The sequence below is a fragment of the Engystomops pustulosus genome, chromosome 1, assembly GCF_040894005.1.
Source record: "Engystomops pustulosus chromosome 1, aEngPut4.maternal, whole genome shotgun sequence".
Classification (NCBI taxonomy): Eukaryota; Metazoa; Chordata; class Amphibia; order Anura; family Leptodactylidae; genus Engystomops; species Engystomops pustulosus.
This window is the reverse complement of record NC_092411.1, coordinates 81,117,071-81,261,249: the sequence shown is the minus strand read 5'-3', so window position 1 is coordinate 81,261,249 and position 144,179 is coordinate 81,117,071. Positions and strand designations below refer to the sequence as shown.

The window sequence follows — 144,179 nt, the reverse complement described above, 5'->3', positions numbered from 1 at the left end:
ATGTCACTCATCCTAGATTTTGTCTTGTATTTGTTTATGGTTCTTGTGACAATGAGCAGATAATATAAATATCATAAAACATTCTGCATACATGTTAACAGTCTGAACTCACCACAATAAAAGGAAAAGCCAAGCCCACCACAAATAATATAAGCCACATGAGGGAACCACAGATCATGTAAGCAGCAGGTCGGGCCATCTGGTCAAATATCTCGGCTGGCATTAAACCAGTAACACCAGCTTTAATCATGAAGAAACAGGAAAGTATGCGATTATAGTGCACAAAATACAGACACAATTGTGACCACTATGACTACAGGAACATACATTAATAAGGCAAAAGCAATAATATTAATTATAATGTATAGTAAATGAGTGTAACATGTTCTATGCATGTCCACTGGGAAATTTACAAAACTTTGTGTTCCATATTTACCTGGACCAATTCCAAAGCTCAAGATGTAGGCAAAAATGCAAACCATGCTAAGATATGGTATCCATGTAATGTGTCCCTAGTACACAGGAAACTCTGGATTAGGTTAAGGTTAAACATTAAATAGTAAGGACATTTTGAAAGGGTTTTATAAACTACTACAACTGCAAATGTGATCTACATAAATAAAACAATGGGGCAGATTTATTATAGTAAAACCATGTTCTACATGTTGTGCATCACATTTATTATTAGTTTTAAACACCTTGATTTAAAATTTGATGCAGTTTGTTGGAAAAGGGACAGGGTTTGTCAAATGGGGCACCCGATGGTAGCGCTTTTTTTTTTAACTTTTCTTCAATTACGTTGAAAATCACCCATTTACCTAAAAAATTTTTTGTCTGAAATCAGTTGGGTTCAGAGGATTGAGGGAGTTGTCACTATCTTGGCCTCCATAGATCCTTCTTTTGTAATTTTAAAGATGAGCATCTCAGTCAGCATGATGGCAGTTTTGTCTGCTATAGAGCCAGAGATACTGACATTTAAAGGAAATCTACCATCAAAATCAAGCATGGTAAACCAGGGATACTTACTCATAGATCCAGACACTGTGACTGTGGTAATCTTATATTTGTTATCCATGGCCTCCTTATAAAATCAACTTTTAAAATTATGCTAATGAGTCTAGTGGGGTAGTTCCCAGAGCCCCTCATTGCTGAAAATTCACAGACTGTTACAGTCTGCAAGGAGAACTTCTACTCTCCCACTGTGTGCAGAAATTTCCTCTGCTGCCATGAGGTTACATCATGTAGAAGGCAGGGGAAGTGCTGAGGGAGCAGGGGCAAGTGAGAAAGTATAACAGTCTGTGAAGCAACAGCAAGAAGAAGCTCTAGGAACTGCCCTGGTAGCCTTCCATGCTCATTAAAAAAAACTGTTAATTTTAAAACAAAGGAGGCCATGGATAACAAAAAAAAAGAAGAAACATAACTTGATAAATTGATTTCTTATTCTTTATTACACTTTTTTTGCATTATATTAACAACATTTATATTTTTTTTTGCCCTTTTACCTGCTGAGATAAGGCCACCATAAAAACCACTGCCCACACAGACATCAAGCTGTACCCACCCATCACCAGTACACGGCGTCCAACACGATCAATTACTAATGTCTGGAAAAAACAAATCAAAGGAAAAAAAATAAACAAAATTTGATTTATATGAACCTACAAAAATTCATCCTAGTTGCAGCTGCATCTAATGGAGGATTTTCTGATAAGACAGTATTTCTGCAATGGTGATGTCAAAGACACATCTCCATGTCGTCCTCATCAAAGACTTACTGAGTCCTAATAGTGTTGGTATTATTCTTTGAAATATGCAAATACGTTTTCCAGGATGGGACAAGGAAAACCAGCCCTCTTTGGCTGCCTCTAACCCTCTAGCCCTCTAACCATCAAGCATTACTTTCAGGAAGCCTTATCACATTATGAGGGATTAAAGGTAAACCAGTTTATTTATTCCAGAAGGAGCAGATTCCCAACTGTGGACAGCAGTGTTTTGACGTGGTTTCGCCTCTTCAGTACAGCGTAGGTAACTATTTAGCTGAGTGACAGGCCTTTGACTAGGATCAGGGAGTGAGGCCCCCTTCACACTTGCGTTTTACCTGCATGTGTTCTGCGCGTGTTTTTGACGTGCAGAACTTGCATTGAACTCTGACCCATTGAAATCAACAGACGTTGATTTTTTTTTTCACACACACATGCGCCTTCTTTTAACGCGCATTTTGCTGCTCAGCTCCCATCACTTAAATGAGGCAGGGCATGTGACATATGTATGTGTCATAACTGGTCTGCAAAGGAGAAACAGTGTCGGATCTCTAGTTTAATACCAAGGTTCTAGGTGATACATTTTAAAACTCACAATACATCTTAAGGCTGATTGCAAATTCCCCATGTGAAGGGGGTGTAACTAACAGGAACAGTTCACATCTCACATCCACCCTGCATTCCCATTATGCTTTTTAATCATGGAAGAGAATAATCAAAAATTGATGGTGCATGAAAGCTTTTCAAATTACAATAAACTTCCTTACGTCATATTTCCACTACTATGAAATGGCATCTGCAACAACACTGACGATGCTTAGGGTAGGTAGTTGTTGCGAATAGCACCCTCTCCATTTTAAGAGGTGCCTAGGAGACTGATCACCTCACTAGGAAGGCTCCAAAAGTTGGGAACTTATTGCAGCTGGAACCACTGCCTGGGAGAGGAATAATTAACATATCAATTGTCTGTATCCAATGATATGATGTGTTCTTACTGTAAAGCAAGCTGGAAGTTGGAGAATGCTGCCCCCTCGCTAGGGGAGTATAAACCTCATTGTTGGGGAGGGGGGAGAATATGGTCAGACTCAGAGAGTCAGTCAGTCTAAGCAGAAGCAGAGGACCTGCCTGTGCTGCATAAGCCAGGGTCAGACTTCCAGGAAGGGTTGCTCACTGCCTGGTTTCAGGCTGGGTTGGGTAAGATGGAGTCAAGTTCTAGCCTAGTCTCCTGAACTCGGGTGCATCTTACCCAACCCAGCCTAAAGTTACTACCAGGCAGTGAGCAACCCTTCCTGTGGAAAGAGATCTCACAGGCTCCCCATCCTTTACCACCCAGGGATCTCTATATACACGTCAGGGGTTGCCCCAGGGAGAACCAGTACATCAGCCTCTCCCTCCACTTTTCTTGCACACACCACCTGCAGGAGACCTTCCAGGCTGTAGGCCCGTCCTCCGGTCCCAATACCAAACACTGTGACCAAGGCCGCATAAGCCAGTCGCTCCTATATTCTGGGCCCCGGCTGTCTACAACCACCGAAGAAGGGCAAGGCCCCAGTGAGGGATGTTGCACATCAATTTAACATCAGTATTTGATTACCATTATTCTCTAATTGAAAGCCCTAGTGGAGATGTGGACTATATATTTACTATAACAGAGAAGTAATGAGCGCTGAACATAGAAAGAACTACTCACACAAGTGATTGAGGTGAGGAGCTCACAACTTCCTGTGCCAATCACAACATATTGAATCTTCTCCGAGGAGATTCCAGCTGCTTGAAATACATAGGATGCATAGAAGTACATCTAGGGAGACATAAGATGATGTAATGTGATGCTCATGTGGTAAAAGGTGGAATGGTAGACCAATATACATCTGTCATGTTTGCCTCACCGAGTCATTACCACAGAGTTGCATTGCACTGCTGAGAACCACAATAGTGAGAAGCTGGCGTCGCAGGGACGGATCCTGTATTAGTTCACAAAGGCTCTTTGGTCTCTGTCCTTGTATTGCCGTCTGCTCTGCCATCATCTCTTCCATCTCACTAGTAAAATCACAGTTTCCCCGAAGCCGTCGCAAAGCTGGACACAATAATACATTCAGAAAATAGGACTGCGGGATTAAATGACATTATAACAATTGCATATAATTTTGACTAGTTATTGACACGATTCTTACCAACCACACAGGAATCTTTATCCTTCAAATCAATCAATAAATATCGGGGGCTTTCAGGAACCCAAGGAAGAACCATCAGTTGAATGATACCTGGAGTCACGTTGCTAGCTAGGAGAAGAGGCCAAACCTCCTCACTGCCCAATATCTCCCTAAAATTAGATACAATCACAGGCATCAAATACAGTTTTGCCTTGTATGTTGGTGTTGTGTGCCAAAACATTGGCAAAGCAATAGAAAAATAACAGAGGTGGCTATGACGTAGGGATTAGGATTAGAAGCTTTCTAAATGCCTCATGCCATGTACATTATGGATACTACAGGCGGTCCCCTACTTAAGAACACTGGACTTACTGATGACCCCTAGTTACAGACCTCTGTATTTTGGTAATTTACTGTACTTAAGCCCTAGGCTACAATAAACAGCTCTAACAGTTATCAAAAGTGTCTGCAATTAAGATTTATTGGTAATCCTGGTTCTTATGACAATCCAATATTTGGATAAAGACCAACAAAAATTTTGGCTGGGGTTACAATTATAAAATATACAGTTCCGACTTACATACAAATTCAACTTAAGAACAGATCTGCAGAACCCATCTTGTATGTAACCCGGGGACTGCCTGTATTTAAATTAACCAAATTAAAATGAGTGTCCATGTCTTCTGCATTCATTATTAAACCAGATAAGGCTAAGGGATTTATCCCTTCAAGGACACAGCCACTGTAGTTTAAATTCTCCCATTTTTGCCAGTGTTGGTGGTAGAGCGCTTATTTTCTGCAAAACAAGTTGCATTTTTGATTAACTGCAATGTTAATGTTTTGCAGGGTAGATTAGCCATATTCAATGCATCTCAAAGTGTGGTGCTGGAGACCATTGCCTTTTTGCTATGAGCTTCAAATATATTAAATTTTTGTCGATGTGTTTGACTTTTTTTCCATGTTACCTGAGTCCTACCACTTGGCCCATCACCAGCCCAATTGCAGTACTGACTGCACATGATAAAGCACCTGTGCCACGCAGTTTTCTGGGGGCACTTTCTCCAAGATACATAGGTTGAATACACATACTGACTCCTGGAGAAAAGGAAAGACAAAATGTGTATAAAAATCATGAATGTTCCTCAAACAGAGGGAAACACTCTTATCAATCTGGCACAGTTCCAGTTTTTACCTGAATTGACACCAGCTAAGATTCTGCCCAATATGATCATTTCAAAGGACTTGGCATAGCGGCTCAATCCACAAAAGATGGCAGAAAGGATTATAAACAGATTATTGAACAGCAAAGACTTCTTTCTGCAAAAATAAGATAATAATATAGATAATAATAACAACAAAAACTAGAAGCATAGATATATACAGATTCATAATAAAAATTTTAAAACAGATAAGAATTTACAATTCCAATTTTATTTTTTCCTCAGGCTGTGCCCATAATGGATATCCATAACTCATCCACAAGACGGGTTAGAAGAAGTGCCTGTTTTATAGGGCACCAGAGCTAAAAACCCCCACTTATCCCCACTCTTATCGCAGGCATGGCAGATTTGCATGGAAAGAAGCAGTAGTGAAACTTGCATTCTAAGTTTAGGTGCTTAATGGAGTATATATAATGACCCCTCACAAAAGTCATACAATGATGGGTGACCTGGTACCCTCATTTTAATCATCACTGGGAGCCCCAGCAGTGATGAATAACACTTTTGTAGCCCAAGGCGTTTTGGACCAGGGGGAGGTGGAGGGGATACATGCATCAGACGCAAACCGAGCACCTTACATTACCCATGATAAAGTAAAGGTAGTATCGTTTATCTCCCTATTACATAATCATAAGTTATTTCATATATTAAATTCCTGAATATACATTACCTCCCCAGCCTGATAGCCATAGGACCTGCCAGTAGTGCTCCCATGAAACCACCAAGAGGGAACACGGAGACGATTATGGACCAGATGAGGGTTATTACCCAGCTGTCCAGCTCTGATCCATAGCGCTCTAGCCATGTCTCATTCACAAACTTTTGAATATGCTGTAAAAGAGATAGAAGGTATGTCACAGTATAATGCCACATTTTAACACATTACCTAACTATGTAGTTAGCAATAGCTCAGTCATTATTGGTGGACAATGTCACTTAGTTTTAAATATTCAAAATCAATTGGCTTTGAGGCTGCGTTCACGTGCTGTGTTTAGGAACACAATTCAAGCACAGCGAGAAAGGGTTTCTACTGTTCTTGTAAGTGTTTAGACCTAAAGGAATGTGATTATTATAAAAGAACACCCATTTAACTGGCAACCTAAGGTCGCGTTCACACATTGATACTAATAAGCCAGCAATTTTCATACAGGACAATGCCCCGAAAAAACAAGTAAAGAAGGCCTTTGAAACAAAAACATTGAAACAGTGAAATGTCCACATCAAAGTCCTGATCTAATCCCTATAGAAAATCTCTTGACAATCCTTGGTGACAAAGTTATGGCCAAGAAACCTCACAGAACTGTGGAAGAGACGGCCGAAATCCCACTGGAGCAGTGAGAGACTAGTGATGTTGTGGCCGCAGTCACTCAAACCAAAGGCCTGTGCACTTCATACTGTTTGGTGAGTGCAGTAACCTTATTATGAAATTATAAGTTTTTAAAACACTGTTCTAGTGGCCTGGAGTTCTCTTTACAAAATATCCATCAACTGTTGATCTATAGAGATCACATTATTTCTGAAATAATCAAGTGATCACATATTGTTCTCTTATTTTGATCTCCATAGTGTTCATCTTATAATCACCCTAATAAGGACTGTCCAGTATACTTACAGTTGTGGGTGCATTGATGATAGTGAGGTTGTACCCATACTGGAAAGTGCCCCCGATACCCGCGGCGAACATAGTAAAGAGCAGCACCCATCCCTGAAACACAAAATATGTCATTGCAGTGTAATTATGTGATATGTGACTATTGTGCACTGCTACTATATAGTTTTGGGCAAAAGAAGAACATGCTTGATGATAATCACAGTGGAAGCCCCACAATGAATTGTCTGGGTGTAACACAAATGCTACAGTGATGCCTGGCTGGGGGTGTAAATAGTATTATATGGATATGCTGATGGTCTTATATGCATTTGTATCAATCAGAGAAGCAGGGGCAGCTTCCAGAAGCCAGCCTCTACATGTATGTCAGTGACACGTGCCGTTTTTGTCGTGTTTCTACTGCGCATTCCAACACTTTTTTCAAATGTTTGCTAGCGTTTGTGTTTTTAACAATGCAATGCTTGATGTGCGTGAATTGAATGCAGCCGTGTCTCTTGGAATTTGCTGTTTGTGCATGCTATCACATGCGTTTCAAAACGCCGACCATAAATGCATGCGCAACTTTGAAAAACTCAATGAAAACATACCTCAAATAACGCAGACTAAAAAAAAAAACAGGGGAGAAAAAGCCAAGTTAAGACACTTTAACCTAAAACCCATTTAAAAAGCCAATATGCAAATATGATGCGACTTTAAAGGATGCAAAAACACAATGAAAAAACAGCCTCACGGAAGAGCACACACTGTGAAGGTCTGGTTATTACCGTTTTATTGCTACGTAGGAGCTTAACGGGCTTGTTCACTTTAACCCTTCAAGGACCTGGCCCTATTTTGTTTTTTCATTTTTGTTTTTCACTCCCCACAATCAAAAATCTATAACTTTTTTTACACCTAAAGAGCTCTGTGATGGCTTGTTTTCTGCATAAAAAACTGCACTTCATAGTGATAGTATTGAATATTCCATGCCGTGTACTGGGAAGCGGGCAAAAATTTTTTGAAATGCAATGAAATTGGTGAAATAACGCATTTGCAGAGTTTTCTTGTGGGTTTGGATTTTACGGCTTTCACTGTGCGCCCCAAATGACATGTCTACTTTATTCTTTGGGTCGGTGCGATCAATGAGATACCAAATTTGTATCGGTTTTATGTTTTCATACATTTACAAAAATGTAAAACTCGTGTAGAATTTTTTTACTTTTTGCCTTCTGGTGCTAATAACTTTTTTATATTTCAGTGTACAGAGCTGTGGGTGGTATCTTTTTTTGCGACTTTTGATGAAGTTTTCAATGCTGCGATTTTTTAGGACTATATGACCTTTTGATCACTTTTTATTGATTTTTTATATTTTTCAAAATGGCAAAAAAGTGCCATTTTCGACTTTGGGCGCGGGTGTTACCGGTAAGTCTTTGCTGCGATATGCAGCGAAGACTTGCCGGCTATGGAGGGGGCTTAGCCCGTGAGCCCTTTCCATGCACCCGCAGCCGACTCATGACGTGCTATTACGTCACATGTCGTGAAAGGGTTATGCTCATTCCAGCAAATAATTTATATTGTTTGTGTAATGAAAGGTTATACAAATTTCCAATATACTTTATCAATTCTTAGCAGTTTTGCTAGATCTCTTCTTGCCTTCATATGACAGGAAACTTCATTCTTTACTACCTGGTCGTGTATGTCACACAGGTGCAAGGCTCGTTATATCAGAGAGAGTAAACAAAGAATGAAAATTCCTGTTGCATGACAGCAAGCAGAGTAGTAGAAAAACTGGTAAGAATCGATAGAGAAGGTATATTGGAAATTTGTATAACTTTTCTTTACACAAACAATATCAATTATTTGCTGGAATTTGCTTAACGTGAACAACCCCTCTAAGGGGCTGTATTTATAAATACAGTGTGAAGCCCGTGTAAATATGCCGTATGGTGGCACAATCCCACAGTGCCGTGGATGGCACTCCCTGCATTAAACAGAAATATAATGCAGGCTCTATAACAGTGATGGCAAGCCTTTTAAAGACTGAGTGCCCAAACTACAACATAGACCCGCTTATTTATCGCAAAGTGCCAACACAAAAATTTAATATGTGATTTATACTTCCTGTCACAGTTTTCATTGATACCAGCACCTGAGGACACTAAAAAAGCAGAAAATAGTCCCAGGTAGAGCTGTCACTTTAAAATAGCTCTGTGCACAGCAAGTCCTGGGCTGTCTGAGACTGCAGGAAGGTAGCTAGAGTCATCTCTGGTGATGGCCTGAGTGCCCACAGAAAGGCTCAGAGTGCCACCTCTGGCACCAGTGCCATAGGTTAGCCATCACTGCTCTATAATGTAGCCCTCTGCCGGCTGAACAACTGTAATCAGTTCCAGCATGGCTGTTCGGTCGGTAGAGGGAGCGTTCCTGCATTATATTTCTATTTAATGCAGGGAGTGCCATCCACTGCACCGTGTGCAGCCCATACATATACAAGGGCTGCAAACATTGGCGTAAAACAGCCTTAGGGTGGTGTCACACGTTCCCCTTTTTGATACCGTTTTGTAACAGAATCAAAATGCACTAGGGGCAGACAACGGACAATCACATATCACATGCAAAAGCATGCAATCGGCAATCATCGCCCGGTGTCTTGTATTGTGTAAATGCAAGACAACGGTCGCTGTTTGCCAATCACATGCGTTTGCATGAAAACTCATATGTGATTGTCCGTGGGCCGTCCCAGTGCGTTTTGATTCTGTTACAAAACGGAATCAAAACGGGAACATGTAACATCACCCTAAGGCTACATTCACATGAACATATGGGGGGCATATATACGGCCAACGTATATGCAGCGTATATATACGTCCCCCATACACTACTATGGGCTCACGGCCCTGTATGGGAGCGGGACGGTGCAGCACCGTACCGCTCCGTACCCCGTAGAAAGATAGGACACGTACTATCTTTCTACGGAATACCGCGCTGTGCGCTGTATATTCCTATGAAGAGGAGCAGGGGTGAACAGCACTCATGCCCTGCTCCTCCGCAGCGCTGATGTATGTAGCCTAAGGATGTTTTACGCCCCAGTCTGCTTTGATTCCGTTACAAAACGGAAACAAAGCGCTAACGTGTGACACCAGCCCTAAGAGGAAAAGCTATGGGAGGGGGGGATTGGAAGGGGAGCTACTGATGGGTGGGCACAATAGGTGGGTGAGCTTCTGGGGTGCACAATATGAGGAATGTACAATAAGAGGGTAAGCTGCTGGGGGTTACAATATGAGGGGGGGCTTTAAGACCGTTTAAGGGTCGGTTTGGCACAATATCAGAGGGGCTACAATGTGATAGGGAGCTGTGGGGACACAATGTTAGGGGGGAGATATAGGCACTAGGGCTAAATTATACTGTGTGTGGAACAGAAGGTGCGGATTAGGGCAGGAGAGTTTTTCTTTTTTTATTTTCTCTCTTCTATCCTACAAAAGTTTAGGTATCCCAACATCTTCTTCATGAATTTTGTCATAAAAAACGCGATACAAAATCTTCACTTCTGAACATTCCCCTGGGAGAGCAATATGGAGGTGTGACTGCCATAGTATTCTCTGCACTGCAGGGTCACACTAGTGAAGTAGAAACTGAATGGGAAGACACCTCATCTTATATTTACTCTACACAGATAACTACTTCCGCCCCAACATGGAGGACGTCACCGCGCACGACGCCCACACGGGCTCTTACCGGTGTCCTTGCCTTGCTGTGAGGTTTTTCCTCCTCGTCGTCCCCCTCGTCTTCCATGATGTGCGGTAGCGCTGTGTGTATGTGCGGTAGCACTGTGTGTGTACTGGGGCTGGTGCACCTGCCTGTCACCGGCTACAGGATGACTGACAGAAGCCGGTGCTGCCGCTGCTGGTGCACGCTGCGGGTCTCCCTCACACGCAGCCGCCGTGTACCCGCATGTGCTCTGTGCTGGGGATGAATGAAGCAGCCGATAAGGCCCCCCCTTCCATAGGGGACGAGCATACTGTATATCTGGAGATATTGTCATCTCCTCAAGGGCGCAGCTATTAACCCCTTACAAGGTTTGTTACCTTCCTAATGGGAAATTTGTCAGGTACCTAAACAACATTTCCTTCTATGGCCAGCTCTGTGTCAGGGGCAGCTTAGGTGTAGCCTCCACACCCATGTTCTGACATCAACCCTGGTCCACACAATCCTGCATCAGGACATTTTAAGATGGAAAAATGAAGGTAACCAAAATAAAAATATAATGGCAGCCTGAAGTCTGCGTTCTGATGTGACCTTTGGATTGTGTTTCAAAACGCAAACACAGACTCCTCCTCCTGTGCGATTGCACTTACATCGCGTCTTGTTAATGTTTAGGCAACGCAAACGCCACGTGTGAACAAGACCTAAGGCTATCTGCACACATTACACATTGTCATGCAGCAAAACTGCATGTCAGTTCTCATCAGATACACACCACTTTCATGCGCCTGTGTAGTGTGTTTACTTGTGGTTTTTCTTCATCTTTTTTGTGGTCTTTCCTCATCTTTTCAAGCTAAAATGTGCGTCATGATTTGTGCAAACCCACAAAAGAAACTTAAAGCCATGTTGGAAAACTTACATCAATTTTTGTTTCGGCATCAGACAATTTCTGCACAGAACAAAAAATTGCATTGGAGCACAAAAAGCACAAAATTTCTAATGCCTCTTTTCAAAATTGTCTGCTGTCCCCATAGCAAGCTGAGCTGCCTTTCCGCAAATCGGGGAAAGTACAGGATTTGTTCTCTCTTGTGGAGGAGCGGGATAGCAATGTGCTCACCGCACAATGCACGCCTATGGCAGCCATGAGCGAGCTGCCCTGCTTGCATCTAGCTCAGGGCTGCAACTTCTAGTGCATTCACCCACAATAATATCGGATGAAGTAGGCACAAATCAAAGAAAAACATATGTCTTGCAAAGATACATTAGGAACACTGCAGACACGGAGGGGCTCTACTGGCTCATTAGGATAATTTTAACCCCTTATCGCTCTGCGCCGTAGCTCTACGGCGCAGAGGTGCAGGGTATGTATGAAGAGGGCTCACGGGCTGAGCCCTCTTCATACAAGGTTGGCGGTTGTTGCATATTGCAGCAAACCCCCACCGCTAATGTCGCTGGCGGCATTTAAAAGACGGCGGCGCGTGGGCATGGCCATCTTTATTCCGATTATCGCTCCCCTGAACGGCATCGGAGGCTGCGATCTGTTGCCATGGTAGCCTCAGGTCTTCGTCCCAAAATGCCCGATCTATCAAAATATAAAAACGGTTATAACTGGCGGTGACCTCTGAGAGGGGAAATGGCCAAAATGCTACTTTTACACCATTTGACATCACATAAAAAATGGAATAAAAAGTGATCAAAATGTCGCACAGACCTCACAATGGTAGTAATGAAAACGTTGGCTCATTTCGCAAAGAATTACACCTCCCCAGCTCCGTGCACCAAAGTATGAAAAAGTTATTAGCGTCAGAAGATGGCAAAAGAATTATTTTCTTTTTTGTACACATTTGTTTAATTTTTGAAAATGTATTAAAATGCAATAAAACCCGGATAAATTTGGTATCACCGCGATCGCACCAAACCAAAAAATAAAGTAGAGGTGTTATTTGGAGCGCACAGTCATGGTTGTAAAAATTGAGCCCACAAAAACGTGACACACCTGCGTTTTTTTTTTCAATATTTCCACATTTGGAATTTTTCTCCAGCTTCCCAGTACCCGGCATGTTAAAATAAATAACATTACGGGTTTGTTACGTACAAAATAAGCCCTCACAAAGCTCTGTACACGTAAAAATGAAAAAGTTATGGATTTTTGAAGTTGGAGAGCGAGAAATGAGCGAAAAAACCCTGCATCCTTAAGGGGTTAAAAGTAGATTTTTAACAAAACAAAAACAATCATGTTTATTTTGATAGATTTCCTTTATAGTATCATAGTATATAAGGCTGGAAAAAGACGCAAGTCCATCAAGTCCAACCTTTAAGAATTAAATGTTTTATCCCCATAACCCGTGATATTTTTTCTCTTCAGAAAGGCATCCAGGCCTCTCTTGAACATGTACATAGAGTCCGCCATAACAACCTCCTGCGGCAGAGAGTTCCATAGTCTCACTGCTCGTACAGTAAAGAACCTTTGTCTATGTTGATGGTAAAATCGGCTCTCCTCTAGGCGCAGAGGATGCCCCCTTGTCCTGGGCTCAGGCCTAGGTATAAAAAGATCTTTGGAGAGATCCTTGTACTGTCCGTTCAGGTATTTGTACATTGTAATGAGGTCTCCCCTCAGTCGTCTTTTTTCTAAACTGAATTATCCCACATTTTGTAATCTGTCATTGTATTCTAGTCCCCCCATTCCCCTAATAATCTTGGTTGCTCTCCTCTGCACCCGTTCCAGCTCTACTATATCCTTTTTATACACTGGTGCCCAAAACTACACAATATTCCATGTGTGGTCTGACCAGGGATTTGTATAAGGGCAAAACTATGTCTTTATCATGAGAATCTATTCCTCTCTTGATACATCCCATAATTTTATTTGCTTTAGCAGCAGCCGCCTGACTCTGGTCACTAAAATTAAGTTTACCATCCACCAATACCCCCAAGTCTTTTTAAGCTCCAGTTTTACCAAGTAATTGACTGTTTAGAACATAATTATACTTTTTGTTTCCATGGCCCAAGTGCATAACTTTACATTTATCTACATTAAACCTCATCAACCATTTCTCTGCCCACTCCTCAAGCTTCCACAAATCCCTCTGTAATGCTAAACTATCGACCTCAGTATTTATTACTTTACACAGCTTGGTATCATCTGCAAATATTGAAACTTGACTGTGTAAACCCACTACAAGGTCATTAATAAAAATTATTAAAAAGAAGTGGCCCCAATACTGACCCCTGTGGCACTCCATTGGTAACGTCAACCCAATCTGAGAATGTGCCATTAATGACGACCCTCTGTTTTCTATCACTAAGCAAATTACTTACCCAAATACACAGATTTTTCCCTTTTCCCAGCAGTCTCATTTTATATACCAACCTTTTATGTGACACGGTGTCAAATGCCTTTGGAAAGTCCAGATATACAACATCCACAGCGTCCCCCAGATCCAGTCTTGAACTTACCTCCTCGTAGAAACCAATCAGATTAGTCTGACAGGACCGATCTCTCATAAACCCATGCTGACGCTGGGTTATAAGGTTGTGCACAGTGAGATACTCCAGGATAGCATCTCTAACAAACCCTTTAAATATTTTCCCCACCACAGAAGTTAGACTCACAGGTCTGTAGTTTCCAGGATCGCTTTTTGATCCTTTTTTGAATATTGGTACCACATTTGCTATGCGCCAGTCCTGTGGAACATAACCAGTCCTCAGTGAATCTTCAAGTATTAAAAATAACGGTCTATCACAGTACATAGTTCATGCAGAATCCGGGGGTGTATGCCATCTGGCCCCGGTGATTTATCTATCTTAGTGGTTGCGAGGCGGCGCCGTACCTCTTCCTGGGTTAAACTGTTGACATTCCAAAGAGAATTTACATTATTCCTCATTGTGTCTTCCACCAGGGGATTTTCCTGGGTAAAGACAGTTGAGAAGGCGATTCAGTAGATTGGCCCTTTCCTCATCTCCTTCCACCATGACGCCCATGTTATTCCTAAGGGGGCCCACATTCTCTGTTTTTAGTTTCTTATCATTTATATACTTGAAAAATTATTTGGGATTATTTTTGCTCTCCCTGGCAATATTTCTCTCAGTCTCTATTTTTGTGGCCTTTATCTACTTTTTACAGGATTTATTTTTCTCTCTATAATCCTGTAATGCCTCATCGCTACCTTCACATTTTAGCACCTTAAACGCCTTATCTTTCTCGCTTATTGCTTTCCTTACAAGACTAGTAAGCCACATTGGCTTTTTCTTGTTCCTCTTATGCTTTTTCCCATAAGGTATGTGTTTCTCACAGGACTTTTTCAGAATATATGAGAATAAACTGCTTCTGTTTATTGTCTGCATTATAATCTGTGTGTAAAATATCAACATAATATGCAATGTGTGCAAGTATGCCTGCATACATTATAAAAAATACACATTAAAAAACAAGTACTAGATGCAGATTTTTTTGCATGCAAGTCTACATCAGATTAGGGTTGCGATACGATACCCAGAAAAGTATTGCGATACTCAATACCAATATGTTACTTTCAAGAAAAGAAAAAAGTAAATGAATGTTTAGGGTGCAGTCACATGGGGCGTTTAAATTGCATTTAGAAATGCAGTGCAAATGTCTGGGGGCGGGGCTCAGCCTGATTACATTTGCATTTCCATTGAAACACATACAATCAGTAACGGTCACCAGTGATTTGCCAAGAAAAGCTGACAGTGTAGTATATGTAAATATATAAAATACTATACTAAATAGTACGGGTATAATATAGGGCTCACGGGTTTTTGATGTCTGTGTTCTACCCTTTATTTGCGGATGGCATACGGACCCACTGTTTTTCATGGATGTGCAGACCGGATGTGCAGAAAAGTGCATCATGCAGACCACGTGCATCCATAGAAGTCGATGGATCCCCAAAAAAATGGAAGGCACATACGTGATATCCGTATGCAGATTATTATTTTTCTCAAATGTTGCTAGGCAACCAATTGCGCGGGGCAAGAAGTAGATAAGAAACCCATCAGCTTTTTTTGCAAATCTAAAAATAACAAGTGGCACGCATTTTTTGAAGATAGGCAGCGAACACGCCTGTCTCAATGACCCCTAATTTTTTGGCATTTAACTGTATTATATGCTCAAAATATCATATCAATCATCATCAATATCAATAATCACCATCATCAATATCAATCATCAACAATATCAATCATCAATGTCAATCATCATCAATAATAATCTCTGAGAAAATCCCTCTTTGTATGTGCATGGAGCCTGTGTCACAGTGTAACAGTGAAGCTCTTAAAATCCTCCCATAGACAGCCACTAATCTTTTAGCCTAGTGGATAGAGGCTCTGTCCTGTACCTTTATGGCAGGTGGAGTGTGGAGATTGTGGGTTCAAATCCTGTGCTGGGCAAAAATGTATTTCATTGAATTAAATAGAGCCTTGTGTCTGGCGATGCTGGAAGCTTGTGTCTGGACCTGCAGCTTTGCCCACTTTGAGACTTTTTAGCTCTCTTCTCACCTGGGCACTTGTAAGGATCGCTTTGTAGCCTGATGACTGACAATTTGTTTGACTGACCTGGAGATGAGGGCTAACAGCATAGATCTAGTGGGGGGACAGTGAGTGTGGAGGAGACAATAGAGTGGTTTCCTGATGACATGGGCTCATGTTGTCTCAGTGGGGATGCCGGTGGAGGGGCAGGTGTGTGATCAAACTTATTGAAGAATAGATTAAGATTCATTAACCCACTCCTTATCCGCGGTACCTGAGAGACAGGTTATCTGTGACCAGATATTGATTTGAGGCTTTTCCAGACCCCACTGATGTTTTCCTGTTGCATCTGCTCCTCTATCTTCCTCTTGTATCTGGATTTCCCCTCCCTTATTTGTCGTCCCAGCTCCTTTTGAACAATCCTCAAGTTTTCCCTATCACCTAATCTAAAACAACTTTTTCTCTTTAAGAAGAGCTTTTATATCAGGGTTAATAGAGGGTTTGTTGTTAGAGAAGCACCTCACCATTTTTGTGGGTACCGTGTTCTCTGTACAGAAGTTAATATAATCCGTTATGCAGTGTGTTAGGCCGTCAATGTCCCCATAAGAATCCTGCAGGACTTCCCATACAGTTGTGTTGAAACAATCCCTCAAAGCCTCTTCAGCCTCCGCAGACCATATCCATGCTGTGCGGATGACAGCTCTTTCTCTCTGTACAAGGGGTAGGTACACAGGGCATAGGTGCACAATGTTGTGATCTGCTCTTGCCAGGGCAGGTAGGGCTAATGACTTATATGCCTCCCTTACATTAGCAAAAAAGAGGTCCAGTGTTTTATTTTCCCTTGTGTGGCAGGATACATACTGTGTGAAATTTGGCAATTCAGATGTTAGATGCTAAATCTATAGATACCGGAAAGAGGCCCTGGGGGTGCAGTGTCTGCAGCCGGCTCAGCGCACATTGTAGGACCTTACAGGCATTATCAGCATCCCCAGAGGGGGGCACATAAGCAGCTATGAAAATGACATGGAATAGTTCCCTTGGCAGATAAAATGGTCTAATACTCATAGCTAACAGTTCAATGTCTTTACTGCAAGTTTGCTCCTTAATTGTAATATGCGTAAAGTCACACCATCTTTAATTCACAAATATCGCCAGCTCTCCTCCTTTCATCTTACCCCTATCCCTTGTCCTGTCTGCATGAAAGAGTTTAAAACCACCCAAGGAGACGAGTGTGTCCGGAGTAAGTCCAGTAAGCCATGGTCCCATACCGGATTCTGGCCCGCTCCCTGGGGAGTTATGGAAATGTCAGAAGCTTTGCAAATTAATCTTGGCGCCTAAACTTTGTTTTGTCAAGATCTGACCCAAAAGCTCCATGGCCACCTTTACTTTCTGTAGCCTGTAAAGCAGTTTACATCCACTTTTGGTAAGTCTTGTGCAACAAATTTTGAGATGCGCCTTTTTTCTTTTATCCTGTACAAATTTTAGGGTTAAAGAAATGTTTGATTGAATTAGAAAATTCTGAAGTAAACCTTTATTCTGTCTTTTCCTCAGAAATTTGTAATAGTTTTAGAGGATACTAGTTTTAAAATGTGGTAATTCATGGGGGAAGGGTATTTTTCAATTTACAGAACTTAAAAGGCTTATTATCTATGGGATAAATAGTTCTTCCTAGTATCAATTTTAAATATTTCATACAATCTTTTGCGAAGCTGGAAAAAATTCTAAATACAGTACACTTGACAAGAAAAACAGCTGTGTTTTGTTATGAGCTTTGTAGCTTTCTGGCTTACACATTCCCTTTATTCTCTGGTCAAAATGATCACCGAAATACCAAACAGGCCGTTCCCAGGTTACCCTGATGGTAACTGACCATTACTTACCTCCCCGTCCTGTCCCTGTGTGTCCCAAGCTTCATTTCTTATATCTTTGCATGGCCGCATTTCTTTAACAAATATGTTTATAAGATGTGCAAATTAGCCTGTGGTGCTATGCTCACCCTGGTGCAGTGCCAGCCGCATTCTGAGAGCCGGTGAAATATGAAAAGAGAGCGGATGACATCACCGGTTCTAAGAACGCGGCTGGCATTATATGGTGGTGCAGAGCACCGTGCATATCTCCTAAACTTATTTTTTACAGAAATGCGGCCATACAAAGATATAAGAAATGAAGCCTGGGACGGGTTCGGGAGACACATAATAGTCATCTACTGTCAGTTAATGTGATGGTAGATGTCCTTTAAGTTAAATTTTTATGTCGGAACAGTATAAATTATAATTGTAACTCCAGCCAAAAAAAAAAATTTTCACAGTGACAATTGGATTTATAACATTTTTTGCTGTAATGAGGGCAAGGATTATTAATAAAGCTTCATTACAGGAACCTTACAGCTGATCATTGCAGCCTGGTCCGTCTGTAACTAAGGGTCCTCTGTAAGTCGGCTGTCCTTAAGTCTGTGACTGCCTGTATTTGTATATATTTTTTTTTAAAAACAAACATTTTTGTAAATAACAATTATTTTGAAAATAACTGTTATAACACCCATAACTTCAGTACACTTAGTTGTACAGATCTATGTGAGGTATCACGTTTTGCACGTAAAGTTGTAATTTTCGTTGATCCCATTTTGGAGACTTTATAAGCCAACCCGAGTATAAGCCGAGAGCCCTAATTTTACCACCAAAAACTAGGAAAAACTATTGACTCGCGTATAAGACGAGGGTGGGAAATGCATTGGTCACAGCCCCCCCCCATCCAGTATATAGCCAGCAAGCCCCCAGTAGTATATAGCCAGCCAGCCCCATGTAGTATACAGCCAGCCCCCAGTAGTATACAGCCACCTCCTAGTAGTATACAGCCAGCCAGCCCCTAGTAGTATACAGCCAGCCCCTAGCAGTATACAGCCAGCCATTCCCCAGTAGTATACAGCCTGCCAGCCCCCATGTAGTATACAGTCAGCCTGCCCCCATGTAGTATACAGCCGGCCTGCCCCCATGTAGTATACAGCCATCCTGCCCCCATGTAGTGTACAGCCAGGCTGCCCCCATGTAGTGTACAGCCAGGCTGCCCCCATGTAGTGTACAGCCAGGCTGCCCCCATGTAGTATGCAGCCAGCTTGCCCCCAGTAGTATACAGCCAGCCCCCAAACTTATATACTCACCCTCCGATGCTCGGTGCAGTACGAGTTTATACGGTACTTTCTATTTAATTTTTTATGTGCTCACCATAAGGGATAATTATTTTTATATTTTGATATACCAGAAATTTGTGGATACCTAGCATGTTTGTTTATTTTTATTTTTTGCATTGTAGCAAAAGGAGGCCAAGCTTACCATTTCCTATTTTTAAGCCAGGAAAGGAAAACTTGTAAAAGAAAAAAAAGTCCACTGATCACTCTACTGTCTATAGTAGCACTGCTACTACGCTGTCAGTTTTTTGTATCTGTGACAGACTCGCCTAAAACAGATCATAGGAAAACATTTGGAAAATGTGCGGAGGCAGACATCTTATCGAAATAAAGTGACACAAATTATGCCAAAACAAAGCAGAAATATTTTTAAAGTGGTTGCCTGGGATTAGAAAACTTTACATACGTTGCTTGGGGGTTAGAGGTTAAAAATTATAAAGAGTTTATTCTCACCTTCTCCGTCCCTCCCGGGGGAAAGTGAGTATCAGCTGTTTATTATTTTTGACGGCTCCAGAGACACATAAGACTTTGTAATCACGGAGAACCCCTTTAATTTGGGCAGTAAGATTGAAGAGCAGAAAATGCTGAATTCTATATGTGGTGAATTTTTCCACATTTTTTAAATATATACAGTACCTGTAAAACATCAACCAAGGTTTACCACTAACATGAAGTTCAATGTTTTATGAGAAAGTTTTCTCACTTGGGTCAGTTACATAATTCTAGAGTTATTACTACATTAGTGATGTGGTCCATGACTGTTCATTTGTGAGTGTGGTGAGGTAAGGATATTTACACTAAAGGCATTACATAATATTTCCACCTTGTATAAATGCTAAGGCACCCAAATCATCTACCAAACAGCCCTGCCACATTCTGCATTAAAGTATATACAACCCTTAGCAACATACCAGTCTCTGCTTTTCTTCCATTCTCTTGCTTATAAGATACTGATTTTCAGTCTTTTTCTTTGTTAAATATTAAATATAAGTTTTAGGCCTCTCCCTTAAAGGAATGTTAGTTTAGTTATCCATTATGGGCCAGTGCTAGTTCCAAGAATATCAAGCAACCCCACTGTCTTATTCCTGGAAGCTGTATGACCAGAATATGTCTTATTTTACGGCTTCACCCTTATTCTATTCTATTAGTGGGTTTTCTTTGTGTATTAACATTAAAAGGCTCCATTCAGACACATCTAGTGGGCATACAACAGAAGAGTCTCCATTTGTAGGCCCTGTTGCAGCAAACAACATTTTTAACCCCTTAACGACCAAGCCCTTTTTCATTTTTCAATCCACACCTTCGATAATCTATAACTTTTTTATTTTTTCATGTAAAGAGCTGTGTGAGAGCTTGTTTTCCTCTCAACAAATTGCAATTCATAGTGACAGTATTTAATATTTAATGATGTGTACTGGGATGCAGGGAAAAATTTCCAAATGTAGTGAAATTGGTGAAAAATTGGATTTTCTTGTGGACATAGATTTTTCAACTTTCGCTGTGCGCCTTAAGTGACATGTCTCCTTTATTCCTTGGGGCGGTGCGATCACACAGATACCAAATCTGAATAGGTTTTATGATGTTTTCATCCATTTACAAAAATTAAAACCTGCTGTACAAAAAAATTCTTCATCTTGCCATCTTCTTGTGCTAATAACTTTTTTGTACTTCAGTGTACGGAGCTGTGTGTGGTGTCATTTTTTGCGAGATGAGATGATGTTCTCTATGCTACCCCTATGATCACTTTTCGTTACATTTTTTAAATGTTGCAAAACTTTGAGCGTTATTTTCCATTACATGGTTCAACGCCTGGATTAAAAATTATTATAATATGATAGATCCGACATTTTGGGACGTGGAGATAGATAACGTGTTTATGATTTTTATTGCTTATTTATATCAGTTCTAGGGAAAGGGGAGTGATTTTCATTTTTAGGTTTTTTTTTAGGTTATTTATTTATTTATTTTGATCTTAACTTTTTTTAATATATTTTTTCTACTATTTTTCAGACACGTTCCCTAAGGTGTCTGAAAAATAGTAAAAAAAAAAATAAAGGTTTTATAAAGACCCAAGGCTGTCATAGCACCAGATTTATGCTCCCCGATGACGTAACGGGGAGTGACGATCAAATCCAAGACGGTGGCACCCACGGTCCGCCGGCTTTTTTACCACCACCGGCAGTAAAGCCATCTCTGAACACCTGCAGCTCCCAGGAGGATGTATCTCCCTGGAAGTGAAAGGACCTGCAACGGTAAGGAGACGAGGGAAACATGGGGGCAAACTGAAAAAGAAGGGGGGGTTAATTGAATGCTATGAAGAGCTAACTGAATGATGAGGCAGCTAACTGAGTGATATAGAGGGCTAACTGAACAAAGCGGAAGCTAACTGAATGCTGCTGCATTTTCCAACCTAGGCTTATTCTAAGTCATAATTTTTCCCAGTTTTTTCTGGTTAAATTAGGTGCCTTGGCTTATACTGGAGTATGTATGGTAACTTGAACTTTATGTATTAAGTCGAATTAGCTTCTAAATATATAGCGAAATATGCAGTCCATAGAGATCAGAAGTAATTTTACGCATGAAAATTCGATCACATGCGACACAATTCCCTTCTAAATACCAGCCAAAGCAGCGCAAATCCCGGAAGCGTTGGGAAGTCTGGCGGCAATGCGATCCCTGGACCCTTAGTAAATATGGCCCATTGACTTCAAAATAATATTCGCTGCTGGAAAGGAGCCAGATAATATGAATTAAACCTATCTAAACTACTTAAATGATTCAGAATGATGACAAAGGCATTTTTAAAATCAGCATGATGGGACAATGAAAATAATGCCTCTTTTTGCTAGGTTGTAAGGCAGCCCCCTTAACCTCATACATCATAATTCATATACATATGGGTCCTTAAATTATGAGCTAAAATGTAATTAATAAATTCTACTGGCCCTTTAATCCCTTAAGGCCGGATGTTTTTTTTTTTTGCTTTATTTTTTGGTTCGGTACGATCACATTTAACGAACGTGTACGAAAAGAAAAAAAAAATTGCCATCTTCTGACGCTGATAACTTTTTCATAATTCGGTGTACAGAGCTGTGTGAGGGGTAATTTTTTGTGAAATGAGCTGATGTTTTCATTGCTACCATTTTGAAGACTGTGCAACATTTTGTTCACTTTTTATTACTTTTTATGTGATGTAAAATGGTGTAAAAGTCACATTTTGGGCGCTATTTTCCTTTAATGGTTCACCACCGGCAATAACCCTTTTTATATTTTGATAGATAGGGTATTTTGGGTTGCAGCGTTTTTTTTTTTTATGTGTTTGTGATTTTTACTGCTTATTTTGTTTTTGATGGCCTGATCGCTCCTACCATATATTTCAATGCTACTGTATTACAGTATATGGTTTTTTACATAGGATTCATAACAATGATCCACTGTCGAGGAGTATGACGAAGACCCGAGGATATCTTGGCAACAGATCGCCGCCCCCTGTTAATGTGTGGGGGAGCGGCGATCTCAACAAAGATAGTGATGCCTAAGCGCCGCCGTCTTTTAAGTGCTGTTGGCAAGGGGTTAACCCCCACGAGTGGTGTTGAGTGGGGTTAACAACTGCGGGTGTTAGCGATGGGTCTTTGCTGCAATATGCAGCATATATCAAAAGTGCCCTTGATGAGATGGTACTACTTTTCTAGTGCAAGTCAGGACCTGGCGTTTGCCCTGCCTGGCTCCTTTCTTCCAGAGAACGCCTCAGCCATCTTCCGTGTCCGCTACAGAGAAACTCGCAGGTGGATAGAGCTCGTCTGTCTACTCAAGAGCATTCCTGACAAAAGCAAGGGGGAATCTCTATCTCTATTGTACCAGCCCGAAGCACTTCCTTCAGACTTGCTCAGTCTATCCTCAGCATCCGGGAAATGCGCACACCTAGGGTTCTTGGGAGAAGCGTCCCTAGGTGAGAGCAAAGGTTCTCCACGGCTAAAATACCTGTTCTACTCAGCTCTGGGACAGGGAGCCAGTTTCAAGTTCGGCCTTCCTGGATTCCGGCCCTGCAGGAAACTTTGTGGATGCTGCCCTTGTCTCTCAGTATCGCCTTACTATAGTCCGCCCTGAAAATGCACTAGTCATCCAGTCTGTCAGTGGGCAGATCCTCTGTGATCCAGTCCATTATCGCACCAAGCTTCTATCTCTGCACAAAGAGAGCCTAATCGGTTTATGAACTTCCTAGATCCACATCTTCTATGCTTTTAGGCCTCCCAAACACACTTGTGTGCTTGACTGGCAGACTGGGGAGATTCTGCGTTGGGGCCCTAGAGTGCCAATCTCACTGTCTCATGCCTCTCCATCCAGTTTCCACCATGCTCTCCGCGGTGAGCTCCAAGTCTCTGGTGGGTGCTTCTTATATGGACTATGCCAATGTCTTTTACGAAAAAAAGTAGAGATTCTTCCCCCACACCGTCCATACAACTGTCCCATTCAGCTGCTCCTGGGCACATCTCCACGAGGTCGGGCGTATCCATTGCCTGTATCCGAAACAGTGTCTATGTTGGCCTACATCAAGGAGAATTTGCAGAAATGGTTCAACCGCAAGTCTTGCAGGAGTCTCCTCCTGTCAGTGCTGGATTCTTTTTTGTGGCGAAAAAAGATGGTTCTCTCCGACCCTGCATTGACTATCGTGGGCTTAATAAAGTTACTGCAAAGAACCACTACCAACTACCCTTGATCACGAAACTCTTTAACTGCCTCCATGGGCAGAATTCTCATATGATTCCTTGGACTCTGAATCTGCCGGGGCTGCCACCTTCTTTGTCATTGGATGCATACCACGCTCACCTCTCCCTCGGTCTGTTCCTAAGGATGTTCCTGCGGTGGAAGATTTGATTCAAGATCTCAAATCCATCTGGGAGCAGACACATCAGTTTCTACTTTGGGCATCTGTTCGCACCAAGATCCAAGCTGATAGGAAACGCAGGCCACCTCAGACCTTCTCTCCGGGTGATAAAGTGTGGCTGTCCTCCAAGTATGTCCAGCTGTTACAAACTTGGGCCACGTTTTTTGGGTCCTTTCTAGGTGCTGAAGTGCATCAATCCTGGGGCTTATAAGCTTCGCCTTCCTCTAACCATGTGCATTCAGAACTCCTTCCATGTCTCTCTCCTGAAGCCATTCATCCTGAACTGCTTCTACCGACAGGTACCTTCTTCTGAGGCTGATTCTACCAGCGTCTTTGAGGTCCAGAATATGAAGATGTTGAGAGGAAAGCGGTTCTTCCTTGTTGACTGAAAGGGGTTCGGGCCTGAATAGAGGTCTTAGGAGCCAAAGGGCCATATCTTGGACCATGGTCTTCTTAAAAAGTAACTCCAGGCCAATAAGAGGAAATCCTATTGTCACAGAGACCAAAAAAAAAATAGTTAGGGGTTATAATTATATAATATACAATTTTGACTTGCATACAAATTCAACTTAAGAACAAACCTACAGAACCTATCTAGGCAAAGAAGCAGGAAATTGTGCCCGAAATCTGTTGACACTGTCACACTGTTGACTCTATGTAAAGGGTTGTGATTGTCACATAATTGTCCTCAGACTGAACCTTGTAACTGTGCTGAGAGCGTAGCTAGCTTCTGTTTCACTAGTTCTCATGCATATGTATGTGTAACTATATACTTCTAGCTTTTAAGTAGTTCTTGTAATTTAAGCAGACAAAAGGACATTGGTTCAGCCTTGTTACACCCTTTCCTAGTCAGTAATTTCAGGCAAAGAAATATTGTTTCCTGTGTATTTTATTAAGAGTAAATGGAGCTTAAAGTAAATGTGCGTGGAGTGTAATGAGATAGGGCTGTGACCTTTATCCACAAGGGGGTAGAGTTCTTCATTTCACACACTAAGCAAAGTCCACAGTCAATTAAGTTGACATTTTAATCTTACTTTTGGCCCTTGTAGCACATCCGGTAGGACTTGCATGTGTTTCTAGAATTTAAACACTGAGAACTTTTGTGGAAACAGTAAATTATATCATTACTCATTGAAGCATACCATTTCAGTGTAGCTTTACAAGTTATGTATAGAGATTGTTTAACCCCTTCACGCTCTGCTTGTGAGTCCTTTTCATACAGAGGTGGGGTTTGCTGCATGTTGCAGCAAACACCCACCGCTAATACCGTTTGCGGGTATTAACACTGCCGATGACGCTGGTGGCATTTAAAGACGGCGGCGCGTGGTGATCAGTTGCCATGACAGCCTCTGGTGTTCGCCAGACCCGAGGCTGTCTGGTATTGCAGATTTGTTACAATGAGCCAGTTTCGGAGCAGAGACCGCACAGACGCCGAAGATTGTGGGTAGGAGAGGTAAAGTGGCTACTGGGGCGTGGAGTAGCTGCGCCGTGTAGCCACAGCTGTGGCTACTCCACGCCCCAGTAGCCGCATAACAAAATTAGCATAAAGCTATAATATAAGTTCACAAAACAGCGCAGGGACGTGAGGATTAGCCCTTAAAAGAGATTAGGGTCTCCACTTTTGTGGATGACCTACTCTTAGTAATATCAGACCCCTACCTTCCTACAACCATTACTAGACAACTTAACCACAGTGGGCCAACTGTCTAGCTACCCTTAAAAAAATAAATTAATTAAAAGGTTTTTTTTAACATCTTATTTGGACCTTGTGGATGTAAGCAATTTATGTTGAAATTTGCATTTCCAAAACATTTCTCTTTTGCAGAGTAATTGAAAGCGATCATAACAGGTATCGGGTACTTGTTCTACAGGTGTCACAGAGAAAAAAAGTAAAGTCCTTCTTGTGGCAGGAGGCTGCATGACGAGATACGCTATGTTTTACCCTTCATGTGTATTCAGAGACTGAGGCAGATGCGCCCTACTCGAGTAGGAAGATCAGGTATGAAGAGGAGCAATTTATAAATTGGTTAAGTTAGTTTGGTTGTAAACTTTTTGTGTGTAATTTACTTGGGGCTAGCATTACTTTAAGGCTACATTCACACACATGTATGGGGGACGTATATACGGCTTCTATGGACTCACGGCCCTGTACGGGAGTGGTATGGTGCGGCACCGTACCGCTCCGTAGCCCGGGAAAAGATATTTTCCCGTGATACGGCGCTGTGCGCTGTTTCTTCCTAAGGAGAGGGGCGGGGGTGAGCAGCGCTCATCCCCTGCTTCTCTCCACAGTGCCGATGTATGAATTGTGTGAATGTAGCCTAAGGGTTCAAGAGCGTATATACGTGATTTTAGGTTGTTTAGGGAGATCTTTCTTCAAGAAAGGATCATCAGTATATCCTTAAAATATTCTGAAGGTTATAGTGATTACTGTTATATTTAGTGATGAAGATTGGAAAATGATTCAAAGTCAGATATTTATTTTTATTTTTAAGGGATGGCTTCAGCCTGTTTTTGATAAGTTGCTTTAACAAGGGGTTTGGGGAAGCCTTTCTCGCTAAAACTTTGGTTTTTAAAAACGCCAATTATTATTTTCCGTTTCTAATGGAAAGCACTTTTTAAAATGCAAGTAACTGTTTGTGTCAACAGTATTCAAATTGGTCATGGTGGGAAGAAGGTGACTGTAAACTGTAGTCCGCAATTATTATTGTTCATTTAGTTGACATGTTCATTGATGGAGGCTATTGGAAAGTTCCAAATGATGATTAGGTCATCTATGTAGCGTTTGTAAAAGATTATGTTGGGATTCCAAGAGTTCTTTGTGTAAATTAAATCTTACTTCAATTTTCCCCATATATAAAGAGGCGAAGCTGGGTGCATGCCCCCATAGCTGTCCTTCTAGTTTGTCTAGAAATAGTATTCTGAAACATGAAGTAATTCTGGAAAAGTATGAAAAGAATAGCCTTTAGGACAAAATTGCCTTGGTGGGCCAGAATTTTTGAGTCCTTATCTAGATAACATTTTACGGCTTCAATTCCTTTCATATGTGGTATGTTGGAATATAGAGCGGTATAATCTAGAGTAAGACAGAGGTTTTTCAGTTTATTTTTTCTAAGGCTAATAAGACACTAGTCATGCAAACAAGAATCTAGTTCAATGACTTATACCTTTTGGAATAGACCATCTACTTAAAGGGGTTTTCCCATCTGGGCATTTACATTTAATTGAATTCATTTGCCACATGTAAACATTTCTTCAATTGGATGTTATTAAAAAAAATATTCCTGTGTGAAGATAATTTCTCATTAATGTAGTCCCTTAGAAACGAGATAGCTTCCTCGGATACGGCCACCTCTGCTGGAGGTATTGCACAAAGAAACAAAAGGTTTTTGTATATGAAATTTCCGAGGAGTTACTGCATGTCCTACAGCCATCCTGTGGTAATGTTTGCTGAATCCAGATGGTCAGGCAGGGTTCAACAACACATGTCTGGCCACCGCTGCCAAAATGTGAGGTGGTCGTATCCGAGGAAGCCATCTCGTTTCTAGGGGACCATATGACTACATTTGTGAGAAATTATCTTCACACAGGAACATTTTTTAAATAACATACAATTGAAGACATGTTTACAACATGGTAAATGAATTAAATTAAATGTAAATGCCCAGATGGGAATACCCCTTTAAGGAAAGAGACAATCTAATTAGAGCCCTTAGTTTAGAAATCTCAGTGCCATCATACACTGGAATCCCATCACACACACCCACAGTTGATCAAATTCGACAGATTAATCTTGAGCTTTAAAAAGTAAGGTATTGAAAATAATCTACAAAAAGAGTATGCAAAGTACCTAATGACTTTCTACATAAGGAGGCTCCATGCCAAAAATAAACTATGAGTGAGCTTCAGCTATGACCTATGTGTGTCTTCTGTGTGCCGTTCAATTATCCCAGAGTCTATCAAAGGCTCGAGTATCCAAAGACCCTTAAGATCATCTTTAACAATATGTACTCTATGTATCCCAATTATTAGTTTATCCTTGCCACCATCTGATTGTACTGTCCTGCTTTATCATTTTGCTCGTTCACACTTGAAAAAGGGGCATGGTATATCTCCGAAACGCATTTGATTCATCTTAATGCATTTTATCTAATAAATTAATATACATCCGTAACTGATGATATGGAAATTCAATGGAGGGAGCTCCCTCAACTTCCATTCCCTATATACAAGCTACACACTATGCCCAGAGGGTGCTGACAGGCTTGGTTGGTAAAGACTGAAACTATTGGGCCTCAATAACAGAAAGGTACACCCTCCACTAGACTATACCACCTGCCCTACCTTTTTGGCAAAATGGCAAGAAAATTACTCATCCATCACCACTCTTAAAGGCTATGGCAAATGTTTACAGATTTCTCGTCCTGCCTCGCTGGAGTGGTATGCTTTCCCCACTCTCATCCACTCACCCACTCTAGCCATGCAATGCCACACAGAGTAGGAGATACGGTAATGTAACTATATTGTGTCTCCTGCTTCGTGCAGCTCAATACAGCAGCTGGGAGCAGAAGACGCAATGTGATGTCACCAGCAATCACACTGCACAGAAGATTGAGAGGATAACCCCTTCCCGACATTTGACGTAATAGTACTGCATCGCGGGAGGTGCGTTCCCGCAAAATGCAGTACTATTACGTCATGCTTCTGGCACCGGCTCCTGAACGGAGCCGGCGCCAGAAGCTGCAGGTGTCAGCTATATATTATAGCCGACACCTGCCTCTAACACCCGCGATCGGAGATTTCTCCGATCGTGGGTGTTAACCCCTGACACGCCGTGGTCGCGCTGACCGCGGCATGCAGGGGCATTTCAGAAGAATCGGACCCCCCCGCGGCGCTTACCGGGGGGGTCCGCTGCTCTGATCGCAGCCCCGGGACTGCCGGTGCCCGGGGCTGCGCGATCCTCCTGCCGGGAGCCGGGTCCTGCCTTCTGACAGGACCCGGCTGTAACACACTGAGCATGCGCAGCATGCTCAGTGTGTTACATTACACAGTGTAATACATCTGTATTACACTGTGTAATGTGAAGAAGAGCTTGAACAAGTGATCAGTGGATCACTTGTTCAAGCTAACCTGTAAAAGTTAATAAAAATGTTAAAAACACTACATAAAATAATTTTTTAATAAAAATAATTAATTAAATAAAGTTAGAGTCCCCTAAACACAAATATTCCCTATACACATGCAATAAAGTGAAAAAAACACAAAATCGCCAAAAAACCCCACATATTTGGTATCGCCGCGTCCGTAACAATCCGTACAATAACTCAGAAACATTATTGGACCCGCTCGGTGAACGCCGTAAAAACAAAACCCGAAAAACACGCCAAAAATGTACATTTTTCATAAAATCTCTACACAAAAATGTTCTAAAAAGTTATCAAAAAAAGTTATGTGCGCAAAAATGGTACCACTGAAAAGAACAACTCAACACGTAAAAAATAAGCCCTAAACTAGCTCTGTCAACCAAAAACTGTTAAAGTTACGTCTCCGAAAAGATGGCGATGCAAAAACAAATGAGATTTCCTCTATATTAGTTTTTATCCAGTAAAATTGTAAAAAGAAATGAAAAACTATATAAATGAGGTATCACCGTAATCGTAGTGACCTATAGAATGAAGATAATATAATATTTTTAGTGTACGGTGTACGACCCCAAAAAAATACGAAAAGAAAGTAAACCAAAATTGACAATTTTCTTTTCACCCATACATTCAAGAGTTAATAAAATCTCATCAATAAGCTAATGACCCACTAACATGAAGTATTTGTAAAGTGCATCTCATGTCGCAGAAAATAAGCCCTTGTCCAAATTGCCAAAAAAATAAAGATTGTATAGCCAATAAAAATTGACAATGCATAATCTGCTCTGAATGGCGCAGCTCCCTTCGATGCCCTGGCGTGTGCCCATACAGCAGGTTACCACCATATATGGGGTATTACTATACATGGGAGAGATTGGGTATCAAATTTTGTGGAGCGTTTTGGTATTTTATCCACTGAGAATTTGTAAATTTTTTGAAAAACATATTAATTTAGCCAAAAAAATTTTACTTTCAAAATTGCATCCGATTTTGTTTTAACCCCTGTAAAACAATTAAAGGGTTAACAAACTTCATAAAAGTTGTTTCACGTACGTTGAGGGGCGTAGTTTCTATAATGGTGTAATTTATGGGGTTTTACTTTTATTTAGGTCTCACAAAGTGATTTGAAACCTGAGCAGGTCCCTCAATAGCAGGATTTTGCGTTTTTTATGAAAATGTGAAAAATCGCACCTAATGTTCAAAGCCCTATAACATCCTACAATAATAAGAGTATGCATAAAAAACCATGTCCACATAAAGAAGACATTTAGTGAATGTTAGTTATTACGTTTTTTTGCGGTTATGACTATGTATGGAAAAAGTAGAACATTTTGAAGTTCAAAAATCTAAAATTTTTCCAAATTTTCACCAAATATCTGATTTTCTCATAAATAAATGCAAAACATACCACCAAAATTTTTCAAATAACCTGAAGTACGATGTGTCACGAGAAAACAATTTTAAAATCACTTGGATATGTTAAAGCGTTCCGAAGTTATAACCACTTATAGTGACACAGGGCAGATTTGAAAAAATGGGCCGTGTCAGGAAGGTGAAAAGTGGCTTCAGCGTTAAGGGGTAAAAGGGAAGACAAAGGTGAGTAGTAGCATTAGTTTTTTTCTTGTTTATTATTAAAGAGTGTAGGCATTACTGTTGAATTGGGCATTCATTTATGAAGCGGGCATTAATGTGGACTGGTGGCATAACCGTCAACTGGGGGTACTACTGTGGACTCGGGGCATTATTTTTTTTTACATTTTTTATTTGTAAAACATTTTATTTGGTTTTCAAAAACAACATTGCAAAATAAGCAACAAATACAATGTACATGTTTTATGACTGTTCAGAAATTGTGATAAAGGTATGCCGGCGCCGATGCGCCACAATCCGATCGCGTGCGGCAAAAACCCGGGGCAAATAGGAAAAATACGGGAAACCCGACGAAAAAAAGCGATTCGGGCCCTTAGTAAATGACCCCCTTTGTGTCTCCTTTCCATCTTCTGCGGGGCCGTATTTTATTATAAAGGGGACATTACTGTGGACTGGGAGCATTACATCATTAAGGGGCCATTACTATGGACTGGGGGCATTAATTTATAAAGTGGGCATTACTGTGTACTGGGGGCATTACATGAAAAGGGGGCATTACTCTGGACTGAGGGCCTTACTTTATAAAGGAGGCATTACTGTAGACGATGAGCATTACTTTTGGACTGGGATCATTTTTATATAGAGGGGGCATTACTGTGGATTAGAAGCATTACTATATTTAGAGGGCATTACTGTAGAGTGTGGGAATTACTGTGGGCATTTTTATGTGGACTGTGCACATTAATCCGGGCATTGCTGTGGAGTGTGGACTTGATTAAGAGCTATTTCACATTAGCATTGGATAATTAGCTATAGTTGCACATCCGTTACTTTTTATCTATGTTTTTTTCTGTTTTGTTCCTGTTTCGGCCAAAAAAAAATGAAGGTTTAGCTTTGCATTGAAAGCATCACAGCTGGTTATTTAGCCCCATCAGTGAATAAAACAGATGTTTTTTTTTTGTGGACCCATAGGGGCACATTTACTTGCATTCCCGCTGAAGTTCGGATGATTCCCGTTGTCCGAGGATAATGCACTGTGCCGTGATTCACTAAGATCATGTGCCCAATCTCATGCACGTGTCGCTTCTCCGCTCTGGACTGACAGAGTTTACCATCTTTTTAGTGGTGCATTTAAGTGCTTGGGCTTGCGACACATTTGAAAGGTAAATCCCGCACTTAGTCCGAATCAGTCAGATCATCCGACGACACCCCCCCTAGATTGTGTAGAAGCCATTGCACACAAATACCTGTGCAAGCCGTGTAATCGCCGAAAAAGATGCTCAGGCCAGCGAAAGTGAGCAGCAGTTAATCAGACATGTTTCATAATCCACAAGATAAGGCCCAACTTTCTTATCTGTGGGAGTCTCAGGGATGAGACCCCACAGATCATGAGAACTGGGGGACCGATGTACCCTGTCGCTCCGTGAGGTGAGCAGAGCAGCCAGTACGGCACTCGGCAACCTCTGGCAGCTCCATAAAGATGAATGGGGCAGCCCGGACATGCGCTAAGGGCTGCTCCGCTCACCTTAGGGATCGACGAGGGGTGTAATAGAGGTACATTGGGCCCCCATTCTCTTGATCTGTGGGGTCTCATCACTGACACCCCCACTGACCAGCAAGTTAGGCCCTGTGGACAAAAGAGTAAGAGTCCCTGGTTTATCATGCTTGATTTTGATGGTAGATTTCATGGTAGATGGTAGGTTTCATTACAATATACATCATGTATCAAAAAGATAGAATGTCCCTCTCCCAGTTGACTAAAGGAACCGTTCATACTAGACCAGTTAAAGAACACTTCACTACTTGTAGTTCTTTACAGTACTACAGTGATTCCTTACACTTCAGTTGTTTTACCAGCGAATGGATACATTTACCAATTTGGAATGTGAGTTGCGTCTACTCCACAATTTTCACGAAATGTTTGTAATGTTGAATATTAGTGGACAGATAACAAGACACATAGATAACACAGTATTTCTGACCTCTATGCCAAAGCTTTTTACGGGTTGTCTGGGTTTGATAAAAAACATATAACCGGCCAGGGGAATAAGAAAGCAAAAATGAGCTTATACTTTCCTTCGCCGGCGCTCCCAGTGTCCTGCACCATCCCCCGTCAGTGCCGTGCCTCTGTATACATTGGCAGGGTACGCTGACTTAACAGCTTCCGTTCACCGGATACAGCATTTAACCCCTTAAGCACGCAGGGTATTTTCTCTCATTTCTCGCTCTCCATCTTCAAAAATCCATAACTTTTTAATTTTTCCGTGTACAGACCTGTGTGAGGGCTTATTTTGTGCGTAACAAATTTTACTTTCCCGTGATGTTATTTATTTTGCCATGTAGTGGGAAGCCGTAAAAAAATTCCAAATGTGTAAAAATTAAAAAAAAACGCATGTACGTCACGTTCTTGTGGGCTCAGTTTTTACGACTTTCACTCTGCGCTCCAAATAACACCTCTACTTTATTCTTTGGTTCGGTGTGATCGCGGTGATACCAAATTTATCCGGCTTTTATTGCGTTTTTATACATTTTTAAAAATTAAACGAATGTGTACAAAAAAGAAAAAAAATTTTTTGCCATCTTCTGACGCTAATAATTTTTTCATACTTTGGTGCACGGAGCTGTGTGATGTGTCATTTTTTGCGAAATGAGGGCCATTTTGAGGACTGTGTGACATTTTGATGATTTTTTATTACATTTTTTATGTCATGTAAAAAGGTGTAAAAGTCACGTTTCGGACATTTGGGCGCCATTTCCCGTCATGGAGGTCACCGCCGGCAATAACCATTTTTATATTTTGATAGATTGGGCATTTTGGGACGCGGCAATACCTAATGTGTCTGTGATTTTTACTATTTATTATATTTTATATCAGTTCTATTATTTTTTTTACATTTTTTAAACTTTTTTTTCTTTTTTTTTTCACTATTTCTTAAACCCTCTAGGGTACATTAACCCTAGATGGTCTGATTGTTCCTACCATATACTGCAATACAACTGTATTGCAGTATGTGGCATTTCTGCACAGTATACATTACAATTAGCCACAGTCAGTGGCTACTGGAGGGCAATGTGGCTACTTGGGGCACTGTGACTGATGGGGGGTATTGACTACTGGGGGCAGTGTGATTGCTGAGGAATAGTGGCTACTGAGGGCACTATGGCTACTGGTGGTACTGTTATAGCTAGGAGAAGTGTGGCTACAGGGGGGCAGTATGGCTACTGGGGTCATTGTGACTTCTGGGGCAGTGTGGGCTACTGGGGGCACAGTGACTCTTGTGGGGAACAGTTACTACTGTGGGGCAGTGTGACTGCTGGGGACTCTGTGACTGCTGGGGGGGGCAGTGGGGCTACTGGGGGAACTGTTACTCCTGGGGGCTCTTTGGCTGCTCGAGCCACAATGTGGCTGCTGGGAAGAAGGAACTGGGGGGCTCTATGTTTGCTGGAGAGGCAAAGTTGCTGTTGGGGGGGGGGGGCAGTGGCGCCTATCTAGCTGTTGGAGGGACACGGTGCTGGGGAAAAAGCATTATTCCCAGCACTGTGGTCAGTCTGTAAAATCAGTTTTTCTAATGTGGAGTTTAACAATTAATGTTACTTCAAAGTGGTATTCCCATCAGGGCATTTACATTTAATTAAATTCATTTGCCATATGTAAACATTTCTTCAATTGGATGTTAATAAAAAAAAAATGTTCCTGTGTGAAGATAATTTCTCATAAATGTAGTCATGTTCTCCCTTAGAAACCAGATAGCTTCCTCGGATACGACCACCTCACACTCTGGCAGCGGCGGCCAGGCATGCGCTATAAAGTCCTGCCGTACCACCTGGATTAAGGGATCATAACCACAGGACAGCTGTGCGACATGTAGTAACTCCCGGACATTTTATATACAAAAACCTTTTGTGTCTTTGTGCAATCCCTCCAGCAGACGTGGCCGTATCCGAGGAAGCCATCTCGTTTCTAAGGGACCATAAGACTACATGTATGAGAAATTATCTTCACACAGGGACATTTTTTTTAATAACATCTAATTGAAGAAATGTTTACATATGGCAGATTAAAGAAACTGAATGTGAGTGCCCAGATGAGAATACCCCTTTAAGTAAGGGTATATCATGGAGCACTATAACTTAGCGCTCCATGACGTAACTATACATCATGAAGCTGATGCTTGTCCAGCTGTTCACCGGAGCTGAACCAGCATCAGAAAACATGGGGTGTCATCTGTTACTTACTGTAACTTGCCAAAGCGAGGCATTTCAATGCCTGCGAGGGAATTCATACCATGATCACCACTCCCCACAGCATTCTCAGGGGTTGACAATCATTGTTCATTGTCCATAATAAATGCCTATACAATGCAGGGTATTATAATGAACAAGCAATCAGATAATTACTTGTTCCTATCATAGTATCATCGTAAAAAAGGTTAATACATTATATTGCATTGATCCATGCAAGGCTGATGCCAATTAGCCCAAGGGAAGAAATCCTTCTTGACCCCTAATATGATGGCCAGAATAACTCCCTGGATCAATAAAAAGTTTTATTCCCATACAATGTGATAGTATTGCCATACAGAAAGTCATCCAGGCCTCTCTTGAACATGTACATAGAGTCCGCCATAACAACCTCCTGCGGCAGAGAGTTACATAGTCTCACTGCTCTTACAGTAAAGAACCTTTGTCTATGTTGATGGTAGAATTGCCTCTCCTCTAGGCGTAGAAGATGCCCCCTTGTCCTGGGCTCAGGCCTAGGTAAAAAAGGTCTTTGGAGAGATCCTTGTACTGTCCGTTCAGGTATTTGTACATTGTAATGAGGTCTCCCCTCAGTCGTCTTTTTTTCTAAACTGAATAACCCTAAGTTTAGTAATCTATCATTTTATTCTAATCCCTCCATTCCCCTAATAATCTTGGTCAGTCTCTTCTGCCCCGGTTCTAGTTCTAATATGTCCTTTTCATACACTGGTGCCCAAAACTGTACACAATATGCCATGTGTGGTCTGACCAATGATTTGTATAAGGGCAAAACTATGTTTTTATCATGAGAGTCTACAGTATTCCTCTCTTGATACATCCCATAATTATATTTGCTTTAGCAATAGACGCCTGGCTCTGATCACTAAAATTGAGTTTACTATCCACCACTATCCCCAAGTCTTTTTCTCCATCAGTTTTACCAAGAAATGTGTCATTTAACACAAAATTATAATTTTCATTTCTTCAACCAAAGTGCATAACCTTACATTAAACTTAATCTGCCATGTCAGCCCAGGCCTCCAGTTTCCACAAATCCCTGTGTACCGTTATACAATCCTCCTCTGTAATAATTACTTTATAGAGTTTACTATCATCTGCAACTATTGAAACTCTACTTTGTAAACCCTTTGTAAATGAGGTATTTATTAAAAATATTAAAAAGACATGGCCCCAATACTGACCCTTGTGGCACCCCACTGGTAACGACAACTCAACCTGACAATATGCCATTAATGATGATCCTCTGTTTTCTATCACTAAGTCATCTGCTTACCCAAATACACAGATTTTCCCCTAGACCCAGTAGTCTCATTTTATGTACCAACCTTTTATACAGCAACCCAACAAAAATTAAACATAGTAAAAAAAAGTATTTCAAAGAAAATGGCCACCATAGATATTTCTATGACCCAAGGATTTCTTGTTTTCTTGCAGAAAATGACACCGCACTCAGCTCCGTACATTGAAGTATGAAAAAGTTATCAGCATAAGAAGATGGCAAAATGAAGAATTTTTACAGGAGGTTTTAATTTTTGTAAAAGTATTAAAACATTATAAAACAGTAATAAATAGTGTAATAATAAAGTAGACATGTAACTTAGGGTGCACAGTGAAAGCCGTAAAAATCAAGCCCACAACAAAATGGCTCAAATGCAGCTTTTCACCAATTTCACTGCGTTTGGAATTTTTTGTTCTAGCTTCCCAATACAGGGCATGGAATATTAAATATTGTCATTAAGTCCAATTTGTTATGCAGAAAACAAGCCATCACACAGCTGTTTAAATAGAAAAATAAAAAGTTATAGATTTTTTTAAGGAGTGGAAACGGTGGTGAGTGGAAAAGGAGACGCCTGCTACAGCCTGAAACTACGGCTGTAGCAGTCGCATGGCTGTTGTCAGGACGAGCTACCAGCCTCTGGATACACACAGAGACCCGGCAGTGACCTTTGCTAAACAAGAACTAAGAAAGAGTGAGTATATGCTGTTTTTATTATTTTTAATCTCTCCAGCCATACATAAATAAAATATAACAACCCCTTTAACTCTGACATGAGAGTCATTACCCTAATTATTGTAAATGTCCCGGCTCTCTTATTATAAAATACATGCTGACTTAATGACATATTTGCCTTGGCTGTGTCTGTTTCCAGTGATTTCATAGTTTACAAATAGATTCCATCTTGGAATAAGAATCAAGCCCACTCCTGTGGAATTGCAAGTCAGCATTAATGTTACTTTTTAGCAAACCTGTAACATCAGACCAGGCAATTACTTGTATGATAATTAGTGGCTCATAATAATGAGACTGGAAAACAGTACTCTCCCCCTTTCATTACCTTCTTACATCTGCCTCTTACAGATCAACCAGATATAGGTAAATTGCTGTACATGCAAAACTGTGCTACTGGAATAAACAAGTTCATTTGTAAGATTATCTAGAGCTCTACATAGTTAAAAGGCAGCAATTAAACTGGCGTCACAGTCTGCCACTGGTTAATACTATTAAGAAGAGACAAATGGTCTTATCTTTCTATACTAAATATTGATTATTTATTCCATATATTGGATTTTTTCTTCTGATAGAGCATGTGAAATCTGGTAGAGGGTTTTCTACAATAAAGGTATCTACTTGCACATGTTTCATATTTATAGTGGATTTGCCTCAAATCCCCAATGTAATATGGTGTATCGGAGTTAGGCCTCTTGTCCAAAAACGAATGCAGTCAGTGAAAATCGCTCCTTGGGCTGAAGGGATCTCCTGACCCGAACCTCTGATTACTCAGCATATCAGTTCATTACAGTCATCAGAGGAGTCCCTTCAACACACGGAGCGTTTATCACTGACTGCACTCACTCGTGAGCATGAGGCCCTAATGACAACCACACTATACAGAAGAAAATCCATCCATTCTGCAATGTGTGCCTTAATTGTTGTGTATTGGAGGTTGCCAAGGGATGGAAAAGGTAATTATTCAACCGTCGCAGTATCTGTATTGTCAAGACACCAATAGTTTAACCTCTTAACGTTCTGCGCCTCATTATTACGGCATGGAGCTGTTCAGCATCTATAAAGAGGGCTCGTGGACATAGGGTTTGCTGCATATTGCAACAAACACCCACTGCTAACACCCATCAATGCTAGCAGCGATTGCAGGTGTCAACCCCTTATGGACGCTATGCCGCCGTCTGGTCTTTGTCGCTCCCTTTGACGTCATCGGGAAGTGATAATCAGTTGCCATGACGGCCTCAGGTCTTTCTAGGACCCGAGGCTGTATGGTTTCTGCCGATTCGTTACAATGTACCAGTGGCACATCATGTGAAAAAATTCCATATACTGCAGTACAGTGGTATTGTAATATATTGTAGGAACAATCAGACTGTCTTGGGTTAAAGTACCCTACAGGGTCTAAAATAGTAGTAAAAACTCCACAGCTCCACACACGGAACTATGAAAGGTTATTAGTGTCAGAAGTGGTCAAAACTAATGTTAACACTTTTAAAAATGTATTAAAATATAAACTATAAATTTGGTATCACCGTGATCATACCAAGCCAAAGAATAAAGTAGATGTATCTTTTGGGGCATTGTGTAAAACATAATGCGGCAGATTTACTTATTCGGTCCATTCGCGATCCAACGGCGCATTCTCTGCGGTGGATTCGGGTCCGGCCGGGATTCACTAAGGTAGTTCCTCCGACGTCCACCAGGTGGCGCTGCTGCGCTGAAGTTCCCCGAGGCCAGCTGGAATGCCCTGAAGTTCACCGGCCTATTCCTGGTGAAGGTAAGTTCCGCAACACTTTTTTTTTTAAAAAATGCGGCGGTTTTTCTGAATCCGTCGGGTTTTCGTTCGGCCACGCCCCCCAATTTCCGTTGCGTGCATGTTGGCGCTGATGCGCCACAATCCGATCGCGTGCGCCAAAATCGTGGGGCAATACAGGGAAAATCAGTGCAAATCGGAAATATTCGGGTAACACGTCGGGAAAACGCGAATCGGGCCCTTAGTAAATGACCCCCATAATTTCTTGGAGCCCTAGAAATGCTAATTCCAACTTTGTATTCACAATTGTCAGTTGGACCAAGTCTGTAGAGGTTTTCATGCCATTAATACGAACATTCGATCAAAAACTTACAACAACCTAAAGTGAAACAAATGCAGAGGAGTCAATGAGCTTAAAATGGGTAAAAAAAAATATATAATCTTATTAACACTTCACCAATCCGCAATTGCTGCTATTCCAATTCATATGTGTCTTACTCACCAAAAGGAAATCTACCATCAAATTCAATCAAGATAAAGCAGAGAAATTTAATCATATATCAAGACACTGTGGTAATATTCTTATATATGTCACCCATGGCCTCCTTCCTTCTAAAATCAACTTTTAAAATTATGCTGATAAACCTCAGGGGCTACCTTATCCGTACCAAGATCACTGTACAAATCTTTAATGGATAGGGGGAGTGTGAGACAATGTAACAGTCTTCAAAGCAAGATTACAGAGGGGTTAGGGTAGTCCCTCAGGCTCAGTATCATAATTTTAAATTTTGATTTTAGAAGGAGGCCATTGATGACAAATATAAGATTACAACAGTCACACTTCATGGATGGACACTACCTTAATAGGTAGATCCGTGGTGGTCATTATGCATTGGATGCATTGGTCATTCAAATTAAACACAGCAAAATAGATGCCAGCATAACAGAGGATTCGTATTTTTATTTCTTTAATATTTTATATTTAACATTTAAGAATTAAAAGGAAAATAAAAATATATATATAGGAGAATTGTGGTGTCCAGGTAGTTTATCTATTCTCACCAGTAAACACTAGATGGCAGTGAAAGCGCATAAGCAGCAATGATGAACTTCAGTTCTGCTGTTACATTAGTCCAGAAATACTTCAGCTTCGCTCTACTTCCCACACTGGAGCAACCACAGAGCCATGACAATCGCATTTGTTCTTTGGAGTTTATTTGAAGTGGCATAACAACTTCATTCAATAAAGCTTTGTGAAAGAGAGTAACGTTCAGTGATGAAAGGAACAGGAATTGAGAGGGCATTTACAAAAAGAAAGAATTTGCATCCTGCTGAACTATAGATTGAGGACAGAATTGAGTCTGAAGTTGATGTGAAAGCGTTCTGTACATTTAATGGGTTGCAGGCTTGACCCTGTTCCTGTTTTGTTGTAAACCCCAGAACCATGACGCATATTTGCTATGGGAAGAAAGGAAAACAAATTTTCTAAGTTAAGCACAAAAAAGCTGAAGATGGAAACAAGACGCGGCCCCCCTTCCCTCAACTTATCATTAGACACATAGCTTCTAATTCTTGTGGTTGATGACTGATTGGCGGGGTAAAACTAGGTCAGTGGGGTATGGAAATTTTAAAGGAGAAAAATCACTTTTGGTAGCAGTAAATAACAGCTGCTGCTTTTCTCCTTTTGGGATTTCTTCAAAATGTATTGCGGGCTAAAATAAACATCAAGTGACTCATTGTCCCAAGCAATGACACTGAAGGTTATACACATACTAAAGTAGGATTAGAGTCCAGTCCTCCTTCATAAATATACAGAATTCTCTACATAGAGTACTATGGGGGAGATTCAGATACATTGGTCATTTACTAAGGGCCCGATTCGCGTGTTACCCGAATATTTCCGATTTGCGCCGATTTTCCCTGTATTGCCCTGGGATTTTGGCGCACGCGATCGGATTGTGGCGCATCGGCGCCGGCATGCACGTGACGGAAATCGGGGGGCGTGGCCGTGCGAAAACCCGATGGATTAGGAAAACCCGCCGCATTTAAAACAATAAAAGTGTCGCTTGGGACGCGCTTACCTTCACTTGGTCCGGCTCGGTGAATTTCAGGGCATTCAGATGCTTTTCAGCACAGCAGCGCCACCTGGTGGACAGCGGAGGAACTACCTTGATGAATCCCAGCCGGACCCGAATCCAGCGCAGAGAACGCGCCGCTGGATCGCGAACGGACCAGGTAAGTAAATCTGCCCCATTATGGAGCTTATTTATTAAGGGTCCTGCGGCTGCATTTCCGTAGGGTTTTCCAACGTTTTGGGGATCATGCTGCTGGGACAGGTATTTAGTAGGCGATTGTGTTGCACATGATTGGATTTAGTCGCAATCGTGCCGGCTTACATGCGACACAAAGCGACGAATTCGGACAAACCGCAGGATTTAACTTAAAAATTGTGTTGCAAGCCATGCACTTATATGCACCGGTAGGAATATGGTGAACTCCGGCGGACCTGAGCAGAGAAGCAACACAAGCAGGATATTGGGCGCACAATCTTCTTGAATATCGGCACAGTGTATTGTCCTCGTACAATGCACTTTTGGGATCTCCTCCGGACCGGGTAAATAAATTCCCCAATATGTCACAAGTTTAGGCCTAAACTTGTGATTTTCAATGCATATGTGCCCCTCAAACCACTTTCCTAAAAAGCGTTGTTGTGAGGGAGCAGCTTAAAGAAAGTATGCATTGCCTCTGCAGCCAAACAGATTGCCAAAGTGGTGTCAGAGCTGCACTTCATACATTAAGGCATTTATTAAACACATGTTCTCTGGCATAGGACGTGCCAGTCTTGATAAATATGCCCCTATGTTTCCAGGTCATTCCCAGTGAAATGTCCCTGCTATGACTTTCTTTTATGAGAAAAATCCTGTCTAACCATCTGGAATTACCACCTTTTGGAACCTAGATTTCTGTAGTGATTATGTACTGTACTGAGCCAAAATATGGTGTATTTGTTATTAAAGTGACAGAAAGGGCTGACTTTGATCTACACCCAGTATTGCTGAACCCCATGTAGATCAGCCAAACTGGGTTCGGGCCCATAAATCTCTCTGACAAAGGACCAAGTTTTATTGGAGAAAACACATCTGTGTACAACAGCTCTTAGTCAGGGTTCCCAGATAATGATTTTGTTGGGGTTTTGCCATAATTTTACCTTCTAGCTACTATCTACCATTTTCTTTAAAAAAAAAAGGTCCTTCTGCTTAACTTTTAGTATATTAAATAACCAACCACAGAGAAAATAAGCAAGTTCTTGTGTCTTACAGTTATAGTACATAGAATGGATTGGTCACTAAGGAACAGGACAGTCAGCAGCTACTCCAAAGTGCCTCTGCAGCCCACAGCGGGACAAGCAGGCACAGCTCTAATAAACACCACCCGCCATCGTATACATAAAATCCAAGGTGAAAGTGATCTGGTGTTTGCTGGATAACTGATGGGAGATAGGACATAGGATGAATTAGTAAAGAGAGAGTTGGCATTTCATGCAATTAGCAAGTGTGATAGGTATGCCTGAAGAGATGGGTTTTAAGAGCATATTTGAAACTTTGGAGCTTGGGTATTAGCTGTCACACAGCCTGACATACCCCCTGAAGGAGTAACATTTGGCAATTCGATTGGTTCCGAATACCACACATCCCCTCGGATCTCATAGGAAAACGTTTTTATATACTCTAATGTCCGTCCAGCGAGTTCATATAGACCCGGCACCCATAAGGCAAAATATGTTGAGCTTACTCACTAACTGCTGCTTAAAACACTTTAGTATAGCTCCTCAACATGAGTATGTAATCTCCCTATAATTTAGGCCCGTTCCACACTTGCAAGTGTGATGCGATGAACTCGCATCACACTCACAACACATGCTGCCGGGAACGCACGGCCCGAACGCTGCACACCGGGACTGAGCTGACATGCTGAGTTCACTCCCGGTGTGCAGCGTTCGGGCCGTGTGTTCCCGGCAGCATGCGTTGTGAGTGTGATGTCATCGCATCACACTCGCAAGTGTGGAACGGGCCTTAGAGGTGTTTGGTAGATGAGAGTCAGGGCTAAGACGTGCATACTAAAATTGGTGGGACTCTATAGGTCCAATAGAAATAACAACAGTGTTCCCCACCAATTCTAAGCACCCACAATAGCGAGACACTTGTTGAGAAGCACAATTTTACAATTGTATTCTTAAAGGACATCTACCACCAGGATGAATGATTGTGAATCAAGCACACTTACATGCTGGTGTGTTCCCCCTCTGGCAGGATCTGCTCTTCATTTAGCTTCTTATTCCCTTGTTTTTAAGAAAAAAAATTATGAGGGTCTCTTGGCTTCACCTCAGAGTTATCAGCTATAGATCACATTTTTGTTTTAAATTCCAGACAAACCATTTAAGGTTTAATCTATTTTTTCTTAATAACATAGGATTGTGCATTGTGACTGTAGGTATTAGTCGAATTTAAACAGCCCTATCAATATAGTGCTTTTGGTTAAAAATGTGTGCGTGTGGACTATTTTAATATACTTCATAAATCTAGCTTAGGCACTTAAAATATAAAGCCACTGGAAATATTAATTGATCAAGATTTAATCAGGAAATTGCCAGTTAGGATCCAATGATGTTTTAGCTAAACTTTGACATTATGAACCCTGGATGCTTCTGGTGAGTTTATGTATGGAACCATTGCTTCTTGTACTTTTTCAGTTGGTATTAGACTTTTTAGGGAGATTTATCATCAAGTTTCTGAGGTTAAACTGTTCTAGTTGCCCATGTAACTGGCACTGTGATTGTTATTGAAGCTTGGGTTGGCTACAGTACTAACCATAGCTGTGCCTTTGTCAGGTACTGCAGTAAGCCATTACAGTGAGTGCTGCATTTGTCTAAGAAATTGTAGTTCAAGGCTGCAGTACCTTTGTTCAAGGAAAGGTACAGAATTTAAATGTAAATAAGATAATTGTAAAAGACACTGATCAAAATTAGAGAACACGTATAGATACCTGCTGTAACTTATTGGTGTTAATCTGGCATCTGGTGCTAAAAATGGTGTGCCAAAGTGAAACCCTGCAGCCCCCAGGTTGCATCTTTACAACATGACAAGACAAAGTCATTCAAGTCATTCTTGAAAGACAAAAGAGGACAGGATACCATTAGAATGTTGAAGATGTGATTATCAGAACACATTAGGGAACCTTGTAAATCAGAGTCTCTAACTACTAAAAACATGACAGCATTATCCAAACACTTTTATGATGCTCGCAAAGGGGATATTACAGCTGTGCAAATCACAGCGATTGAAAAGATTAGTGCCCCCAAAAGAGGAGGAGATAGAACACATAAACTTTGCAACAGAGAGATATACTGGATCTTAAAACCGGACACATGTTCACCAAAAGGTTTCAATAAAAGATCTGACAGAATGTATTTCTACTAAAAAAACATACATGATGCAGTATATTATATATTATAACATGTCATGCTTACCATATCCTCTCTGTGCACGCCCAGACATCATGACGACATCACACTAGCCTTTTAAATATTTGCAACAACAGTATGGCTAAGGACCAAGATATATAGTGTTCGAAAAACGTAGGTTTGCTGCTGTTTTTAAACCTTGAGCATGCATGCTCTATGTTTTTTTGTCTTTTTGTATCTATCCCTACTATTTTAAATGGAATGAACAGTTTTATATATCATACAAGTGCTGTACCATTGTTTCTTTTTGCATTGTACACAATTTTGGTTGCCCCTGGACCCAACCCTTTATCTTCTGACTTTAGGGTCGGCAGACATATTGCTCTTCTGTCTGACACTGCACTGAGCTGAGCTGCTCTCTCCCTTTAGCCCCCACATTTGCATTTGAGAGTAAAGCTGCAAGCTACATACAGATAAGATCTTTATCCAGGAGAGGGGGAGATAGGTTTATTTTAGAACTGTGTGTGTGTCGTAGGAGAGCAAGCACAGATCATTGTGTGTAATATGCATCTCATGGATCTCACCATCTCACATCTCTGATCGGTCTCATCTGTTTTTCTATGTGTCAGATACTAGTGAATGTTCAAAAGCTAAATAAAAGTGTATATAAACCTGTATCTGGATAATCTTACCACATTGTCAGCACACAAACCTAGAGGATTCATGTAGTGTCTGTTTAGTCCCCACCCACATGCTGGAATGTTACACTGATCGTTACTGAGTTGTAAGAGCTAAAACAGCAATAAAACTGAGTAAAAGTGCAAAGCAAGTTGGGTAAAATGATCTGTATTGTGTAAATATCACTAGGGGATTGAAATGTGAGAATTTTCTTTTATGGGCAAACCCATTTAAGAGAATGATACCCGGAGGCTGAGCTCTCTCCATAAATAGCTGGTGTTTGCTGCGATCGGTGCTGGCACCTCTCCCAGGAATTAATTGTGCCGTAGTCAAATGCAGTCGTGGAACTTAAATTGTAGTAATGCATGTTGCATTCAAGAACTTATGATAGTAAAATGCCCCCTTCCTATGGACACCACATCTTATTCCATCATTGTGGTCTCTCTACTCCTCACATTGTGGCCCTTCTACTCCTTACATTATGGCCCATATATACTTCTCAGATTGTGCCCCCTCTCTTCCTCCAACTCACATTGTGGCCTCACTTTTTCTCCTCTTCCCTTGAAATTGTGACATCTCTCTTCCTCCCTTTTCTCCTATTTTCTTTTTTTTTTTTTAAAAACTTTATATTATAATAAAGTACAAAATACATATACATTTAAACAGTTTCTTTATGACAACTTTATAAACGGACAAAAAAAATCCACCAATACCATATTTGCTTTTAACCAACTTTGCTCCCACCTCGGCGGTCAACGATTAGCTCAAACATAGTAGGGTGTAGAACACAAACCATTCGGATACTTACATACTAAGAATCAGGATCTATTGAGCATCTATCGACTAATAAAGGGGCTATTATTCATAGGATCTATTGAGCCAGATCTCCCTCATCTCTTCTCTCTTTACACCGCTTTCAAATACCTCCTGTCTCTCAAGAAATAGGAGATCCACTCTTCCCAGTCTTTAAGTACACTCTGGGTGCATCTCAGTGAACCTATGATACCTAATTTTGAGCCCAAGATGCAAACCTGTAGACTAAATGGAATACTCCAATCAAATATTGACAGTTGATTTTGGACACCTCCATAACATATGTACAAGATCAGTGTCTATCAGGTTGCATCTTAGACATTTTTCTTCACTTTTTTTCCAGAAATAATTTAATCGTTTTGGCACGAAATGCACCCTGTTCACAATAAAGATCTAAAAGACAATGTGGGACAGATTTTTAATTGTTTTTCTAATCATGTGCAGTGAATCCACCCTTTACTCTGCTGTCAAAACTGTTGCATCTTTCTTCCATTTCTCATAACATTCCCTTGCAGGGAGTACTTCTCACTTTTAAGCAGAGTCTTATAGACCATTGACATTATTCCTCTCCTGTTTTGGGGAGCAAACTTTTCTCCTATTTTCATGTAGTGATCTCTCCTCCTCCTCTTATTCACAATGTTGCCCCCTCCTCCTGTCACTGTAATTTCTTTTTTTTCTGTTTAAAATAATCAGTTACTTACCTTTCCCCATTCCCTTGTAGCAGTCTTGCTTCCTCCACCATCATCATTACATTAAATTTTCATAGAATCTGCCAATTCTCATTAAATCTGCCATCCGCAACAGCAGGGCAGAGCCTGAAATCCTGGACTGCTGGGTGGTATGTCCAGCTGAACACTTTACATGCAACATCCCCACCAAGGGCTGACAGTATATGGGAGCAGCTGGATACTAGGAAGGGAGTGGCTGGCTTGGTTATGGCATACCCATGCAAGTCACAATAGCACAGTCCTGGCCATGTATGCCTTATCCACACCAGTCAGGGCCGGAAGGGTGAAGCAGTAAGAGGGTACAACAAGGTTCCCACTAGGGCACTCCCAGTGTAAGTGAACGTTTTAAGGGGAAGGCCTTAACGTAAGAGGCTTAGCCAGGGACTCACACTGGAAAGGAAGATGGTGTAAAATCTCATGTTTTCTTTTATTAGTAGGTCTTGATCAGCTGCATATAACAGGCTGTGCGCATTCCATTCTGAGGGCCTGTAGGGCTGTCCAGCTGGCTAGCTTTAGTGCCGTAGTGGAGATGAGTACCTCAGCCCTGGACCAGTGGTCTGCTAGACTGGATGATTCTCCAGGGAGCGGGCTCAGCTTTGCTGCATTTGCAGCACTATTTGGCAGAAATGTGTTTCTGAAGAAATCTAAGAAATCTGTAGCTCAAGACAATGTCATAGGAAAAAGAATAACTCCTGAGACACTGAACTTCAGTGCTGAGCCTATACTTTAGACTTTTAGGCCCCTTCCACACTTGTGAGTGTGATGCGCTGAACTCGCATCACACTTGCAGCGATCGCTGCCTGGATCGCCCGGCCCGAATGCTGCAGATCAGAACTGAGCTGAAATGCTGAGTTCAGTTCGGTTTGCAGCGTTCAGGCCGGGAGATACAAGTGCGATCCAGAGAAGTAGTTGCGAACAATGCCCTCTCCAGGTTAGGAGTTGTCAGAGGGAGTCGTGAACCCTCTAGAAGGTTATAGCATTGGGTCATTAGGTATTAGCGGCTGTAGATCCTGCCTGAACAGGCAAGGGTTAAGTGGCTGTAAGTTTTAACCAATTGTATTTCACCATGTACACTGGAGTGTGATTGGAGAGTTAGCCACCACCTGACCAGGATAACAAAATCCCTGGACAGGGAGGGGCTAGGTCTCTTAGGTCCTAGCTCTCTTGGAGTGCACATGTTCTTAGAATACCAGCACACAGAGTGAGGAGAGACACAGTGTCAGTCCACCATCAGGGTTGACACTCAGCTAATTCTAGGAACAGAGTCTGAAGACTCAAAGCTGCAGCTTCCACAATTGGACACAGCTCCATCCAGTAACAGGCTAGTGAATCTACTCCTGAGGACCACTCTCCATGACCACTCCAGTAATCCGGAATCAGTTCTGAGATTGTTCTGGCCCGTTGCCTGCGGGTGTTCTAATAAAGAACCATGAGTTATTTTGCACAACGTTGCCACCGTCTAATCCCTGGATATGGCTGTTATCACCACGGGTTTCCCCATCCATTACTCAGGTACTCATCCTACAGACACTTACAGGTTGCCCCAGGGAGAATTAGTACATCTGCCTCTTCCTCCATATTTCTTGCACACACCAACTGATGGAGATCTGCCAGGCTGTAGGACAGGCCTCTGTAACCCATACCAAGCACTGTGACATCAGCGTGCCTTAGGCCGCAACCACCAGCCACTCCGTTATTTTGTTCCCCGGCTGCCTCCAGGCCCCAAGAAAAGGCTAAGCCCCGGTAGGGAGTGTTACAAGTGGCGTCACGAATAGAGATGAGCGAACATACTCGTCCGAGCTTGATGCTCGTTCGAGCATTAGCGTACTCGAAACTGCTCGTTGCTCGGACGAATACTTCGCCCGCTCGAAAAAATGGCATCTCCCGACGTTTTGCTTTTTTTGCGGCCAGAAACAGAGCCAATCACAAGCCAGGAGACTTTGCACTCCACCCAGCATGACGTGGTACCCTTACACGTCGATAGCAGTGGTTGGCTGGCCAGATCAGGTGACCCTGGAATAGACTAGCCCCTGCCCGCGCTACTCGGATCATTCAGTGTCTGGATGCCGCTAGGGAAAGAGCTGCTGCTGGTCAGGGAAAGCGTTAGGCTGTTCTATTAGAATAGTGTTAGGCAGGAGTGATTCTACAAGAACCCAACAGCCCTTCTTAGGGCTACAATAACGTTATACATTTTTTTTTTTATTTGCTTGTGGCTGGGCTTGCTGGCACTAGTAGTGCAGCTAGTACCATATTGTGAGGAATTTGCAGGGGGACTTGCTACCGTTATGTTTAGCTCTTAGTGACACACATATCCACCTCAAACACCAAAGTGGGACAATTTATTAGGGGTTTGATTAGAATTAGGCAGAGTCTGCTGATTTATTTATTTTTTTTACCTTTATTTCATTTTATAGCTCAAACTCATCTTGCAAAGCAGTGTGCTTTCAGTGTCGGCTACAAAATAGCCATAGGAGAACCCCAACGGCTTACTTAGGCCTACAATAGCGTTATATTTTCCTTTTTTTTGTTTGCTTGTGGCTGGGCTTGCTGGCATTAGTAGTGCAGCTAGTACCATATTGTGAGGAATTTGCTGGGAGACCTGCGACCGTTGTGTTTAGCTCTTAGTGACACGCATATCCACCTCAAACACCGAAGTGGGACAATTTATTAGGGGTTTGATTAGAATTAGGCAGAGTCTGCTGATTTATTTATTTTTTTTACCTTTATTTCATTTTATAGCTCAAACTCATCTTGCAAAGCAGTGTGCTTTCAGTGTCGGCTACAAAATAGCCATAGGAGAACCCCAACGGCTTACTTAGGCCTACAATAGCGTTATATTTTCCTTTTTTTTGTTTGCTTGTGGCTGGGCTTGCTGGCATTAGTAGTGCAGCTAGTACCATATTGTGAGGAATTTGCTGGGAGACCTGCGACCGTTGTGTTTAGCTCTTAGTGACACGCATATCCACCTCAAACACCGTAGTGGGACAATTTATTAGGGGTTTGATTAGAATTAGGCAGAGTCTGCTGATTTATTTTTGTTTTTTTACCTTTATTTCATTTTATAGCTCAAACTCATCTTGCAAAGCAGTGTGCTTTCAGTGTCGGCTACAAAATAGCCATAGGAGAACCCCAACGGCTTACTTGGAGAACCCCAACGGCTTACTTAGGCCTATAATAGCGTTATATTTTCCTTTTTTTTGTTTGCTTGTGGCTGGGCTTGCTGGCATTAGTAGTGCAGCTAGTACTATATTGTGAGGAATTTGCTGGGAGACCTGCGACCGTTGTGTTTAGCTCTTAGTGACACGCATATCTACCTCAAACACCGAAGTGGGACAATTTATTAGGGGTTTGATTAGAATTAGGCAGAGTCTGCTGATTTATTTTATTTTTTTTACCTTTATTTCATTTTATAGCTCAAACTCATCTTGCAAAGCAGTGTGCTTTCAGTGTCGGCTACAAAATAGCCATAGGAGAACCCCAACGGCTTACTTGGAGAACCCCAACGGCTTACTTAGGCCTACAATAGCGTTATATTTTCCTTTTTTTTGTTTGCTTGTGGCTGGGCTTGCTGGCATTAGTAGTGCAGCTAGTACCACATTGTGAGGAATTTGCTGGGAGACCTGCGACCGTTGTGTTTAGCTCTTAGTGACACGCATATCCACCTCAAACACTGTAGTGGGACAATTTATTAGGGGTTTGATTAGAATTAGGCAGAGTCTGCTGATTTATTTTTGTTTTTTTACCTTTATTTCATTTTATAGCTCAAACTCATCTTGCAAAGCAGTGTGCTTTCAGTGTCGGCTACAAAATAGCCATAGGAGAACCCCAACGGCTTACTTGGAGAACCCCAATGGTTTACTTAGGCCTACAATAGCGTTATATTTTCCTTTTTTTTGTATGCTTGTGGCTGGGCTTGCTGGCATTAGTAGTGCAGCTAGTACCATATTGTGAGGAATTTGCTGGGAGACCTGCGACCGTTGTGTTTAGCTCTTAGTGACACGCATATCCACCTCAAACACCGAAGTGGGACAATTTATTAGGGGTTTGATTAGAATTAGGCAGAGTCTGCTGATTTATTTATTTTTTACCTTTATTTCATTTTATAGCTCAAACTCATCAGGCACAGCACAAAATCCAGTTGTGTGCTGTCAGTGTAGGTTAGAAACTAGCCATAGCAATAGGAAAGTATCGTTTTGTTAAAAAAAAAATAAAAAAAAAAATAAATAAACACAAAAAAAAAAAAAATTAAAAGTTTACACTTTAATTTGGAAAATGTTTAACCCGAGGGCTAGGGGTAGAGGACAAAGGCGTGGGCGTCCAACTACTGCAGTGGTCAGAGGCCGTGGTCCTGGGCGGGGTGAGACACCACCTGCTGATGAGGGAGCAGGGGAACGCCGCAGAGCTACACTCCCTAGGTTCATCATGTCTCAAGTTACTGGGACTCGTGGTAGAGCACTGTTGAGGCCAGAACAGTGCGAAGAGGTGATGTCGTGGATTGCGGACAATGCTTCTAGCCATTTGTCCACCAGTCAGTCTTCCACGCAGTCCACCCATGTCACCGAAATCAGCACTCCTCCGGCTTCTCCACCTCAGCCTCCTTCCCCCCAGTCTGCCCCCTCCCAGCAAAATTTGGCATTTGAAGCGGCATACTCTGAGGAACTGCTTTCTGGACCCTTCCCACAGTCACAAACCACTTGTCCGGTTGCTGCTGAGCAATTTTCCGATGCCCAGGTTTTCCACCAGTCGCAGTCTGTGGGTGATGATGACATTATTGACATAGTGGAAGAAGTGTGTAAAGAGGTGTCGGACGCTGAGGAGACACGGTTGTGAGACAGTGGTGAAGTTGTTGTCAGGGCAGGAAGTCCGAGGGGGGAGCAGACTGAGGGATCGGAGGATGATGAGGTGACAGACCCAAGCTGGGTTGATAGGCCGGGTGAACACAGTGCTTCTGAGACGGAGGCGAGTCCTATAGCAGAACAGGTTGGAAGAGGCAGGGGTGGGGCCAGACAGAGAGGCAGGGCCAGAGCTGGTGCATTAGGGCCAAATGTTGCCCGTAGTCAAGCTCCCGTGGCTCCCAGGGCTAGATTTTCAGAAGTCTGGAGGTTCTTTAAAGAAACACCGGATGACCGACGGACTGTGGTGTGCAACCTTTGCCAAACCAGGATCAGCAGGGGTTCCACCACTACTAGCTTAACTACCACCAGTATGCGCAGGCATATGAATGCTAAACACCCCACTCAATGGCACCAAGCCCGTTCACCTCCGGCCGGGCACACCACTGCTCCTTCCGCTGTGTCATCTGCTAGTCAGCCCCCTGGCCAGGACCACGGCCCAAACACCTCCCTTGCGAAAACCCCATCTTCGCCTCCACGATCCTCCACAGCATCCACCAGCGTTCAGCTCTCCATACCCCAGACGCTGGAGCGCAAAAGGAAGAATAGCGCAACACACCCACACGCCCAAGCCCTCAACTTCCACATCTCCAAGTTGCTTAGCCTGGAGATGCTGCCCTATAGGCTGGTAGAGACCGAGGCCTTTCGAAACCTCATGGCGGCGGCCGCCCCTCGGTATTCGGTCCCCGGCCGCCACTACTTTTCCCGATGTGCCGTCCCTGCACAAGCACGTGTCAGAGAACATCATCCGTGCCCTGACCAATGCCGTTTCTGACAAGGTCAACCTGACCACGGACACGTGGACGAGTGCTGCCCGAGCAGGGCCACTATATATCGCTGACGGCACATTGGGTTAACTTGGTGGAGGCTGGGACCGAGTCTGACCCTGGGGCTGCTCATATACTGCCAACGCCGAGGATTGCGGGGCCGACCTCGGTCCAGGTCTCAAAGGCCTACTATGCCTCCTCCTCCTTCCACCCCTCCTCCACCTCCTCCGAATTACCATCCGTGGGCATGACGCCATCAGTCGGTAGCTCTAGGCACAGCAGCAGTGCCATTGCTAAGCGACAGCAGTGCTCAAACTGCTGAGCCTAGGCGATAAAAGGCACACCGCCCAAGAGCTATTACAGGGCATCACGGCGCAGACTGATCTGTGGCTGGCACCGCTGAACCTGAAGCCAGGCATGGTTGTGTGTGACAACGGCCGTAACCTGGTGGCGGCTCTGCAACTCGGCAGACTGACACATGTGCCATGCCTGGCCCATGTGTTAAATCTCATAGTTCAGCGTTTCCTCAAGACATACCCAAATCTGTCTGATTTGCTCACAAAGGTGCGCCGCATCTGTGCGCATTTCAAGAAGTCCAGCACAGATGCTGCCACTCTCAGGGCAGCCCAGCGCCGCCTCCAACTGCCCGCTCACCGACTGTTGCGCGACGTGCCCACGAGGTGGAATTCAACATTAACCATGTTATCCAGAGTTTGCCAGCAGCGCAGAGCGATTGTAGACTGCCAGATGTCAACTTCCACCAGAACTGGTAGTCAGGTCAGTCAGCTTCCTCAAGTCTACAATGAGGAGTGGACGTGGATGTCTGATATCTGTCAGGTGCTGAGTAACTTTGAGGAGTCAACACAGATGGTCAGTGGCGATGCCGCCATCATCAGCCTCACCATCCCGCTGCTTGGCCTGTTGAAAAACTCTCTGGTCAGCATGAAGTCGGAAGCTTTGCGCTCGTCACAAGAGACGGGGGAAGAAGATTCCCTTGTTGATAGCCAAAGCACCCTTAGGTCTGTTTCTCAGCGCATATCGGAGGAGGTGGAGGAGGATGAGGAGGAAGAGGAGGAGAATGTTGGCGAGACAGAAGAGGGGACCATTGTTCAGTCCTTCACTGTTCAGTGTGTATGGGCAAAAGAAGAGGAGTTGGAGGAGGAGGAAATGGGCAGTCAGGCCAGTGAGGGGAGTGAATTTTTGCGCGTTGGGACTCTGGCGCATATGGCAGATTTCATGCTAGGCTGCCTATCCCGTGACCCTCGCGTTCAAAGAATTTATTCCAGCACCGATTACTGGGTATTCAATCTTCTGGACCCACAGTACAAGCAAAATCTTTCCACTCTCATCCCTGGAGAAGAAAGGAGTGTGAGAATGCATGAATACCAGCAGGCCCTGGTGCACAAGCTGAAACAGTATTTCCCTTCTGACAGCGCTAGCGCCAGAGGACGTACTTCTGCGGGACAAGTAGCAAGGGAGAGTAGGCGAGCAGGCAGCTTGTCCAGCACTGGCAGGGGTACGCTTTACAAGGCCTTTGCCAGTTTTATGTCACCCCAGCAAGACACTGTCACCTGTCCCCAGTCTCGGCAGAGTAGGGCTGATCTTTACAGAAAGATGGTGAGGGAGTACGTAGCTGACCATACCATCGTCCTAAATGATCACACAGCTCCCTACAACTACTGGGTTTCAAAGCTGGACATGTGGTACGAACTGGCGCTGTACGCCTTGGAGGTTCTTGCCTGCCCTGCCGCTAGCGTGTTGTCCGAGCGGGTTTTCAGTGCAGCTGGTGGCATCATCACCGATAAGCGTACACGCCTGTCGACTGACAGCGCTGACAGGCTGACGCTTATCAAGATGAATAAATCCTGGATTTCTCCGGATTTTCATTCTCCAACAGGTGAAAGAAGCTCAACCTGAATAATGTATGCACTCCTCCTCCTCATTGTCCTCCTTCTCCTCCTCTTTGTACACTAAAGCATAGGAAACTGGCTATTTTTTGCCAGGGCCAACTGGCTCTAGCTATAGTACTCTATGTATTTAATTTTTCTGGAGGGCCACCTACCCGGTCCTCTGTTTTAAGCAATTTTTGGGACTGCCACATACAGGCACTAAATCTATTTAATTTTTCTGGAGGACCACCTACCTGCTCCTCTGGTTTGAAAACTTTTTTGGACTGCCACATACAGGCACTCAATTTATTTAATTTTTCTGGAGGACCACCTACCTGCTCCTCTGGTTTGAAAACTTTTTTGGACTGCCACATACAGGCACTATCCAAATTAAATTGTCTCCATAGCAGCCTCCACATGTCGTCTTTTTAGCTGGCTCCACACGTTGTCTCCATTGCTACCTCCACACGTCATCGCCATAGCTGCCTCCAAAAGTCGTCCATATAGCTGCCTCCATACATGGTCTCCTTATCAAACGAACTGTGTCAGGCAGAATTTTGGGTTTTTTTCATGGATTCCACATCAAACTTTGTCGCCACCCTGCTGTGTAATCCACAAAATATACTGGCAAACTTTTATCATTTACCAATATTATTTCAGCGCTTCTTGCGCATCTGTTTACATTCCCCTCACCCGCCATATCCTAAACTTATAAGAATGCTATTACCCTTGATTTTATACAAAAGGTTCTTAGAAGTGCTGTTTGGGGAGTAGCCTAGAGACAGGGGCTTGGATTGGCGAAAGCTCGCCTGGCTGCGAAACGCCAGCTCCATCTCAAGATCCAACTAACATAGTTTTAACTGCAGCACCTTTAATCTACTACTAGTTCACTGCCTCCATACATCGTCCCCTTATCAAACGAGCTGTGTCAGGCAGAATTTTCAGGTGTTTCACCAGATACATAGTGGAACGCGGCCCATCTGTCGCCGCCATGCTGGAGACCTGAAGTTGCAATCATAGCAGCGCAATATGGATGCCCCATACTGTCGCTCTTAATCATGGAACCATTTCCGTAAAAACAATTAAAAATAGAACCACTATGCTATTCCATTATTCCTAGGTGAAATATTCAAACGACCCGGCCTGCTTTGAAAATTATAATTTTTTCAAAGTAAACGCTTCTGGCCCCCAGGCCCATTTTGGGTGGGGAGGAGCCAAGAGACAGGGGCTTGGACAGGCGAAATCTCGCCTGGCAGTGGACCGCCAGCTCCATCCCAAGATTAGGCAGCCTCAGAGGCATCCATGCATGCTGCCCCTGCTGTTTCCTGTCCATTTTGCCTCCACGATCCTCCACAGCATCCACCAATGTCTCATTTCAACTCTCCATACCCCAGACGCTGGAGCACGAGAGGATATGCAGCACATCATCCCCTTATCAAACGAGCTGTGTCAGGCAGAATTTTCAGGTGTTTCACCAGATACATAGTGGAACTCGGCCCATCTGTCGCCGCCATGCTGGAGACCTGAAGTTGCAATCATAGCAGCGCAATATGAATGCCCCATACTGTCGCTCTTAATCATGGAAGTCGTCTCCATGGCTGCCTCCACATGTTGTCCCCTTATCAAAAGAGCTGTGTCAGGCTCATTTTTAGGGTGTTTCACCAGATACGTTATGGAACTTGGTCACTATGTCGCCACCATGCTGTGTTATCGACTAAATATACCGTCAACCTTTTGTTCACATAGGAAATCAGTTCACCTCCTTTGGTGAAACCTGAGTCCATTTAGGCTACATTCACACGAACGTATGGGGGACGTATATACGGCCGACGTATATACGGCCGATATACGTCCCCCATACACTCCTATGGGCACACGGCACCCTACGGGAGCGGTACGGTGCAGCACACGTGCGGCACCGTACCGTTCCGTACCCGGGAAAAAGATAGGACCTGTCCTATCTTTTCCCGTAATACGGGGCCGTGCGCCATAGGTTGCTATGGAGAGGGGCGGGGGTGAGCTGCGCTCACCTCCTCCTCCCCTCCCCGTACACTGCCGTTGCCCGCTACGGTACGGTACGGGCGGGCAACGGCAGTGTGAATATAGCCTTAGGGTATGTCGCCATGAGACTCTCTAGCCTGCCACTGCTGCCGCTGCCTCTGCATGCCGTCCCCTATAGTGTCAGGGTCAATTATTGCATGTTTTAGATGCTATCTAGCCTCATTCGGTCACTCTGTCATGGCCATGCTGTTGCCCATAATTTTGGCATAATGGTGCGATTAAGCAGCCTCAGAGGCATCCATGCATGCTGCCCCTGCTGTTTCCTGTCCATTTCCGTGGTGTTTCCATCCTTTTCTGAGGTTCCCAGGTGTTTGGCCAAGCTTCCCTGTGCAGAGCCTTGGTCCCCTTGAAAAATGCTCGAGTCTCCCATTGACTTCAATGGGGCTCGTTATTCGAGACGAGCACTCGAGCATTGGGAAAAGTTTGTCTCGAATAACGAGTACCCGAGCATTTTAGTGCTCGCTCATCTCTAGTCACGAACAGAATATAGACTTCTGTGCCTTATACTGGCACTATAGACTGTTCTTTTATTGAAAGACTGTGTTGCCTAACCCTGCTGCCATCTGGGTTTAATAATAATAAATGATAATAATTCTTTATTTATATAGCGCACACAGATTATGCAGCTCTGCACAAAGCATGTCAAATTGGTCCCTCTCCCCATGGGGTTCACAATCTAAGCAGCCTAACAGTATGTTTTCGGAGTGTGGTCGGAAACCAGAGTACCCGGAGGAAACCCACGATTTGCCCAAACGATTTGTGTTTTACAACATAGACTGTAATATTGCTGCCATGTGCTGTAGAGTGCTGCTCCAGCATCTACGAGGTGTATCTCTGCTACATCTGCTGAAAGAGTGCTGCTGCAGCACTGAAGGGTTTAACCGCTGCTAAACTCTGTGCTACACAGCAAGTAATCCCAGCCCACCAAAAGTCACTGGCAGGAACCCAGAGTCTGAACGGGCTAAGCTCTGCACCCCTGTGCAGATGGCGCGAATCCTGCCTCAGAGCTCTGTAGCGCAGGAGAAAATTCAGCCCAACACAGCTCCTGGCGGGAAGGACTTAAGCCACAACATCTGGCCCGAAAGTTTCCAGCTCCACTTCAGCGCAGGAAGTGAACTGCTGAGTGCCTTATGGAGTGAAGACGCAGCCACCGTCATTGCGAGACCAAGGCCTTTCTTTACCTCTCAATGAGGAAACAGAATTTCATCGTGGCAGCGCAGCCCATCCAGAGGCCATTTGCTGCTCACCGGCTGCATCAAGGTACGACTCAGGCCTCCCTTGTGGACACTTATCTCCGGCCTGGGACGGCTCTCTACCAGCACCGAATTCCTCCGCTGATGGAATTCTCTGCGCCAGTTCCAGAATGGCAGACCATCCTCAGCAGCCATCTTCACCGGCTGGGACTCCGGTTCTACCCCTGTGGAGGACTCTCTCCACTATCTGTGTACTAGTTCCGTATTCTCCGGAGGGTTTTTGTTATATTCCGCTGGGCTCCCTCCACCCTGGAAGCTATCTTAAAGGAGCCCAACACTCCAGTAGCCATTGCTGACCGGCCCGTGGCCTCTGCTAAGAGGCCCAGGCTGCCCGGTGAGAACGTCCTGCTAGCTACAGAGGCCGTCACCGCCAGCTCAGCAGCGCCCCCAACAGCTGCAGGTCAGTCCAGGAATTATACTCTTCCAACTGTCAGCCATGGAGAAAAAGCTAAAGCTCCTGCAGTCATCATCATGCGCTTTACAGCGCCCGCCAGCTTCTGAAGACCGATCAGGGAAGTGCTTGCCTCCCTTCTTTGCTGAGATGCCTACAGCTGCAGATGATTTTATCGCTGTTCCAGCTTTTGGATGTTCCATGTGAGCAATTCCAGACCAGTGTTCATGAGGTTCCTGCTAAGTTGATCCTTCTAGTGGACGATCTCCGGGTGGTAAGAGTTTCTGTTGCACAGGTTGATCCTCCAGCTGCATCAGAATGTGTTCCAGCATCATCCGTTCATGCTATAGCACCTGTTCCCGCGACCTGCGGCCTTGCTACAGCTGCGTCACATGACATCCCTGCTGATTCTGCACCTACCTCCGCAGTTCCAGTTTCCACCACCAAAGGTGTCCAGACGACAGATCCCAACCCTGCTGTTTCCATCCAGGCTGATTATGTCCATGGTGCAGTTCCTGCTTCCATGCATGCAGCTATTGTTTCAGAACAGCAAGAGTAGCCCCCTGATTGGCTGTAGCCCATAACAGGTACTGCTACAATGTATATATTTTGCTGATTTACTCCCAGTTGGGCTGCGCCCATTTTCCCTGTAATTGAGCCGGAGACTTTCCTGAGGCTCTTCCCCTATTTATTATAAGTCAAGAGGCGTTCCTTGAACTTTCTCCATTTGTACTATGCTAACACTTACTTCTGCTGGCGCAGAGCTGCACCTCACCAAAGGACTCTGTCCCTCATCTGAAGAGGAGACCCTATGTTGTTGCTGCACTTTTTCCCTATAAGCATTGGGAAAAATGCATCAGACGCATCTATGTTATGCAAGTAGCAACAGTAGTTTTGTTTTTAACCTACCACCATGGATCTACCTATTAAGGTAGATCCGGTGGTAGCTGCCTCTAACGTATATAAGGATAGCCCTTTTTAGGGTTAATCCTTTAGTCCCCTTTATCTTTTTAAATCTTTAATTGTGATAATATGCTAATTTACCAAAGAGGCTATTGGGGCGTGGAGTAGCTGGAGCTGAGGCGTTGCTACTCCACGCCCCAGTGGCCTCCTTGATCCTCCTACCAGATATCTTCAGCTCACAGCTACAGACAGAGATACCTATTGGGGCAGATTTATCAAGTGTCTGAAAGTCAGAATATTTCTAGTTGCCCATGGCAACCAATCACAGCTCAGCTGTCATTTTACCTGTGCTCATGAATATTTTAAAGGGGAGCTGTGATTGGTTGCCATGGGCAACTAGAAATATTCTGACTTTCAGACAGCTTGATAAATCTTCCCCATTGTGTCTGTGATTTTTTACTGTTTTTAATGTTTTATATCAGTTCTAGGGAAAGATTTTAACTTTTTAGGTTTTTTAAAGGGAAATTATTTTTGAAACTCGTGAAATCTTTTTTTTTTACTATTTTTTAGACCCTCTAGGGTACAGTAACCCTAGATGGTCTGATCGTTCCTACCATTTTTGCACAGTATTCATTACAATGAGCCACTGGCATAAATCTGCAGAAACCATGCAGCCTCGGGTCTTATAAAGACCCGAGGCAGTTATGGCAATAGATTGCTGCCCCCCGATGACATTCAGGGGAGTGATGATCCGAACTAAGATGATGGCGACGCTGTCTTTTTTTTAAATGCTGCGAGCACCGACCGTATTAGCAGTTGGGGTTTGCTACAATATTCAGCAAACCCCACCTCTGTATGAAGAGGCTCACCCCGTTAAGGGGTTAAACATTAAAAGGGTTGTTGACTAGGGCCCAACTTGCTGATCGGTGGGAGTCACAGTGATGGGACCCCCATGGATCATGAGAACAGGGCTCCAATGTACCCCTGTCGCTCCCCAAGATGACCTCAGCAGCCGATCGTGCTTGACAGGCTGCCCCAGTCATCTCTATGGAGCTGACGGAGATAGCCAAGCGTCACACTTACTAGATGGGACAACCCCTTTAATAGTGATGACTAACTATGTCACACACATGCTGCTACTAAGAAAATACAAACGCGTCATATGAACACAGCCTGAAGCAGTTTTGAATCTAATACTTCCGGTAGATCATTAGAGAGAATCTGATTTCTTCTAGTAACGTGCTGATAGTTATAGGCAGCGGTGTTAGCTTGATGGCTCCAATAGGGGACTTAAGGACTGAGAGTGCCTATGGCAGCATAAACACTAAATACGGCCCTGGATAGGATGGGAAAAAAAGGGGAAAGGGGGGAAAGGTGCCAGAGCACGGTATACAGGCAACCACCTGTCACGACACCATTTACAAGGTCATGTGTTAAGTTTATATGTGAACAGACCCAGAAGGTGGCAAAGGATTTGATCAGTATATTTTTTTTCTGTACATTTCTGTAAACTTGTGATTTGGGCTTATAAAAACAGATACAGATAAAATGTACCAATCAAATGCTACTAAATGTGTTATTAAAGCTGTATGGTAAAGTGAATATCAGTTTGGAATTATAGCTGTCACTGGCTTACAATGATTTGCTTATATGATTATTAGGGCAATATTGAGTTACAGTAAGCAATTTATAAAATGTCTTCATTAAATCGGCTTCCAGTACATACATATTGTTGGATGCTTAGTCTTGTGACATCCCGTGTCCTGCTGGCTTTCCGTGGATGGAGTGGGCCATGCAATCATAACTGTATCCATGCCCTCTTCGGGATATCCACTCCTATATCAGTGGTTCAAGGGGAAAGCAGCAACAGGGACTCTTCAAAAATGTTAGAACTAGATGATTGTATTTGTTCAGATCCTCCTGGATTCACCTCACTGATCAGTACACAAAGGGAGGAACCTGCTCCAACATTTAAAGTAAAGTTATTAAGTAGTTCCCCCTGAGGGAGGAGGAACTAGCACAGGATGAGTAAGCACCTGACTGTTACTGGGAATTTGACTTCAGCAGTTGTTACATTACTGCCAGGCACCAGACAAGGGCAGTAATATGGCTCTGCAAGGTGGTGGCGTCTTCAACTATCATCACATCCCAAGTGTCACCCGAGCTTATACCACAGCCTGCCTTATCACTACTGCTGCCGTGGTAAGTACCTACCTGGCTACCAGGAGCTATCCTGAGCACTACCATTGCTCTACAAAAACATTTGGTGTAATCGAACAGCTGTAGTCCACATGAGTCATCTTTACATGGTCCAGTATCTGTCTAAAGGCCTTGTACCTTCTCCTCTGCAGCAGATGGAGCTCATCAGCCCTTTCCAGATTTATTTCAACCCGGATCTGATCTTCAAAAGGCTGCAGGTGAGTTTCTATGAAACAGCTGGAAGTTCACCTTGTGTTACTGGTCCCAGTAACCATTCAGTATTACTATTTATAGGGCTAGTGCAGTATATTTCACCATTCCTTTGATAATGTATCATTGCAGTATGATCATAGGGCATGTATATAACTTGATGTATTCTAGAAAGAACCTCTGCTGATGGCATCAATTTCTAAAGTTGCAAATGTAGGTGATATAAATGCCTACAATCCATATAACACCAGGCAAGGCAAGCCTTAGGCCGACAGCACACGTGGCGTTTTTGGGCCGTTTTTAAGTAGTCCGTTAAAAAATGCATGCGTTTTTTGAAAATGCATCAGTTTTTGACCCATTTTTATTAAGATAATTGGTAAAACTGGATGCGTTTTCAAAAAACGCATGCAGTTTTTAATGGACTGCTTAAAAATGGCCCAGGGGTGCACAGGACCCTGCACATATGAGGCCATCTGGTAAACCTTCCTATTTAGTTGTTCCTGGACAGCAGACTGGTGTACTATCCCTTTTTCCCTGCTCTTAACAGGAGTTAAAGGGGTTTTCCCACAAACTAAAGTTAGGCCCTAACTTGCTGATCAGTGATGGTCTCAGTGCCGAGGCCCCCACAGATCGCGATAATGAGGGGTCTCTGTCTGCTCCATTAGGTCGGCGGCACACGTGGCGTTTTGAACCCGTTTTTGACCAGTTTTAATTAAGATAAATTGGTAAAACCTGTCAAAAAGGGATGCATTTTCAATAAACGCATGCGTTTTTTAACGGACTGCTTAAAAATGGGTTCAAAACGCCACGTGTGCCGCCGGCCTTAGGGTGATGTCACACATGGCGTTTTTAGGCCATTTTTGGGCTGTTTTTAGTTTCAGATTGTAAAAAATATGCATGCGTTTTTTTAAAATGTATGCGTTTTTGTCCCTTTTTAATTGCGCAAATTTGGAAACCCAGACAAAAACAGATGCGTCTTCAAAAAAACGTAAGTGTTTAAAAAAAAGGATGCGTTTTTTACGATCTGAAAATGCATCTGAAAAACCCATGGACAGGGCCTTACTTTAGTTTGTGGTAAAATCCCTTTAAGGCAGAAAATTACTTTCTGCCCCTTTTACAAGATGAATAAGGAATCTCCACTACAGCCAATTTTTCATGGCCTTATGTGAAATCAGTCATGAAGAATATGGGTCTATAAGTTTGTCCATGTGGTGTATGGTTATATTTGTACATGCTTCTGCATATGTGTACATTTGTGTGTGCCTGTTTGAATACATTTCTGTGTGAACACTAGATAGCCACTTTATTTGAGACCCATCAAATTTCACATTGGAATAACTCTGGCCTTAAGGACTGTGGTAATTCATAAGGGCATTCACAGACAACATAGATAACCAAAAAAATATAACACAGAACCAATACAGCAGGTTTCCCAGTCTAAAATTCAAGTGTCTTGCACCAAATCCTGACTACTCGATTCAATTTTCGATAACATTTTGCTACATTACTGGTCTCTCTATAATGATCACGAATGGTATCCAGAAGGACAGCATCAAATAACTGGCTGGAAAGCCTTTAGGCACGTGAAATTATTATTATTTTTTTAAATCTTTTTATGTCCGCCTGGGTGTTACAACCCTAGAAGTTTTGTATTGTATATTGTTGGTATACAGCAGGGTGTAATGGGGACTGTTGAATTATAGGCCAGCGCTACACACTATGATAATAGCTGATACAAAACACAAATTCCAAGAGCAATTGCAATATGGAGACACAATGAACTTGGGTTGGGTTCCACTATTTGTGCTCCTATTGACTGTTGTGCTGATCGGGTTGTGAAGGCTCCTGTAGTGAACAAGAAAACTCTAATGCGCATTGCCGCATCTCAAACCATAGGATGCTGAGGCGGCGTGACACTAGGAGCTACTACTGAGCGCTTTAGTGAGTAAATGTTATATCCAAGTGCATCTTCAACCTTTTTCATATATAATCACTAGTGTGGACTTAACGAGAACTATTTCTTTGGTGTAAAAACTAGCTAGCCCTATTTGTACATTTACCCTGTTTCCCCAAAAATAAGACAGTGTCTTATATTAATTTTTGCTCCTAAAGAGGCGCTAGGTCTTATTTTCAGGGGAGGGTCTTATTTTGCCATGAACAAAAATTTACATTTATCGTTGAACAAAAAATCTACTTCTCTAACCTCCTCATGACTCTCCAAACTCTGAGTTTCCTGCTGTATTTCTTGTACTCCATTTCTATTAGAATCATTGGCCCCAATCTCTCATGTTTAGTAAAAGCTCTTTCCATAAATGACCCTTCTTATCCTGGTAGCTGCTGGTATCACATTTGCAGCACAACAGTCAGTGATTTATCCCATGAATTCTTCCCCATGTCACAACCTTCTGCAGCATCTAAAATATTTCCTAATACTAATGTATGGCATGGGGGGAGCAGCGGCAATGGCGGCCGCTAGGTCTTATTTTCAGGGGAAAGCCTTATATTTCTAAACCTGAACAAAATTGTACTAGGTCTTACTTTCGGGGGGATGTCTTATTTTAGGGAAAACAGGGTATAAATTCTTATTTTTTATTTATTGATTTGGTCTTGTATTAGGAGCTCAATATATCCTACTATATAAGGAACTAGCTGTAGCTCCCGGCATTGCCCGGGATAATAAATAACTGCTCTTAGCTACAACAAAATAGAGTAGGTAAAAGAAAATATATATACTGAAAATGTATATATACTGTGTCACACGGTCACTGACCATCCACTTTTTTATAAACTTTTTTTGACAGTCATTCCAGCGACTTTCCCTCTCTGACACTCTTATTCCAGCGACTGTCACTCTCATTCCAGTGACTGTCTGTCTCTGACTGTAACTTTGTCTATGGGGAGATTGCCCATGGCAAACAATCAGAGCTCAAGTTTCCTTTTTTTGCACAGCTGTTTATAAAATTACAGCTGATCTCCCCATGGGCAACTGGAACAGTTTTACCTCTGACATTCTCCCCCTATCTCTGTATCCCTATCCATCTTACCTCACAGATAAGTTGTCTTCTACTCATTGCCTATAGCAGTGGTGGTGAACCTATGACACGGGTGCCAGAGGTGGCACTCAGAGCTCTTTCTGTGGGCACCCAGGCCTTCACCCCAGGACAGAATTTGCTAGGTGTGACCAGGCTTCCTCCTGCAGTCCAAGACAGCCATGGACATGCTATGCTCAGTGCTATTTTAAAGCGACACCTAAGTGGCTGCCAGGACTACACGAGAAGGTGTGGACAGAGATTAATTATTGTTGGAGCTCCTGCTCTGGGTCCCCTGATTCTTCCTCTTCAGGGGACCCTGGAAGGAAGCTATAATTCAAATTTCTCCATCATATTTGTGATACAGCTGGGATCCATAGGTTACTGCCGAAATTGTCATGTTGGCACTTTGCGATATAAAAGTAGGTTTCGTTTGTAGGTTGGGCACTCTGTCTGTAAAAGGTTCGCCATCACTGGCCTATAGTAACCAATCACAGCTTAGAGCTCATATTAATGACCTGCGGGAGAACAGCAACCAATCACAGCCCAGCTTCCAACTGCCGCAGCAGCAGTAGACAATTGCTCCTGTATATGGCGAGTAATAAGTGGATTTTAGAAAGCGCCAAGAGAAAATTTTGGCTCAAAGCATGGTCTACGACGTTCCCCGAGTCACAGGCAACAACTGTGCAAAATTTGGTAAATGTAAATGCAGATTCCTTTAGCGGACATACATACACACACATTCAGCTTTATATATTAGAAGATTTATTAATTTGTAGACAATAAAAAAGGGTTTTATTCAAAAAGGTTATGGATAAGTCCATTTGTAGCGCTGGATATTTATATTTACATATTTCAGTAATATATACCAATGATACCCTGGTAATTTAACGTGTACTTATTATGAATGTACCCTTTTGGACTACAGGAACAATTTGTGTGTGTACAGAGGACACCTCCAATCCACCTCTATTCACCGTCTCATATCATTTAAACACACCATTTGTTTTAGAAATTCTTAAATCTTTATATATCATCTGTGAAACATCAACATTGACCTGCACATACATATATATATTTCATCTGAGGTTGAGCCTTCCTTTCATATTTTTGTTTCTATGGAAATAATGCAAGACGCCAGTTTCTGGTTACCGATCGCTAGTGCTTACATAGAAATGCAAACTCCAATGGACCGAGGCCCGCCCCTACCCTAGTAGGGGTACGTACATATGACCTTACCCTTTTAATCAGATTTACTACAGTTTTTTTCTCTTTACAGATTTGGAGACTAGTAACCAATTTTCTGTACTTTGGACAACTGGGATTTGGTTTTCTTTACAATATGATTTTTACGTATCCTTATGCAATTGTATGGACCAATCTTATAAATAATGGCATGTAGCCGCTTTCTTGTATGTGATAATATGACCTACATGTGTAAGGTTCCGGTGGACAGGTCGGCACAAATTTAGCTCCAGTTTGTCTCCTTGTCGGCTGGAGACTGTGTGGGCAGCTCTTCCATGTCACCTTTAAACATCTATTACTTGCTCTATAAGCTAGAGCTTGTTATCTTGGCTATCACTATCTTTTGCTGCTGACTGCCCAAAAGTAGTGTTAACACCTGCAATATATCATGCTTGCCACTGAAGGGTTAAAATGCGATATTTATGTTATGTTGAAACATTTGTTATCATTCCTGCAGAATCCCCAGCTACGATTGGTTGCCAGCTCAGCATGCTTTGGAATGAGCTCTGCTGCAATCTATAAATAAGGGCTCATTTCAGCATGCTGGGGTCTTCTATCCAAGAGATACATGTTTGCATCAAGATTGGCTCTGCTGCATTCAGTGTACAACAATCAGACTCCTACTGCCAGCCTTTGTACCACTGAATTTAGGCTAAAGTAAGCTAAAGTACTTGCTCCACAATGGAATCATCGCTACGTTCTACTGCTCTATACACCAGCAGAAAGGACAGTCATTAGACTGTTACCTGCTGCTGTGTGAGCTGTGTCTGCCATTAAAAAAAACAGTTCTGCAATGAATCTAGCTGTCCAGTAAGAACCCTGGCCTACCACTAAAACCACTGCGCCCCCCCCCCCCCCCCTTCAGCAAGTGTTACCACACACACCGGCAGTGTGCGGACACCTTCTTTACATTGTGGCCTCCCTCTCCTTGCCTCGTCCTGACGGATGTGGACCGAGTCACTGTAACACTTTGTAGCACCAGGTCACAACTACAGCCATCCGCAACGGTCTCTGAGAATTCAGCTTTCACTAACCTGTAGTCAGGTCCCAGTGGTTTAATGTTATACATGGAATATGTTATTTTATATTGGTTCATATCTAGTTAGATTCCTTTACAGATATTTGTTTTATACAGGTACAGATATTGCAGAATGTTAGAAGAAACCTCCTTTAGGGGACGCACAGCAGATTTTGTATTCATGTTTCTCTTTGGAGGACTCGTCATCACAGTATCCTTTTATTCTAATTATATTGAGTTGTGGATACTAGGTAGACAATTTCTACTCAACCTCTGGAAACTTAAGAATGACAGCACTCTTTGTTTGGATTAATAGAAATTCAAGGGTTTGGATTTGCACCTGTAATATGGCATAAGTCAATGGTTTCCAGTGCCTGGCACTAAAGCTGTATGATACCACAGTCATGTACTAAATACTATTGCATCCAGGGGTGTCTTCCACATTACATTTCTTCCAGAATTAGATGAACTCTCATCTGTACCAATGTCGTATTAGCAATTTCTCAAAAAAAAAAAAAAAAAAAGGCCATACAAAACAGATCTTTGTCACCTTTAAATTGACTGCCACCTAATCAGTTACTGATTACTTCTGCTTTGCATGGCAGAGTATTTAGGGTGTATGCAGGGGTTCCCTTTATATACGCGACTGTCCCATCTACCTGCATTGAACTTGAATACGTCCATGTATTTGCCCTAAAGCTACTACAGTTTTGTATAGTCAAAGCTAAAATCCACCAAAAGGGGATAATTACACTTCGTAGTCATTTTAATTCTTTGAGCTGTTAGAGCAGCATCATGGAAATGGGAAATAAGAAGAAACCCCTCCTCTCCTTCCAAAGTGGATTACAGTCTTCTTCCTTAGGCTACATGCACAAGAATATAGTTTTCACCAGGGTTTGCGATGGAGCCATACACGACTATATTTGTAACTGATCAGTGCTGTAGAAAACTTGGAGCAGGTCTGTGTTTGCGCCCCATAACTTTCAATAGATGCCTATGGGAAGGCAGGCATAGAGCTGAGAAACGGATTACACTCCGCAAAAACTAGTTCTACTTCAGGTTCCACAAAACAACACTAAACCTTTTGTGGCAAGTTTATTAATATTGAGGCAAACTACACGTAGCAGTCTTTAATAATCTGGCGCATCCTGCACATGCCAATCGCAGTCTTTCCACATAAACGTGGCACAAACACTATGTGCTTACTATGCCTAAAAACTGGCACAGCCAGCTTAATAAATCTGGGCCTTTGTCTCCAGAATTCTTGTTCTTGGATCAGAGCAATTGACTGGAAGTGCCTCATAGTAAGGGGGGGAAAAAAAATGATGGTTACACACATCTATATAGTCACTGAAGTTGTGAGGACATTCAAAACTTAACATTAAAGGAAATATTCTACTTGCTTTTATGTATTTTAAAACAAACATACCTTGAATATGCTGTAGCTACACTGATGCAGAAACAGATCTTGCTTAATACCTGAACAGAGTGGTTCTGCTCAAAAACAATTATAAAATTCAGGAGCTTAGGAAAGCTGGGTGCAGACTGATAAACACATTACATGGAGCTTCCTAAACTGTCCAGACAGGACTAATCAACCTGAGGTAGATGACTCATACACAGCAGCTGGGGGACGGTGCAGCAATTGATTACTTTGGGCCTGTCAGGGACACCACAGTAAATAAAGTGTTCTCTGAAGTAGTGCATACTAAAGGTAAGAGGAGAGCGCCTGTGCAGTCACAGGAGCGCCACATTATCATAATTGTATAATAGTTTTTCAGCAAAACCACTCAGCACAGGAATTAAACAAGGTTTCTGCATCAGTATAGCTATAGCTTTCTCAATGTATGTTTGATTCATAATGCATAAAAGAAAATTGTAGATTTCCTGAAATCTCACATAGTAAGTGTCCCTAGTTTATCATACTTGATTTTTAAGATTGTTCTATTATCAAAGGAAACCTATGTGTGCAATTCTCACAATAGACCCTCCCTCCGCTCCTAAACATGAGGCAGGTATTTGGTCTTTTTGTCAATCTCTCATTCCTGGGTCAAGCTTTCACTCTGATGTTGGTTTATGTATGGAGTCGCAGAAATCCTCAAATTCACATCAATATTTTTGGAATAATGACATTTCAAGCTCCTTACCTGCCCTGGGTGATTTTGTCTCTTTCCCTTCTATTGGGAGATTCCATTCTTCTGGATTCTCTAGGTGAGATTTTTTTCTTGCTTCAAGCATCAATGTAAAATCATTTTACACACATGAAAGTAAGTAAACTGTCAATTTTTGTACCACCATTTGTTTCAGAAGGAAAATAAAAAAATGTCAGTCTGCAGCAAGGGTCTTGTAAAGGTCCAGCAGAAAACAAAGTGAACCTGTCACCAGGAATGTAATTTTTAGCTCGTGACAGGTTCCAATAACTTATGCAATGCTGAATTGTTTCACTACTTTATAAAACCTCATTACACATTACCTGGTTCCCTGCCAGCAGCACCGGACGAGTCCTTGGAGGAGAGGGGCATCTGCAGCAGCCTGTGTCTCCTCATGCATTCCCTCCTACTTATCATCCCGCTCCCTCCCCTGCCTGCTCAATGCAGATGACAGAAAGAGGGGATGGAGCTGTGGAGGAGAGGAAGAAAGTACGAGGAGACAGACACCGGTAGCTGCAGCTCCCCTACAGGGACTTACCGACGGCAGGGCACCATGATTAGAGGGGTTGTACCAACTTTAATAATTGTCTCCTATCCTGGTTGCATTCCCTCCTCCTTATCATCCCGCTCCCTCCCCTGCCTGCTCAATGCAGATGACAGGAAGAGGGAAAGGAGCTGTGAAGGAGAGGAAGAATGTACAAGGAGACAAACAGGTAACTGCAGCTCCCCTCCAGGGACTTAGCGACGGCAGGGCACCATGATTAAAGGGGTTGTACCAACTTTAATAATTGTCTCCTATCCTGGTTGTGTCCTAGCACTCTTTAATATTAGGAGAGCACCAGACATTGCCAAGCATAATGCTCCACCGTGCTCATTGACAGAGAATATCTGTGTTTAGCAATTTCTGGCACACTTGTAGTATTGAATGGAGCAGCAGGATGCATGCTTGACCTTCCCGTGTCATTTAATTTGCAAGAATATGACTCCAGTATTTCTACAACTCCTTCCATTTTTGGCAGACTTGGGACAGGGCACAGTGGCTCATGCTACACGATAATGTCTTGCGGTCAGACATGGGACAGAGTCAGGGGCATGAAGAGTTTCAGGGTTAAACATGGAAGATTTTTTTCAAGCAGTATTTAGTTAAAACTATAACTATACTAGGATCAGAGGAAGGGACAAATTGAGGCATAGTTGGAACATTAAATTTTTACACTTGTTATCTTTTAACCTCATTCTTGTTTCAGGCATTGCAGCTGGGCACATTTACTTCTTTCTTGAAGATGTTTTCCCAAACCAACCAGGGGGAAAGAAGCTCTTAGTTACTCCAGCAATTCTGTGAGTATGAGGAGAACCTGTTCTCACTCCAGCCATTTGTTGATCTATTACGCTGGAAGGAGATTAGTTAATAGGCAGTTGTTGGCATTCAAGACATTATTTGCAGAGGCTTTAAATGAGAACATCTTGTGCTAGATAATTCACAGCATTAAAAGAAAGTATGGCAGAGGAACATGGATGTGTTCAACAAGTACAATACCAGAATCAATGTAACAAATTTCTTCAAGCATGAAAGCCTCTAACCAGCGATGTAATATGACAAACACCCTTGTCTTTATGTCTTCTGCAGGAAACAGATATTTGATGATCCCGAGTCAGACCCCAACTACAACCCTTTACCAGAAGATATAGTAAACCAATGGGACAATGACCCTCTACTTCAAAATGACTAAAGCAATAAACTTAAGTGTTTGGGATATCTATTTATTTCTCTAAGCAAAGAACTGGTTTAAAAGGAAATCTACCATTTGATTTTATGCATTATGAACCAAAAATACCTTGACAATGCTGTAGCTCCTGTAGTTGAGTGGTTTTGCTGAAAAAAACAATAACATTCAGGTTCTTGGGAAAGCTGAAGTACCTTCAGCCTACATGTTACACAGAGCTGTCTGCACTGTCTAGACAGGACTAATCCACCTAAGCTGGATTATGCATACATAGCAGCTGGGGGATGGTACAGCAATTGATTACTTGTGCCTGACAGGCACAACATATACTAATTACATCATTCTCTGGTGCAGTGCATAACTAATGTAAGAGGAGAAACACTGAGCCAGGCACAGAAGTGACAGAGCTTCATTATCATAATTTTAGAATAGTTTTTCAGCAAAACCACTCAGCAAAGGGATTAAACAAGATATGTTCCTGCATCAGTGTAGCTACAGCATTCTCAAGGCAAGTTTGGTTCACAATGCATAAAATCAAAAATGGTAGATTTTCTTTAATCAATTTTATCCATACAATGTCGAAATGAATTATGTGAGACAAAGATGGTTGACAGTTGCCTCTTTGCAAATTCTATTTTTACAATACTAGATAAAATTCACTATATTCTTACTGCATGGTGACCCTATGAAGAACAAGTAATAATTGGTTGAGGCAGATTTAATCCACAATATAAGACTTTAAAAATGACAGACTAAAAAAAAAAAAAAAAAAAAGTAAGAGGTAAGACCCCCCCCCACACATGAAATAAATGCAAAACTTTCGATACAAAATACTGAGCATTATGTTTATTTAAAAAGTTCTCTACAAGTGCATGATGCACCTATACAAATTAAAAATAGAACACAAAAAAGCTTTACATATCACGTACACAGGTATAAAGGAGGGCTTGGGACATCTGTCTCAGGTCTTCCGGTAGTCAGGTAGCACTAAAGCTTCACACTCTGTACATGGAAGGAAAGGATGAGGGAGTCAAACTAGGCAGCACCCAGCTGCTTTGAAAGTGGAATGTGTGGGTCCCCTGCACCTTCTGATTTGGGCTCAAGAGGTGCTATGGTAACCCTCCTCTCCTCCACAACTCTTTAGTCTTAGATTTTTTTTTTTTTTAACAATTTTCTGTCTCTTTTTTTTTTTTTTTAATGGTTACTTTTTTGCTTATTTATGGGACGAGGTTCCATCTCCAGGATGTGAACCGCGAGTTTCGTCGGGAGGGGACTGTTTACCAGGCCGGTGCAGTGTTGGCAAGACGTCTCATACGCCTATAGGGAGGAAAAGAGAAGAGGGGCAAGGTAAATGATAAGGAGGTTGTAGGTGTATTCTTAACACTAAGGCAGAGGATCATGTCATGTTCATGGGGGATTTTAGTTCACACTGGTCACTGGACTAAACATTACCTCCTCTAATACTGTTCCAGGCCCTCTCTAATAAACAGACTTAAAACAAAATCCTGCCGCCCAAAATTATCAACTTCTAAAGAGCCGTCTTGCTACGAGTTATGCTATACAAAATTCAACTACTCAGCAAATGTAACACAATGGCACCACTTCAAATCTGGAAAAGCGAACCTCAAAAGTCCAATGTATACACATCTACATGCCTGTGGCCAAACTTGTAAAACAATTCCGCTATGGATCAAGTTGATGGGGAATCATATGTCTAATCTCAGTCTATTGCTGGAGAAACTCAGCGAAAACTGATACCAGCTGAAGGGATATATGGAGGAAAAACAAGAAGCCTTTTGTTAGAAGTAACTGTGATTTCATATTCATAAGAATTTTATGTAGTGCAAACATACAGCACTGCTTTATTCAATTTGTCAGACTTGTTGATTCTGATATAGAAGTTTTATCGCCACAATATGCAAAAGTGCTGTGTTCAAATAAAATAACCCAGTTTTGTTAATTTAATCTCTCTCATATATATATATAACATGAGGGCAGTCCACAATCCAGATGTACAAATGCCTCAAAAATTCAATTTTCATGTGACTGGTAAAGTGCCAAATAAGAGCTCCTTGCCTGGGGCAGGTAAGGCATTTATGTTAAAAAAATAAAAAAAATTGATTACATTCACAGCCTTATCTGTGATATTTCAATAAAGCTACTAGGAAGCTTGTCCTATAAATCTTGTGCTCTTACTACCACCACTATTGTGGCAATCATTAACCATAAGCACATACACTCTACAAAGGCACATGCTACGGTATATAGAAGATATTGCACCAAAACAATTACACAACGAACCTAAAAGCACAAGAACGGATAATAAAAAAATATGGATCCAAATGTCCTCAGTTGCTAACAGACCCAAGACCTTAGGTTTGCACAACAAGTTGTGATTCCAGCTTGTATCAAATGGAACACCACAGCCAAGTGTCCATAAGCCCCTTCAGCTACAATTCTACTGTATAATGCTACTGTTCCATTTTAGAACCCGATCAGAGTTCTCCTCATGATCTACTTTACAATATGTAACACAAGCAAATCAAGAGACTCTAAACCTCATATAACAAACTCCATCCAGGTGTACTGCTTAAATTGTGACCTATGCCCAAAAAGGCTCTCCAACCAGCGTGAGCCCACCTTTCTAACCATCAAAGAAAACATTAATACTGTCACTACACATAAAAATACAAGTCTTAATACTGCACATAAGTACTTCATAAATCCACCACCTGTAATATAACCAGGCGCGAGACATGTTCCCTTAACCCAGCACATGCACCGGTAGCCTTATACTCTACAGGAACCAGCAGCGGTTAAAGGATTATGGTTAGCATTTGAAGCAGCAAAGCTATATCTAGAACGACATTTCACAAGCAGATTTTTGGCACCAGTTTTTAAGTATTATCTATCGATATACAGAATACTAAAGCCTGATCAACAGAAATGAGAGATACTAAAGAACATTAAAGATTCTGTTGTGGGCGATATTTAGTTACACAAATGGACTCAAGCTAGAGAAACCTGCAATACATCATATATTGTAGGTCCTGCTAAGGGGCAGGGTTATGAGGCAAGAGGATGATTGACTATCTCAATGTGAGACAAAGATGCTAGAAGTTGGAAATCAATTCTAAGTGCATTAAGCCTCGGGGCCAAGTACCGGGATTAGCATTAATACTTTTCTAATAAGGGAAGTTGGCACAGATGGTGCTACTAAGCTAATGGCGAGCACTGGGAGAAATGTCCAATCCCACCAGCTAAAGTCAAATGAAATACCAACACAACACTTGCAAAGTGCGATAATGATTAAAAGAGTAGCTCCACTGGCTGAAGCACGACAGCACAGACACGGATAGACACACATCACTTCATAGGCTGGTGCGCAAAAGCTGAAAAGTCTTCCCCGCGGACGCTCCGAGGAAGTGCCACATTGTTGTCTATATTCTACCCCGGCGAGAAGCCCGGAAGGAAAAGCGTATGAAACGACGGTGGCACCTGGTGTTCCTGTCCTGGTCACGGATCTTCTTTTCCATTTCTGCATCTGTGAGGGTCTCTAGAAGAGGACACCATTGGTCTGCATCGCCTGTATTTCGGATGGCGATCTCCACTGTTGGCAGGGGGTTTTCACTGAAACAAGGAAGTAAAAAGATACAAATATTGAAATGGAGCTCCAGAACATCAGGGAATCAACGGATACAGACAGGGCTAAAACAGGCAAATCCTTCTTACATACAATAGATAACAAAATACTATAATAAAAACAACTTTAATATGCAAAACCAGTGTATTTTAGTTGATTTGCAATATCTTATCACAGCAAGGTGCTTCATACTCCACTTATTTAAAAAGAGTAACTGTAAAGTTATAACGATTTTACCAAATTATTATATGCGATTCCCCCTTTGAAAACGCACAGAACGTTGCCCATATTGTCCTGCTCGTCCTTTTCTTTCCAAAGTTATGACATTCTCTGTTCTGAAAGTGTTTGACAAATCTCTCTCACCAGAGGTGAAGTGGGCAGTGACTAATGTCTGTCAGTCTTTGCCCTCAGGCTGAGGCCAGTTAGCTTGCCCACAGATCCCATGATGCCTTGTGTTCTCTCTCAAAGTAATTTAGCTTTAAATCCATGTAGTTTTCCAAAAGTAAATTCAGTGCACATAGAGGATGTATATGGTGACCGCTTGGCAGCTTCCATCACATGAAGGAGCAGGGAACATGTAATAAGTGGAATTAATCATAAGTAAACCAGTTTCATGCAGTCTATAGCCTGTGCTGTGTGACCACTAAGGGTTAATAGCTTATCCGCACAGAGCGGATACTTACAAGGTGGGGGAAGGGAGCAGCATGAAATGCAGAGACAGAAAGTTCTCTAGAACCAGACTGGGACTGAAAGACTGATAGGGAACAGGGAGATCTTGCACCTCACTATTCTGTGTATGAGACATCTGCATTCACACACCCAGCTCTGCTTCATACACTTACATGACCTTCTCCTCAGTGAGCAGGGAGCAGCAGCTCCTCCTCTCCCGTGATACCGACTCAAAAACAAAGTGCAAAAAAAGTACAGACTCCAGGGCTTATCAGCACATTGAGAGGAAGCAGCCATTGCAGCACTGAGGGAATCTGAGGGCTATAGCAAAGAAACTACTTGATATAGTTAAAGATAATAGGCAAAGTTGATTTACATCCAATATTGATTTGTGGAAAAAAAAACCTTTACAGTTACTTTTTAACTCCCATTATCCTATTCCCTCCCCTACTTTTCACTCTTAAATGTCTGCATTCCAACTTGCAAGCATCATTGCCAAGTTCATGAGGCATCAGATTACATAAAAGCTCTATGGATTGGGAGCAGCAAGTCGTAGGAGAAAGGTCTCATCTGAGCAGTTGAACAACGCTTCCCGCACCAAGAACGGTACCACCCATACACAGTCTGATACTATCCAATCAACGCTTAAATTGCTCAGTAAAAACACACCAGTGTGACCAGGGGATCTGGAACACCCAATTGTCAATTTGTACATTTCGAAGAGACATAATGTAATAATTGGTTGCAAATAGATTGAGAGAGTGATGTTCCAGATCTGTCTAAACTTACTAATACACATTTGTTAAGATAGGACAGCTGCTCCATAAAGATAATGAAAAGATGGAATTTATAAGCGGTTACTCTTAAAGGTTATAGTATACCCCCCACTTATATATTTTTTTTTTTGGCAATGATAAGAGTCATACATTTTCTCCCATTTTCATTTGTATGTGGAATCCAGCATCGTGCAATAGGTCTTCCATACACCGTAAATAGAGTAAGCTATAGTGTCGGGTGATGCTTGTAGAAAAGCAAGCAAGCATTAAAAATGTGGGTCACCTAGTGTTTTGCGTGGACCTCTTGTTTTTGCCCCAGTCAGGTTAGTAGTTCTTTTATCCCTAAAGTGTTTTTTTTTTTTTTTTTTTATAAAAAAGCCACCTCAAACCCTTTCTCTTTTTTCTTTTTAGCAACGCATGACTCGAGCAGCTCTCAAGATAAAAATTTAAGCTGGCCGAGCATAAATCTCATAATTTCTTCTGGAAAAGATCCATGGGAGAACTATTTGAGTTGAGTTTACATTCCAACTCGACAGTGACACAAAAAACATTGTTTCACAATTCCAGAATATGCAAACAGTAACTCAAAAGTAAAAACAACAAAAGCCAAGCAAATACTGCATTATCTGAGAACATACTGCATGTACTGAGAAAACAAAAACATAAATGAAAAATATCAATTTCAGCATGTAGAATATTTTTATAAAATTTGGTTATTCTGAAGTTAAAATTAGGCCCAGTTCACACCCTTGTTCACCATTAACTTCCGTCGCTAATACCATAATAAGAGTAGTCTAAAAGATCAGTTCAAATGTGCATTGATTTCAATGTCTGCGCCACTTCCATTAGGCTTCCGTTATTTCAAAAGATTGAAAAATTGGATAGAGACTGCAGCGCAATTTCTATTTAACGGAAGCACTGACTAAATTGGTGCAACTGGACACTGAAATCATTGGACATTTTAATTGAGCTGCTAGATTTCAGTTTTTATCGTTTTAGTGTCAAAGTTAATATTTGGAGGTGTAAAGTATATGTAACTAAAATTATTGGCAGATTTGAAGGCAATCTACTATCAAAATCAAGAATGATGAACTAGGGGCACTTACTCATAGACCAAGACTGTGGCGATCTTATATTATTCATGCCCTCTATCCTTCTAAAGTCATTTTTGTTAATTATGCTAATGAGGCAGAAGGGCTGTAGCTTCACAGGGGAGCAGAGAGCTGAACAAGTAAGGGTCATTAGCATAATTAATTTTAGCAGGAAGGTTCATTGCTTATCTTGGGAAAAATAAACAGCAGCATTTTAGCCACATTTGCATTTATTGGAATGCTTTTTGATTCTAAAATGTAATAGATTTCAGCCTGGCGCCAGTTGTAGCAAATTTGGCATGTGAATGGGGGAAAAATACCAATTTCCTAGGCTGGAATTTTTTCATACCTAGTACGTGATAAAACTCATGTATAAGGCATGATATATGCCCCCCAAAGTGTCGTCATGAATGTCATAAGTCGTTTTCTCAGACTGGGAAGGGATTAGAAGCCACAATGTTTTACATGGAAATGTGCTAACCACATTTAAAGGACAGATATACTGATGGTAGACTCCTATAATGTACTTACTTATCAATGTCTTCTTGCCTATTCTGTTTTTATGAAAACCTGGAATGGGGCCATTTTTCCAAAAAAAGAGAAAATATGCAAATCAGCCAGAGGCGCTCAGGCTTGCGTCACCTGAGCCCCCTCCTGGCTCCAGGGGCTGATAACAGGCATGAATTAATACAGATGTGTCCCACATTTTGGTCATTCAGACTGTTTGTGACGTCAGCCAGCAGTCTGAAAATATTGCGCATGCACTCTGAGACTTTCCTTAAGCAGCTAAAGCCGGCTGCATGCAAGGAAAGATTTTGAGGCTGCAGTCACCAGCAGTCTAAATGAGTTTATGCATGCCCCATTATAATTAATACAGCCAGGTCCCACCTTGTGGTCATTCAGACTGCCGGTGACGTTAGCTGGCAGTAAGAAATTCTTAGGAGATTTCCTTGCACACAGCCGGCTTTAGCTGTGCGAAGGAATGCCTCAGTGTGGGTGCGCAAGATTTTCAGACTGTTGCCTGACGTCACCAGCAGAGAAGGTGGGACAAGACTATTAACAATAATGTGGAGATGCATAAATTATCAGCCTCCAGCTCATTAGCATATTTAAAAGTCTTTTTGGGAAAATCGCCTTAATAAAAACAGTTTAAGAAAGACGATATCTCGATGAGTAAGTACATTATAGGGGTCTACCAGCAGTATATCTGATGATAGATGTCCTATAATTCATGCAGTGGTTATACATGGGATTAGATGTTTTATATTAAGCAATTCTGATTTAAAACAAGTTGTTACCATTTACATCGATAGAATCTCCTACCTGAAAGCATAAGTCTTCTGATGCCAGCTGAGTTGCCCACGTATGCTGTATGCAATAGTGGTAACAAACTCGCCACCCAAGCCAAGTTCCGAACATAACTTGAGTGCAAACTTCTCTGGAGAGTTCTCTTTTTCTGACATATCCCATTCAAACTGGTCAACCAAGGAAATGTTCCCAACGTGGATATTTAGCTGAGAAAGAAAACAAGGAGAAAAACCGCAAACCACAAAGTGAGGCCGCTATCTTTCATCTTTCAATAGTCTCGACGCAGAGACATTATGCAGACTCAGAACACACGGCCAGCGTTTTTTGATGTTAGGAATACATTCATATTCCAAAAGTACCATGCAAAAAACATCATCCAAGTATGAAGTCAGCTGTGAAAATGTCCAAAGATTATCAAACTGTTTTATAAAATAAAAGGCAAAAACACAATGCACAGTTTTATAACTACACTAGAAGAGATCCATGCAAAGCATTGCAACAACATGCAATGGAGTCAGCTGAAAATGCATATAAGCCATTAGATGTTATGGTACAGTGAGTAAACATTACTTTTCAGATGTACCTTGATAATGACTCTCTGGTCAGACTGATCTTCTAAAATGCTGTCAGTAGGATAAGACTCTATCTGCTGTCGGATAGCTGAAGCAATAGCAGGGACAAAGGCAAGAGGGTTGAGGTCTAGATCGTCACAGAGAATCTCCGCAAACATTTCTGGGGTCATTAACTTTTCTGTAGAAAGAAGAAAAAAAAAAGTTTTAACCCCTATAACCCAGAACACAATATGATATTATAGCTTAACATCTTATTGCTTAAAATGTACACACAATCTTCACTGTGCTCACTCCATCTCCAGTGCCCAGAAATTTGAAGTGCATTTAAAGGAAATCTTCCACTCCATAAAAAAACAAAACAAAAAAAACAAAAACAATCACCTGTCCTACTCTTCATCTTGATCACGGCTTTTGTCTTCTTCAATCTTGACAAGGGATCACCTGATAAATGACTTATAAAAAGCAGACAAAACTGCCGCTCTGGGCTGCCTGCTTGACGTCACCTCTCTTTCCAACATGAGAGAGGGAGGTGGGGAGGGTGTGATTAATTAGCAGCCTGGAGCTGCGGAGATCACATCCCCATGCTCCTTTCTATAAATTTTTTTTTTTTTTACGTGATCATGGCATGTCAAGATTAAAGTAGACCAGTGGCAGGATCAAGATGAGGAGAAGGACAGTGCAGAAGTGAATAGTGCAGATGACAATGGTAAACTTTCCATATACTCAAATAAAAAGGAAAAATAAAGCTGTTCAATGTTGTCAATGAAAGCCTTACGAAGTTCATACACAGCAGATAGACACGACTAGGAGGCTAAGGCTCAGCTAGTTATGCAGGTAAAGAACATTAATACCTGCAGGATTGTGCCCACTTCCTTTAAAACATTTTACAGCTTTCAAGCATAATATTTATCCTATACACTGACAAAACCATGTAAAGCCTAAGCTTGCAAGGACCGCCAACACAAGCTACTTGCAGGGACACAACTACTTGTCCTCACAAGGTCTATTTACAAAGTATTAATCAGCTTATATTTGAAGCAGAAAGTACCATTCATGTTCCATGTAAAGGCATCACGTAGCTTCTGCCCATCAATCTCCATGTCCAATCGGATAGGAACTAGCACCTCTTGCTGAGAGGCATTCTCGTGAATCACTGCTGGATCATGATCATCAAAACTATGGATTGAGGAAACAAAAACACATGAAAAAGATATACATTAACAAACACAAAAAAGTTACAAATGGTAAATAGTAATATAGAATGGAAACTCCTGAGGTTTATACACACATCATGGAGATTCTAGGGTCACAAGTTATCCCCCTAATTTTCACTTATGGGTGTGTAGTTTTTCTGTCCCGAGTTAAAATGTGAAGTGTATACCTCTATCTCTTACTCCCATTTCTGACATTGGTAGGCAAGAATAAAAAGAAAAAAAAAAATTGCAGTGCAGAGTATGTGAGAACAATCTAGAGGGTTCCCTGCACATGAATGTAGTTTTTTGTCAACCTGTTGATTCAACGGCTAGCACACAGACAAATTAATTTCTATGGGTTTATACACACACACACAAAACTGTGGTTTCCATGGTCGTGTATGTGAGTTAATTGCTGAAACCGCAAAACTAAGAGCAAGTGCTATTCCTCCCAGTGTTTCTAGTTTGGGCAGTCCTGACTAATATGTCAACTCACATGTCGATGACACGCAGACAATTGTTCTTTTACAGGTAGTCTAGTAGTTTTTCATCCAAATGAAATTGTATGAAAATATTAATATTTTGTATACAGAGCATTTGAGATTCCAGTATAAAATAACTGCAATATCACTAGGAACATTTGTGTATTTATTAAGTCAAAATTAGTGGCCTCACCACAAACTCTTTGCTGGAGAGAGAATTAGATTATGAGGGAGAGGTCTACAGTAAATTGTACATGTATGTTGAAAGGTGGATGTGGGTGGGTCCTGATACTTACACATGGTATATCTAATAGAGGTGCAAAAACAAGCAGGAAAAAAGATGACTAAATTAGGTGCAAATATGATACAACAGAAAGTACTAGGAAATGTTGTGAAATACATTACCTTTTTGTTACACCACAATACATACAAAGAAAAAAACCTTAAACAGCAGGTACACATAAACCAGGAGAAATAAGCACAAACATCTTACCAGAGCGGAAAGGTCCTCTTCTTGTCCCGACCCAAGCGGTTTCTATTTATAGTAGTAGAACAGGGCACAGCATCCAAGTGGTGTGAGCTGTTGGGCAGTGTAGGAACCCACTGGCTGTTTCTTTTTGCTTTTTGTTCCCTGCAAGAAAACATACAGCTTTGAGGAACACCCAGAAGAATACATACAGGCGGTCCCCTTAAGAACACCTGACTTACATACGACCCCTAGTTACAAACGGACCTCTGAATGTTGGCAATTTACTTGTACTTTAGCCCTAGGCTACAATAAACAGCTATACCAGACATCAAAGGTGTCTGTAAATAAGCTTTATTGTTAATCCTGGTTCTAATGACAATCCAACATTTTTAAAATCCAATTGTCAGAGACCAAAAAAAATTTGTCTGGGTGTTACAATGATAAAGTATACAGTTCCGACTTGCATATAAATTCAACTTAAGAACAAACCTACAGACCCTATCTTGTATGTAACCCGGGGGCTGCCTGTATAGTCTTTCTTGTGGTATGACAACAGACTATCCCAATGACATAACATGGAGAAAGTTATCCCCATGGCATCTCACATAAACGCTGCAATTCAAGAATCCCCTACCAACAAATCTGACAAAGTGAGTCAAATGAAAGAGAAACAAAGCCCAGACACAGATGTCTGGGTCTTCCAAATAGTCATGAAAGACTACATCCAGTTATCAGCTCTTAAAAATACTAAAGATGTTCTAACCACCTTAAAAATCAGAATAACAGGTGGTCCCCAAGTTAAAAGAAACCTGACCTACTGAAGACCCCTAGTTACAGATGGACCTTTTTGCCCTCTGATCTCTGGTGAAACTCTCTGGATGTGTTACTTTAGTCCCAAGCTGCAATTATTTGCTAGAAGATCTAGAATTGTGTAACCAAGTTTTATTGATAATTCTTATTCCCATAACAGCAAAAAAGTTTGAAAATCCTATTCTCACTAGGACAAAAACATTTTTTGTGCAGAGCTACAATCATACAACATAACCTAAAGAACCTATTGGGTACGTAACCAGGGAGCTGCCAGTATACCCAAAAAGAACCAACAAGTACCCTTCTCTCTATGCACAGAGAAGAGCAAAGCAAAATAGTAATAACTAACAGTAGTAAATAGACCACTTCCATGACTGTCCAAATGCAAAAGGCTGACAGCATATATATAGTACTTCTAGTCGCTACTGCAACAACACAACTCCCATCTGAAATTTGCCATGCAATAATATCGGATTTATATGGTACTTATACAAAGGAGTATTTCAATCACTGCCTTTCCCACCAGTCACTAAGTAACTAGAAAGGGCCTAGAAGTCAATCTCTATTACCAAACATTAACAAATGGAGTTATAGAGTCAGCTAAATATAGCCTGATCATGTTGTTTCTGTATTCCCAGCTACCTGTGTTGGATGCAAACGTGTATTCTGATCATAGTCTTTAAAGACCATCCCTTTGAAATCTGCAGACTCAGTTTTATCAACCACATTGCTTCTTGGCAAAGATGGCAAGAAGAGCACTTTAGTCAGAATCCTTTTTAGTAATATGAATAGATTCTGTCAAATATCCATATAGTTCAGCTGCAAACAACAGATACCGAACTGAACCTCCCAATTTCAGAGACATTGGCCAACCATGTAAAATGAGCGTATGAGGGAAAAAGAATCAGGGAAGTTGGATCACAATATGCGCCATCTTATTTTTCACATAGAAGTTAAGTCAGCAACTGCTGAAAAGAGCATTTTGCACGCTCCCCATTGACAACCAAGTGCAGGTGTATGGGGACTGTAAAGTTTTATTCTATGCATACGTTCTGCTTACCTGAGGTAAGTTGGAGGTTCTGTGCTGATAGAAACAGCTTTATATTTTTCGTCATTCCCATCAAGAATTTCTTCCACTTCGGAGGCTTTTAATAGGGTGACACTAGTAGCTAATGTTGTATACCCATGATCTGCAGAAAGAAATTAGGAAAGAGCACCTTATAGCAACTGTACCGAATACACAGATAATTCTTAACTATTTTCTATTAGTGCTAGTGTAACCTGGTAACACACCAGCAAGAAGCATGTCTAACAAGAAACTAAATTTAACCTGCAAATGTTACATTGTTGCCCCTTCTGGGATCTGATCAAAACATTTATGTAACTTAGTCTCCAAAGAAATTGGGGGAAGAAAATAAAAATACGGTATATATAAAAATAATAACAATGATACTAATATTTAAATGGAAGATAAACAAATCAGAATTCAACAGAATTCTGGCATATATGCAACAAAAGACCTGTCTAACTATGTTTTTCGCCACATTTTTCACTTGTTCTAGATACTTTAATGCCTGTTTATTGCATTATCAAAGCCGCACAAAATTTTGAGCTCTTGTTATCTCAAAATAAGTGCTATTCCTGCACGTGTTTAGAGCTGAGGCAGTTTATACTAACGCCGTAAGCTCATGAGCAACCCTCACAAGCCTATAACACCATGAAGGCCGCAAAGAACGCACCACGGCTCCTTTGCAGCCTGATAAACAATATATTAGTGTGCAGGTAGGGAAGTAGAGAGCATCCAGTTAGTAGCAGGGCCTTGGATAGGCTTCACAGATACAGGTTTACCCCTGTAAGCACAGCAGCAAAGTAATGAGGTGTATAGGGTGCATGAGCAGATAACCGACATAGACCCAAGAACTAATCTGTTAGAAAGTAACTTTATAGTGGCCACAGAAGAATTAATCTACTTTCTGGCAAAAACAAAACTTTACCACAATTCATTAAATTTAGCATATAACAGGTCTGAGATTTGTTTCCTTGACAAAAGCTCATGCCTCAGATTCCTGCTATGTATAGTGAATGTAGTCTTGCCAAAAGCCAGCAGGAAATCTGCTTTGAAATACAGTAATCTGTTTGTGATTTTCTAGATCTCATATACATGAAACACTGTGGTTATTTCAAGCACAGCAGATATCTATAGAAAGCCAGATTAAAATCTACAAGTATTTCATATTTTTGATGCGTTTTTTTTGAGTCACATTGTGTTCACGTCATATTGGATCCTTAAGAAGCACATTTCCGATGAATAGGTAGCGGGTACTAGCATTACAACCAGTCTCTGCCCGCTGCCAGCAGCAGATTGCTCAGCTTGTAGACTGGCACATACACTGGCAAAACAAAAAATGAAGTAATATGAAAGGCACTTACACTTCTTCCCATGGGACGAGGCTACAATCTTCTTCCTTTCCTCCACAGTGGCCAGGCGTCTCCAGAGGGAGGGGTACCTCTTGTACAGTGACCCCCTGAACATGCGCAGGTAGTTGCCCACCTGGAAACACAAGCACAAGGGTCATTCATGTTACATGCCAGCTACACTCAGCCCTGGTAACCCCATAGCCTCTCCTCATATTATTGTCTACAGCTCCCCACCCCCTCCACAGCCTTTGTCTACAACCCAGCTCCAAACAGCTGCGTGCTGCCGCGTAGTGAGGCTCGGAACCCGAACTTCTAAGGCTCATACCTCGGAGCCGATCATATAGAATTCCCCATCTTCTTCGAGCTGAAATTTCACCGGCTTTTGGCCGAATGTTTTACTCAGCGCCATGATCATTTTGCCGTCTCCAGCGCCTGGCCCGGCTTACCGAGCATGCGCAGTGCGCTATACAATTAATGAGTCTGCGCAAGGGAAGCTGCTATTGAGCATGCGTGGCGCATGAGCAGTGCGGACACATCTAATTTTCTCAGATTTACCGCGGCGGGAGAGTTCACACTTATGTATACGGGGCGGTTTTAGCGACTGGGAATGGAGTTCACGAATTCATGAATGATACATGTCACAGAGCATTGTATTAGACCATGTTATTCCCTGTATACTGCCCTTTACAATGCAAACTTCTGCCAGAATTCTCTATATACAGCGCTCAATGTGTCTTCCCTGCATCCAGGGGCCATGTAACCACCCCTCAGACTATAAAATATCCTTTGTAGCTTGCCTCTTTTATGTCAATTCAATCTTCCTATGATTAATCCCCACAGTTATGTAAAAAGAGGAACAGAGAAGAGTCATATTTGATAGTCAAGTATTTGTTGAGTCAAGTTTTTAATCATGTGGAGTATCACCTCAGAAGCCCTTTATTTTTGGTTCTATGATACCAAGAAACATGGTACTATATTGTCTGTATTGTTGGTTCTGTAAATCACAGAAGAACTAGCCCAATGAACAATTCATTCAATTCTTTAATATGACACCAAAACCATGTTTGTAGGTCCTATAGAACTGAAGATAGCGACATTTGAAGTGGCACTCACCCTGCAACTTCTAAGCTCCACTAACCCCAGGTAAAAATATGATTTCCCGACTCATTTTCACACAACCTTGGTGGAGTTTTTTTGGTAGGTAAAGGGCTAGCAGTTTATTGGGGTAAAATCTTCAGATAGTGTCCCATTAACATATATAGTCCAAGTAAGAAAGAGTATACGTGGCACATCCCATAAAACTTCAAAACTTTATTCTTACAATAAAAGGTGCAGAAAAGGTAGCATGTAGGTAATCCACCTACGCGTTTCAGCTTGCTCTCACTGTAGTGGATATATGCAGTCTGTATATTGTACTCTTGCTATCTTTAGTGTATTCCGGCATATGTCTTCTATGCACATGCTGCACTTCTACGTATCAACACCTTATTTTGTGTGGCCCTCAAGGTCTTGAGCATGAAAAACCCTGCAAATCCCACCTGCAGTGCCACAACATCCATCACTGAAGCTCCTCCTGTGGGCCCCACAATAACTAGCACATAATGCTGACATTCTGTCCTTACACATCAGCTAACCCCACTGCCATGCTCCAAATGTTACTGCCAATGGTTGGTTTGAGGTAAGGTGTTGTGAAAAAGGAGAATTGATGAATTGTTGAGAGGAGAATTTTACACTTTTTACAGATACAGTCGCCCCTTTGAAGGCAACCACAGGGCTAATGTGGACCTTGGTGAAACTGAGTTTGACATCCCTGAGGACTGAATAGAGAAATGCAAACACTGTAATGAAAACCCAGTACAGGTAGTCCCCCGGTTATGTACAAGGGTCCGGAGGTTTGTTCTTAAGTTGAATTTGTATGCAAGTCGAAACTGTATATTTTATAATTGTAGATCCAGACAAAAAAATTTTTGGTCCCAGTGACAATTGGAGTTTAAACATTTTTTGCTGTAATGGGACCAAGGATTATCAATAAACTTCATTACAGACACCTTACAGCTGATTATTGCAGCCTGGGACTATAGTAAAGCATTCAGAAAGCTTCACCAGAGGTCAGAGGGGTCTGTCTGTAACTATGGGTTGTCTGTAAGTCGGGTGTCCTTAAGTAGGGGACCGCCTGTACATTATATATAATTTGTAAAAGATTGACAGGGGCATGGGTAGGTTTTTATGCATTGTGAACCAAACATACCTTGAGAATGCTGTAGCTACACTGATGCAGAAACATATCCCTGAATGAGGTGGTTCAGAACAAAAAACAATTATAAAATTTAGGACCTTGGGAAAGCTGGGTGAAGACTGGCTGCTATACATAAACACATTACACGGAGTTTCCGGAACTGTCCAGACAGGACTAATCAACCTGAGCTGTATGACTCATAAACAGCAGCTGGGAATAGTGGAAAGATTATCCCGGCACTTGCTCCACAGACTTGCAAGACATACGTAGTAAAGATTCTCTTTTATTGAATACACGAAATAAAACTGAGAACACGTATCCAAATACACAGACCTACGCGTTTCGGCGGTCACGCCTTAATCATGGTCAGTTATTCATAAACAGCAGCTGGGAATGTTGTGGCACTTGATTTCTTCTGCCTGTCAGGGACAATACAGTGAATACAGCGTTCTCTGAAGCAGAGCATAATTAGGGTAAGAGAAGAAGCGCCAGTAGAAGCCACAGGAGCGACAGATCCTTATTATCATAATGTTATCATTGTTTTTTCAGCAAAACCTCTCGGTTTCGGGATTAAACAAGATATGTTTCTGCATCAGTGTCGCTACAGCATTCTCAAGTTATGTTCGGTTCATAATGCATCAAAGCAAATGGTAGATTTACTTTAAGTCATACATGAAATCTGGACCGGATTTCATGTACATTTGCATTCTTGCTGATGCAGGAACATAGTAAATAGAGTAGACTTTATACGAATGTATAATGCAATGCTTGATATATTTACTGTATATGTTAGATTCCTTTTAGACTATGCTTGTTCCTTCTATAATGTTCGTACAAGGTTTCTGCATGGAATGTAGTGACATTACCAGAATTCTCAGACTGATGACAACTCTTTGCTATAACTCAGCAGCTTATACACAGGGTTAAATAATACACAATGTTGCTGCTGAAGTACCGTAAGTACAATTTTGCTTACACATTTCAACCCTTTAAGGACCTTTTTTGTTTTTTCATTTCCATTTTCACTTCTCACAATCAAACATCTATAACTTTTTTATTTTTACACGTATAGAGCTTTGTGATGGCTTGTTTTCTGTGTAACAAATTGCACTTCATAGAGATGGTATTTATTATTCCATGCCATGTACTGGGAAGCGGGAAAAAATTTAAAATGCAGTGAAAATGGTGAAAAAACGCAATTGCGCTGTTTACTTGTGGGCTTGGATTTTACGGCTTTTACTGTGCGCCCCAAATGACATGTCAACTTCATTCTTTGGGTCAGTGCGATCACGGGGATACCAAATTTGTATAGGTTTTATAATGTTTTCATACATTTACAAAAATTAAAAACTTGTGTAGAAATTTTTTTTTTCTGCCATCTTCTGGCGCTAATACATTTTTTAGACTTCAGTGTACAGAGCTGTGAGTGGGATCATTTTTTGCGACTTGATGAAGTTTTCAATGCTACCATTTTTAGGACCGTACGACCTTTTGATCACTTTTTATTGATTTTTTAATATTTTTCAAAATGGCAAAAAAAGTGGCACTTTCGACTTTGGGCGCTATTTTTTGTTAGGGGGTTAAGTGCAGTGAAAAAACGTCATTATATTTTGATAGATCGGTCATTTTTGGACGCGGCGATACCTAATGTGTTAGTGATATTCACTGTTTATTTATATTTATATCAGTTCTAGGGAAACTGATTAGAATTTTTAGGTTTTTTTATTATTATTTTTTTTTTACTTTTTAAAATTTTTACTTTTACTATTTTTCAGACTCCCTAGGGTACTTTAACCCTAGGTTGTCCGATTGATCCTACCATATACTGCCATACTACTGCCGTCGGCAATGTGCGGGTTATGCAGTAAAGACTTACCGGCTATGGAGAGGGCTCAGCTCGTGAGCCCTCTCCATTCACCCGCGGCCGACCCATGACGTGCTATTATGTCCCGGGTCGTGAAAGGATTAAGTAGAGTAATCAGTGCCTAGTGATCATAATGGCTACAGAAAACTCAAAACCATTCTATAAAACACATGTTTATTATTACAGATCATATAAAAAGTTTATATACAACAATAAAGCATGAAACAGATTAACAATGGTTATTTAAATAACATCCTACAATAAGAACACCCATGATGGCTTGTTGTGTGATACAATGTACAAGGACCTTCTACATCAATATAAGAGAAATTTCATGTACAGTACTTAATGGAAAAGTAACAGCTCTCCCTGCTTGGAGAGAGCCCTTGACCAGGAGCCAAGGAATTATCCCACTGAGCACTATCTGGAAGAATCTCCATAGTGTTGCCTGTCTGTTTATGTAATTTCTGGCCATTTTTAGCTAGTGAAACTTATACGGGTGCACACATGGTAAGACATTTCTTTGTCTTATGTTATTGTTTTGTTATTAGTCTAAAGTTCTTAAACAGGAGCTCTGATTATTCTGAACCAATATCTCATCATCTGAAATCCCTGACCAATCCAGTCCTGGAACAATCCAGCAAGTTCCTTCTGACATTTATAACATTCAGTATCTTCATAACATACAATAAAATTGTTTTCTATAAAAACCCTTCAAAAGCTAAATCCTGCTGCCCTACCTAAAAGTAGAAGGAGAGAACCTGTGCTGGGTGATACAGGATTATTTGATTTGCAGCAATGGATCCTGACAGGACTCCTAGAAGAACAGTTTTGCATTGCCGTTGTTAGTCTGTGAACCACGGACCTTTCAGAGTGCAGTGTGCATAAGAAGACAACAAAAAAGAAGGCAATATGAAATTGTACCTTTTAAGTTGTTACTCCATAAATACAACTGATCTCCCGTCCACAGAGTGGATGGTAAATGAGAGATTCAAGGACCCCTTGTATTCTCTTATGTCTGGAGCAAAATGGCAAAACTATAATTTAACGCAAATGTATGTTTTTCTAAATGTCATGAGTTGTTTCCATGTATTTTTGCAAAATATTAATACATTTTTAAGGATTTATCCAGTTATAAGTAACGTTTTTTTCTGCCCCTTGTATATGATAAATCTGACATAGTTGTTTAGTCTAATTGGACACCTCCAATTAATTTACTTAGTTCAAGCCATACATTAGGATATAATCTTGGAACACGGGGGACATATCACTCTGTCTTAGGTGCTCTTATGCATGTCCGATTTATCTTAGTGGGTTTGCCTGATTGATTGTCCCAAATAGCTAAATAGCTATTTGGGGCAATAGATAAATAGCTGATCAGGGTCTGGTGTAGGAAGTCATGGATAACAAATATAAGAAGATTAGCACATCCACAGTGCCTGGATCTATGAGTAACTGGACTGAAGTGATTTTGCTCTAAAATGTGCTACTTTTTGAATAGTCGCATGTCACAAATCATACTTCATTTTCTGGATTGACTTGATAAATAAGGTGCAAATAAGGAGATTTGAAATGTGGCGAGTGTAGGCAAAAGTCGGAAAGAAATTATGCAAAATGACTGATGCAACAATTTAGCACCAGTAATATTAACTGCAAAGATAAGCCAAGTGTCTGAAACACTTTCTATCATACTTTATGCTACATTATTTGGTGCATACTATGCAGCAATTCAGGTAAATTTTGCTTAGGTTACCTCCCCTATTTTTCTTAATACATTATAATTTGTAAAACTAAAAAGCCTAAAGTTTGTAGTTTTAATAAATAACAATTTATTGTTAAAAAAAACCCTAAAATGTAAGAACTCTGGAGCTTGGGATTGCATTTGAAAACTTAGAAAATCAACTTGCCGAGCAATATGCATGTACTAAAGGGTGTCCTTGGCATCCCTAGAACAAAGGCCAAAGCACCTTTGACATACACAGTAGTGGGGCTTATTTACTAAGGGTCCCGTGGCCGTATATCCGTTGGGTTTTCCGACGTTTTCGGGTACCATGCCGCTGGGACAGGGATTTAGAAGGAGTTTGTGTCGCACGCGATTGGATTTTGTTCCTGGCTTTCATGTGACAGAAATCGGGGGGCGGGCCGTCAGATGATTCAACGGATTCAGACAGAGGGCGGGATGTAACTTGCACTTACATACACCCGGAAGAAGAAGGTGAACTCCGGTGGACCTGAGTGGGGAGCGACACATGCAGGATATTGGAAGCACGAAGTAAGTAAATCGCGGCACAATGCATTCTCGTTAGACACTCCGGATCGGGGAACACTCCGGATCGGGTAAGTAAATGTGCCTTAGTATCCTTCACATAGGACTTATAATCGGGGGGGGGGGTTGGGGGGTCCCAGCAGTTGCCTAGCAATGCAATATATATTTCCTTACAGTAAGTCTCTTTGGTGGGAGAATGGATATATTGTGATCCTGTAAAGTAAAATACACAGCTTGAGATAAAGCTGACAGAGGATTAACACTTATAGCAATCATAAGGAAGACTTTGTTTACGGTACATAATTTCATTGATACAAGACAATAATTAGTACAAATGTCATAAAGTGTGGAAAGCAGTGCTGCTTCCAGCCAGTAACATGAATAGAAGTCTTGTACCAGAAACCCTTCCTGATCAGTGTCCAGCACTGCGAGAGGCATTGTCAATGTACAGATACATACATTAAATACAAAACAAGCAACAAGTCTTTCTCAGTAAACTTTGCAAGTGGTGTTAATATCATCAATGTCAACAAAGTGTAAAGGGTTAATGAGTTCAGCTCTTAAGTTTCTTCACTCATTGATGATGAAAATATTGTTCTCGTGTTGCCGTAAAATTGTGACTTTAGGATGTTGGTAACTCAGATGCTGCGAGATCAGAACCAGATTCCTCACTTTAGTCCTGGTGTCAGAAAGTTTCCTGTGACTCTTCTCGGCTGTTGGTGAACCGTCACATGACTTGCAGCAAGGTTATAATGTTTTTTCCTTACCAGCAAGTGGTAGGGTTAAATGTTCCATAGCTATACAACTCGAGTGAAACTAACTTGCTTTATTAGTATAAACGCCAAAAAATGAATTGATGCAACAGGATAAACTGTTCTTTGCATTACTCTCTGCAGCCAAGTATGAAACATAGGCTAGTGTTACCTCAGTGCTCTGCAGAGAAAAAACATATTAGAAAAGTTTTGTGAAGTTCCTTTCATCATAATGAATTGGCAGATGATGATTCTACTGGGCAGTTGAAGAAATCCTGGCTGACCAGGCGTGGATAGCCTTCTAGTACACGCACTTGGACAGGATCAAACTTCCAGTAATATCGCCCTCGCAGGAAGTAAGCAAAACCTACAAAAAAGTGATCATTTGATTGTGAGTAAAATTTTCCAATGATAAGGACAAAGTTGTGAATCCTAGGAAAGTAAATTATACTTTTTCTTTCACAATAATTACTGATGTGATTAAAACATGATAATATGTAAATTACAGACGGTCCCCTACTTAAGAACACTCGACTTACATACGACCCCTAGTTACAAACGGGTCTGTAATGGGTCTGTAATGAAGCTTTAGTGCTAATATTGATTCTTATGACAATCCAACATTTTTAAAATCCAATTGTCAAAGAGACCAAAAAAGCACTGTCTGGGATTACAATGATAAAATATACAGTTCCGGCTTACATACAAATTCAACTTAAGAACAAACTTACAGACCCTATCTTGTATGTAACCAGGGGACTGCCTGTACTCCGTATAACAAAAGATTCCCTACATAAGCAATGGATGCTGCTGCTAGAATTCATTACCCAGTGCTGGATTATTAGATGTCATTGTTGACCAGGAGCTGGCCACCTTCCCTGTTACAGGACCATCTTCTTCATGCACACAAGGCCATTGTCATGGGTGCCCCTACGACCTATTTCTCGGGTCGCAGGCACACCCGCGTGCCTTTGTGTGCCCCTCCGTGCCCGCAGTCTCACTCTCGTGCTTCAGCAGAATCTCCCGCGGCTTGGCCCACACATCCCCACCTCCTAGGGCCTGCACGTGCCAGCTCTGTAAAATTTAAAGGGCCAGTGCACCACTAATTGGCGTTCGCCAGCCGCTGACCTGTTAAATAGCCAGCCTCTTCCTATAACCGCTGCTGGATCTTCGTGCCTTGTGCCTTAAAGAAAGCTTGCTCCCTATGTCCTCTGCGTTTATAGTGATTTCCCGTTGTGACCTTAATTCCGTTCCTAACTTCGCTCCTGTGCTGCTTGTCCTGACCTTCTGCTACGTCCCCGACTCTGATCCTGTGCTGCCTGTCATGTCCTCCTGCCTGTCCCCGACTCTGTCTCTGTCTCATGACTCTGTAGCTTGCCTTGTCCCCCACCATGGATAAAGTCGCGCCTGTGGAGCGACCTGGTGATACCATGCAGCAGCAAGTCCATCCCACTTTGCGGTGGGCTCTGGTGAAAACCGGGTGCCACTTAGACTCCGTCCGCGTTGGTACAGTGGGTCCACTACCCTTGATTCATGACAGCTAAGAATTGGCTGCACAAAGTGCAATCAGCAGGTTTTTATAAATGGACACAGTGCAGTAAGCGCACATTGGGGGTCATTTACTAAGGGCCCGATTTGCGTTTTCCCAAAGTGTTACCCGAATATTTCCGTTTTGCGCCAATTTCCCCTGAATTGCCCCGGGTTTTTAGCGCACGTGATCGGATTGTGGCGCATCGGCGCCAGCATGCACACAACGGAAATCGGGGGGCGTGGGCGAACGAAAACTTGACGGATTCGGAAAAACAGCCGCATTTAAAAAAAAAAGTGTCGCTGGACTCGCGCTTAACTTCACCCACGATGGCTCGGTGAACTCCAGGGCGTTCTGATGCTCTTCAGCGCAGCAGCGACACCTGGACGTCGGAGGAACTGCCTTAGTGAATCCCGGCCGGACCCGAATCCACCGCAGAGAACGCGCCGCTGGATCGCGAATGGACCGGGTAAGTAAATCTGCCCCCATGTCTCACTACACCGCGAATGAGCCGGGTGGCTGCGTATTAAATGTTAGAGCAGGTTCTATTTTTGACCTGATTTATAGTTTGTCATGTGCTTGGCCCAGGTGAAGCACACAACCATCTGCATGATTGCTATCCCACCAGTAAGTTAACCCTGGTGATCATGATTACTGGGCAAGGAAGAGGGAAAGTTTTGGCACACTGGCACATTTTTGGGCAAATGTTATGTCCCAAATTATAGAACAATGCTTCTTGTATAAGTGTCTAAAAACTGTCTAAAACATTTGTTAAAGGGATTTTCATGGGTAGAAAGGAAAAAAAAAACATAAAAATGTACTGACATTACTCACCTTTTCTGTGGTCCTAGCAGTTGCAGAAGCTGGAACAGTGGCGGTCAATGTTCCTGCATCTGCCCTGACCAGTCCAGAGGTATAAACAAGAAGCTGGGAGAAGGGGATGCTGGGGCACCAGGGAGCTGGAGCAAGGTGCATTTTATTTGTATTCTTGCTCCTTAACATGTTGTGCGCTGTAACCCAATGTATAGGGCTGAAGAAATGAGCCCCTTACATGAAGAAAAAGTATCTTCTCACCTTGTTCATCTTGGAAGGCAGCATCTATGCTTGTGGGGACCCCTCTCCAATCACTCATACTCCTGGAGTGTCTATTTTCTATTCGTCGTGTGTCAGTATTAAATCGCCAATATTCGGCTCCTCTGAACAAATAAGTCTTCTTACTCTTGTTAGTTCCCCACAAAAATGCAGCGTGAACTTTCGGTACAGATAATCCAAGATCTGATAGCTGGAAGGGACCTGTGGCTTGTAATTTACCATCAAATACCCAGTACTTTGAGCCTATAAAAGTGACAATAGAAATGTTCAGCACATTGCACAATGTTTTATATGCTGCTTTCTATAGTTGTATGTGCATTGCTTTATATGTTGGTATAAACCATATATTATGCAGATACATTAAGATACCAAAATTCTCTACTTCACTTCAATTAAGTTATGACCTAAGGGACATTGTGAACTTATTTTTCTTCATTTTTTAAAAAATGTGCCTTTCCATGTGAATCCTTATCATTGTGTCTGCTCCCTGTCTGTCAATGCCCTTCTCTTGCAACATATGAAATATTGTGCCCTGGGGTTTGTTACTTCATGGGGCAGTTGAGCTGGCAGAAGCTTGATTACCTGCATGGCCTAAGGGTTAGTTGGACATGCTGCGGCTCCAATGTGAAGACACACAACAAAGGACCAAGAATGTGAGATGATCAGCAAACCTGCCCTAGCTTGCATCTACACACTAAAATGCTCCCTGATGCCTATAATAGGCTAAAAGCATCACTATATATGGTCATATCTACTGTACATTTATTCTGTGTGCCATTACATCTCCCTGAATAAGACAGTGTGTGCTACACATGCAGCATCTCTCTATTCATTTAATTTATATTGTTTGGTTATGGGACTGAATAATACCTATTGAAATGAATATGATATGAAATAGAATTTTATCAGAAATATTGTTTCAGAAGGTTAATTATAGGATATTCATTTATACTATCTAACACTTTGTTTCTCTAATTTACAACAAAATGATCACTGCAAGATATACTGGTTTTCAATGTTAAGAACATAAAATATATACCATAGACATTTATTAGAAAATTTCTAGGGTCCAATCGACATCCAGAGTGCCTGAAGATCTACCTGTGTGGGACATGTGACAAAATAGTGGCTTTTGGAAGAGGATTACTCCATTAGGAGCACTGGATACCAAGGGAAAAACAATGTACACTTCAATATGTGTTTTGGTGTTTGCAAGTCATATAAAACTATAATATAACTGAATTAGCTTGACAAACTTGACATAGAACGGGTTATGTAAAGGAAACCTGTCACCATGAAAGTTCAGCAGACAGAAATATAGTTTTATAGGAAAAGATTCAATATTAAGCCTCATGCACACAACCTTGTGTGACCTTATGCTTACCCTGTGGGTGATAGACTTCTATGGGGGTGTGATGTGGCCGCAGGTTTTGCAACCAAATGATAGCCCCCAATATGGCCATGGGAATGGACCCTTATTTGATATTTATCCATCTCTACCTGACGCCATCCTATCAGTGATAAACAGTGTTCTCTCTATGGATGTGCATAGATAAGACTATCTCCTCGACTTATCAACATTTAAAAAAGATGGTTAGAAATGAAAGAATTATATTTTTTACTAAATCTTTATTCTCACAACTATATATCATTGTGATCATTTTTCCCAGCCATGGTTACCTTAGAATGCTATGTATTTTGAAGGAATCAGCTTTCCCTTAGAACAACTAGTGCCACTAATTGAAATATTCAATGCATGTATGTAGATATAATGTATGTAAATGTATTGAAATATTCAACACATTCAATACATCACTTCTACATTACTGGTGATAGGTCTCCTTTAAGTAAAAATTTGAAAAGTTACATAATGCTATTTACCATGGAAGAACCAGATGTTTCCAGCAGAATCTTCCAAAGCAGCATCTACAGATTCAGGGATCCCTTTCCAATGTCGAGAGGCTAATGCTGGATATCCACTCTGAAGTTTTCCCCCTCTCAGGCGCCAAACATACCCAGATCTAAAGAAAAACAGCTCTCCACGGATTGTAGACACGGCATCGAAATCTGTTGTGCAGGCGTCTGGCTACAAAGTGGGATAAACCAATATAAATTCCAAGTCCATTTGATTTGTTTTGAATCACAGTCACCCAGCATGATGTGTGCTGCACATCAGTCACCTCACTGTACTGCTAGTGTTGGAACAACTCTCCCATGTATAAAGGCAATGTCAACTGCTGAACATTTATTTTATTAAATAAATGTCTAAAATTTATTGATATGTTGCAGCTGACACCATACTGTTTTGCTATTGAAAGCAAATAACTTTCAACAAATAACTGATATTGTCTGTATAATTTTCTAATGTAATTTCTGTATCAAAGCCTGGCCGTTTTCTAGATCTCTGCTTGCTGATAGAGAATAATCAGAGCTGAGTGTTGTAAAAGGTCCTGCACCTGTATGACTTCACATGACATTGGACCAGTTTTTATTCACAGGAAGAAAACCATAAAGTTTCCTGTCGAATTGTCATCAAGCAGAGATCTAGAAAACTGTAAGGAATTGATACAGAAAATATATCAGAAAATTATACAGACAATATTAGTAATCTGCTGAAAGTGGACAACCACTTTCAATTCCAAAGCAAAACAGTATGGTGTCAGCTGCAATATATCAATACATTTGGGAATTTATTGGAAGATTGTATTATATAAATTATATCAATTATTTGCTGAAAGTGCATGGCCCCTTTAATGTGAGTTTCCAGAATTATATTGGTAGCACAGGAGTATATAAAATATTTTCTTAGCTATTCCCCATGCTGCTTAGCCGGCGTGCTGGCAGAATGGGGCCTGCGGCTGTGCATGAGCCATAGGAAGGATCAGGAGTTGTGCTCCTGCGCTGCTGCAGCTGACTGCTTGTGCGCTGGCAAGTTATACACTTCCTGTTCTTCATCAATGCACAGCACTGCTCCCAGCGCAATTACATCACTGCGCCTGCAGGACAGTAAGCTTACCGGAGAGATCAGGAGAAAGGCGAGTATTGTGTTTTTTTTAATTAAAACCTGAACTGCCATAAAAAGGGAAGATGTATTGGAGTAAAATAAAGGGTGCATTATAAAAGGAGGCAGAATGAAGAAGGGACGTTATAAAAGGGGGCATAATGTAGGGTGCATTGTAAAAGGGAGCATAATGGAGGGAGCATAAGGAGTGGGGAAATATAAATGGGGGAATAATGGAGCGAGCATTATAAATGGTGGCATAATGAGACTGGGCATTTTGAATGGGGGCATAATGAGAGGGGGCATTATGAATGGGAGTGTAATAAATGGGGCCATTATGAGAAGAGGCATAATGAATGTGCTTGTAAAAAGAGGGGGCATTATGAATTGGAATCGTAATGAGAGATGGGGGGCATTATGAGTGGGGCGTTATGAAAGGGGACATTGGGTAGACCTGAGTTAAGTAAATTAGTTTGGCCTCCTAAAACTATTTGAATTTCTCATGTGGCTCCATATAAAAATTAATTGGCCACCCTTGGCCTACAGTATCTTAACAAGACCTGGAGAAAGACATGAAGGGGTTTTCCCATTTCAGCTAAAGTTAATGTTATTGTTTGCATCATGAAAATGTAAACAATTTTTGAATATACTTTCTGTATCACTTCCTAATAGTTTTCTAGATCTCTGCTTGCTGTCCCTCTATAGTAAGTTTCTAGGTTTACTTCCGGTGGACAGAAATCTGATCACACAGGTGCACGGCTCGTTATATCACAGAGTAATCAGAGCTGTGGGTTATAACGAGACATGGTCTGTGTGACCATGGTCAGATTTCTGTCCACTGGAAATAAACAATGAAGATTTCTATAGAAGGACAGCAAGCAGAGATCTAGAAAACCCTTAGGAAGTGATACAGAAAGTATATTGGAAATCTGTAACTGTTTATTATAAAAACTAAAATATTTACTTGCTTTAATGGGAATACCCCTTTAAGGGGATTCAGTTAGAATCCTAATAGCTGCAGATGAGGATGGGTTAGCGGTTCACTGCATATTCTGAACTTAGTGTGGATGTCTATTCTATAAACATGGATGCATATTGTGGAATGTGTATTTGGGTATTTGGCGAACGTCTTACAACTAAAAAGCAATCCAACAACCGCTATTGACAGCGCAAAAAAGATTTTAAATATATAGATATATACAGACAAGAAGTTTAGGATACCCCCCTTCATTGTGTAATAATGCCCTAACAAGACATTTGAAAAGGATTTAACATACAACAAACCACATTTTCATTGTACTATAGGGGCACACATTTTTCATAAAAAAGACATATTAAACCAACCTCAGAATAAGGGATCTCATTGCTCTCTTGTTCAAGCTGGCGACTATCTGGTCTTATGGTAGGTATTGTAGTTGGTGCTGAGGTTGGAGTTTGTGGAGCACCATACAGGTATTGGATTCCCTGTTTATCATCTGTGCTAAGGCTGAGTGGATAGCGGAAAGTATAGAATGGAGACATCAAAGACTTGGAGACAGAGGAATGTTGTAAGCCAAGTACATGGCCAAACTCATGAGCAGCCACTTGTAAAAGGTCTGTTCCTGCAGGGGATGAAAATGAATATATTAGCATAAATGCTGGACATCAGCTGGAAAGGCAGAGATAGATAGTGTGTGGAATTTTAATGGGTATACGACTTAAGTGTCATTCTATTAGTAGAGGTTAAAGGCTTGTAATGCCTACCTAAATTGTTCCCAATGGTCCAAGCTTCATCATAGTCAAAGTGCACATCTCCTTCACGATGTGTTTTAGGAAAAAAAGCATGAGCAAGGATGCCCCCAGGACCATCAAAAGGCAGGTTATCTCCATGCCAGTACCTGTAAAAGTATATGTTTCATTGAATAGGTTGATTGCAGCTTGAAAACAAAATTAGTCACAGCATTTCATAGTGGCTGCTATCTTTAGACATTTCAGCTGCTGTAGATGTGTTGGCCATTACAGAACCCTGCAACCAATCTATGGCCTCAGAAGGCCTTGGTGACATTAATGTTGCACATCTCTTTTACCGCTGAGGCCACTCGTTGAGCACAAAAGTCGACACCTCTGGCATAGCCAACATAGTTACAAATCACTGAGAGCCATAGGGAACATCTTAGTTTTTTTGTTTAGTGTATAATTGAGAGTTTTGGTAGGTCTTTTTTTGGTATGATCAAGTCTTTTTTCTTGTGATACATATAAAATTTTTCTTCCTTACACAATCTAACATTTCAATATAATTTGCAGCATTGTAGGACATCTACCATTTACTGAGGTGCTCTGGCTATGTCACCAACTAATTAGAATATACTTTATAATTCTATATTACCACAATCAAGTTATAATAAAACATGTTTCTCAGGAACATTTTATCAGGGCATATCTACCATCAGTAAAACTAGATGTCCTATAAGTAGTCCAGTGACTTGTGGTCTTCATTTTCCTGTAGCTTGCATCTGTGCAGTGTCTGTGAGTGAGTTTGCTCTGAGTTTGTCTCAAAGCTGCTGGAAGGAAATTTGGTGCTCCCAATGCTACCTGCCTCCCCTCCTCTTTGCATAGAATTCCTCAACTCAGTGAGCTTTATGCAGAACTTACAGGTAAGGCAGACTAAGTGGGAGGATGCTAAAAACCAAAGTAATAAATTGGAGAAGGGGGCTCTTTGCTCCCATAAGACATATTGCAAAGTTTTGTGTGTTTACTTGTACTATTGATTTATGCACAGATTGATGCATTTATGCACAGATTTCACAAAATTTTGTGACCATTTAAACTGTGAAGGGACACACCCCTTTAGTAATGAAAATTGTAACACCCAGTTGTCAATTTATTTATAAATATTTAGGAGGTATAACAGAAGAACAGCACAATGTATAAATATAGTCCATTATAAATCGTAAGAGCTGTAGGATATGTACTGTATTGTTGTTCAGGCATATTCCATGTAAATGCACTGTTGTAGCCATAGCAATACTGCAAGTATGAAAAGAACTAGAGATACAATGTTCTTTGTAAAACGCTATTAGACTTGACAGTTATGTTTATAAATGATTAAACTTAAGGCTTTTATTCCAGGAGGAGATTCTAAGCTTTTGGCAGTCTACCAAGCAGTTAAAGTACCCCTAACGGAATGTCTCTAGTTGGTAGAATTTTTATCCTCGAGAATGGTAAGATAAGATTCTGTAATGTATTCATTCATCCTAAGAAACTGTAAAATGTAGTTTTATATGTTTTTTTTTATGCTGGTATGCTTATTGCATTTCAAGGCAGTGTCAGAAACTTTTCTTTATGGTATCAACACCCTTTACCTTCCTTTAACATCAGAAAAAGTGTGTGGTCTCTGATGGTCACATATAAACTATGGGGGAAATTTATCACTGTTTCTACGTCAGTTTTCTGGCGTAGAAGCATTGAAATAATCACAAATTCTTGCACAGCACAAGGCATAAAGGGGCGTGGAGGTCGTGGAGGCGCGTTCTTTAGAAAAGCCGACTTGGCATAGTTTTGACTGTTGGCCTCACTGCCCACCAGAAACCACTAGCCTCTTGTATCTGGCACAACAAGAGGGGGCACTGCCACAGTGGCCTGGTGTATAATAAATATCTCCCTATGATTTGATGACAGAAGCTTATTTATTTTCCTATTAAATTGTATCTAACTTTTCAACAAGTTTTGTATAAATCAATACAATAAATGAATTTGAACCTTTGCAACATCTTAATAGAGACTGATGCTTTCTAACTTTCATGAAGTTAAAAGCATTTTAACATGAGCCTGCAGTGAGAGAAGAGAGACAACAGTCTCTGGGTCTGAACAGTAAGGGTACATTCACACAGTGGTATGCCCGCCTGACTGCTGTGCGCTGGAGAGGAGGAGGAGGTGACCCTTATCCCCTCCATGGAGAAAAGCGCGGACACGGCCACACACACACACACAGAAAGACAGAGCATGTCACTAGGATATTTTAATTAATTTCTAAAAAATCCTGTGCAAGAGAAGGTTATGGAGCAGATTCTCAGCCATGTATGGGAGACATCTCCCATACTACATCTCCAGCTCCAAGCTCAGTATCAGACATATTGGGGCAGATTTACTTACCCGGTCCATTCGCGATCCAGCGGTGCATTCTCTGCGGTGGATTCGGGTCTTCCGGCGATTCACTAAGGCAGTTCCTCCGACGTCCACCAGGTGTCGCTGCTGCGCTGAAGTCCGCCGAGGTCCGCCGGAGTTCACGATCCTATTCCCGGGGGAAGGGAAGCGCGTGTCCAGCAACACTTTTTTTTTTTTTAAAATGCAGCGGTTTCTCCGAATCCGTCGGGTTTTCATTCGGCCACGCCCCACCGATTTTCCGCAAATCGGAAATATTCGGGTAACACATCGGGAAAAACGCGAATCGGGCCCTTAGTAAATGACCCCCATTGCCTGCAGAGGGGAAAACTGTTTAAAGGCTCAGTACAACTAAAAAAAGGAATTCTGATAAATTGCAGCCAAACATGGCGAGTTTCACTGTTTGTTGGATACAGGGGTAGCTTTACTTCTCAATTTAGCAAAGAAGAGGTTGGTTATAGCTTCCTCACCAACCACTGCTGATGGATGCTGGACCCCAAAACAGGGGGACACAATAAAGTGGCATAACTTAGTGCAGAATTATTTTCCAAAGGTGTCCAAATGTTTCATACGAGCATTGTCAGAATTTGTTCTTCACTATTCTGAATGGGGTCAGCTGGGTGTTAGTTTGAATTCAGTTTCTGTGCAGCAGTGCCTTGAATGATGGATGGCTGAATAAGTCAGCTGCTAGGGGCAGAGTCCATTACTCACTTTATATTCTTTCCAATTCCATCAGAGGTTGCAAGTAATTATCAGTCTTCTGACACTTGTGTTGTTGCTATTTCTACTGCTATTTGCATATCTTTACTGTGTATTCCACCCCTGCTTGTTCACTTGACTATTTTCTTTCTTCTTGATTCTTTGCTGCACCGCCAACTTTAATTTGATCTGGTTTTGCCTGCCTTCACTAGTCCTGCCTTTTTTGTTGTTTTGTCCCTTTGTGTTTGTCATCTTTCTGTTGCACCCAAATAGTTTAATGAAACTCAACCACTGGGGTTTGCAAGGTTTGATAGGTAGGTGACAGAGGTTGCGGATGAGTTTAGGGCTTGCAACTTTTTTCTACCCTGACAAGCATCTTGTCACATCTTGTTCCGGTTAGCATTAAAACAGCTTTTATGTAAAAATAATAAATCAAATCACATTAAACAATCTATTTAAAAAGGCAGCATCTTGTTTTAGCAATGGAGACCAATTAGAGGAGTTTAAATTGTAAAATAAAAATCACATAACACAACCAGGACCTTTATTCTCCACTCTGTATTTCCCTAATGCTGCTTACCGCGTAAAATCAATGTTGATGTCAGCACGTCCTTCATGTAACTCAGTAAACGTGAGAGGGGTCACCTCACTCCATACTCTGAGTGCTTCAGCAAGTGTCTTTCTCACCTTCACCTTGCTGAGCTGCCATGGAAAACGGATAATTCTAAAACACAAACAATGTTGGAATCAGACTCTTACATCAACTTTGACCTTTACTTTTTTTATTGTTTATATTTGCCTAAAGTGTTAGATCCTGTTCTCATGCAGTGAAAATGTTCATAGTGGGACAGGCCAGAAAATTTGTGATGGAACCGCAGATGTAATAGGCTGTAATTTTAACCATGCGTTTCATTTATTTCAATACAAAGGTCAAAATCCACTGTAAACTCTGGAATACCCTGCTGGTCTAGGGCATGTCAAGGAGTTAAAAGTTTACAATGTGCCATGTAATCGGTGCAGCTTTTGTTTTCTACAGTATATGAATTTTATATATTCAACGCCTTATATTTTTATCAATGGAATGAATGCATGGGGCTAACCATGTCGGCTTCATGTAGTGTGGTGTATGTTGAGTTATTAATATATAGGATTTTACTAACAACATCTTTACATATATATCTGTATATATGTATATATAGATATATGTCTATATCGATTTTGTTTAAATGCATGCAATGCTGCTGGCAGCTCTGTCCATTTATTAGTAGTAGTTTAGGGATACTGTAGGCTCAGCTCCCAATGGAGTAAGTACAAGATTAATTGATCATTGATGACTGCAGGACAGGTCATTAATATGCATGGTCCCGAAAACTTCTAACATTTCTTTAAAGGGATCTGTTTTGATTATTCAGAGCTGCAAACAATGCTAGCTATAGGTGCTGGACAGCTGTGTAACCATGCCTATGTGTATGAAGTAAATAGCAGCAGGACTGTGGAACTTTTTATTCATGTATTTAGCTCCTGCAAGTGCCGTTCATTCATGGTCATTCAGGCCATTCCTACAAGTGCAGGCCTTTCAGACTGAGGAGATTTCTACTCTGTTCTAAGTATCCACCCAGCCATAATCCTAATAAAGCTCAAGCTAATAGCAGAGGGGAGTGGCTATGGAACAAAACAGTGCAGAGAGCAGAAAGCTCTTCAGGCTGAAAGACCAGAAACCAGAGCTGCAGATCTAGATAATAACTTTACCTTTCATAGTCCTGCTGCTACTAACTACACACACATGTCAGTATGTAGTCTCAAAATAGAAGAAAGCATTGAACGCTGCTTGGTAAATGGTGAAGTAGAAGTTGTTTTTATACACTTAGCATTACAACTTTACGATTCTACTATGTCTTTCACTACAGCATGGATATACAAAGAGCAATATTGTTTTCCTTACATAGTATATAGACTCAAGCTTATAAGCCATATATAAGTTTATATATTCTTCCACTTTATACCCCATGGATAAGTATGCTGTGATGCTGATTTCCCTGCAGGTGCATCTAACATTAAATAAGGGGACCCAATTTTATGCTTACAATACAATTTTATACAATTTTATACTTCCCAAATCTGATAAAATTGCACAAACATTATGTTTCAATAAGCCCACAAAACAGTAAATAGAAAATAAGAGAATGATCTTACTTGTAGGTAAGGTTTGTTTTGTCCCATCGTCCTCCAGAGAGCACAAACCGTTTTTGTCTATTGCGACCATTCGAAGAGTCTTCAGGGACAGGTATATCAGGTACACCACAACGAGGAGGGTTCCAAGAATTATGAGGTCGGAGAATTCCCTTTGTATGAGGTTGTCGCATCCATAGCCGTGACTTCAAGGAGGGATTGTCTTGCTCCTGTAGATAAAAGAAGTTGAGTTCCTCCTTTTAAGTAGACATTATAATAATCTGTCCTCTTTGTTGCCTGATTTTGGAAATTCAAATAATCAGTCCCATCTTCTACCACTTCCTATTTATAAAGAAAGAAGAAAGGTTGTACTTGACGTCCTTAGGTGTAATATGTATATATTATATAACTCCTACATCATAAGGGATACATGGGCAGGTCATCATATCAATCACCCATAACATTCTTGATAACAGTGATAGCAAATCTTTTGCAGACTGAGATCCCAAACTGTAACCCAAAACCCATTCATTTATCGCAAAGTGACAACACGGCAATACAGAGGTATCAGTTAGGTGTTTGAATGAGCACATTTTGTCTTAAAAGAAAACCACAATAGCAGAGCTTTCATGAATACCTTCACCACAGACCTCCCAAACAGCCCAGAATTCATCACCTTAAAATAGTATTAGGATCAGCACGTCCTGATAGAGTTGTTTCTATACCAGGAGGTGGAATTTGATATTGATAATTAGAGTAGTATAGGAATTCTCAATACCAAAATTTTGTTTCAAAGACATTTTTAATAATCAGATTTAGGGTTCATTCACACTGCTCACATATGCTCACCCCTCCCCTCCTCATAGAAAATAATCTGTACGTTGCGATACAAGGTAATAAACTGAAGATAAAAAAATAAAAATAGATGGAAATGGATATTTTCCTTGGTATATATTATCTCCCAGATGTTCAGGAAGCAAACCAGGGTGCAGAGGTGGAAAATGGACAAGTAAGCTCAAATTCTATACAGCTGGGCTGCAATACCAGCAACAAAAGCAGCTTAAGATGACATTCCTGGTGACAGATTACTATAAAATGGGTTGTCCGGTGTTTGAAAACCATGGTAACTTTCTTCCAAAATCAGTGCCACACTGGACCATGCTTTTGTTGCTGGTATTGCAGGTTTCCATGGCCTATGCCAGCATGGGTGCCAGAGGTGGCAATCAGACTGCTCTCTATGGGCACTCAGGCTACCACCCGAGCACAGAGTTTACCAGACAGGACTCAGGAAATCTATCTGCAGTCCCACGCAAGTCAAGATTTACATCCTAGATTATGGCAGCCATAACTTTGGATCCCTGACACCTAGAATCTCTTGGCTGCTTGGGACTAAAGGAAAAGCGTGAAGGTGTGGAGAGGACCAGATTATCTTTAAAGGTCCTCCTGTTGGCCCCACGACTATTCCTGTACAGTGGGGCCCTGGGGAGAAGTGACAGTGATAGTCTGAATTTGCCCTCCTGCTTTCAGTTGTATCGGTATCCGCAGGAGGCTGGAATGATTGAAAGTTGTGAGAGAACAGTTCAACAAATAAATAAATTACAGCTTATATTGGCACTTTGTGATAAATGGATTTTGGGCCTGGTCTGGGCACTCGCTCTGTAAAAGGTTGTCATTGGCGTATACTATGCTGATTGTAATAACAAGCAGTATATATGTGAGTGGCACTGTCAGCGAAATGACCAGTTGGAAATTTTTAGGGAATGTACAAAGCACAGTCCATATATGTAACATGGAGTAGTAAATCGCTCTATTTATATAGTAACAGACACAATGGGGCACATTTGCTAAGGGTCGGAATGCCACACTTTCGTCGAGTTTTGCGATTATTTCCGTCTTGCGCTGAATTGCCCCTGGTTTTTGGCGCACGTGGTCGGATTGTGGTGCATCGGCGCCGGCTTGCATGCGACATAAATGGGGGGGCATGACTGTCGGACAGCCCGACGGATTCGGACAAACCGCAGAATTTTAAAACGGAATTGTGTTGCAAGATCAAGCGATCACATGCACCAGGAAGAAGCATGTGAACTCCGGCGGACCTTGGCGCAGAAGCAACGGATGCAGGAACTCGGTCGCACAAGTTATGTGAATGGTGCCAAACCCGAATCCTCGTCGGACAACGCACCGCAGGATTGCAACAGGACCGGGTAAGTAAATCTTCCCCAATATGGCATCCAGAAAGAAAGATGAAATGAATGTCACTCACCGCTGTTACACATCTTCAAAGTGTAGATTTATTCAATAAACATACTCAGATTACAGCAAAATGATGCAAGGGAGGGAGGGTTGTAAGGACACCTCGCTATGCTGATTCTAAAATTGCCTTTGTTTGCGTTCTGAACCATTTCAATAGTTTAGAAGAGTTTCTTTCACATTACCTGCTGCTCCATGCCAGCAGCATGTGGTGATACCCAGGGGCTGCCGCAATCTATGTTTGTATCTCCCCATGCTTTCTTCACACCATCCCCCTCCTCCTCTGCTTAATGCATATGATAGGAAGTAGGGAGGGGGAGGGAGTTGCATGAGTGTGGAGGAGAGGAAACTGACATATGTACACAAGGACTGCAGCTGCCTTCCTTCATCCCCTGGATTCACCACATACTGCTGGAAAGGAGCCAGGTAAAATAATGTAAAATAAAATATTATAAACTACTGAAATTATTCAGAATGCTGACAAAGGCATTTTAAAATCAGCACAGCTAAGACTATTGGAACTTGTCACCAGTTAACAATGACATTCCTATTGACATGTTCACTTAAAACAGTAGAAAATACCAGCAATCCCTCAGAGAACACATTAAAACTATTACACATAAACATTGGTATCTGGGACTGGCCTTGTGGCAGATGTAAAGGAGATTTTAGCTACCTGATCCATTAGGTCACAAATTGAATACTTCTACAATATGCCCAAGTGGGTGTGGAGGGGCTAAACCAGTGATGGCGAACCTTTTAGAGACCGAGTGCCCAAACTATAACAATGACCCGCTTATTTATCGCAAAGTGCCAACACAGAAATTTAATTATTGATTTATACTCCTTTCTATGTTACAGTTTTCATTGATACCAGCACCTGAGGACACCAATAAAGCAGAAAATAGTCCCAGGTAGTCCTGTCACTTTAAAATAGCTCTGTGCACAGCAAGTCCTGGGCTGTCTGGGACTGCAGGAAGATACCTGGAGTCATCTCTGGTGATGGCCCGAGTGCCCGCAGAAAGGCCTCTGAGTGCCACCTCTGGCACCAGTGCCATAGGTTAGCCATCACTGGGCTAAACGGTCACTGGTTAATAGCACAAATTTATGCTAGGCAGGACCTGACATAGAATTGTACTCTGTGCAGCCCGACCGCCAGATACATTAGGAGGATGGAGCCTTCTGGTGTATCCGGTGGTGCCAGAGTGCCAGGGTTTCATCATATGCAGGGGAATATTAAGACTGTCATGAGCCGAGGGCCATATGAATATTATAGCCCCTACACATCTGGAATTCACTTCCTACTTAAGGTACTAGAATCCAGCTACTTGACCTTGCCTGCTTTCAATCTGCAGTTTTAAGACCTTTGGATGACTGTGAAAGGTCCTGAAATGGCTCTTGTATACATGTGAATTGATTTTTGAGCAGATTGCAAGAACTTCATGGGTGTAGGTCTTTCTGAGTATAAAATTCTGAGAAGATGAGCAGCCATTAGGAACCTGACTCATCTCAATGACAGCTAGAGTGCAGAGACGGGCCTTTAGTAATATAATCTTGCTTTTAAAAGCTATGTAGGATTCAAGGAGTTAGTACCCTGTTACCAGGCTTGAGCACCCTTTATTATGCAATTGCAACCTAGATAAATCCATTTTGTTTGGACTGTCGTAAGCATCTATGCTCTATATTTGCCACTTTGCAGCCAAACACTTCAATAAAGTTTAGAATGCTTCATGCTTTGATCTTAAATTAGCCCAAAGTTTCACCCAGTTTAACAAGTGCATCCAATGTAACAGTTTTTTAAGATTGCCTGCAAAAGTGAGAGCAATACAGTTACACCTCTCACCCCTATCAACAGGCCATCCCATATAATTTACATAATATATTTCCTTTCCTGTGACATTGTTTAAGTTCATCACATACTATTTATACTGGTCATCTTCTAGGCAAGGCCTACCCTTGAAAAGATCTCTTTTCAATACAATTTTGGGTTGCTTTTTAAAATCGGTTTTCTTTAGCTTCACAGAACTATCACTGGATAATGTGAGGACTCCCAGTTTATGATATACCTCCTGGATATGGGACAATTTTCGATATTAGAGTGACACTCTAAGACTAGGACTACATAATGGAGGCATTCATCAATTGTGGAGCAGGGTCCATTTTTTTGGTAAAACGGTCCATTTTTTTGGCACACAAACTGTAAATTTTGACTGGGATAGACTGGGATTTTATATTTCGGTGCTACAGTATAATGAATTGGCGCACTACCGAAAAGGATCCAAACTAACTCCAGATTCAGGAAGGTGCAATACAAGTTGATAGTTCAGCTTTTAGCCTGTCTATTTGTGTGTCAAAAAAGCGTCTGAAACCTATAAGTGCAAGAAAACCAAGTTGCTGCAAAATTGAGTGACCAAAAATAAAAAAGGTGTGAGTGTTGTAAAAGGACCAATATTATGGTGCCAACACTTCATAAATATGGCGCAAAAGGCGCAGCAGGAAAAAAAACTACAAAGAGAGCAATAAATGCCCCCCAACAATCGGTTGTGCATTATTTGACAAATTTACTTGCAATTAACAATAAAAAAGCTGCGAAGTTGCATAGGACCCAGCTGAAAAGAAAATGGTTAAGACTCTTTAAAGTCACACATCATGTGAAATGGATACTACTTACAGACATAAGTGCACACATAAAAGCCATTAACCATCTCTCCTAGCCCTTGTCCAGCAAATGGGTTCTATCTCTCAGCATATGTCAGACAGATGCTCAGCCATCCAACCCGACTTCTATCTCCAGCCAAGATATCTCCACTTAAGAAACACGTCAAAGGGGGAGGTAACAAGAAATCAGATTAGATCGATGATGCTTGGATCTCCAGGATAGGCCTGATAAATGTTTGGAATAAAATGTAGAATCCTAGTACAAAGGTACTATACACTCATAGTAAGTATCCTCTATAATATTGTCCAAAAAATGGATCTCTGCAAGAAAATATATTTATGAATATTTTCATTTTTCTGGCATGACAAGACCTCTTATACATCATGTACATAAATGACCTGTAATGACCTAAAATGCTTTTAACTGCAGCCTCAGGCCACTTCAAAAGTATATACTCCTCTTAGAAAAAAAAGCGCTGACTGCAAATGCCTGAACAGTTTAATCCTTTCTAACCATAATATTTAGAGATGCTATTTGAAATAGTTACAATCTAAAAACAGAAGAGAGGCACAAAATAACACAGCAGTGGCTAGATATTTACAACAAAGACTATTAGAAGAACAAACCAAAATATTTTCTACATTGACTGTTTGCAGAGTCAGTGACGGTCCTCATTTACAACAAATGATTCAATGGGCCGGGTAAGTAAATGTGCCCCAATGTGTTCTTCATTGCAGATGTTATTGTGAATTTATATTTATTTATAGGAGGACATGTGCCATATAATAGGACGTGATTTACAAAATGATGTACTTTCACATCTATGTTTATCACTTCACATCCACATTCATTTCTCCAATTGAAATGAACCATTATAATGGACAACGGCCTATACTGGGGTCCATTGGGTATCCTGGTACCTGTCATTTTTCTCTATATGCTGTGTAGATGGACACACGTTAGCATAGTGATAATGAAGTCTCACTAGAAGTACAATCAATATTGACTGCAACGCATCTTAAAAGGTAGCTAGTATTTCTGATAATTGGCCACAACTAACATAATGAAAACTAAGAATAAAACTTGGATTCCGTTTTGTGATTTTGTTGCAGTTTTTTTGTTTATTTGTGGCAAAACTGCCACACTGAAACACAGACAATATTCTTGACAATTGTTTTATTAACACACACAAACATGGAAATTTATGAAGCTATTATGAATACTCTACAATCAGTCATGTCATTTTGTGTGTACCATTTTTCTTATATGCAATAATTATTCATGTTGTACAATATTCAATAAGTTAAGGCTGGAAGCACATGAGTATATGATGTGTATACCGGAGTTGTTATCTTTAGTTATACATGTCAGTACCTGTGACAAGCTGATAAGAAGAATACCCATGAGAATTACCTTTAGGCCACCTACAGGTCAAATTCAGTAGTTTTGGCTATGTTTACTGTAACTGTAGCTTCCAATAATCTTCTATTGCATCTAAGGAATTGGACGTATGAGAAGAGGGGTCATTTATTTTAGAGCCTTTTCACAGTCTGATTATGTGCTGCATATTTATAGCATATAGCATTTGTGGCTTACACCCCTACTGGAGACAGGTACATGTGCCAGAGGAAGTGCATACATCTGTCATAAGATATGTCCAATGTCTAAGATGAAAACATCCCTTTAAATGATATCTACACTTTTGCAAACCATTTTTCATTGGCAGTGGAAATCTTAAAGACTAAAAGAGCTCTGCAATTTAATAGAGCACCTGTTAGGTTACATACTACAAATAAACCCTGTGTAGAGTGATCCTACAGGCAGATGTTACTCTCATCCAACACCTATCCCTTCCTGCTAAGGAAAATGGTAACACATAACTGCAGGAACAGACTACAACAGTGCTTTAGCTTTATCTGTAGTCTGTAACCATGGGGACATACAAATGCATAGAACTGCACATAAGGTGTGTAATACTGTAATAATTATGCTAGAAAATGTGTATCTGATTGATAGGGGGAAAAGATTGTGAACCCCCTATGATTGACAAGAGTATCATGTACATTGTATATACTGTATAAGTGTGGTATAGTGTAAGTCACACTTTGCTTCTATGTGTCTCCACAATAACCTTTAGGATTACTAAACAATTAAGTGACACTTATCTATAAGCAAGCAGTGACCTTTAACACTGCTGGTGACTGTATACCGTGGTCATTCAATGGCAAGGCAGAAAAGACTGGGGGCTTGCCTATGTAACATGAGCATCTCTACTTGCACTGTTACCAATTCTGTTTCTTCACCGGAAGGCAAACACATTTCTCAATGGATATAGCCATTTGTGAATGAATAGTTTTGTCACGCTTGACTTTCCATCCAATTCTTTGGAGTTTACAGCCTGACTATGGTAAACAGTCTGTGTTTGTACTATATGACCCAAAGGCCTTAATTTCGCCTGAGGATTCAGACCATTAAACACTTTAAGCTCTTGAGTAAGTTCTCCTGCCTGCTGTGACATCACCACTTCTCAGTGTCTGAAGACACCAGTGACTCAAATTCAAAGTCAACTGGAGACAGGTAAGGGCTAATTAACCCTACATATACAAAAGCTAGACAGGATGGGTAACAGACTGTCCCCCGAGCATTTTAGCCCTTTGCCTCTTTTAGTGACATAAATCAATGTGTGCAGATTATAGTATCCTCTAATTCAACCAAATAAGCAGCTGTCTTTCTCTGTACCCCTGCTGAACCAAGTATACATGCTTATTGTATGAGGATAAGGGGTTGACATCTGCAGGGGTCTCACATATTTTTAGCTCTGATGTGGTAGTGAAAAACCAAAGGGAAACTAATACCATGGCTATAGAACTAATTCTGGCATCTGACCCAACAGTGATAATACCAGTTGTCTCCCAGCACCACACAGATAAAACCATGCATGCAAATCTTTTCTGTTCAGCTAGTGAGTACAAAGTGCAGAAAAGTAAAATAAATGTCTAGACACAAATGATTTATGTAAAGTCTACCAAAAGGTCTGGCAGTACCTAAAGCCAAATTGCTTAATTCTTGATTCTCCCAAGAAACATATCATGGTTCAGTGTGCATGGCCAGGATTAGAATATTAGTGTTTAGTGTCAATGCATGTTGTTTACAAAATAAAGTTGACATCCCAAAATATCAGCATTTTTGCTTTAGTAAATTCTAATCTTCTGAAAAGACACATTAATAGCTGTAGATAAGCTGTAGTTATACATATTCTTCATCAGTGTAGGTTAGCAAAAACTTGAAGCAGAAGAAAAACTCTCAACAAAACCGAGACTACACATTAACATTATGTAGGATAACTTTTTTTAAAGTTAAATCTAACCACATATATTCTGTTTCCTGCAACCCCCGGTTCTGCAGTGTGGACAAAGTGCATTCAATTATGAAAATCAGTCAGAAGTGCTACAAAATGTCTCTGAGTGTCCCTGACACAACTGCTAGAGCAATGCATGTAGTGGATCCTCTGTACCACTGCCGACAATGACGTAAACCAACACCTGGGACCGGAGTCTAAGTGGTACCCGGTTTTCACCAGAGCCCGCTGCAAAGCAGGTACCACCATGTCATTCCACAGGGGCGGCCAATCCGAAGGAGGTCGAGACAGGCAGCACAGGAGCAAGGTCAGGAACAAATGTAGGTCACAATGGGAAATCAGGATAATCGCACAGGGAATCAGACAAGCTTTCTCGAAGGCTATGGGGCACAAAGATCCGTCAGGGAACACAGGAGGGGGTTAGGAATTTATCAGAATTGGCAGCCGATCAGCGCAAATTATCAGTGCGCTGGCACTTTAAATCTCTGGAAGCCATCGCTCACACGCCCATGGAGGCGGGGGCACGTGTGTAAGACCGTCGGAGCCAGCGCAGGATTATGGAGAGGTAACAGCAGTGTCGGGGGTCCAGGGGCACAGATAGGTGCACGGATGCGTCTGTGACCTGAGTTGTGGTCATTGTAGCACTATACAGTTTTCATCTAATTTACCCTTACTGATCATGGCATACGTGCTATTTTTACTCAATAGGCAAGCTATTTTACTATATCAATATATATCAGGAACATTCCTACCTGCCAAGAATACAAAATTGGTACTTGAACATACTGTAAACTCCAAAAAGTGATGCCATTATACCTATAACAGTTGTCTGCATAATTGTTCTGAAGATTACTAACAAATGTTTTTGTGAGTAACTTTTAAAAGCGAAGAGTATATGAGACAGGTGTTCTTAACCAAACTATGTGCATATCTGTGGCCAACTGCAGTAAGGCTTCATTCACACTAATGTATGCCCCTGCGGCTACAGCCGGGTGGGCATACATCAGACGCAATGGAGAGGAGGAGGGGTGGCCGCTCCCCTCCTCATAGCGATCCACAGCGCACAGCCCGTAACACAGGGAAAGATAGGACACATCCTATCTTTTTCTTGTGTATGAAGCGGTATCAGCACCGTATCGCTCCGTGTGGTCATTGCCGGTCTATGGTGGTGTGAATGCACCCTAAAGACAAGTGTTATCAGCAAGCACTGTAAGTGGTAAGGAAATTTATAAAGTACTTTATTTCAATGGCTACAATGGAAACATCATGTTTGTGAGATATGATTTAATTTGTGTAGGATTTCTTCCCGATGGCCTATCCTCAGGAAAATCTGCAGCATATTAAAGTAGCAGTATGGTTTATACAAAGGTTAGGCAATGCCCCCCATATTGCAGCATAGTTGGATAGAATTGCTGAAATTGTGGGTAAATTCTGCAGCCATACTGCTTCGTATTGGTGATACCCCTAGGGTATGGTCATACTTTTGTGAGAAATCCCAAAGCTACACCACAATCAGTGTCTGACCCAGTCTGACACACCTTGGACCCACCAGATAAAATCATACTTCATCATCCCTTAGGAATAAGACCCTACTAGGCTCCAAATTAGGTTCTGTTTTTGTGGTCCAGTATTTCTTCAGAGTCTGTCACCCTTTCTTTATATGTTTGATTGATTGACAGTCATCAGTCAAAATTCAAGCCAATGTGAAAACACCCATAGAAATTAATGGCTTTGTGAGGCATCCGTGGAAATCGCCAATGTGAAAGAGCCCTAAAGGTCTTAATGGCATCATATCCTTATTAGTGGGCAGAGAACTATTATTGGGCATCATTGTGCTAATCATGACTTATTAGCTTGATCAGTGAACAGGAGTCAGGGAGTCTGCACTGACACATTCTCACTTAGCAAGGGGGGAGGGGGGGCAGCACAACCACAGCTTAGCAGAAACAATAGTCTATTGCCTTGCCTACTTTAATTAATCAGTTTTGGGTGTGTACTCTATAGTGTGGGTGAAGAACATATTTTTATCATGGTTTTTATTTCTTATTTTACTCTCCAAATTTTGAAGATAGATGGATGAAAAAATATTACTCACCCCACATGCTGCCACTGTGCCATATAATGCCAAAATAATACAAAGACAGTTAAATTGTGCATATATTACCAGGGGAGTACTATAAAACACCCATTTATTGTGGTCAACGTCTAGTTTCACAATAGATTTAGCACATATATAGGGGCACATTTACTAAGAACAGTGTATGGTGCAGGGTGCGCCAGATTCAGGATTTCTGGTGCACATTCTTCATGAATCTGGCGCCCCCTGCACTGCTCCAACAGAGTTCACCTTTAACATAGGGCATGCAACACAATTCTGTCTGACTTTGCATGTTAAATCTGGTGCAGGGTCCGACTGAGCACTGGAACGCCCCCTTCAGTGCAGAAATTTGTGTCGCATGAAGACTTCGCCACAAAAAGGTCGCGTGGGACAGGGACTTCATACCTGTGTAAGCAGTGTCCTATAACTGTCCCACGGCCCTTAGTAAATGTGCTCCTTAATGTATTATCCTTTGCCAATATACAGTTAGCTATTGACTTCATAGTACCAAAAACTGTGCCCCAGGGGCATACATCATGGAGGGTACCAGCATATGTGTCCAGGTGCTAGTTGTTGCAACTGCACATTGAAAGAATAGCTACAGCTGTACTGTTCTTAAATGGTGCCATACATTATCCAATTCTACTGTTCATATATAATATCAAACTTCTCCATGTGGTGCACTCAAGGTGCATTACTGTGCTTAGACAGCCTAATGGTGTCCACATTCTTCTGTACCCTGTGGACTTTTGCAGTAGAAATCTCCAAAGCAGTGAAAGACACTCTGATTCCTAAGGTAGTGCCATCACAAGGAGCCGATTTCACACATTTTTGTTACAGTGGATAACAGTGCTGATAACAGAAATTCAGGAAGGAAATCGTCCAGTTAATTCTAACCCCCAAATCCACAGACTAATATATAACACTTAGTTCACCAGTGAATGGCCATTGCATTTTATAAAGTCTTAATTAGCAGTTTTCTTATAGGAACTTCAGTCTTTTCTTAACTATTTCAGCAGCACTAAATAGACTGTACCACAATATTACACCATTCACCACTGCATATTCTTTTATTCATTCACAGACCAATAAAGTCACAAAAAATGTTTTGCTTTATTTTTAGTACTTTTTGAGAGCCATGCCCTTTAATCCAACTGGATGTCCTCTCTCTATCACCCTCCACCTTTCTTCCCCTCTTCTCCGAACTTTCTGTGCAATGTTTTTAGATTCTGTTTATATAGAGGATAAACATTTCAAAAGATCGGAAATAACTCTGAACAAGAACGCAGAATCCATCTGGGCAAGTTCTGCATTGGCTCCCGGCAATGCCACTGCATTATCAAGTGGTGCTCTACTTTCTAGGCAGAAGTGCAGATGTTGATGTAGAGGAATTGAAGCCGGTGCAGTATTTAGTACCGCTATGTTGGAGAACTATTCTCTTTGTTCTGGCAATGAGTCCTGCCCATTAAATCAATGGGAGTTGTTGCTCCGCCTATTACTACTTTTTAATTTACTGGACTTCCTATGCGACAAATGTGCTGGTTTTTTTTGGGAGATACAAAATTGACATTTCCCATCACATTGTAAGATAACCAGCATATGCTAGCTTTAAATGTTACAACTGAGTAAACTTTATAAAAAAAATGTTATATAGTAATCTGGCTTGGTGTCTGATGGGATTGTGTAGTCTTTTTTAACAATTTCATCACATGACTGAGTTCCCATTTAAATCCCCATGATGGCATAAGGGCTTCCAGCTCAAATACTGGTTTCCATACATGCGAAAAAGCTGTCATTACATGCACTGTGCTCAACCCTGATATGTAAAAAAACGCCAGCCTGCAGATTCCAAATCCCAGGCAGCTGACAGCACAGAAACACGACATCCCTTATACAAACAGGGTCTGCCAGAGTCATCCAGTGGCTGTCACACTCATCCAATCAGAAAATCATCACCCTTGTAACGCTAAAGGCCTGCAGCACATTCTTCCCAGGTGGAAACATGTGCAGGACAAAACTACACATTTCTGTTATTATGTGGCATAATATAGTATAGAATAGAATATAATCAGATTATAATATAGTCCAATTTTTGGCTCCACCAATAAGCACCTCGTGGCATACTGGAACAGATATCTTTCAGTACCTCCGCCAATTGGCTGATTGTACTATGCAGGACCAGGGGCATATCACTATAAAAATAAAAGCTTTAGCAAATCAGTGTCATACAAAGTAAATCCCTAAATGTGCCACCCAATGCTAAGCATGAAGTGCACCTGATGTAACACCTAAGACAATACCTAGGCAGTACTGATACTAAATGTGCTGGATATTGGATAATATATTTGCCATAGGATATCATAAAATTGCTTTGATAGTACAAAATCTACTAAACCAAGATGAAAGCTATGATTTAAACACAGAACAAAAAGTTTCAGAGAAAGAAAACTCAATGCAAATAAACTGCTGCCTCAGCACATAGCACCAAGTATTAACTCATCATACAGAACTGGACTAAAGCATGTAGTGAATACATACAGAATGACCCAAAACTTGAGCAAATCTTCCATGTGTGTAGCTCACCTGGCTTTTCTGCTTGGAGTTCCTCTGAGGTAAAGATGCAGTTTGTGCCCCTAGTAGGCACAGAGCAGGTAGAAGAATGAGGAGATACATCCTCAAGGTAGGGCACAGGTTGTCTACTAGAGGTGGTGGCACTGTATGTGCAGCTCTTTGTTCTTTCTTTGTCTTTCTTTTCCTCTTTCTGTGTTTCTCTCCTCTATGTGGATGTGGAGGAGCTGCCTGTGTCAGTGAGCAGAGAATCCCTGCTGGGGATTTATACTCCTCTGTGCCTTTTGTTCTCGCTCTTCACTTTTATGGCCTGAAGTGACACATCTGAACAGCGTCACGTGCTAAATGTTTGGGAAGGAGAGAGAGACAGAGGGGTTGACTAAGGAGAGGGGTTCATTTAAAGAGGAGGAGGGAGACGCTAAATCTCCTTCCCATAAACAAAAAAAAACCTGAAGAAGAAAGTCTTAAAGACTTACTGAAGTTTACACTGTTGTGTGGTGCTGTAATCTGAGGGGCTTCAGATTCATAATAAACACAATGACTTATTAACAAATACAGAAAAGTGTATTAAACATAATTCACTTATCCAATTGTCACTTTTTGTCACCTAAATCTACCGATTAGATATTCATCTGTGGACTCCAAAAAGCTTGCTATAGAAAACATAGCTTATGCTTCATGTTAGGTAAAGTTCTGGTTCTATCTGTCCAATTTTACTGTTCCCCACTAGAAGTGTCTGGATTGATTCCCTAGCTACATTAACCAGGAATGAGTATGAAGAAATCTGTAATCATATTTTTCCATTCACAACTATGTAGCAGGTTTTTCAAAAGTGTCAACAACTTAGACATTAGTTAGGCTAGACAGATATATTACTGTTACAGATGTATCAGTGCCTAATGCTGTATGATAAATCTGGTTACGTATTGGTCTTTCAAGCCTAACTTTGTATCTCCTATTGGTTGGTTTAGTTTATGCCACAAAAATGAGCCAAAAGACACAGACACATAGGGGCATATTTACAAAGGGCTTTGCGCCGCACTGTTGTCGGACTCTACACGTTCTTCTAGGCTAAAACAGCTTGCACAGGTGTCTGCGCCGCTATTATGTCACACACAAACCTTTTGTGGCACAGCTGCGCTGGCCTCCATGCGACACAGATACAGATTAGGGGGCATGTCCGACTGGTTTGGACTGAGCGCCGTATTTAACTTGCAAATTGTGTCGCACGGTCTATGTTAAAGGTGCACCACCAAAGCCTTGGGGAGTTTATGGCGTGCAATCTTAGTGAATCGCCGCACGCAGCATTATACACGGAAATAGCACTTTTAGTGCATTTTCTGACTTTCTAAGTAAATGTGCCTCATGGAGCAAGTTTGTTAGAGGAGACTGGAGAGTTAAAGAAAATCTACCACCAGATCACAGTTTGTAAACCAAGCACACTTACATGCTATTATGTGCCCCTCTGGGTTGATCAGCTCTTCTTTTAGCTTCGTATGCCCTTGTTTTTACAAAACAAAGGCTTTAAAACTGAGGGCCTAATTTTTGTCAAAACAAGGGCATAAGAATCTAAAAGCAAGCATATCCTGACAGAGGGGGCACAAACCTGCATGTAAGTGTGCTTGGTTCACAAACCTTGATCCTTGTTGTAGATCTCCTTGGGGGAAAAAAACATATGTCCTTCAAGTTCAACCAAGGATGACAAGGCAAGGGGATGTAAAGGAAACATTTCTGTATCATAAAATAACCCTCAACATTATTTTGTTGTAAGAAGGTGTATAAGCCCTACTGAAAGATTAACAGTTGTAATGGTAAAGAAGCCTCGTTGCTTCTGGAGATTATTACTGTGCATATGCTCAAAGTATACTAGCACCACGAGTTAGAAAATGGAATATATGATGAATTAGACATCCATTTTTCTATATGGATGCCGATAGGTAATGGATACCATGAAGTGGCATTTATTAAATAAGAAGGTCTGAGGTTTCTGCATGTAAACCCACCCAAGGGGAACCACTGCAAATCACAGTGTGAAAGAGAAAGGAGCCTTATGGATTCACTTATATTATAATTCTGTGCAATGAATATATAGATTAAACTTTACCTCTGCTATTGTTGACATAAACATATTAAAGATCCTCTTCTTAACCTAACTCAATTTGAAGGACAGACAAGGTCATTTTGTGTATAGGGACCCTTTGCTATATTCGCAATTGCCAGATTTTTGGGTTTTGCAACAAATCTGCTGTGGGTAAATATACCCTCACAGGTAGCAGAAGGTTCATCCATCACAATGGACACTCAGATACATCCTATGTACAAACAAATAAACTCACACACAGCCTCTAGGAATTCATCTTAACTGATATATGTCTGACTCAAATCCCTTTGAGGTGCACAAAAAGAATCCAGCATAAATAAAAACATGGTGCAGACTCAAACACCAGGTGTCCATTCACCTGACACCTGCTTGTGCTCATGTTTACAGACCTCCATAGATATGTGCCGGCTTACGTGTGTGTCAATCTCCAGGCACGTGTTTCTCTACAACATAAACATATCCATCACGTAAAGATTTCTGGAAAACTTCTTTTTTAACTGCTTTTTATAATTTCTTGCATTTGGTGGTTATTCCAATTTTTTTTAAAAAGATGTGAGGACAGAAAGCGATGATGTCCCAGTACAGGTATAATAAATAGAGTGATGTCACACTGATGGGGTAATGCACACAGTGGTTTCACAGTATATAGATAACACACACAGTGATGTTACAGTACATAGATAATACACACAGTGATGTTACAATACATAGATATTACACATAGTGATGTCACAGTACATGGATAATGCATACAATGATGTCACAGTGCAGGATTAAATACACAGTGACATCACAGTTCATAGATAACACACACAGTGATGTTACAGTACATAGATAATACACACAGTGATGTTACAATACATAGATATTACACATAGTGATGTCACAGTACATGGATAATGCATACAATGATGTCACAGTGCAGGATTAAATACACCGTGACATCACAGTTCATAGATAACACACACAGTGATGTTACAATACACAGATAATACACATCGGCGTCCTCTGCAGCTCCCGCGGCTCGGCACACACGTCCCTGTCTCCTAGGGCGCTCGCGCACCGGCTCACTAAGATTTAAAGGGCCAGCGCGCCAATAATTGCCTCTGGTCTGATTTAAAATCCAGCCTCTTCCTATTACCTTGCCAGATCTTCAAACTTCCTGAAGAGAAAGCTCTCCTGTGATCCCTGCGTACCCGTGATCCCTGCGTTCCTGTGATTCCAGCGTTCCTGAGTGTCCGTCCTGTGTTCCTGTGTGCCAGTACGTCCCTGTGGTCCTGCGTTCCTGTGTCCAAGCTCCTGCGATTCCCGATGTGAGTTCTGGTGTGCCTTCCGCTGCTATTCTCCTGGCTCCACTCAGACTGTCTCCTGTGTTACTACCTTGGCAGCCACCGCGGGCTAGTCGCACCTGTGGAACGACCTGGTGGTACCCCAAAGCAGCAAGACCATCCCGCTTTGCGGCGGTCTCTGGTGAAAACCGGGTTCCACTTAGACTCCGGTCCCAGGTCAGATAGTACCATCCAGAGGGTCCACTGACTCCCAGTCCTGACAGAGGGCGAGTTTTGTAACTACCAATTTGAAACAAAGACGAGAGAGTGGTTTTGCGTGCCACTGGTTCTTAGTGTGTTTAAATGAGCGAACACATCTGTGTAAGCCCTGTGTTATTACTTTGTTTTGTGCTACATTGGGAAATATAATTGCAAAAGATCCATGGGAAAACATGTGAGGAGAACATTCATCTGTCCGTGTTTTTAACGCACAGAATAAAGTGTCATTTCTATTACTTCTGTTGATTTCTTTGTGGTCTCTAGAGTTTATTATACACCACACTCTATGTTAGTTTTAATTGAATACTCGGCTCACCTACTACTTCCTTGTCTACATGGTGTACAGAATTACGCCCCAAGCAGCTAGTGCTATAGGTATATCGAAAAAAATAATTCCAGAACTCAAATGGACTATAAAAACTTCTTTTATTCCATAATTGTAAAAATATGCAAAGTTTTCACAAGTACGGCCCACTTAGACCGGCGTGTTTTGACTCGTGATTACACCATTACTATGATTGTTTTTAGTCGAAACGCATGAGTATTCAGTGATGAGTTTTTCGTATACCAACAGAGGTTGGTGGTGACAGGAGGTGCCACGCCAGACCAGGGGCATGGACAGAGGTAAGTATTGGTTCAGATCCAAGGATAGGACGGCACTCGCTGATACGATCCACAATCTTTATTTAGCGTACAGGTAAGCAGACATGTGAGGACGCCGAGGTCCAAATGGTTACCTTTTGGACCTCGGCGTCCTCACATGTCTGCTTACCTGTACACTAAATAAAGATTGTGGATCGTATCAGCGAGTGCCGTCCTATCCTTGGATCTGAACTATTACGTCTATTTACCTTTGTGACTTGGGCACCGCAAGTAATCCAATTGCATCTGAAGACCCCAGCAGGTACCCCAGCAGAGTGGGTTGTGCCTGTTCTACTGCGATTCTTTTCTCCCTTGCTGAGAGGTAAGTATTAGTTCTTTATTATTTTCAAACCACCTGGAACCAGTATAAAAATCAGGATCAAGAATTTATTAAACTGGACAACCCCTTTAAGAAGTATCTGTAGCATTTAGAAGGAGTCCTGAAATAGATAAAATGGCCTCCACGGTGCCTCAGTCTCAACATCATGGGGGTAATTTGTCATGCCCCCCACTGTTTCTCAAGAAATTGAGATTACTTCAGTGCTTCTACACCAGAAACTTCCATAGAAGCATTGATAGATCTCCACCATGTACAAGTGTACCTTGATGATCATTTATAGAATTGATTCTCTTTTAAAGGTAAAGATAAGGGCCAGTTCACATCTGATTTTAGACTTCTGTTTAGCAGTTTCCATTTTGTTCAACGTTTATAATGGATGACAAACTATCCGTCCTTCCCTATTGATGTCAATGGACTTGTAATGGTATCCATTTTACATCTTGCATTGGCTTCCTTTTATTTGAGATGATAGTTGGACACAAAGTCTAAAGTAACGAAGATTCCTTTTGTCCCGTTTTTAATATTATTTTCTATGGATGATGGATAGTCTTTATTTGTATCAGTTTGCAACTTTAGTTAATCCATCATATTTTTTTTCATTCTGTACATGGTCTGATTCAATCTGTACATGTTCTTTGGCCTCTAGTGGCCAAAGCAGAGGAATAAAAAAAACCGATGGTTATAAAATAATGAAAAGTGGAAACCAACTGACACTAACGGAAAGAAAGGAATTGTTTCCTTTTTTTAACTGATCTATTAAACCTTTCACGACCACCCAACGTAAATATACATCGGCTGGTTGTGAAGGGCAGTATGCAGTGGGCTTACGGACTGAGCCCTCTCCATACTGGACGAGTGTCTGCTGTATCACATACAGTGGTCGGTGCTGGCACCGATCATAGCAGTTAACCAACCACAGCACCTAACAGGTCTGCTGCTGAGCTTCACCATCTTTAAAGGAGTATTCCAGGAATGAGCATAATTCATATACAAATGGGTCCTTAAAATATAAACTAATATGTAATTAGTTGTTATTTAAAATGTTGCTCCCCTTAGCAGAAAATTGCTGTGGACATACAATGAATGAAGAATTAAAATGCTACTGGCCCTTTAATCAGTCCGTAGATTTTCTACGTGCGGAGCAGACACTGGACAGAAGATGGGGCTGATCACATTTCCTGCAGCTGTCTGGGCAGGTCATGTGATCACCACTATGTTTGGCTTTAGTCAGTTGGTTGCAGTGCACCCAGTATGGCCACTGGTGAGATCCATCTCAGTGATGTAATGTGCAGTGATGGCAGTTACACATAATTACTATGGTAACAGAGCAGGAAAGTTTGTTAAATTATCACTGGGGGCCGAGCATAAGTGGAAGGAGGAGTTACTGAGGACTAAAGGATCATGGGACTTCCAGTGGTGGCCATCTTGGTGATAACTCCACCTACTTTAGAAAACCCATAACATTTTGTGAATTATAAAATCAAACTATTTAAGCTCTATTTTGTGACTAATGTAATAAATGTATTCATTTATTTATAGCATTATGGGATTTTGTATCAGACTTTAATATTCCAGGAATACCCCTTTAAATGCCGGTCGGTGCCCTCCATAACATCATTGGCACAGTGACAGCTGGGGGCCTCTAAGTCGCACATTAGTATATATCTATATATATATATATATATATATATATATATATATATATATATATCTATATATATATATATATATATATATATATATATATATATATATATAGAGAGAGAGAGAGAGAGAGAGGCGGTCCCCTCTGTAAGGACACATAGAAACAACCCCTAATTACAGACGGACCTACCGTATTTTCCGGGCCATTAGGAATAATTCCATATATAAGGCGCATCGGACAATAAGGCGCAGGGTCCGGGGCGTGGCGGAGGTCCCGTGGCGGAGTGGATACCCAACGAGAAGAGACGCGACGAGACCCGGAGACGAGACCCGACGAGACGCGGCGGCGCGGGGAAAGTGAGCGGGGAAGGTGAGGGGGAGGTGGAGGAGGGCAGCGGACCATACTTACATAGGTCCCCGCTACCGGAGACAGCAGACCGACGCGGCAGAAGTTGTTCGTGCCACGTGGTCTGCAGTTCCCGCTGGAGATCTGCTGTCTCTGGTAGCGGGGACCTATGTAAGTAGGGTCCGCTGCCCTCCTATAGGGCACACCGGACTATAAGGCGCACTTTGGATTTCCAAGGAAATCCAAGGCTTTTATGTGCGCCTTATAGTCCGGAAAATACGGTATTTTCCTACTGTGACTTCTGTTGAGGCTCTCTGTATGTTTTACTGTAGTCCCAGGCTGCAATGATCAGCTGTAAGATGTCTTTAATAAAGCTTTATTGATAATCCTTGTTCCCAGTTTCCTGTCAGAATATAGAAATGCAGGGCATTTTTTTAATGCAATTTTAGAAAACTATATACATTTAGTATCACTGTGATTGTACTGAGCCAAACAATAATGGGGAAGTGTCCTCTGGACCGCACATTTAAAGCCGTAAAAATAAAACCCATCAGAATATGGAGCAAGTTCACCACCTTTGGAATCTTTTTCCACTTTCCTAGTACATGGCAAAGAATATTAAACTGTGCCAGTTAAAAAATAAGAACTCCTCATATGGTTTTATAAATTAAAAAAAGCAAAAAGTCATGACTTGTGTCAATGGAAAAAAACGTGTCTATTTTCCACATCTGGCAAAAACTTTTGCATAGTACTGTATGTGTTTAGACTACGTAAGCTATTCTGCATGCTGGAAGCTTAATAAACACTTTTGTCACATGGTCAAATGGCGCTGACATAAACAGCAGAAGGTGAGCTTTATCAGTGGCTCCTGATCTTCCCTCTCTCTTACAAACTACTAACAAGCCAAGTCATAAAAGCACATGCTGCGGTGTATGGCTCTCATCAATGTCATCTCATTTCCCTAATTCTACCATCATGCACTGAATCATAATTTCTCTATTTATTTGAAGTGCTGAGTATATGCTTTCCATAGTAGACCCTGTAACCTGTTAGTGTAAATTCATTACCTAGTAGAGACACCAACTTTTTAGCTGCTGAGTCAGCTCAATAAATCCTCCAGTAAAGGTGTCTGTTAGTACACAGCGCATCTCATAAAACAACAAAGAATTTTGTCTTTAGTTGAAAGTCCTTCTGAACGTCTGTGGGCCCGAGGTCTGGATGGCCTGTGGCTATACTGTTAAAGTGATACTTAGCAGTTTTCTATGAGAGCACCTGACAAGTCTGCACTCTACGCTTGGGTTACTCTTCTTGCTATCTTGTATTGGGTAAATTTTGAGCCATTTTATTAGCATTACAAATGTGAGTAAACTCAAAAGACAAAAATAAAATGAGGGACATGTGGGCTTTCAGTACAAAAAAAATCACTTTATTAGATACATATATAATACATAACACCAAAAGACACAGTGAATATAAAAACAATTACAAATAGGGTAACACGTAGTTACAATTCCCAATACTAGATAACGCACACTTCAGTATACCATGCTCCTCAAATACCTTGATATTTTAAGGATTTATCAATAAATCCTGGAATCAGTGATCATTTTTGGAGCTGGACTTTCTGTTTGATATTTATTTTACTTATAAGTCTTGCTCATGATCGTGGCACAAACACTGTATAAACAATAATCAGACGAGCTGCGGTTCTACAGTATAATACATACCATCTGTACTTTACATTTTTTTTCCTATTGTTTTGTGCATTATCCAGTATTATATATCATATAAGGAACAGTGGGGCACATTTACTAAGGCCCTTGTGCCCGTTTTCCGTTGGACTTTGCACCTTTAGTTGCAAACTGCTTGCACAGGTATTTAAGAAGTGTCTGCACCACAATTTTGTTGCACGTGACCCTTTTGTGGCGCAGCTGCACTAGGCATCATGCAAATCAAATAAGGGGGCGTTCAGGTGCTCAGTCGGACCGTGCACCAGATTTCACATGCTAAGTACGACAGAAGTGTTTCGCAAGTCCCATGTTAAAGGTGCACCAAGAAAAAGTTGCCGCACTCAGGGCAGTGCAGGGAACACCAGGTTCATGAAAAACGTGCAACAGAAATCCTGAATCTGGCACACACTTCGCACTAGACAGGCCAACTGCATTTAGTGCAGTTTGCACTGTGCTTAGCAAATGTGCCCCAGTATCTATATGTTACCCTATTTTTACTTGTTTTTATATTCACTGGCCCAGATTTACTAAAGCACCTGTTTTCTGCCGGACTTTGCACGTTCTTTTCAGTGGAAACTGCTTGCGCATACATATAAGAAGTGTCTGAGACAAATTTTTGTCACACGGGACACCTACTGCGCTAAAATGTGCGTTCTGGTGCCCAGTTGGACTGTGCAACATATTTATCATGCAGAGTCCAACAGAATTGTGTCTCACGCCCCATGGTAAAGGTGCACCAAAAAGAAGTGGTGCATTCTGTCAAAGCAGTGCAGAATGGGCGCTTGAATCCTGAATCTGGAGCCCTCTGCACACTACACAGACAAAATTGGGGATATGTATTATCTAATAAAGTGATTTTTTTGTACTGAGAGCTTGTCCCTCATTTTATTTTTGCCTTTTGAGTGTAGTTACATGAAGTAGGGTGAACTTTTCATACTACAGTTGTGCCAGCTCGGAACTTCATTTATTATAAGCATTACATATGTAAAATAACGACATTGCAATCTATGAGTTCCCTATTGGCTACTTCCGTCAGTTACCCATTGCCAACTATTTCTCAAATATATTGCAATTATATAGGAAACAACCGCAGTAACCACTACATAGTGTATGGCGCTGTGCTTTCTGATAGTACACGTGTGACAGCCAGCTGATTGGTGAGGGTGTCAGGAGATGTCCTCTTTAGGGTCTCCTCGGAAAATCCTATCCCATTAACAATCAGCCCTCCTTCCCTTGTCCTCTCCATTGTACATCTCAGATGTTTCAGTGTTTGTCATTTATGAACACTGCTTTCTCTGAATGCAAGATGCTGTGCAAGATGTTGGCACTATATAAATAAAGACTACAAAAAATGACTACATGGTTTCTGTCAGCACCCACTCCCACTGGCCTTGGGCTCTTTAAATTATGACACACTGCTCTCAGGTCTGTGATTCTCACTCATATACCAAACACAGGTAAAATACTATAGCCCCAATTATTGTATCTTATAGCTGCAGGCTTATTTGTATAGCCATCTTACTCACAACTTTCACAGCTTTCTCAGACATGGGGATGGTACAACAAAGACAATAAACTATAACACAAACTATCTATTTATCATTCTACACTTACACCTCTGTAACTAATATTTTTGGCTTTAAGGTGCTATTTCACCCATCATACACATACTTACATACAAGAAAAATATTCCTCTATATGGCCCTGTACATAGCTGCAATGCATGGAAAGCTACCAGAAGGAACTCTACCATTAGAAGTACTGTAGATCTGATAGTAGATTCCTCCTGCCTGTCCTTGCTCTAATCTGTAATTTAATACAATACATTAGAGTAGCCTATGCAGTTAATTTACATAATAATTTACTAAAATAAAGTTTTAACAAGTTATCTTAGGTTCTGGGATTATTTAATTAGAGATTACAGCAGAGGCAGACAGGAGGAATCTACCATCAGATTTACTTCTCCAACAATCTCGACTTGTTCTATTTTTGGTAACAAAATGTTGGCGCAGCTTCTAAATCCATCAGTTTTCTGGCGCTTCTATTTTTCCAGGACGTCTTTTGCCACATTTTGTGGTGCAAAAAAATAGTACAGCTAAAAGCTAGTCTACCAAGTGCTAAACCTTTCAGTCCATGCGCCAATTCATTAATTCCTTGTGCCACAAACTTATATCCCACTGAAAAATAAAGAAGGGTTCGAGCACCACCCCGAGCTAAAAATAATAAATGCCCCTCAAAGTGTTAAGAAAAGAAGATCCAGAATTGTATTTTCTGTTATTTCCGGTGGTGGAAAAGTGGAACAGAGGTGGTAAAGAAAAGCCCAAAGTACACTTACTTTTCTCCCACATTGGGCTGGTAGTGCTTTGGCCATTTGTTCCATGGCACAGTGAGGCTATGGATTGTCCAAAGCAAATGACCCCATTTACTCCCCGGCACTTACAACTTGGTACAGATGCTAAGAAGTGAAAGTACTTGCATAATTGTGGAACCAGCAGCCAGAGCAGGAGAAGCATTCTTTGTTTCCGTTGGCACCCCTGTCCAAACCCTAAAGAGGGTTTCCGGAATTCCTGTTAAACCCCTTTAAACAGAAATGTATTTGGTAACAGGTTCTATTTAATTATGAGAATACTGGAATTGCATCAAACTATTTCAAAATCAAAAGTCAATTGTTAGGGTTGGGTAACACAGAAGACAGGGGATAGTGTGCCCTGAGCTTGTCCCAACCTCTGTCCCTTCCTATAGCCCCCCCACGCTAAACCGTGGGGCGACTACTTGAAGACTCGAAATACACTGGACAAGTGTGGGAAGGGAAACACAAACAGACTGACAAACATAAAACACAAAAGAATGGTAAACTAGCCGGAGTCACAACGAGAGGGTACGTCAAGAGCAAAATCAGTAAGCAAAGAGTCAATGTCAAAAACTAGCCGAGGTCACAACAACACAGATACAGAGCAATACAACCTAATGCAGCAAGCGAGTGATGAAGGGATATCAAACACTGGCACAGGTGACTAGTGAGGCTGCAATGTATGCAGCCAGAACTCCACCTCCAGAACCTGATAGGAGCTGGACAGCTTCTGGGAATTAACCCCTCAAGGTGCAGAACAACCAAGCACCATGCAGAGGTACCACAAGTCCCAGCAGTTCCGAACACAACTCCTAGACAGCGCGAGATCTTAGCAGCCGCTGCCAGGGACGAGAGGTGGAGTTTGCGCGGATACGCGCCAGTGTTGGAGAACGCTGCTGACACCAGCAGAAGAACCAGAAGTCCCAGCATTCTCCCTAGCGAACCTGACATCAATAATATTTATTAATAGGGAAAACATTTTTGAAAGCTCATATACTTATCATATCCCCACTCCTAGTATTTCATCTGACTATGTTATCACTCTGTAATGTCTATTCTGTTTGTATACGTATCCCATGATCTGTTCAGCACTGCAGAATATGATGGTGCTATATAAATAAAGATTCATTATTATTGTTATATCAAAATTACTTTACTTTTTTTCTAATGTGTAGGGGTATTATTGACATGTATGCAGCTCTACAGCTAAAAATAAGGGTCGGAGATGTTGGTTGAATCACCCACCATACATTATACAGAAAATAAGTGGCTGACACAGCACAATTCAAGAAGTAAAATGTGTATGTGAGATATCACCAGTATACAGGTATCATAACTTGTATTACAGTTTAAAATTGTAACCGGTAGATTGGTAAATCTTTTCTAGGTTCCCTATTTCTGTACATTTGCAGGACAGGAATCAGTAATAATAATAATACTTTATTTATAAAGCGCACACAGATTACGCAGTGCTGCACAAATCATGTCAAATTGGTCCCTGTCCCCATGGGGCTCACAATCTAAACAACATTACAGTATGGCAAACCTTTTAGAAACTGAGTGCCCATACTACAACTAAAACCCACTTATTTATCCCAAAGTGCCAACATTTAAGTGCAATTTAAGCAGTAACTTCTTGCTCCCTTCTCTGTCATATGTTTGAAAGCTATGACAGAGAATCCTAAGAACACCAATACAGTAGAAAGAAAGGGTGACAAATTCAGGTTCTCCTGAATAGGAAGAATTTTCAGGCCTGGGTGCCCACAGAGAGGGCTCGCAGTGCCACCTCTGGCACCCGTGCCATAGGTTCACCACCACTGCCCTACCCTATCGGAGCACAATCTGTCTTTTTTAATATTTTAATAGCCATTTGAAAGGCATCGAGGATCTACATCAGGGGTCTCAAACTCAATTTACCTGGGGGCCGCTGGAGGTAGATTATGGGTAAGGCTGGGCCGCATCAAGTTTTCCACACAAAATGCGCTTACAAAATATCATTATTCAGATTCAAATGTCATGGCGTCTCCCAGCGCAAGGAAAGCCCCATGCTGGGAGACGTGTTCTCTCTATGAACGCGTCCTGTGCACCGAGGGGTCCCAAGCTACTACCGCACTGAGCCCAGGACACTCCATCCCCCCCTCCCCCCCCCGGTACTTGCCTCCCATCGAAGAAGATGAAGTCGCCGCTCTGACCTGCACCAAGTGCGTTCAGAGCGGCGACTTCATCTTCTTCAAGTACCGGAGGGAAGGGGATTAACCGGTTACGGGCCCTTTCCTGTTTTTTCATGTCCATTTTTCACTCCCCACCTTCAAAAATCTATAACTTTTTTATTTTTACACGTAAAGAGCTGTGTGACGGCTTGTTTTCTGCGTAACAAATTGCACTTCATAGTGATGGTATTTAATATTCCATGCCATGTACTTGGAAGCGGGAAAAAAATTCCAAATGCAATGAAAATGATGAAAAAAACGCATTTGCGCCATTTTCTTGTGGGCTTGGATATTACGTCTTTCACTGAGCGCCCCAAATGACATGTCTACTTTATTCTTTGGGTCGGTACGATTAAGGGGATACCAAATTTGTTATAGGTTTATAATGTTTTTTACAAAAATGAAAACCTCCTGTACAAAAATTATTTTTTTGATTTTGCCAACTTCTGGCGCTAATAACTTTTTCATACTTTGGTGTACGGAGCTGTGGGTGGTGTCATTTTTTGCGAAATTTGATAATATTTTCAATGATATCATTTTTAGTACTGTACGACCTTTTGATCACTTTTTATAGATTTTTTATATTTTTCAAAATGGCAAAAAAGTGCCATTTTCGACTTTGGGCGCTATTTTCCGTTACGGGGTTAAACGCATTGAAAAAACGTTATCATATTTTGATAGATCGGGCATTTTCGGACGCGTCGATACCTGATGTGTTTATGATTTTTACTGTTTATTTATATTTATGTCAGTTCTAGGGAAAGGGGGGTGATTTGAAATTTTAGGTTTTTTTATTATCATTTTTTTTTTTTTAACTTTTTTGTATTTTTATTTATACTATTTTTCAGACTCCCTAGGGTACTTTAACCCTAGGTTGTCTGATCGATCCTATCATATACTGCCATACTACAGTATGGCAATATATGGGGATTTTCCTCCTCATTCATTACAATGTGCTATCAGCACATTGTAATGAAGGGGTTAAAACGAAATAGCCTCGGGTCTTCGGAAGACCCGAGGCTACCATGGAGACGGATCGCCGCCCCCCGATGACGTCACAGGGAGCGGCGATCCCAGGTAAGATGGCGGCGCCCATGCGCCGCTATCTTTTTGAGGCTGCCGACAGCTTTGCCGGCAGCCATCGCTGTGAAAACACCCGCGATCGGTACTAGCACCGATCGCGGGTGTTACCGGTAAGCCTTTGCTGCAATATGCAGCAAAGACTTACCGGCTATGGAGAGGGCTCGGCCCGTGAGCCCTCTCCATGCAGCGCGACCAGCCCTCTCCATGCAGGTGGGGGCCGCAAAATATTGTCCCGCGGGCCGCAGTTGGCCCGCGGGCCGCGAGTTTGAGACCCCTGATCTACATGTTGCTGGCATCTAGATCGACCAGACTTATAGCTGTAGCATAGCTAAACAGTACTGAAAACACGTTAAGAACAATGTGGCATTAACCCGGACCTTTAATGGCTTATGTCATATTTTGAGATATTATTGTCTACAAAGTTATGCTAATCATTATGTCAAAAGTACAATGTAAAATTGTATCATCACAGTAGATCTCTACCATGCCAAGTGTGCCCACCCACGCATTACAGCACTATTCATGCTTCATTTGAAGTTTTTAGAAAATTCTTGACAGATGAAGTGACTATAAGCTGCTTCTGATGCAAAAATATTTCTATTTATTCCATACAACTGTTATATTGTATTCCATACGAATGAATGTGTAACGTGTGTTTCTATTTAATCCATGTTGCTTATAAGTAGGAAGTCTATTACTTAGAGGGGAACAAAAGTTTAAAATACAAAATAAAAACCTGTAATATAATTAATAATTAAACCTGCTGAAGATGGAAGCAGCCTTGCCTTTTCATAGAAATAGCACAGCCACATCCTCTTAAATTGAAGGAGCGTCAATTCATTTGCATGCGCCATTGTGAGATGCTTACTTGGCTCAATGCCTAGCAACCAGGTGATGCAGCGTCTCCACTCTATCTGCGCTGTGCAAAAGAAGGTGCTGACCACGCAAGCGTGAGTTTCAGTTGCTGTGGTCAGCGAACACAGGTAGAAGAGGAGGGAGGGAGCAGGAATGAAAGGGAGGTTTTTAAAATGCTGTGTGACAAGCATTTCACAGAGAGCGAGCGAACCTGCTGCTTGATGAAACCCCACCCAAGGGACAAGAGGAACATGCTGGCAGGGAGCCAGGTAAAACTTTGATCTAATTTATCTTTTTCACAATAAAACGCAGAAATGTTATAAAAACTGTTGTGGGATATGATGATAAATGTCTGTGCGGACTTCGGAAATTCAAAAACAGAGTCTCTGATGACAGGTTCCCTTTAAGAGTGCCATAGACAAGAAATGGAGCAGTAGGGACAGAAACACCAACCCATTCAGCTCCCCGTGGCCATGGTCTTGTGGATAGGGGGATTGTCAAAGCAGTTCCCGCTTACTGAAATAAATACCAAAAGTCACATAAATTTAAAGCAGCATTCCCCACCAATATTATGTATTTAGCTGATAGCGATAACCGGAATACACTCATCCCATGTACTGAAACATTCTGGGTATCAATAATGGTTACAGTTATAAGACCTCTTTAGTTTACACATTAAATGGTCTTATGCATTGATGCTAAAGGGCACCGAGCTCACAGGCGAAGCTCACAGGCGAACAGCACCTGCGTGAGAACTAATCAACGGAAGAGGATCATGTCATGTCAGGTAAGGAGTTTTGGGGGTCGAGAGGAGGCTGGGTAATCTGACCTCAGTTTCTTCTGTCAGTCTTTCTTACAAACAGATAAAGAGGGAAGTAGTATAGATGATAAGAGACAAAGTCAGTGCATAAGGATGCACTTTATCCCTTAAAGGCACATTATACGGTTTCTCATGTTCACGTTTACTATTCACTGGTTTAAAGTTTGTTGAAAAGTTACTAATCAGGAGCTTATTAAAACTTAAGATAGTGGCGGTAGCTTGTACTACTAGATCTTTGCTCTTTATACACTTTAAAATTAAAACTTTAGCAAAATAACCTTAAAACAAACATCATGTTCTTATTTTACTTTTTTATGTATACTGTCTTATTCTGCACCAGATTCATAGAAGTGTTCTGGTGCTGGATGATAAATCTGTCCTAGTATAAGACTGTCTTTGTCTTACTTTACGCCAGAAAGTTAGGACACAATTCTGACGGGTTAGCAGTATTTCTGCCACACTGACCTTTTTGGCGTGCGACCACGCTCCCTTTTCTTAGGCCACGCCCCTCTTGTCAAGCTATTATTAGGAGAGACAGAAAAAAGGTTTTTTTAGTGCAAACTACACAATAATTCTGTTGTGGACACATTGGGGGTCATTTATTAAGGGCCCGATTCGCGTTTTCCCGACGTGTTACCCGAATATTTCCGTTTTGCGCCGCTTGTACTTAAATTGCCCCGGGATTTTGGCGCACGCGATCGGATTGTGGCGCATCGGCGCTGGCATGCGCGCGACGGAAATCGGGGGGCGTGGCCGAACGAAAACCCGACGTATTCGGAAAAACCGCCGCATTTAAAAACCGAAAATGTGTCGCATAAGGACCGCTTACCTTCACCTGGTCCAGCTCGGTGCATTCCGGCGCGATGAGTTTACTTTCAGCGCAGCAGCGCCACCTGGTGGACGGCGGAAGAACTACCTTATTAAATCCCGGCCGGACCCGAATCCAGAGCGGAGAAGCCGCCGCTGGAACGCGAATGGACCGGGTAAGTAAATTTGCCCCATTAACATTAATCTCCCCCATTATGTATAAACTATTTCCTATTAGGGTGGGCTGCCAATGGTCACCATAAAATTAATTGTGCTTTTTTGCACATCCCAAATCTCAAGCATGTGATCAGTATTTGCAGATATCTGATCCTGCAAGCCAGAATCCAGGTAAGAAACATTCTGAAAAATCACCATTCAATGGTAGAATGATAGAAAAAGTTAGTATAAATATACAATTTCAAGGTAATGTCAAAGAAGTTTTAGTTGGCTTACTAAAGAAAAAACTGTTTTGCCACAAATGCAAATACATGAATCTATACTGCAAATTGAACAAAATAATATGGTTTCATTACTCTCTCAGCTTCACTGCCATGACTTTTATTCTTCATAGACATAAATATAAACCATCAAAATGATTTATTCATGACTCTAGTCATTCAGCCTCATTAAATTCCTGGCAAATAGAAACAAATACGCAGCCTTCTCCCTTAAATGTATATTCCCTAATGTTTTCATTCCCATATTGCTATATTTAGTGATAAAAAAATGAGACAGCTTAAAATGGTCATTTTAGAAGTTTATACAAAAGGAGCAAAGCCTCATGGACCTTGCTGGCAGGGTAGAGGTTAAGGCAGGTCTCAAGTGCTCTTAGAATAATACTGTCTAGACAACCCCCACCTAGAATAGACTGAGGTGTTAGGACCCTTCTGATTCTCAGAAAGCTAAAGGCTCCAAGCTGATAGCAATCTTTGGGGCATTGAGGCCGCTGTCATGTGGGTGGGAGCGGGGATTGTTGGTCTGTCTGCAAGGAGACTCTTTGGCTGTACTTAGAAACCCAGGGAACACATTGTGGATGAAGAAGAGACAACAGTGGTATCAGATTGCTGTGTGTTCAGTGGTGGTCTAGGGAGTATAGGTGCTTCTCATTTCATTTTATCTCTTACACTATCCATCATCACCATCATCAGTGTGTATTTGTAAAATGGCAACATATAGATAGGACAGAACACTAAACATACAAACACATGTTACAAAAGAGTGACCATATTTAGATATCTGAACAAACATTTAAGAAGAACATGTGATAAGATGAATATCTTTAACACATTATTAACCAGAGCCCAGATAGATGGCTATAGTTGTTGAGAAATATATGAGCTTCAAAAGCCGATTTAACATTTTTACTCTACAAAATGAGATTATAAAAAATAATGTACAGTAAGTAAAATGTCACTATATAGTAATTTAATGCCACCATTCTGTTAAAAGGCTAGTTTAGTAACCCCCTTCGTAAAGTCAAAGGAAGCTGGGGAGCTCCACCATGAAGTCAAGCTACATAAAAGATCTTTAGAGAAGGGTTGCACTTAGATATTTTAATCATATACAGGCAGTCCCCGGGTTATGTACAAGATAGGGTCCGGAGGTTTGTTCTTAAGTTGATTTGTATGTAAGTCGAAACTGTATATTTTATAATTGTAGATCCAGACAAAAAAAAAATTTGGCCCCAGTGACAATTGGAGTTTAAACATTTTTTGCTGTAATTGGGACCAAGGATTATCAATAAAGCTTCATTACAGACACTTTACAGCTGATCTGGGACTATAGTAAATCTGGGACTATAGTAAAGCATTCAGAAAGCTTCAAAGGTCAGAGGGGTCTGTCTGTAACTATGAGATGTCTGTGAGTCGGGTGTCCTTAAGTAGGGGACCGCCGGTAATGATATTGGTCGGTGTTAAAGGAGATAAAGTGATATTTCCCATAAATAACACCCTATTCCTATATAATATGAGCCCCATTGAAAACTAGTGGTATTTCCACTCCTATATAGAGTGGGTACGGAAAATATTCAGACCCCTTTATATTTTTTACTCTTTGTTTCATTACAGCCAATTGATAAGATCAAAAAAGTTCCTTTTTTTGCTCATTAATGTACACTCTGCATGACATCTTGACAGAAAAATACTGAAATGTAGATATTTTTGATAATTTATTAAACAAGAAAACCAGAAATATCACATGGTCATAAGTATTCAGACTCTTTGCTCAGTATTGAGTAGAAGCAGCTTTTGATCTAGTACAGCCATGAGTCTTCTTGGGAATTAGGCAACAAGTTTTTCACATCTGGATTTGGGGATCATCTGCCATTCTTCCAAGAAGATCCTCTCCAGTTCCCTCAAGTCGGATGGTCAAGTCGGATGGTACTTGGCCGCATTCATCTTTCCTTCCATTGAAATCAATTGTCCTGTCTGAAAAACAGCCCCATAGCATGATGGTGCCACCATTATGTTTCACTGTTGGCATTGTATTTGGCAGGTGATGAGGTAGATAGTGTCTGGTTTTCTCCACACATAACACTTAGGCCCCTTCCACACTTGTGTTGCAGATCACGTCAGAGTTTGATCAGGGTGCCATCAGGGTTTGGTCAGTGAAAAACTGACATTTTGCATCAGAGTGCAATCAGTTTTCAGTCAGAGTTTGTTCATTGTCTGAGTTTTTCACACGGGTTTTTAATGCAATTTCAATGCAATTTCAATGCGTTTTTCATGCGCAGATAATGCGCATGAAATGGATTCAGGGCTGAGCTCTATCTTTTCTATGGCAATCTGGTGGAGGGCTGCAGTGATAGTTGACTTTGTGAAACTTTATCCCATCTCCCTACTGCATCTCGGTAGCTCAGCCAGAGTAATATTGGGGTTCTTCTTTACCTCTCTCACAAAGGCTCTTCTCCTATGATTGCTTAGTTTGCCTGGCCGACCAGGTCTGGGAAGAATTGTGGTCGTCCCAAACATCTTCCATTTAAAGATTATGGAAGCCACTGTGCTATTAGGAACCTTGAATTCTACAAAAATAAGAGGAGGACCTGATGGGAGGAGGGCAAAATAACAGGGGGAGCTACTAGGAGGGCAAAATAAGAGGGGGAGCTCCTGGGGGCACTCAATAAGAGGCTGAATTGCTGGGAGGGCAAAATAAGAGAGGGCGATAATATGAAGGGGAGCTGGGGTCGCGTGCGCCACAATCCCAGCGCACACACTTATCAAATTGCAGTGTGGTTTTATGTGTAGTTTCTTCATTAAACAGATAAAAAGACATTTATTGAACAGATATGACAGGTTTAAGTTTTGAAATCAAAAGCTGCACCAAAACAGAATGCAGTTCTTTACAATGCGACATGTGAACCAAAGAATCAGGGTGAATAAGTAAGATTTCATGAGGCTCCTTGTCAAGTGCTCAGCACTATAGAAACAGCATATTTTGGCTTCTAGAAAAGCTGCATTAGATAATTGACTTCATTGCCATACATCTTTCCTTTCTCAACTCCCGTGTGTTTTTGGATCAGGCATGGATTAATCATTGCCAGGGCAAAGTTTATTTTACGCATTGGCTGGGAATTCTGCCCCGGGCCCTGAGATCGTTGTATACTTACACTTAGGTTTCTTTTCACAGAATTATGTTCTCCAATGTTCCCTAGCAATCAGCTGAGTCATTCCCTTGATGCAAACAATGATCATTTTGTTAAATCACATTTCTGTTCCTGGCATGAAGAAATGTTCATTTTTATTGGTGAAGTTGGATCTCACATTGATGTATGCAGAAGGATAAAGCAGCTTATTGTGGCAAATGTTGAATATAAATATATGTACATTATATTTCAGAATATTATCAAGTATACACTTCAGTAATGTCATACAATACATACAAAGTTTGGTTCCAGTAAAGAAAGGGTTACTTCATCCATCCAGCCCATGCCTCTGGGTAAAAAGGAGGTGAATGATGTTGAGGGGGTGGAAGCTTTGGACTGATAACATGCATGCACTGACTTCTGCAGACTCAGCACCCTTTTGACAGAAGGGAGAATTATTACAGAAAGTAGCAGCACCTGACCTGTACCTTATAAGAAACATTTTTACTGTGCCAATAGCTGTACTGTGCAAAAATAACAAGTAATAAAATTAGTAAAAACTAGGAATTGAGTGAATAACACGGATGGCGGGACAGATTTTCTTTTAGTCATAACTGGGTTTTGGGGTTTTCTTGTGCCAACTCCATGCATTCTACAAAGTGCCTGTGCATCTTCAGGCTGGACCTGGTGTAGAACTGCCCCTGGTGTAGCCCCTACCTGGATTTTGCAGGAGCTGGAGCCTCTGAGTAATCCAGCAGTTGGGGGATTACATCATATGCTGGGAACACCAAGCATGTCTCTGGTCCAGAGAAGCTCCTCCCATAACTGCTGACCTCTCTAGTGACTCTGAACCCAGTACAGTACAGCCTAAGGCTACATTCACACTACCTTATGGTGGACGTATATACTGCCGACGTATATACGGCCGATATACGTCCTCCATAGACGGCAATGGGCGCACGGCGCCCTACGGAACCGGTACGGTGCAGCACACGTGCGGGAAAAAAATAGGACCTGTCCTATTTGCATCCGTAGTACGGCGTCGTGCGCCATAACTTCTTATGGAGAGGGGCGGGGGTGAGCTGCGCTCACCTCCTCCTCCTCTCCCCGTGCACTGCCGTTGACCGCTACGGTACGGGCGGGCAACGGCAGTGTGAATATAGCCTTAGGGTACATTCTCTCGACTGTCTGGGGGGGGGGGTATATATGCGACTGCATATACGTCCACACAGACGGTAATGGCGGTGCTCACATGTGTGGTACCGTTCCCTGCCGGACACGCGGAAAAGATAGAGCGTGCTCTATCTTTCACCTTGTGCGCGGCTGTGCAGGGCCTTTTTCTATGGAGAGGACACCCCTTCTCTGCTGTCATATGACCACCTGGATATGTGTGTGTGAACGTACCCTTACACAGACAGAAGAGTGCTCTGTTGTCGTGGGCACACCCTGCAATAAGAGGAGTTGAGCCAATCACCCTAGGCTGTGCTTCCTGCCGGTTGACAGGGTGATCCAGGACTTATCACTTTGAGATAGCACTCATTACAAGATCTCCTGGCGGAATGTGTATGAGGGGCCTAATTACATTATGAAGGAGAGTGGAAATGTGTATGGGGGAGCTAACTACAATATAAAGGGGGGGGTTGTACGTGTATGGGGGGGCTAACTACAATATGAAGAGGGGGTGGAACGTGTATGGGGGGGCTAACTACAATGTGAAGGGGGGGTGGAATGTGTATGGGGGGGCTAACTACAATATGAAGGTGGGTGGAATGTGCATGGGGGGCCTAACTACAATATGATGGGGGTGGAATGTGTATGGGGGGGCCTAACTACAATATGATGGGGGATGGAAATGTTAATGGGGGGCCTGACTACAATATAAAGGGGATGAAAACATGTATGGGGGGCCTAACTACGATATGAAGGGGAGTGGAAATATGTATGGGGGGCCTAACTACAATATGAAGGGGAGTATAAATATGTATGGGGGCCTAACTACAATATGAAGGGGAGTGGAAATATGTACGGGGGGGCCTAACTACAATATGAAGGGGGGTGGAAATGTGCATGGGGGGGTGGGCTAACTATAATATGAAAGGGGGTGGAAATGCGTATGCGGGGCCTAACTACTATATGAAAGGGGGTGGGATGTGTCTGGGGGGACCTAACTACAATATGAAGGGGGTTGGAATATATATGGGGGGGCCTATTTACAATATGAAAGGGAGTGGAATTCTGTATAGGGGACCTAACTACAATATGAAGGGGGCTGGTAATGTGTATGGGGGGGGCTTAATATAATCTGAAGGGGAGTAGAAATGTATATGGGGGGGCCTTACTAGAATCTGAAGGAGGTGGCAATGTGTATGGGGGGGGGGGGTTAATAGAATCTGAAGGGGAGTGGAAATGTATATGGGGAGCCTTACTAGAATCTGAAGGAGGTGGCAATGTGTATGGGGGGGCCTTAATAGAATCTGAAGGGGAGTGGAAATGTATATGGGGGGGGCCTTACTAGAATCTGAAGGGGAGTGGAAATGTATATGGGGGGGCCTTACTAGAATCTGAAGGAGGTGGCGATGTGCATGGGGGGGGGTTAATAGAATCTGAAGGGGAGTGGAAATGTATATGGGGGGCCTTACTAGAATCTGAATGGGGTTGCAATGTGTATGGCGGACCTTACTGAAATCTTGAGGGAGGGCAGTGTGTATAGGGGGCCTTCTTAAAATATGGAGGGGGGGGCAGTGTGTATGGGGGAGGGGCTAATTAAAATCTGAAGGGGACAAAAGTTATATTCTTGGGGGGGGGGGATTTTACAATAATGGGTGGGGCAGTGTGTATCAGGGGGCCCTAACTACATTATGAAGGAGAGTGGAAATGTGTATGGGGGAGCTAACTACAATATGAAGAGGGGGTGGAACGTGTATGGGGGGGGGGGGCTAACTACAATATGAAAAGGGGGTGGAATGTGTATGGGGGGGCTAACTACAATATGAAGGTGGGTGGAATGTGCATGGGGGCCTAACTACAATATGATGGGGGTGGAATGTGTATGGGGGCCTAACTACAATATGATGGGGGGTGGAAATGTTAATGGGGGGCCTGACTACAATATAAAGGGGATGGAAATATGTATGGGGGGGCCTAACTACGATATGAAGGGGAGTGGAAATATGTATGGGGGGCCTAACTACAATATGAAGGGGAGTGTAAATATGTATGGGGGCCTAACTACAATATGAAGGGGAGTGGAAATATGTACGGGGGGCCTAACTACAATATGAAGGGGGGTGGAAATGTGTATGGGGGGGTGGGCTAACTATAATATGAAATGGGGTGGATACTAGAATCTAAAGGAGGTGGCAATGGGTATGGGGGGGGGTCTTAATAGAATCTGAAGGGGAGTGGAAATGTATATGGGGGGCCTTACTAGAATCTGAATGGGGTTGCAATGTGTATGGCGGGCCTTACTGAAATCTTGAGGGGGGCAGTGTGTATAGGGGGCCTTATTAAAATCTGGAGGGGGGGCAGTGTGTATGGGGGGGGGGGCTAATTAAAATCTGAAGGGGACAAAAGTTATATTCTTGGGGGGGGGGGGTTACAATAATGGGTGGGGCAGTGTGTATCAGGGGGCCCAATGTAAAATTCATGGTGGGACTCCATGTATGATGAGAGGGCTCTATGTAAAATTCATTGGGGGGGGGGGGGGGAGCCATTATGTGACCCTATAATGAGGGGACCCATATAGAATACATGACCTAGTTTGGAAAATGCATAAATGTGACAGCATATAAGATGTTTGGGGACAATATACAGAAATAAAACTATTTATATGTAGAGGGAACTTGTCAGCAGGGAGTTACCCAGTAAACCAGTTCCGTGTGCAGCAAGTCATCTACTTTATATAATGATAGAATTAAATAATGTGCGAAAACTATGTGTAAATGAATAAATGAATAATAGGAGGCAAGTTGTATAAATGTATAATTGAAGGGATGCTATATGTTCATTAATAATTTGGAGTGTTGTATAATAATAATAAGGACACGGTATAAAAACGTATTAGTACATTTTGTATAGAAACAATAAGTAGACTGCTATATAACACATTTTTTAATAGGGGCAATATATAAAAATAATTCGAAGGGACATTAAATAGATAAATTAATTTATTAAAATAATTCACAGGGAAACCATATATTATGTACCGTAATTAATGGGGAGAGGGGCACACATGATTATCCTTTACTTCACTGCCCCCGCTAGTGCTTAGAAATTCCCTTATCCCAGAATATTTCTATGTAGTAGTAGGTGGGCCCGCAAAATCAATTTCACTGGTGGGCCCCAGGTACTCGAGTCCGACCCTGCACAGGATCCATCTACAAAACCCGCCTTATAGCCTTTGCAGAAGTAGGAAACATTACCCTGTTGACTTCAGGTCTTGCACTGCTCTTGCCCCTCTCCTACCCGTCACATTGCATCTTAGTTATTAGGAAGAGAAGACTCCCAGGCAGTTTCAGACTGGTCCAGAGCAGGCAGAAGCTGTGCTTAAAGAACATCGTATAAAGCTAATGGCTGCTGCCTAAAAGGAATAACAGCAATACCATACCTCGGGACTTTTGATGAGGTGAAAGAGGGACAAAAGATACAGAGCATATCATGCGCTGCACAAATTTCCCTCTCCTAAGCCACGCCTTTTGCCCTGCCCCTTATTTCACCCACACACACCATAATTTCCCTCTCAGTGCCCCCCATTCCCCCCTTACATTTTGGTCCCCTCCTCATACTCACACTTACATACTCATATTGTGCCCAGCTCCCCCCGGAGAGAATACGGTTGAATGGAGAGAACATTCAGTTGTGACCACCTCTTCATTGAGGTCAGCAGTGACATGGGCGTCTGGATTGGGGCCCCTTCACAAGATCAAACTAATGAAATATCTGAACAAGATAAAATAATAAAAGTACAAAAGGGGGCATCAAGATCAGTGATCATTCTAAACGTATGACATTTCATTATTGTTTACATTGAGTATGGGCTGGACCAAGCCAAGTCTTACCTTTTTATTGTACTACTTATCTACCTTACTAGATAACCATAGTTCCCTCCAATCTCATAAATCCATTTTTATCATATGATGTCATACTTTACCCTGGTGCAGTTAAACATGTAACTAAACAAAGACTGATTTTAGCTAAATGTATTTATTTTTGTTACATATTTACTTCCTGCATTTTATATAGTGGAAACATGTGCCATTATATAAAATTCACTGTTCAATCTGGATCGGGTTTCGTAGAAATGTTCTTTATTTCAATTACCTTACATATGATTAAGCTGAGGTAAATTTATGATTCAAACAAAGTAAATTATTTTAGGCCGAAGCAGGGTTACCATTCTCCAGGGAATATGCAAGTGTATATAATCTTACATGTCATTAGAGGAGAACAACTGTGTGTCAGGAGGGAAATATTGTCCAATTATTCATCCAAGAAAGGCCATGAATGCTGGAAATGGGAACAAAAATACCAATATTTTCATAGGGCCCCAGAGTCAAGCAGTACTTGGGGACCATTCAGAGTCTACAGTAGTAAACTCTACTGAAATTAGAGTCTGCATTATTCTTCTGGTGACTGGAGATATGTGTTTTAAAGTTTTTAAGTGTTGTAAACCAGTTTCCTGGTGTACAAGTGTGTCATCAAAATTTACTACTTTATTTTTGACATTTTCCACCCTACTTTACTTTTAATTTTAACCTACTCACGGCTGATTTATAAAGTCAACCTTGATGCGACAGATAGATTTACAAAGTACGACATTCCCATAAATGGCAAAGTTAGGCACAAATTAACTCCAGTCCCTTCTTGACTGTTTTAGGAACTTTTTGTATGTTATAAGTTATCATAGAGGCTAAGACTGCTTGATAAATGTGGCATATGAGGTGTTAATAACTGCGTTGGATTTGAGACTTCTTGGTGAAATTATCACTAAAAAGTTGCACATTTTATCCAACTGATTCCTATGTTTTTCCTAAGCCAGGAGGGGATTGTAGTGAACTTTTTCCTTTCTCCTTCAACTTACCGTATATTCCGGCGTATAAGACGACCTGGTGTATAAGACGACCCCCCTACTTTCCTGTTAAAATATAGAGTTTAAGATATATTCGCCGTATAAGACTACCCCTTTTCCAACGCATACAAAACACCAGTAAAAATTAAAAAAAAACAGATTTGAATTTAACATGGTCCTTTTTTTAATTTAAATTCTTATGACATGCAGGTATAATAACAGGAAAACTGTTGCTCATAAACATAAGGCATACTACAACAACAACATTACCATCGTCCATTTTACTGTAAATGTTACCATACTGTACCTTAAATTTTTATTTTATTAAATATTCCATGTCATGTACTCAGAAGCGGGAAAAAAATTCCAAATGCAATGAAAATGGTGAAAAAACGCATTTGCGCCATTTTCTTGTGGGCTTGGATATTACATCTTTCACTGAGCACCCCAAATGACATGTCTACTTTATTCTTTGGGTCGGTACAATTAAGGGGATACCATATTTGTAAAGTTTTTATAATGTTTTCATACATTTACAAAAATGAAAACCTCCTGTACAAAAATTATTTTTTTGATTTTGCCAACTTCTGGTGCTAATAACTTTTTTATACTTTGGTGTACGGAGCTGTGGATGGTGTCATTTTTTGCGAAATTTGATAATATTTTCACTGATATCATTTTTAGGACTGTACGACCTTTTGATCACTTTTTATAGATTTTTTTATATTTTTCAAAATGGCAAAAAAGTGCCATTTTCGAATCTGGGCGCTATTTTCCGTTACAGGGTTAAACGTATTGAAAAACCGTTATCATATTTTGATAGATCGGGCATTTTCGGACGCGTCGATACCTGATGCGTTTATGATTTTTACTGTTTATTTCTATTTATGTCAGTTCTAGGGAAAGGGGGGTGATTTGAAATTTTAGGTTTTTTTATTATAATTTTTTTTTTAACTTTTTTTTTTTTTTTATTTATACTATTTTTCAGACTCCATAGGGTACTTTAACCCTAGGTTGTCTGATCGATCCTACCATATACTGCCATACTACAGTATGGTAGTATATGGGGATTTTCCTCATTCATTACAATGTGCTATCAGCACATTGTAATGAAGGGGTTAAAACGAAATAGCCTCGGGTCTTCGGAAGACCCGAGGCTACCATGGAGACAGATCGCCGCTATCGCCATCCGCCGCTATCTTTTTGAGGCTGACGACAGCTTTGCCGGCAGCCATCGCTGTGAAAACACCCGCGATCGGTGCTGCAATATGCAGCAAAGACTTACCGGCTATGGAGAGGGCTCAGCCCGTGAGCCCTCTCCATGCAGCCCGACCGCTGCAGTGAATACACGGCAGGCGGTCGCGATTACCGGCGTATAAGACGACCCCAGACTAGACAGAAGATTTTTCTGTCTTCAAAAGTCGTCTTATACGCCGGAATATACGGTATGTCTAACACATGGATTCACTTGATAAATATGGCATAAGTAAGCTGAAGAGAAAAGAAGAGTCAGATGAAAAATTTGGCAAATAAGTCATAAATTTGTCGTGAGACAATTGTGAGATATTTGTATGCCAGAAAACGGATGTAACTTCAATGATAAATTCCCCCCACTTAGGAATTAGTTGCACCAAAAGTACAATAGCATTGCATATTTTAGCGCAGGCGTGGGTAATTAAATTTCCCATGGAGCCATATTGTAGAAAATTAGAATGGTTTTAGGGGGTCGGACTAATATACTTAACTTAGTTCTACTCAATACCTAATGCCCCCTCTCACTATACCCACATTCATAATGAGCCCTCTCATTATGCCA

General features: G+C 41.5%; 4 protein-coding genes across 9 annotated transcripts in view; 1 reads left to right on the top strand and 3 right to left on the bottom strand.

Annotated features, from left to right (window-relative positions):
- The window catches only part of SLC2A11 (solute carrier family 2 member 11), a 13,784-nt gene extending 3,259 nt beyond the window's left edge, over positions 1 to 10,525 (bottom strand). Inside the window, exons 1-12 of one of the 5 annotated variants that reach the window (XM_072145116.1) lie at positions 10,451 to 10,525; positions 7,330 to 7,344; positions 6,746 to 6,838; positions 5,804 to 5,964; positions 5,106 to 5,230; positions 4,879 to 5,008; positions 3,935 to 4,083; positions 3,650 to 3,837; positions 3,451 to 3,561; positions 1,503 to 1,604; positions 437 to 512; positions 113 to 240 (exon numbers count right to left, since the gene is read on the bottom strand). In XM_072145116.1, the coding sequence (XP_072001217.1) occupies positions 113 to 240; positions 437 to 512; positions 1,503 to 1,604; positions 3,451 to 3,561; positions 3,650 to 3,837; positions 3,935 to 4,083; positions 4,879 to 5,008; positions 5,106 to 5,230; positions 5,804 to 5,964; positions 6,746 to 6,838; positions 7,330 to 7,344; positions 10,451 to 10,507 (1,335 nt within the window). In that variant the 5' untranslated portion in view covers positions 10,508 to 10,525. The remainder of the gene's footprint in view (positions 1 to 112; positions 241 to 436; positions 513 to 1,502; positions 1,605 to 3,450; positions 3,562 to 3,649; positions 3,838 to 3,934; positions 4,084 to 4,878; positions 5,009 to 5,105; positions 5,231 to 5,803; positions 5,965 to 6,745; positions 6,839 to 7,329; positions 7,345 to 10,450) is intronic. The other 4 variants (XM_072145152.1, XM_072145133.1, XM_072145124.1 and 1 more) reach the window with 4 other exon arrangements.
- Positions 10,526 to 60,578: 50,053 nt separating this feature from the next.
- DERL3 (derlin 3) lies at positions 60,579 to 71,289 on the top strand. The gene is made up of 7 exons (XM_072145104.1): positions 60,579 to 60,757; positions 60,907 to 60,972; positions 65,273 to 65,346; positions 66,374 to 66,467; positions 68,272 to 68,467; positions 69,654 to 69,744; positions 70,034 to 71,289. The coding sequence occupies exons 1-7, from the start codon at positions 60,662 to 60,664 to the stop codon at positions 70,134 to 70,136; spliced, it is 720 nt and encodes a 239-aa protein (XP_072001205.1). The 5' UTR covers positions 60,579 to 60,661; the 3' UTR covers positions 70,137 to 71,289.
- Positions 70,962 to 84,063, bottom strand: SMARCB1 (SWI/SNF related BAF chromatin remodeling complex subunit B1). Of its 2 annotated transcripts, XM_072145092.1 has the most exons (9): positions 83,887 to 84,061; positions 83,574 to 83,694; positions 82,204 to 82,333; positions 80,358 to 80,495; positions 79,238 to 79,365; positions 78,201 to 78,367; positions 77,633 to 77,823; positions 73,629 to 73,760; positions 70,962 to 71,447 (listed from the first exon to the last, which is right to left on the bottom strand). In XM_072145092.1, exons 1-9 carry the CDS (start codon positions 83,974 to 83,976, stop codon positions 71,408 to 71,410), a joined length of 1,137 nt encoding a protein of 378 aa, XP_072001193.1. In that variant the 5' UTR covers positions 83,977 to 84,061; the 3' UTR covers positions 70,962 to 71,407. The 2 variants fall into 2 exon arrangements, with proteins under 2 accessions (XP_072001193.1, XP_072001186.1); XM_072145085.1 differs by having other exon boundaries at positions 70,962 to 73,760; positions 83,887 to 84,063.
- A 5,998-nt stretch (positions 84,064 to 90,061) lies between these two features.
- On the bottom strand, positions 90,062 to 116,504 carry MMP11 (matrix metallopeptidase 11). The gene is made up of 8 exons (XM_072122899.1): positions 116,257 to 116,504; positions 103,333 to 103,538; positions 101,720 to 101,863; positions 98,044 to 98,177; positions 97,645 to 97,901; positions 95,181 to 95,385; positions 93,282 to 93,542; positions 90,062 to 91,046 (listed from the first exon to the last, which is right to left on the bottom strand). The coding sequence occupies exons 1-8, from the start codon at positions 116,344 to 116,346 to the stop codon at positions 90,907 to 90,909; spliced, it is 1,437 nt and encodes a 478-aa protein (XP_071979000.1). The 5' UTR covers positions 116,347 to 116,504; the 3' UTR covers positions 90,062 to 90,906.
- Between the last annotated feature and the right edge of the window lie 27,675 nt (positions 116,505 to 144,179).

Bases quoted from the DNA above. Each gene is read 5' to 3' on its own strand.
- DERL3 (XM_072145104.1), top strand. From the start codon at position 60,662: ATGGCTCTGCAAGGTGGTGGCGTCTTCAACTATCATCACATCCCAAGT. The intron at 60,973-65,272 runs GTGAGTTTCTAT...TTCTCTTTACAG, and splicing joins TGATCTTCAAAAGGCTGCAG to ATTTGGAGACTAGTAACCAA. The intron at 68,468-69,653 runs GTGAGATTTTTT...TTCTTGTTTCAG, and splicing joins CATTCTTCTGGATTCTCTAG to GCATTGCAGCTGGGCACATT.
- SMARCB1 (XM_072145085.1), bottom strand. From the start codon at position 83,976: ATGATCATGGCGCTGAGTAAAACATTCGGCCAAAAGCCGGTGAAATTT. The intron at 78,368-79,237 runs GTACTTTCTGCT...TTCTTTCTACAG, and splicing joins CTTTACATGGAACATGAATG to AAAAGTTAATGACCCCAGAA. The intron at 77,824-78,200 runs GTACATCTGAAA...TTTCTTTCTCAG, and splicing joins ACCAGAGAGTCATTATCAAG to CTAAATATCCACGTTGGGAA.
- MMP11 (XM_072122899.1), bottom strand. From the start codon at position 116,346: ATGTATCTCCTCATTCTTCTACCTGCTCTGTGCCTACTAGGGGCACAA. The intron at 95,386-97,644 runs GTTGGTTTAATA...CCCACTTTGTAG, and splicing joins ATGAGATCCCTTATTCTGAG to CCAGACGCCTGCACAACAGA. The intron at 93,543-95,180 runs GTAAATAGCATT...TCACTTTTATAG, and splicing joins AAACATCTGGTTCTTCCATG to GCTCAAAGTACTGGGTATTT.